The sequence below is a fragment of the Panthera uncia genome, assembly GCF_023721935.1.
Source record: "Panthera uncia isolate 11264 chromosome A1 unlocalized genomic scaffold, Puncia_PCG_1.0 HiC_scaffold_16, whole genome shotgun sequence".
Lineage (NCBI taxonomy): Eukaryota > Metazoa > Chordata > Mammalia > Carnivora > Felidae > Panthera > Panthera uncia.
Window position 1 is genome coordinate 62,565,324 of NW_026057576.1, and position 144,179 is coordinate 62,709,502.

The window sequence follows — 144,179 nt, forward strand, 5'->3', positions numbered from 1 at the left end:
TCGGAAACAGGCTCCAGGCTCCGAGCCATCAGCCCAGAGCCCGACGCGGGGCTCGAACCCACGGACCCCGAGATCGTGACCTGGCCGAAGTCGGACGCTTAACCGACTGCGCCACCCAGGCGCCCCTAACTTTTTTCTTAATAAAAGATAGATTCCTTTAAGAAAACACTGTCTTGCTTTGTTTTTTTTGTTTTTTTTAATAATTCAGAAAAAGTATCTTGTAATGGAAAATAATTATTTTCTGGGAGCATACCTCAGATTGCAAGAAATGCTGTATAAGTGACATCCATGTACTCCCCTTGGCTTTCCAGGAAAAACAAAGTATGCTAAAGTTCAGAATAAATGTGCCCTTTTTTGTCTCATATATGATTATGAGAAATGTTTCCACATTGGTCCTTTGCTGCACAGGTTGCTAATTGTTTTATAATACCCCTTTTCCCCTTAAATAGTGAAAGAAGATTTTAGCTGGACTGCATTGCTCATCCTTCCTTGAAGGTAGACATGACCACATGCCTATAACCTGCTCAATAGAATGTGAGAAGAGTGATGTGTGAAACTTACAGTTTAACCAATTTAAAAAAAAGTTATATCCTCTACATTATTCCTTTCCACAGCTAGACCATTGACATTATGGCTGCAGTTGGAGCAGACATTTTTAACCATGAAGGAGAAATAATTTTTTGAGGTTCCTGGAACAGTGCATGAAAAAAGAACCTGACCCTTGACCTCTGGAGCCATCATGCTTGCCCTGGATTCTTTTGTGAGAGAAATGATCTCTGTCTTAATTAAACAACTGTTATTTGGATCTTTCCTATGGAAGTTGAACCTATAACTTACTCAGTAAACTCTTTTAGAATTTACTCATCATCGTTCATCCCATATGGTTATGTTCTATTTTGCTATTTCCCCCATTTGAAATAAAACTAATCTTTATGTAGAAATAATGAAGTAAAATATGATGCAAATCAATGTATTAAATGTCATTCTGAGCAGCAGCTATGTAGCTCAGTTGGTTAGGCATCCAACTCTTGATTTCGGCTCAGATCTTGATCTCAGGGTTGTGATATCAAGCCCAGTATCAGGCTCCACCCAAAGTGTGGAGCCTGCTTGGGATTCTTTCTCTCTCTCCCATTGTCCCCTCCCTTGCTCATGCTTTCTCTCTCTCAAAACAAATAAATAAGCGTAAATAAATAAATAAATGTCCGTGTGCTTGGGTGGCTTAGTCGGTTTAGTGGCCAAATCTTGGTTTCAGCTCAGGTCATGATCTTATGGCTCATGAGTTCAAGCCCCATGTCAGGCTCTGCATTGACAGCATGAAGCCTGCTTGGGATCCTCTTTCTCTCTGTCTGCCACTCCCCTGCTTGTACATGCTCTAAATAAATAAATAAATAAATAAATAAATAAATAAACTTTTAAAAATAAAAAAAAGTAAATAACTGTCATTATGAGAATGTTTTATGATGTTCCATACAACATTTCTGAAATATTTATTCTTAAGAGTTTAAAGTATACAAAGAATTATGTTGTAAATAAATTATCATAAAGGTATTAAATGTTAAGCTACATGAAAGTTGGCTTTTTTTTCCTCTTAAAGCATTTTTATTCAAAAAGCGTCTGGAATAACTGTGCAGTAAGGCAGCAATGTATACTTTAGTTTTTTTAATTGAGGTATTATTGACATATAAAATTATATTAGTTTCAGTTGTAATGATTCAATATCTGTATATATTGCAAAATGATCACCACAATAAGTCTGGTTAACATCTGTCACCATATATGGTTACAAATAGTGTGTGTGTGTGTGTGTGTGTGTGTGTGTGTGTTAAGAACTTTTAAGATCTGCTTACTCTCCTAGCAAGTTGGCTTTTAGCATCTTGAAATTATATTGGTCTTCTTTTACTTGGTTCTTAATTTTTTCACTCTCAGAAAGATGCTTCCCACTGTTAAGTTTTTATTTTTACTTTTCCTAGAAAAACATAATTTCAAGTGTCTAAATCTAAAAGTGAATCATGAAGCTAACATTTCTATAAATTATTAAGATGTGAAAAGATACTTTTTTCAGAGTAAAAAGACTGCTCAGCAGCCTTTCTACCCTTTCCTGACACATACAGATAGTATTAATAGCATATGTACAAACTGTGGGTAAATGGAAGCAGCTCCCTTATCTGGAGGAACCAGGGAGCACTCATTACCCTGAGACCCCACTCATCAACTTGAAGGTAGAGGGAGTCCTCCCCAGGTACACTCATAACCCATTTTCAGTGCACCCTGTATCAATGGTTAGAAAGCTCTGATTTAGGACGCTAAGGACTAAGTGGTTAGAGAAACACTCTAAAGGCACCTAGCTTTGACAAGAAGTTGGATGAGCAAAACATTACTTAAAGTCTATTTTTCATGCACCTTCCCAGAGGAGAGAAACTGAGAAAATTAAATTCACAAAATGTTATTGTATCATCATCGATTCGCATTTATTGAACAGTGAATCATTGAGGGAATAAGGACGCAAGTCCTTATACTAGAAATAGTTTGTTCCCTAAAGATGCTTTCAATTTGTTTAGCTCATATAATCCTGATATTTTGTGACATTTTGAGTATGTAGTAAGTATGATAATTAAAACTGTATGTTGACATTTTCACAATTTTTAATGAATTTCTCACAAATTTATTTGAAATGTACATGCAACGAATTAGAATTTAGTATGAGTAAATCTTTGCAATTTAAGGAAGTAGCAAGTATTTCTTGTGTTCTTCACTTAAATATTGAGTCAGCATCACAAATTTGAGACATTATCTCCAACAATGAGCTTCTCACTCGAAAAGAATGTATTTATAGCTTTAAAATTTTGAAAGGTATGTAAATGTGTATTCAGGTAGGATGACAACATAATAATGAAAGGTTCACATTGGACCAAACAAGGCTTTTATCAAACTATTATATCAGCATAATTGTCACTTCATTGCAAGTATAAGTAATAATGGACTAATAGATGCCATTTCATGATATCCTGCTAATCCCTGACATACATTAGCTCATGTACTTTAGTTTTAAAAACAATCTTTCAAGGTTAGTTTGTTGTCCCTATTTTACAGGTACATGAGGTTTGGAAGGGTTAAGAAACCTGTCCAAAGTCACTGCATTAGTAAGTGGTAAGCTAATTTACAATTAGTCCCCTAGCATTATGTGCTGGGAATATTACAGCTTTATCACACCTTCTTTAAATAAAAGTAATTTTGTATCTGAATCTCCATCCCATTGAGCTAAAGGAAATAGTACCTAACTTTTTGTGGGTTTCCCCCCAGAGAGATAGCGAAGGGCAAGGTGAGTATCTTCTGTTACCATGTGATTTATGCACAAATGAATATGAGCTGTTCTAAGAGTCCCACCGGGAAGAAGGAACAAGAAACTGCTCTTCCTAAATCTACCATCAGGTCTCTCTCTCTCTCCTGTCCAGGAGTTTGTTTCCTACATCATGAGAAGTCTTTTTTTTCTGAACTACAAATTCAGTTCTTCTTAATAAGAATAATGTACAGGGAAGAAAAGCCAGGGATTCCATCCAACTACTATATTCAGCCCTGAACATTCCTCTTTTGAGACCGTGATACACAAGTCAGGTTGCTTAGATGGTGAAATGAAAATAGAAGGAGAAAAGACTAAATGTACTTCAACAAATTTTAACAGTTAAAAATATGATCCAGCCACACCACATTCTTCCCAGAATACAACTAGAGGTTATTAAAACATTGCAATGCTGTGTTATCTAGCCTCTCTGACCATGAACATCATGCAGATGGAACAAGATGAATGACCATCACCAGCATGACTCACTCCTCACCCAACCACATCCCCATGTAAGAGAACAAAATAATTTCATCCTACTCTAATAAGAAATGTATTTCTTACCCAAATGTTAAAAGCCTTTTTAGGATAACAGAAATTTCCATTCAAGGGCAATGCAGTTCATTTCTAGAGTAGGTAAGGAACCAAAGACTGCTGGGCACGATGGCAATACCTGGCTACTTACAAAAATGTTCCCATTCTCAACATGGAGTAGGACTTACTTCCCTCCTTTAATTAAAATAATAATAATGAAATAAAAGTGAGATCTGTCCTTTGGAAATGTGCTGTGTCTGATCTCCCCTAGCAAATAACAGCCTCCACAGATAAGCGATAGGTTTGCCTACTCTCTACCTGTGGAAATACTAAAAGGAAGTCCAGTCTCTAGAACACATGACAGGGAAGAACACCACTCTTTGGTGGGGGCGGGGGGGGGGGTTGGTTGTTTGTTTTTTACCGTATGAGCACGCACTAAGGAAGCAGCCTTTAATTGCCTTTGAAGAGAGTGAACATGTACATGAAAAACAAAGCTACAGTTTGACACAATGCTCAGGCCCGTCTAAACTGACTTCTTGGGGTGAAAGTCAAAGACACTGGGATCAAAACAATGAACTACAAACAGAAATTACCTATGATTCACCTTAGTGAGTAAACAATATGGCCTAACCGCAGTCATTCCTAAAAAGTGTCTTCATTCAAGATAAGTGCTAAGTAAACAAAATGCCAAATTTTGTATATTTGAAGCTGTATATTTGAAGTAAATGTGAGGCTGTGGTGCATTCCTGAGAGACTTCACAGCAGAAAAACATTGTTGTGCTTGAAAACAAAACAAAACAAAATAACAAACCTAAATGGAATTACCTAGGGCAGACTTTCTCTTCCATTCCATATTTAAAAAGAATAAAATGCTGGTGTGCAGCATTGAGGCCAGGGAATAGGATCTTTTTCTGTGCACGAGGATGAGTCTCCCATGGATAGAAATCCACAGAGACTTCTCTAGAAGGCTGGGGGATTACAGGAGGGGTAAGAGGCTGAGGAAGGGTAGAAGGTAAGGTGTATCCACAATGCTCATGCTGCCTTCACATGCTTTCCCACTGGAACCAGGGGGAAAGTCCAAGTTGCATTAGCTATTCATTCCTAAATTGTTATTCTACTATAAAGAGGCAGGATGGTAACCAAAGAAATAAGGCACGCTTCACTTGATTCTCTTTTCTGCTCTCCTGTGGAGAAGAAAGATCTATAAGTCAAGAGGTCTACTGCCTGATGTAATAGTTATTGACTGGCAAGCAGTCAGGACACAGCGATGCTGGAAAGAGTAAGGAGAACCCACAAGTTTTGGAGGAGCACTAAGCCAAAACACCCAAGAGCAATAAAACCTAGCATCCTGCCTACCAACCATGGTAGAGAAAGCTGTCCTCTGAAGAAAGGCACATGTGAAAAGGGACTAGAAATCAAAGTTGCACTTAATTTACACAAAGGTTATCCAGCAGCTAACTATAACTTATTTCATTAAGAGTTCAACAAAAATGCAGTAAGCACCTTCTATATGCCAGACACAATGGTTAAAGAGAGAGAACTTGAAAAAATAATCTCCACTCTACAGATGTTAATATTCTAAGTGGAACATGTCACATAAATATAAAGTATGATAACTACTGTGAAGATGTATGTACATGTTGCTATGGTAGCACATAAGAGAGCAATCCCATTTGGCTGGGAGATATTGTGGAAGGCATAAAAGAGGAGGTGATACCTCAGCTCATCTTCAAGAAACACAGTTTATCCAGGCTAAATTTGTGTGTAAGGAAGGTGGGATGGAGTGAGAGGAGAGTTCAGGTTAGTGTGCTCAATATCCAAAGTATGAAAGACAGAAACATCATGACCTAAGTAGGACACTAACTTTACTCATCCTGATGGAACACAGTTGTAGGAGTAGGAATGGAAAGAGATGAAGCTAGAGAGATGGTCAAGGATCAGGTTATAGATGACCTGATAAGACACTGGTAAGAATTGTGGACTTTTACCTATAGCCATACAGGTATTTGTGTGTTCAAAAAAGTTACTCTGTCAGAAATACAGAGAATGTATTGGAAGAGAATGAAAACTGAGACTGTAGTAGTGAGCCCTAGAAGAAATTAGGAGAATTTAGGCATAATAAGTGACCATTAAGATGGAGGTAAGAGTACAGATTGGAAAGATGTTAGAGATGTGAAACCAATATGAATTATTGATCAATTGGGAATGGGTAGCATTTGATGGGAGAGAAGGGTTGACTTCTGGGTTTATAGATTTATCAGATGCATAGAGGTTTGTAAATTTCATTAAAATATTGAATCTATTTTTTAAATATGTTGAGTTTGACGAGTCTGCATTATGCGTGTGTATGGCCAAAAGAAAGTTTAATATGAAAACCATTAAGAGATTGAATATGCAGACAGTCGTCAGAAACAGAACTCTGACAACTCTACAAGCTCTGCAGCAACCAATCCAGGAAACCAAGTGACAACCTCTACAATAATTGGTCCAGAACAGTCAAAGCTCGGTCAACGAGTGCTAGTTTCTGTATCTACTGTCCCTACTTCCAACTCAGGATGAACTACAGAAAGCCAAATATGTTTCCCCAAACCAATTGCACAAGAGGCCCAATTCTAGTTAACACACCTTCAGCTTTCCCATGCCAATAACCCTCCAATAAAAGCATACCTGAAGCCTTTCCAATGCACCACCATAAAGTTTTCCCCCTCTGCTTGCCATTTACTCTCACCAAATACAAGTGATGGCAACTGACTCCCTTACTATGGCAAGCTCTGCATAAACAGCCTCTGTTCTCACTGGTGTGGTTTTCATTTATTTCCACAGTTGTGCCAGAAGTTCCGTCCAGATAGAGTATGCACTGCTGGTTACTTCAGACCTGGACACTGGACTAAGAGAAATGGCTGTAGAGGTCCCTTATGCCTGGCTGCTCGTGGCTTGACAAATCCATGTTGATCTGATAAGCCAGAACCTAGTCTTAAGTCCACTCTTTTTAAGTTGAAATTCACATTAGTTATTCTCAGTGTGGTACCCAGGTTTTGGTTTCAGTTTGTTTGGCATCGTTGTTGAAATCAGAATACTTCTTTTTCCTCTCTTCTGTGTTTCCATTTTGTGTTTATCTAAGAGCGTCGTTTGTCATAAAAAGGAGAACCATGGGTAAAAGACAGGCAGCAGATGACAAGACAGGCTCGATAAGCCTTCAAGCCAACCATACAGATAAAAGAGTTTATGGTTCTCACTGGACTAGTGTCCGTTTGGACAAATTCTGCTGTGGGTCACCAATAAAATCTAATCTGTTCTTCCTATAATTCATTTTTTTGTCTTGAGAAATTTGTCTTTGATCCAAAGAGCATGTTTTTTTTCTGGTTTTCCACCTATTGGAGTGTAGACTTTCTGGGTGTGTCTACAGAGGCAGCCAATCCTCACAGTGGGGGCCCAAGACACAAAGCGTACACACATCACTGTCACTTGACCATGGCTAGCTGTCATGAGGTCCTCTAAGTCCAAATTTCTCCCTCACAGTGAAAACTCCTGTACTTATCTACACTCTCATTGCAGTCCTAGTCTTACCTTCTCTCTGTAAATAGCATAATTTTAGCAAGAATGATGGATACTTCCAGGGCCACTCTGAGGAACATTTAATTTAAACAAAACTGTTCATCGGAGAAACACCTACCTTAAGAAACAAAATGAATAATTGCCATTTGCCACAACATGGTTAGACCTCGAGGGCATTATGCTAAGTGGAATAAGTCAGAGAAAGACAATTGCTGTTTGATCTCACTTAAGTGTGGAATCCAAAAAAAAAACAAAAAACAAAACAAACAAACAAACAAACAAACAAAACAATAGGGGTTCCTGGGTGGCTCAGTTGGTTAAGCGTCCAACTTCAGCTCAGGTCACCATCTCATGGTTCCTGAGTTCAAGCCTGCATCGGGGTCTATGCTGACAGCTCAGAGCCTGGGTCCTGCTTTGGATTCTGCGTCTCTCTCTGTCTCTCTCTGCCCTTCTCCTGCTCACGCTCTGTTTCTCAAAAGTAAATAAATGTTAAAAAAAAATTTGTTTAATAAAATTTTAAAAAACAACAAAAACAAAAACCATCAAGCTCCAGATACAGAGAACAGATCAGTGGTTGCAGAGCTGGGTGGTGGGGGGAATGGAAGAGAAATAGGTGAGGGAATCCAAAGATACAAACTTTCAGCTATAAAACAAGTAAGTCATGGGGATGTAATGTATAGTCTGGTGACTAGAGTTAATAATACTGTGTTGCATACTTGAAAGTGGCTAAGAGAGATCTTACAAGGTTTCATCACAAGAAAAACTATAACAAAATGTAACAAAATCATTATGTTGTACATCTGGAGCCAATATAATGTTCTATTTCAATTATACCTCAATTTTTAAAAAAGAAATACATTATGTCAGGTTCATTGGGCATGATCTTTTGACTGGTATGCAGAGGCCTCCAAATGAAATTCTGATTGAAAAATTGCTACTTAAGGGTTCTCTGGAAAAATGTGATAAGGAATTTGACAAACTTAAGCAACAACAAACCAGAATCATTTCCCCAGTAGACCCATCCCTGTCCTCCTGTTGCCTCCCTATACAGTCTCCCTTCCCAACTCCTCCTCACCTGGTCAAGACCACCTGCATTACCCAAAGCACTCAATAGAAGATTCTAAATCCCATTGGTTTCTAAAGATCCTTCTCTTTTATGAGGAAAATATTCAGGCATCTATAGAATTTAAACCTTGGACCTCAGTTGAATTAATAATTAAAGATTTACCTCAACTAAGATAAGACTGGTAACTATGCATAGAACAATTTAAGTTTCGGGGGGGGGGTATACATTTTACCCAGGGTTACCTATCTTAACTTGTGCACTTATTGATTGGAATCATAAATGCTAAATCCTGAACAGCCAAAGTTGATTGAACTGACCCAGAAAACACATACAGGATCCATCTTTACAAAAAACAAAAAACAAAAAAACATGGACTCACTGAGGACAGCTTCTACCACTACCAGGGTCACAGTCTTCATCCCCAGAAGTAGATATACAGGCTGCATCTTGCCAGAAAGTATCAGGAAAAGGGAGGATACTGAAACCCTTCTTGACTGAGAATTAACTCAGGATTAACCAAGCAGAGTAGAGCAGGGAAGAGCAATCCTTGTCCAGGCAGGGTGGGGTTGAGGCAATCAGTCCCTTCAGGTTTTGATGGTAGAAAATAAAAAGGCTGCTTGGAAACTTGGAAACTTTGCTTCCACAAACTTGGAAGCAAAGGGTGAGGAATTGCTACTCCATAGGGATCATGGCTCCCAGTCCAGGCCCTGCACGTGTTGGGAAGTTGAGGCCTTTGGAGGTGGCTGCTTGTAGGACTGGAGACCTGAGCCTATGGATATCTTTGGCCGAATGGCACACAGAGGGAGTAGGATCACACTTCCTCCTAAGATTCAGAGGCTCTGGACAGTGCCTCCCAGGAGATGCTTGTAGTATGACAAGTAACCATTAAGGCAGACAGAGCTCTCTGTGCTTCAATGTCCACGTCAGAATTTTGGACTTCCCATGGTCAACTGAGGGAAGGCGGATAGTCTCTTTACTTATTTAGCTTGTTGCTTGTTTATTTAACAAACGCATATAGCATTACTACATGTAGATACTTAGAAGTGCTTTATAAGTATTAACCCATTTAATGCCCATGGCAATTGTACAAGGTAATGCTATTATTATATCCATTTTTTAGATCAGCAAAATGGGGCACAAAGAGCTGGAATACCTCACCGAAAGTCAGACTGCTAGTAACTGATAAAGGCATGATTCAAACCCAGACAGTTCAGATTCCATGCTCTTAACCACAAGTAATTGACTTTTTTTTACATTATTATTTGTTGGGAAAATAAAAGCACTGTTAGGAATCATACCCCAATTTTATGGAACATTTCACACCAGCTACATTTCACTTAATCCTTACAAAAACTCTGTGACATGGGTATTTTCATCTTCAATTTATAGATGAGGAAACAGGTCCCATGGTTCATCAAAGTCAAGTAGAAGGGTGCAGCCATGTTGAAACACAGGTTGCCTGGCCAAAGATTCTTTCTACTGTACCACTGTCAGTTATTAGAAAGACCTAGAGGAAGTAGGTAAGGAAGTTGCAAAGGATACATATAACCTTTAAAAAAAAGGATAAAAATTATGATTCAGACCTGCCTGACTGGTGCTGACTGCCTATCAGCTTGCATAACATATCACAATCAGCCCTCGCAGCGGAAAATAAGTAATTCACTATATTACTGTGGTTTTGTCAAAGGCCTCCCAAGGGGACTGGAAGAATTTGCTGAATTCATGTTGCAATCTAGCCCATTGAAGGATCTCTACATAATTAGACTCAGAACCAGAAATTGCACATAGCCCATCAACTTGGGAAACAGAGACTGGTGCCTTATCTAGGTAAGCACCCCCCAGTTCTTCATCCCTGAATTATCTGTAGCTTCAGAGTCAACAAAACAAGAACCATACAACTACAATTTCATGGTTTTCCAATACATATAGAAATATGGATTTTCCTATGCATGTAGAAAGAACAATTCTGATAAGAACAGATAAGAATTAGTTCAAGTATTTGAAATGTTCAACTAAACCCAAAGACAATGCCATACATTAATCTTAGTTCTTCTAAAACAGTACCATCTTGACGATATTGAAAAATAAGTTTATGGTCTTAAAGAGTAAGCACCTCACATTCTTTGTTATCTTTGTTGAACACAGATGACTCAAGGCTCTTACTATCAAATGATCTTATCACGCCTATTCTAAACTGGGTTTTCCATACTGGAATGTCTTATTCCTGTTCCTAGTACTCTTTCCTAATTTATTTTCAATGTCAACAGGGATACTTGATGGAATGGGTGAAAGTGGTCACCCTTTGAACTAGCCAAATAATTATGAATTTAAAAATCATTACACTGCATATATAAGCTTTTTAAAGAATAACATCCCATTCAGTGCAGGAACTATATTAAATGCACTTCAGGAACTACACTAAAAAGATAACAAAAAAACATGCCATTATGAATGATAGTAAAAAGTATTTAATTGAATAGTTAAAATAAAAAACTAGAGATTTCTCAACCAAAATAAAGAGAAAAATATCATTCTTTGGGTTGAACGTGTACAAAATGGCAGAAAAGAAACCGGCTTAGGCAAGATACACACTTTACTAAAGGGACAATAATGAGCTCATGAAAACAAAGATACAGCTGGGACTCAGAACAAACTAAATTTTGACTCTAACCCCTGGACCTTCTTTCTTTGGTCTGCCTCTCTCTTGGACATGTGCCCTGTCTACCCCACCTACCACAGTCCAGATTACTGTGCTCTGCTTCCCAAAGCTCATGATGGAAAATAGCCACTACAAAACTGCCCACCACCCCCCCTAGGTATATATTTCCTCTGTTCAAAACAGTAGTCCCACTGGGCTGGCATCTTTCAATTCCAGAGCCCTAGTCCCCTCTGGGCTATGTGCCAGCGTGGTGACTTAACTTTAAATCCATGTCAATAGAGGGAAGAGCTATTCCTCAAATGGCAAGACCAAAAGTGAGCCAGAGACAAAATAGGCATCTACCTACTCTTCAAAGTTTGCAAAGAGGAAAGATTTCCAAGCCAATTTGGTACGTACATCATATTAAAACTTGGGGGTGGGGGACGGAATTACTGCTTGAAACCACAGCCAGACATATTTGAGAAACTATATTCAGAGTCAGTCAAACTCTGAAAGCATAGAATACTGCCTACTGGAGAACTGTAGAGTCAGTGAAAACAAAAGAAAATAAGCATCTAAATAAAAATAAAATGCCTTATATTCTGTATTCTTTACCTTTGTCTATCTTTATACTATCCTTCTAACCCAATTTTCCTACCATCTCCAGCAAGGTGCTTTCCTAAGAAGAACGACTGTGCTCTGAGAAAATTACAAGGACGCAGTGTTCCCTGACTCTTTACCAACATGAAATTCTAAAGTATCAGGGAACCACTACTTTCAAAGAAATCCTATCTGAGAGTTAATAATATGTAAATGGGCTATCAAAGGTGCTATAACGTATGCAGAAATAATGTATACAACACTTTAAGCAAAGTTCAGGATTTCATTTTCCTGGAATAAAAGATAATGTTCAAAATATGTAACACCAGCTAGCTATAATCCTTCCATTCCAGAGAAAAAGAAACTGAAATGCTAACCCTTAACAATAACAAGAACAACAAAACCCAAACACCATTTGCCAATGACAGTATTTATTATCAGAAACTTTCAACTTTCAGGTCTACGATGTGAAATTTAATAAAGCAGCTATTTGACACCATAAGACTTGCAAGGACATAGGAGTGGGAGATGGAAATAGTGTAAAACCTAATAACATGTGCAAAGTTCCATAAGAAAAATAAATATTCTAGTGTCAACATGACAGTTAAAATTCAAGGTTGAAGGTGCATCCTTGTAATAATGTGGCATTGCTTATCCACAGAATATTTGCTCCAGAACAACTAGAATTAGTTTGAATTTTCAAAGAAGAAAAACATAAAAGATATATATATATATATATATATATATATATATATACATTAAATATATATGTATATATTTTAATTGTATGGAGAAAAACTTCAGTAAAATGACTGATACATATTTTGTTACTAAAGCTAAAAAGGTATTCAAACTAAAAATTAATTAGAATAGAAAGTTGAGCATCTTAACCCACATATGAACATGAGCATCAGCCTTGGTCTCCATGCAGAGGTTGTCAGGGAGACTAACTAACAGACTGCTCAGTGTTTTCCCAAGAGTCAAATGAATTTTAGAGCTCAAGAAATTATCTAGGGAATCCAGTCCACCCAATCAAATTACATTTTTAACATCTAAATGGTAGAGAGAGGTATTTTGGCAGAGTCTAATTTATTTCCTCTAGAATAACGAAAACATGATCAGAAACATACCCAGGTTCAGTCTGGAGACAAGTCTATGAATCATGGAGTAGACAAATCTTTGAGGTTCTAAAAATATGGAATTAACACACTGCTAAAATTTTAAAACGTGAGAGTATTGTACTATATTAGAGTTGACTATTTCCACTTTTTTTCAAATTCAAACTTTACTGTTTGTCTCCCCTTACATGAATAGAGCAATTTTAAGTCATGCATTTTTGTACTGTTGACTGATAGATGATAAACCCCTGGAATAGGGAGGGACAGGTTGGCATGTAGTAGAGACCTAGGAAATTAATATAGTATTTTGATTGTGATAGTTTCAATTTTAAGTCCAATCTATTCTTGTTCAATGCAGTATACATGTACAGTATTGTTTACATTTTTTCACTACACATTTTTAAATTTTTTTCTGACTCTATTGAGGTATAATTGACAAATCAAATTGTAATATATTTAACATCTATAACATGATGATTTGATGGATGTATATATTGCAAAAGGATTCCCACAGTCAAGTTAATTAGCACTTCTATCACCTCACATGATTCCTTTTTTTTTTTAAATGAGAATACTTAAGATTTACTCTCATAATAAATTTCAACTGTAGAAGATAGTATAATTAACTGTAGTCACCATGCTACATTTTAGATCCTCGGAGTTTACTTATCTAACTGAAAGTTTATACTTGTGACCCAGTTTCCCCATCTCTCAGCCCCCAGCAAACACCAAGCCACCATTTACTATCTGTTTCTTGTGTCAGCCTTGGATTCACGTCCTATATATCAGTGATACCATGCAGTATTGCCTTACTCCAGCTAGTTTATCTTAACATAATGACCTCCAGGTTCGTCCATGTTGTTACAAATACCAGAATTTCCTTCTTTTATAAGACTGAATGATATTCTACTGCGTGTATGTGTATATATATCACATTTCTTTATCCATTCATCCCTTGATAGAAACTTAGGTTGTTTCCATATGTTGAGTATTACAATAACACTGCAATGAATATGAGAATTCAAAGGTCTCTTCGAGTGATATTGTTTCCCTTGTATCGAGTGAAACCCAGAAGTGGAACTATGGGATACGGTAGCTCTATTTGTAATTTCTTGAGGAACCTTCATACTGCTTTCCATAATGGCTATATCAATTTACATTCCTGCCAGCGGCATAGCCACCCCTTCTTTTAAAATCATTAGTGGGAAATTTATTTTAAATGGAAGCAAATAAATGACAACTCGAAAGCACTCCCATGATTTGTGATTGCTAAAACTCTGAAGAATGTATCATTAGGTTGCTAGCTGAGGGCTATGGCAGGAGTGAGGCCATGTGAGGACACAGCGAGATGGCGGCCATCTGCAAGCCAAGAAGAGAGGCCTCAGCTGGAACCAAACCTACCAACACTTTGATCTTTGATTTCTGGTCTCCAGTGCGGTGAGAAAATTTCTGTTGTGTAAGACACCCAGTTTGGCATTTTGTTATGGCAGTCCTAGCAAACTAATATAGACACTAAGTTTTGGGGTGATTTGTTATATAGCACTAGGTAAGTAATACAATGATATTCAACTAGAGTAGTATCTATGAAATTAAATAAGACATCCTTGACCTTTAGGGGCTTACAGTAAAGAAATAGCCTTGCTGCTAACAGTTAATTTAGAAATATTACAGTGACAACAAGACTAAACAAACATATAAACATATAATATGATTACTTACACACATGACTTAGGGCAAATAGATTGAGAATTCAGCCTCTTTATAAATAAAGCTCTATAAAAGCACACCATAAAAATGTCTTCAGTAATAAATATTTCTATCATCTTCCTTACTTAATAAATGTTACAGAGTTTATGCATTATAATGTAGAAATATAATTTTGAAAACACTTCCACTTTAAATGCATGTGTGGCAATTATCCAAGAATCATTCAAAATATGCATAAATAATGAAGTACCTTCTCTAATATCACTTGAAAAGATATAATCTTCCTATGGGGAATAATAGCCAAGACAGGCAATTTTGATTTGCAAGAAATACAGTGGCTAGATTAAAAAATAGTGTCTGAAAAGAATATGTTGAAAAATCCAGAAATCCAAGAAAGCAGAATGAAGGGGGTCTGAAGGAATGACAGCTACCAATCACTGAGCATCTCAGCAACAGAATTTACATATTTTATTTTGATACATACAATTGTTACCATAATCATTATCCAGGATGAAATCACAATCATGTATTCCAATATTTAAATATGGGCTATTTAACTATATTTTTTTCTAATAGCAGATGATATACATGGTCCCATTCATTTATCATATATATTCGGAATGTGGCCCATAAGATGCTATGGCCCAGCAATATTTAATTGCTTTTCTTTCATTGCTTTTCAAAGTGCACGTCCATAGTGGATCACAAGAATCATCTTCAGTTGCACAGGGAAGCATAACAACTTACAGATACCAATATTCAACACAAGACCCCTACCTTCCTCTCACATTCTTCTGATACTAGACACAACTTTCAGGGCTTAAAGGTAGACAGGGTGACACAAGTCAGGCAAGTTAGACTAAGCAGATTCTTTCTACCAGAAACCTTACTTTTAGTCTATTACTTGATAGCATCGGACCACAGGTCCCAAAAAGAGTAAAGGTTACAAATTCCAGTGCCAAGATCCCTAGAACAGCAATGGTTCTATATATTCTGAGACTTGGTGGTTCATCTCTTTGTTCAATTTTGTCCAGGAGCTGCCAATCGCTTTTATAAGAGGCTTAGAATCACTTTCTGGTGCTTTCATAGAAAGAATATTAAGTGGAAATTGGTACCAAGGAGCAGGCTAACACCAATAAAGTCACAATAATATCCTGATTCGGTAATCAGGTCAACAAGTGGTAAGACTCCTATAGATATCTCAAGATGGGAAAGGAACAGCCTATGGTTTTCGGTTGTTGAATATCCCCTCCTGTTATTGTCTGTGGATTGCTGGGGTTGGGTACAGATAAAGGAATGGGCAGCTTCAGCTACAGATTTAAAGGAGTTAAAGAACACAGAACCAGGGTACGATGGTTAATGATGATAGCATTTCATATCTTAGAGTGACATTCAATGTCAAAAATCTTGCCTTCAGGGGCACCTGGCTTAGTCAGTAGAGCATGCTAGTCTTTTTTCTTTTCTTTTCTTTTAATGCTTATTTTTTGAAAGAGAGAGAAAGAGTGCGTGAGAGTGGGAGAGAGAGGGAGACAGAGGATCCAAAGTGGGTTCTGCACTGACAGCCAGAGAGCCTGATGCGGGGCTCAAACTCACAAACCTTGAGATCATGACCTGAGCCAAAGTTGGCCGCTTAACCAACTGAACCACACAGGTGCCCCCAGCATGCTACTCGTGATCTCGGGTCATGAGTTCAAGCCCCACAGTGGGCATAGAGGTTACTTAAAAAAAGGAAAAAGAAAAGAAAAAAAATCTTGCCTTCAGACAGAGTAAAACCTCGGGGTATTTTTGGTGAGCCACAGCAATTGGTGCCCAGAAACAAAATTTGAAAACTAGTTCTGCTGCACTGCAACACTTCTGTCAGCAAAGCTTCATCCCCGGTGAGTAAAGAAATGGCCTCACAGTTGGAGCCCGTAAGAGTATCCATCAACCCCTTAGCATTCCTGGGCTTCTAAGACATGACATTGAAGCACAACTCTGTAAAATGTTGTAGTCGAAGATCAAATTCTTCCTTCCTAGCACACTCAGTTTCTGGTCATTCATTTATCTTTTCCATCACAGGAGGAATAGCCTTCCCCACTTAATGGCAGCACCTCAGTCTTTGGTTCGGGTAACTTCTCTGGACTTGGAGAGGCAGAGTTTTGTCACAGGCCACTTTTTTTTTTTTTTAATTTTTTTTTTAACGTTTGATTTATTTTTGAGACAGGGAGAGACAGAGCATGAACGGGGGAGGGTCAGAAAGAGGGAGACACAGAATCTGAAACAGGCTCCAGGCTCTGAGCTGTCAGCACAGAGCCCGATGCGGGGCTCGAACTCACGGACCGCGAGATCATGACCTGAGCTGAAGTCGGCCGCCCAACCGACGGAGCCACCCAGGCGCCCCTGTCACAGGCCACTTTTTATCCCGTTTCCGGACACTGTGTGCTGCTCCCTCTTCAAGAAGACTGTAGTTTGGGAAATTTGATGTCTGAAACAGCGCCTTTACAAATCATCTTTAATATTCTTCCGGTCTCGCAAGTTAGTGGTTCACCTTCTGGACTCCCTGCTGTACACACCTCTTCCAGTGAACTTTGTATATCGGGAACATTCTTTGTCTCCATGCCTTCTCCCTGAGGGCAGAAGCTAGAACAGACTAGTCCTTTCCCTCTGGTCTGTATTAGACCCTGTCACACAGTAAATATTTAATAAGTATTTGTTCACTAAATAAATCAATAAATGCATATCCTAATCGTTTCACTCAAAGCATGAGCTGAAGTTTTACTCTGATAGCCTCTGAAACTGACAAAAAAAAAAGTATTCTCTGTTTTTCTGCAAATGAAGTCTGCATTTTGTTTCTCCCACAATAAAAAGAGACAGGGGGAAAAAAACCCAAAAAAACAAAAACAAAAACAAAAAAAAACCCAGACCTGTAGGACAAAGTCAGCATAGAACCTTAACCCTGACAGGGGAGAAATGACTCCCCCACCCCCCGCTCCTCCCTTTCCATAAATTGTGAATGTGTTGAAAAGAATAATGAATCAGAAACCAAAACATCAAAATTCTTATTTTCGTGTTGAAACAATATCAGATTTGTTCCTACTTCTCCAGAAAGCAGGGATCAAAATTGTCCTGTCTTCACATTGAAAGGGCCTTCTCAAAATCTATTTTTGTGAAAAATTATTACTTTTTAAAAACTTTTTATTTTGAAATAATTTCAAACTTATTTCATTACAATGAAAAGAAAATTTTGAAACATGTTAAACCTCATTATAACTCAAATAGTGAAAAAAAAAATTAGTAAAGTTAAAGATAAAGCCAGTTCTCTTAGGAAAATGTTCATATTTGTTAATAATATGTCATTTACATGCTCTAATTGGCTTTCCTAGTATTCTAAAAGTAAATTTTAGAATAATTTTCTTATTTGAACTTTAATTTGCAAACTATTGTGTCCTTTTGCATATTTGGAACAATTTGCATAAACAGTATAATTACAATTATCTGCTTTCCCCAAAAGATTAGAAAGGAAAACTACTAATTAATCTCATTTACATGTGGATAAGGTTAATTGCTAAGACCAATTTTTTATTTTCCCTTGCTAAGCTGTAATAAATGCTGTCATGCTTATTAAGATACAACATAGATATTATACTATGTATCAAATTGAATAATAATTATATTTATGTATTATCTCTCACTCCTTGTTAGTTTTTTTTTTTTAAATAATTTTGTTCTTATCGAACAGCACATTATCTAATTAGACAGGTGCTTTCTCCCTGCTGGAAAGAGGACAGTCTTTCTAAAACTGTCCTTTTTCTGTTCTAACTTGTATCAATATAAAATAAATATCAATGGCTTCCCATCCTCAAACTACATTTATTTTTGATAACCGAATAAGGTTATCACATAGTTGCCTTTTCATCTAGGTTTATGTCCATTCTACTTTGTGACTTTTTCTTCTCCCAGTGTTCAGGAATCTTGTTTATTTCTAGACTACCGTTTTTTCTGTTTTAAGTTTATATATTTATTTTGAGAGAGAGAGATACAGCAGGGGAAGGGCAGAGAGACAGCAAGAGAGAATCCCAAGCAGGCACCTCACTGCCAGCACAGAGTCCAATGTGGGACTCGATCTCACGAACTGAAGATCATGACCTGAGCCAAAATCAAGAATCAGACCAGTAACTGAATGAGCTACCCAGGCACTGCTATTTCTAGACTACCTTAAATGGTTTCTAGTAAGCTCTTACTAAAGTCACTCCTCTGGACTTCTACCTAGACCCTAAATGTTCCAGAAGCATTTGTTCTAAATGTAAATGTAATCATATAGCTTTCTCACATAAAATCCTTCAAAACCTCCTTATCCTACATGAGAGTCAGAACTTCATAGGTGGCATTGAAAATCCTTTGTCACGGATGTTTGCCTCCATGTCTAACCTCAGCTCTAGGTGTAATACAGAACAGGGTTCCAGGGAAGTCAATCTATGTGGAGTTCCTGAAACCCCTGACACAGCTTCATAAGCCAAGGCAGATTGTCCCTGAAGTTAGTGAAACATAAGTTTCCAGTCTTTCTCTGTGTGTGCTGAAAATGGTTGAGTGTTTAGAATGTTCTAGGAAGGAACAGAAATCAAGTTGCAGTCAGGAAATATTCCTATATAAGCATTTCTGTTAAATTGCCTAAAGGGATCTCAGAAGAAAGGCATTTAAAATTTTCAAGTCTCCAGTAATTTATTGTGATAGGTTTTCTCATTTAAAAACATATTCGCTACCATATATTGTTTCGATTCATGAATTTGTATTATTTTTCCTAAAGAGGGCCTGTTCAAAACTCTACCTCTCCCTAGGATCCTTTTGCTTGGGTGTCCTTCTTCCTCTTGCCTAATTAGAAAAATCGTCCTGAACCTTCAAGATTCAACATAAAATTCACTGCCTTTGATCCCTCACCCTCACACTTTCCAGAAATGATTCCAAATTTCATCCTCTATTCTAATAAGGAGTTTATCACATTCTATAATTGTTTGCTTATTCATTCTCTACTTGTGCCAGTTTGGACACACAGAATTTGTTCTCCTCTCCTGACAACATCCCAGCTTCCTTCAGGGGAATTCTCTTTCTCCCATGGGTGCCAGCTGCCTTTCTCTTCATACTCCATTACCTGAAGCCTCCTCAAGCTTCCTTTTCCCATACACGTATTTTATTTTGCCTCCCCAGCACAGCAAATGTGTTTCCATATGACCTCCTCTCAGCCCATTGGAATCTCACTCCTGAGACTTCCACCTTTCTTCTTGTGAACAGCCGGCCTCTTTGAAGTAGCTCCTTCCACTGAAAACCTCCAGAATTTCTGGGGCCCTGAGTCCCCAGCCTTTCCTTCTGAGAGGGAGATTGCCACTCAACTCCCAATACCATGTGCTTTCGGTGTGCCTTGAGACCACCCAGCAGCGGACTACATTTCCCAGCCTTCCATTCTGCTCACCGCAGAACTTGACTGAAAGGATGCTTGCAGCAACCTGATTGGGTCTTTAGCCATCGGATCTTCCTCCTCACTCACATTCCCTTTTCCCTTCCTATGGGATGGAGCCAGGACGTATGCAGGACCTCTCACTTACATAGACCTTTCCTGGTGCCATCAACTAAATTAAAAAGTACAGTGTTATACTGTTTATTACTCCCCAAACTGTGCAAGCTTCAGGCCCCACAAAACCCAGATATACACACCTGTGAAAGATCCAGCTACTTCAACCATGGAGAATGAGAAACACTTGGCTTACCTCGAAGTACGAAAAACTCTCATTAAAATCCCCTACTTACTAATTTTTACCAGGAAAGTGGGTTTTCATTTCCTATTACCCCAATACCTTGCATGGTGCTCAAAACTTGTGTTTAATGAGATAATTAAGCAGTGTTTAATTTTCCAACTATTGGGTTGTTACCAACTATTGGTAAATTAACTGATCAAACCAGTATCATCCATTTCTCTTCAAATATAAACCCATCAATTATGTTACCCTAATTATATATGATTATTAATTGATCGTGAGTAATCAGTTATCAGTACATTATCTGTGTATGATTAATATTTTTCAAGTCATGTCAAACTGTTGCCTTTCCCTAAGAATATAATTTATTTCATTTGAATAGCAAGTGTTCAAAGTTTCACTATTTGATATTATAAAATACCTATATTTCACAGCCTGTATGAGTCTGTCTTGTTAGAGCAACAGAATGCTTTGTAGATAAACATAAGTGTTCAAGCTTTTCATTTTGCATTTTTTGCATTTCAAATAATAAAATTAGTCCTATAGGCTATTCTTAACAAATCACTAAGAGTTGAAACTAGCCATTATGAATTTGAAAAAATTAAGACTTAACCAGTGATTCCCAGCCTGATTGCAAATTAGACTCACTCAGAGATATTAAAAACTGTCTCATGCTTGGGCTCCACGTCTACGTATTTTGATTTAATTGACTTCAGGAGGAACCTGGAGATCTTATTTTTAAATCTCTTTAGGGATCATAATGTGCAAGTAGGGTTGACAAGCAAAGTCTTGGGTGGGAAAGGGGTTCTTTGCATCATTCTGCTAGAAGTTTCACTGATAACAAGAATGTCACAGCTGATTTCTTCTGTTATGCTAACTAAAAATAAGAAATGGCTTGAAAATAAAAATAGTGTGTGTTTACATATATAATATGTATTTCAAACATGAAAATTCATGGAAGCTAATAAGAGAAACTAGTGCTCCTTTGGAGAAATGGCTAATTTTAGGGTTGGGGCAGGGAATATACAGAGATTAGAGTACATTTCGTTTTTCCCGAGAGTAAGGGAGTACTCACAAACAAAAGAGACACAGGCACCAACTGAAAGAGCTCCTATTGGCCAACATTGGAACAATATGAACAACAGAATAAATAACACAGTATTGGACTACAACCCAAAGCATAAATTATGCATCCTTGAGGGGCTCCTGTCTAGCCCAATTAGTAAGACATGCAGCTCTTGAGCTTGGCGGTTGTGAGTTCAAGCCCTACATTGGGTATAGAGATTACTTTAAAAAAGAAAATCTTTATAAATAAATGAATGAATGAATAAATGGATAAATAAATGAAAAAATAAATAATCCTTGAGCCCATGCTTATATGAATAAGTGATTAAATAAAAAGGTAAGAATAGATAAATCTCCCATGCAGAACTCAAAATAATTTACGTAGAAACTCCTCCCTCAAAGGGGTGAAACATGACTGCCTGCCCTTGAGATGTGAGCTACCCTCAGTGGCTTGCCTTCAAAGAATGCGGTGTGGAATGGTATGTGTATGGGGTGAGGGGTAAACATATAGTGGAGAACCCTGACAGACACCAGTTTAGACAGGTAATCAAGGTTAACATCAGCAGTAAAAAGCCATGTTGAAGCATGTAGCCCCGATATGAGGTGCCGTGGTCCCCAAAACTCCTAACTCCAACCTAACCATGAAAAAAAATCTCAGTCAAACCCAAATCAAAGTTCACTCTACAAAATACCTGACCAGTGCTTCTCAAAATTGTCAAGAAAATAGAAACTAGTGCAAGTCTGAGAAACTGTCACAATCAGAGGAGCCTCAGGAGATATGATAGCTAAATATAAAGCACTATTTTAAATGGTAACCTGGAACAGGGGGCCTGTGTGGCTCAGTCGGGTTAAGTGTCTGACTTCGGCTCAGGTCACCATCTCACGGTTCGTCAGTTTGAGCCCCATGTCAGGCTCACTGCTGTCAGTACAGAGCCCACTTCAGATCCTCTGTCTCCCTCTCTTTCTGCCCTGCATGCCCATAAGTGTGTGTGTGAGTGCTCTCTCTCTCTCTTTCTCTCCCTCCCTCAAAAAAAAAAAAAAAAAAAAACATTTAAATGGTAACCTGGAGCAGAAAAGGAACATAAGGGGGAAACCAATAATAATGAAATACAAATAAAGCACATCATTTAGATAATAGAAATGTACCAGTGTTGGTTCATTATCTCTGGCAAATATACCATAATAATATAAGATGTCAACAATAGTTTCCAAAGGGTTCAGGGTATGCAGGAACTCCATGCAATCTTTGCAATGTTTCTGTAAATCTAAAACTACTCTAGAATTAAAAGCTTATTTAAATACTAGAAAATATACTAGGGAGTTAGGCATTATGTGTGTGTGTGTGTGTGTGTGTGTGTGTGTGTGTGTATATATATATATAAAGATCATTCATAATGAAAGGAGCATTTGAAACTTGGCTTGCAAGCTATTAAGAATATTAAACACCAGAATTATAGTATCTCAGAATCATAACATAGTAGGATTTTATCTACACAGAGTTATTGATTCAAAATTTTTGGTCAAAATAGAAGAGCAATATGAATTTCCAAACATTCTGAAGGAGTTAAACCTAAATACCCACATAGCAATAATTTCATGAGATCTACAGATTCAGAGTTAAAACTGATAATGTAATCCGGTGATTAGTATTCCCATATTCTAAAAGTAAGGGACAAGACCATGTATCTGGGACTTGAAGAGTCGAACAGAAATGGCTTTGCCAACATGAGTTCATCACCCACCTCCAGGCTAGGAGAACACTTAGAATTAGTTATGGAGGCTTAAAGGCAAGTAATCAAGGAGAACTTAGAAGAGATAATAATGAATGTGCTATTCCTGCCCTCTGATCAGACACAGAGGATTTCTTGGGTCAAAAGAACAATAAGGGGTGAGAGTGGGGCTCTCTGAAATAGCCACAAAAGAGCCCACTAAGAAAAAAAAAATCAACATTTGGAATGTACCACTTCAAAAAAGCACAAATGTGAGATTTCAACCTGACCCAACAGAGTCAACCCTACCCCCTTCCTTCTCTGTTTCAGTTAAAATTGCTGCATAACAGATTATCCCAAAACACAGAGGTTTTTAAAAAGGCCACTTATTGATATTCACAGGTTCTGAAACATAGAGATTCATTGAAGGAACAGTGGGGATAATTTCTCTCTGTTCCATGATATCTAGGAATTCAGCAGCGAGGACTGGAAGGCCGGGGTTCACTTGTTAGCTGAGGCTCATTTACCTACATAGCAGGCACCTCTGTGGAGACAACCAGAAACCAGGATTACTAACTGAACCCGCAGACCTGCACGTGGCCTCTTCTTCAACATTTTTTATTTATTTTTGGGACAGAGAGAGACAGAGCATGAACGGGGGAGGGGCAGAGAGAGAGGGAGACACAGAATCGGAAACAGGCTCCAGGCTCCGAGCCATCAGCCCAGAGCCTGACGCGGGGCTCGAACTCACGGACCGCGAGATCGTGACCTGGCTGAAGTCGGACGCTTAACCGACTGCGCCACCCAGGCGCCCCGCACGTGGCCTCTTCTTGTGCTTGACCTCCCCCTGGCACAGGGACCTCAGAGGAGGCAGGGGCCATACACGGAAGCTCCGGGTTCTAAACATGAGTGCTCTGGTAAGCCAGGTGGAAGCTGCGTGGCCATTTATGACCCAGCCTCAGACTCACAGAGCGTCACTTCTGCCAGACCTTAAAGGTTGAAATTCGACTCCACTACTTCATGGAAAGTGGCAAGATGGGAGAGGGGCAAGATCACAGAAAAAATTATAGAAAATCTTGCAGAATGGGAGACATGGCTATGGCCATCTTTGGAAAGTACAATTTTCCAGGTCTCCCTTCTTCCCCGTGGCAAATCCAAGGGAGCCAAAAGAGCTGTCTAAAAGGAAAAGAGGGAAAATTTTTCAACATGTCCTCTTTCCCTTCCCATTTCTCAGCCTAAACAGGGAGTAGGAGGAGGGAAGAAGATTTAAATTCAATGTAATTTGAAGTTTGGAATGTTACACAGATTGGATTGGGTGTATTGAAGCTTGAAATGGAGACAGTTTACTACCTGATAACGACCACACGAGCTTTAAGAACTGCCTGAAATTTCATCCAGGGGATGGGTTGACTGCATGTTTGCATCGGAGAGAAAGAATAAAGCTGTTTTCCACCTGCACCCTACTAGGCTCAATTCACTCAAATGGTTCTGGGCGGCCCGCACATGCCTTGCAATATGCCATCAGTACACATTATAAAAAATTCCCTTTGTGAAGTTTGCATGAACACCACCCATGCAGGAAATCAGTGTTAGCCATTTGCTAGTCAGGTAGAACTAAGACATTAGTTGCAAGAGAAAATAAAAGATCATCAAAACTATGGGCTTTGGGGCTTGGTTTTGGAAAATTCCCTTGGTTTGCCTATGAGCTTCATTTATCCTAATTTTTTTTCCTTTCCTGAAATTTTAAGTTTCTTTTGGTTTCAATTTGAAATTTTGAGAAATTTAAATGTATTGAAAAATGGAAAGAATATCTTATGGACACTCATACACCCTTCACTGAAATTCAACAATTGTGAACCACTTGCCACATTTATTATATTGATACTCATTTCATTCATATGCATAGCTATATTTATTTGGTTAAAACATCTGAAAGACATAATAATGATGCTTCACCCCTTCAGCACGAACCTCCTAAGAACACAGTCATTTTCCTACACAACCAAAGTACCATTAACGTGCACTCGGGGAAGTCATCATTGATGTCATATTGTCTAATATGCATTACATATTCAAAGTTCTTCGTTTTTTCCCCATAATATCCTTTTTGTGTCCCCCTCATTGAAGATACTATCAAGAACCACGTGTTGCATTTAGTCATCATGTTTCTCTGGCATCTTTAGAGTAGTTATTTCATCTTTACTGACCTATTTTAAGAGTCAATAAAGTTAAAGCCAGTTGTTTTGTAGAATGACCGTCAACTGAATTTGCCTGATTGTTCCCTCATGAATAGATTCAGATTAAACATTTTTGGCAAGAAAATCACAGAGACAATGTTAGTTCTTCTCAATACTTCACTCCAGGAAGCAAGTACTGCTTGCTCCTCCCTTTACTGGTGACATTAGGTTCCATCACTTGGGTAAGGTGGGGTATTCCAGAATTCTTCATATAAAGGTACTGTAGCAGTTACTCTGTAAGTATGTGTAAGTTTGATACTTTGAAACTCTGTACATACTGCTTGTGAACAACTTTTCACCCAAAGGTTTCAGCACCCGTTGATGGCCCTTGCCCGAATCAGTTATTCCATTTATGGTTCCAAAATGGTGATTGCTTTTCCAACTGTATGATTCTCATCACGGATATCGCCTAGAATACTTCAGTGCAGAAAAGACTTTCCTCTCCTCCTTCCCCATTTTTTTTTCACCATGACTGTAAACTCATGAGTTATTTTTTTATTCAATGCCCTATATTCATTATCATTATTCTTTTGATGCCTGATTGTCCCAAATTTGGCCAGTGGGAAGCCCTTCAGGCTGGCTTTGATGTTCTTTTGATATGTTCCCATCAGTTTCCAAGCCCATCCTTACTTTCTGAAAAAGATATTACAGGCTCAACATGTAATTTCTTGCCACACACAGGAAAACAGCCACTTATCCAACAAGCCTGAATTTCTTTTAGTAGGATATCTTAATTAAGTGGGTGCTAAGTATGCTGATTGTTACTGGGGAATCAATAGTGTTCATTGGTATGTTCTATAAATTGTGCTAAGAAATATGTCCCTTTAAAAAAAAGTTTTAAGTAGCTATGTCCTTCATTTTATTTTTTTTAATTCTTTTTTGTGTTTTTTTTTTTACTTTTGAGAGAGAAAGAAAGAGAGAGCAAGCAAGGGGGGGAGGAGAGAGAGGAAGAGAGAGACTCCCAAGCAGGCTCTCCATCAGCACAGAGTCCCACACTGGGCTGAAACCCACGAACCATGAGATCACGACCTGAACCAAAATCAAGAGTTGAATGTTTAACCCACTAAGCCACCGAGGTGCCCTAAGTCCTTCGTTTTAGTTAATATTATTTCAATTACTAACACTCACCAAAGTACACCCTTTGCTTTTGCTTTTTTTTTTTTTTAAATTGAGGTGTAATTTATATATTACACTGTGTAAGTTTCAGGTGTACAACATGTTGATTTGGTACATTCATACTGCCGTACAATTACCTCCATAGCTTTAGCAACTACCTCTATCATATCACATGATTATCATTTCTGTCTCACTCTTTTCACCTTATCCTGTTTTATCATTTATGCTGAAGGGCAATGCCACTGACTTGTATTTATCACTATCTGCAAGATTTTTTAAGGAAGTGCTTTTGCCTCACTCATTCTTTCACATATTATGTACTTATTTATACAACATATTTTTATTTTCCCTTCTGCATGTTGTGGACTCAGAGTAAACTTCCAGAAGAAGTAATCTCATACTGAATACCTGAGGTCCTCAGTTATGAGTAGTAAGTGTTTATCCAGGGGAAGAGGAAAGGAGGATACAGACAGGATGGGAGAAGGTATGGCATATATGAGGGTCTCCAGCCATGGGATTCAATTATGACTGAGACAATAAATGAATTAAATGAGTTAATTTTCCAAAACATGGTAGTACATACACACAGTCTAGATGTGTCTGTAAAGCAAAACTGCTAAGAGAAGGAGCTATTGGGGAAAGCTTTTTAGAAAGTTTCTATTAAAAAGAAAACTCACTGGCTGTCTATACAGTACATATTTTTTAAAATACAATGGAAGATTTTTAGCATAACCCTCCAAAAATGAGTCCATATTGTCAACATTCCTCTAACTGAACCCTTCTCAGTAGTTTTTTTGTTGATTTTATAAATTGTGAAATTAAATATTGAACAGGTACAAAATAATTTTTATTAAATATGCATAAGGCAAACAAACAAAAACACACAAACACCTGGGTACCCAAGACCCAATTTAATTAACAGAAAGTTACCGTCACATTCGAAGCCCAGTGTATTCCGGGGCATCCCATAGACTTGCCTCATCCCTCGGCAGTAACCATTATTCTGAATTTAACATTATTATACATTTACTCTCCCCTGCACAGTTAGTTCACCGAAGCGTTTGTATTCCTAACCTGTACCTTATTTAAAAATGTATGGTTTGGAACTTTATATACATGTAAACATACTCAGGGTGTTCTTTTGCAACATGATGTTCCCGACAATCTACTAAGTTTTTGCTTCATGTTGTAATTCATTCATTTTCAGTGATCTAGCATTTCATCAGATGAATATACCACAATTTACTTCTCTGTTCTAACGCGAATGGATTTTTGGGTTGTTTCCAGTTTTCTGATACCTCAAACCATGCTGCTGTGACCACTCTTGTGCATGTGTCCTGGGCGGGAGATTCTCTGAGATAGGAGTGAAATTACCCACTAAGTGTGTGCATCTCAAATTAATTAGACAGTGTCAAACTGTTTCCCAAAATAATTTTGCCAATTTGCCATTCTACCACCTGTGTGTGTGTGTATTTTCTCCACATTCTCATCAATGCTTAATATTACCCAATGTTTTTAATTTTTCCACTGTGAAAAATGTCAGTATTTGATTGTGGTTTTTAATTTGCATCTCTCTAACTACTAGAAAGATTCAACACATTTTTCATATGTTATTGACCATTTGAGTTTTCTCTGATGTCAAGAATTGTTTAAGCCTTTTACCAGATGTTCTATTACATTTTCTCTTCCTTTTTGCTTCTAGGAATTCTTTATATATTTTGGATACTGCTATTTTGTCATTTATGTAAATTACATACATATTTGCCTACTGTGGCTTTTCTTTTGCCCAACTCTTCATAATGTCTTTTAGTACATATAAATCAAGAACTTTGATTTTTTTTTATTGTTCATGCTTTTTCTCTGATTTGGTTTAAAAATCCTTCTTTAGGGGCCCCTGGGTGGCTCAGTCGGTTGGGCAACTGACTTCGGCTCAGGTCACGATCTCACGGTGTGTGGGTTCGAGCCCCACATCTGGCTCTGTGCTGACAGCTCAGAGCCTGGAGCCTGCTTCTGATTCTGTGTCTCCCTCTCTCTGTACCTCCGTGCTCATGCTCTGTCTCTCTCTGACTCTCAAAAAATAAATAAATGTTAATAAAAAATTTAAAAAAAAATCCTTCTTTATACCAAATGTAATTATAACCCAAGGTTTATAAAGAATATCACATGAACACTCATAAACCTTTAACTTAGATTCAAGCTAAAGGTTAAATAGATTATTTTCTTAGAGTTTTGTAATTTTGGTTTCTGCTCTAAAGTAGGATCCAATTTCATTTTTTCCTATTTATATGATTATTTTTCCAGAATAAATCACACTGAAAAGTCTCTTTTATACACAATCTGTAATGCCAGCTCAATCACAGATCAAACTTTGGTATCTGAATAAATCTGTTGCTGAAACTCACAATTCCACTAGTCAAATTGTCTATTCCTTTGCAAAACACTAAATTTATTACTACAACTACATAATAATTTTTGGTAACTGGTAAGGAAATCTCTCCACTTTGTTCTTCTTTCAGAGTGAGCTTATTCTTGTCTTTATATTTTTCTATGTTAACTTTGGAATCATATTTTCAAGTTCAACAAAAAGCTTATTGGGATTTTTATTAGAATTGCAGTAAACTGATAGGTAAATTTTGGGAAGAACAACATCTTTGTAATGTTTATAATTCAAACCAAAAATATTACATGTCTGTTTATTTACGTAGGTTTTCTTCAATGGCCTCCCATTAAGCTTTACAACTTTCTCTAAAAATGTCTTGTTCAAGAGGTGCCTGGGTGGCTCAATTGTTTAAGTGTCCAATTCTTTTTTTTTTTTTTTTTTTTTTAGTGTTTATTTATTTTGGAAGGAGAGAGAGAGAGAGAGAGTGCGCGTGATCAGGGGAGGGGCAGAGACAGAGGGAGACACAGAATACAAAGCAAGCTCCAGGCTCTGAGCCGTCAGCACAGAGCCTGAATTGGGCTCAAACCCACAAACCATGAGATCATGACCTGAGCCAAAGTCTGACGCTTAACTGACTGAGCCATCCAGGTGCCCCAGGTGTCCAACTCTTGATTTTGGTTCAGGTCATAATCTCATGGTTCCTAAGACTGAGTCCTGCGTCCAGCTCTGCATATACAACACTCACAGCACAGAACCCATTTAAAATTCGCTCTCATCCTCTCTCTCTGCCCCTCCCTTCCTCATGTGTGATCGCCCTCTCTCTCTCTCAAAATTAAAATAAATAAATATCTAAAAAAAGTGTTAAGAAAATATCTTGCTCAAATTCTGTTAGATATATTTCTAGCTTCTGTAATTTTGATGGTATCATAAATGGCACCTTCAATTGAGAATACATTTTCTAAACTATCATATTGTACAATTCAGTGGATTTTTATACATTGGTTTCATATCTAGCAGATTCATTAAACTCTATTATTACGTGGGGTTTTTTTGAGTATTCTTTCTAGATAATATTGTCTAACTAATGAGAGGTTGTTTCTTGTTTTTTGTTGTTGTTTTTCTCTTCGGCCTATTCTTTTTATTTCTTGTTATGCCTTATTGCTAGGACCTTTATACATTTTTTAAAATTTTTTTGAAAGCTTATTTATTTTTGTAAGATAGAGCAACAGAGCATGAGCAGGGAAGGAGCAGAGAGAAAGGGAGACACAGAATTCAAAGCAGGCTCCAGGCTCTGAGCTGTCAGCACGGAGCCCGATGCAGGGCTCAAACTCACAAACCATGAGATCATGACCTGAGCCAAAGTTGGACACTTAACCAACTGAGCCACCCAAGTGCCCCAAGGACCTTTATACATTTTTAAATGTAAGTGTGGATATTGAACTCCAGTGCCTTGGGCAAATACTTTTAACATTTCACTATTAAGTAACACATTTGCATTCATCCTTTGTCATGTTAAGGACATTTACTTCTAGTCCTGAGTTGGTCCCCCTAACCTTTTGTTTGAAAAATTTCAAACATCAGAAAGGCTGTAACAATAGTAGAGTGAAAATCCATATACTCTCTGCTTTAAATATATTAAAATACTTATTTAATATTCTATGTCTGATCATTTCAATATTTGATGTTTTCTAAGCCCAGGGGTGGCATTTCTACTTGACCCTTATACCATATGTATAGCTCTTTGTGGCCTGAGATTGATGTGTGGATTCTGCTACAAGGTACTCACCTTGCACTGGTCCTGGGCTGTGTATCTGGCTTACTTTGTCCTGGGAAGGAATGAAGTCTAAAGTTCAAGGTGTCCTGGTTCAGCAGATGCCCTTAAGATAAAAGCTCACATCAGTCCCGTGCTTTCTTCTCTGCCTTCCCATTTACAGTCAGTTTATAACCTCTGAATATTCCTTACTCCTTTGCCAGCACATTAATGAACTTAAAACTATATTCCCTTATATTTACACTAGGGATTTTTAGTTGTTTTCAGTGAGAAGGTCGATCAGGACACCCAGATGACCTCACTCCAAGAAACGGATTTGGTCTACTCTTGATGTAACTTTTGGAATCTCACACCAACCTCAGTCTTCCTTAAAGCTTATTTTCCCCTTTCCTTCATGAAGACCATTGATCCAATGGCTAAACGTGTACTTCTTCCCTATCTTTCACACACAATCTCTACTAGCTTTGCAAACCCTTGTAATGTCTTAAAAGAGGTTTCTGAACTAACATGGCTATTTAAGCCAAAAAGCTAAACTCTAATTTCCAAAGATGAACACAGGTTCCCTGTAGTGAAGCTAGCAAAAGTGAGCTGTCTGGTTACAAAGATTTTCCAATATCTCCACCTTATCTCTATGGGGATTTACAGTTACTTCATGAGGCAGGATGTTTTGACACAGGTCAACTTGTTCTTTTAAAGTATGAGAAGCTTTGTTGCTTTTAATTGTTTCATTTTCTAGTCAACTGCGGACTGTTAAAAAAAAAAGCCCTATAACTATACTAGGAATTACAATTAGATATGTTTAGACAAGAGTACCCCCCTCCGGCCACCCTCTCTACATATACACACTCACACACTAGGTTCTTACACAGACTGTATATAGTCCAATGGAGCTGACCAAGGCAAAATCGTGAACCAGGTAACATCAGTTTTCAGGACTCATCCTGCATTTCTGGGTGTCAAAGGTGGTCTTTTCTAGGCCAGGATCTGTTATACTCTGAATTAAGAAGAGTTTGAGACAAAAAACTGGGGCAAGTCTGCCCGATAGCCCCCTGTATTTTTCACATTTTCTCTCTGCTGGGCGTGTCCATCTCCCCCATGTGCGTAAGTTCAGATGATTTCACTCAACTAAGGCCAATTTTGGTATAGGAACAGATGAGGTCAATTAAAGGCATAGTGTCTCACATGATTTAGAGAGAAGCCCAAATTTATACATGTTTGCTGTTATTGCTGTAACAGATTACCACACCGGTAGTGACTTAAAACAACACGAATTCATTCTCTTGCTGTGCTGGAGGTCCGAAGTTTAAAATGAGAGTCTTGAAGAGCTGAAATCAAGGTGTATATAGGACAGGTTCTTTCTGTCGACAGGCCCAAGGAGAGAATCTATTTACCTGCCTTTTGCAGCTTCCAATGGCGTGGCCATGTGCAACCTCGGTTTATGGCCTCTTCCTCCTCCTTCAAAGCACATCACTCCACATTCTACTTCCCTCACCACCTCTCTGTTTCCTCTGACTCTGCCTTCTCCTGTCTCTTCTTATAGAAACTGTTGCGATTACATCCAATTTACCTGGATGATCCAGGCTAATCTCCCCATCTCAAGATCCTTAACTTAATTACATCTGCAGAGTTTCTTTGACCATATAAGGTAACATATATGGTCACAGGTTTTGGGGATTAGGACATGGGTGTCTTTGGGAGGACTGTTATTAGGACCATTATTCAGCCTACCACAGTTTATAATAAACAGTCTCTCCTCTGCCCTCTAATTCAATCTCTTTGTGCCAGTCTGCAAACCTGCCGTCACCTGACCTTGAGACTAAAGTCCTTCTTGCTAGTCCATTTATACTTTCTAGGAAGCCATGGGTTGTCCCCATCAGTCATTTCATAGATAAAAATCATTCCCAACATCCCTTATTCTAATTAACAATTCTTCTGTTTGGAGTGGATTTGGGGTATCCACAGCCTTATTTAGAAACTTCTACAGTGTAGACCTCAAGTTATGAAGGTTCATTGGTTAATTACCCACCAAGAATTTAAGTTAATTTACACACACACACACTACTGTTTAATATCAAAATGTTTTGAAGCACATTATAGGCAACACAACAAAGGATGTATCATAATTTATCTTCACTTTCCTCTGTTGATGAACATACTGATAACGTTATAATGCATTTTATTTTTCTAATAGATACTATACCTCAAAGAAAATAATAGAAATGTCCCTCCTAGATAATAATTAAAATATGACTATCTTTGGGGCCTGGGTGGCTCAGTCAGTTAAGCATGCGACTTTGGCTCAGGTCATGATCTCACGGTTCATGAGTTCAAGCTCCACGTTGGTCTCCGACAGTGCGGAGCCTGCTTGGGATTCTCTGTCTATCCGTCTCTCTCTGCCCCTCCTCCACTCATATGCATGCTCTCTCTCTCTCTCTCTCTCTCTCTCTCTCTCAAAATAGATAAACTTAAAAAAATACAAAATATGACTACCTTCAAAGCCATAAAAAATAATATAGAGAGCTACTGATGATCTACTATGTTTTAAGTTTTTATATGTTTCCATGGATTGTGCCAATGTAATATTAATAATGTTAATAACACCAACAGTTTGAAGCTTTACTATGGTGTCAAATTTCTTTGGGCCAACAGCCCTATGAGGGAGATATTATTAGTCTATTTTGTACAATTAGCAAGAAGCCAGAAGGCATTCCTAGATTTTAGGCAACCTCAACCCAGGGGAGATGGTGATATTGGGATGGTTCATGGGAACAATAATTTTGAACGTGAGGCCTCTGCAAACTTGGCTTGAATTATATTCTCCAGGCTTAATGCTTAGGCCAAAATTAATTCTATGCTAGCCCCTCAGATGCTGGGGCCTGGTGACTAATCCTATCCAGACTCTGATCTCAGCTCTGGGGACAGTAATGTATTTACTCTGGTGAAAAGGTTAAGGAAAGAGGTATAATAGGTATTTAGAAAATATTTCTCATCCTGACACCTTTGACAAGGTTGCCCTTTTGGACAGAGGACATGTTTTGACACCTGTAAATCTTCTCTCTCAGCATCATTTCTGAAATTTTAGGTATACTTCATCTATTAAGACTTCAAGTTTTTCACCTAGAAAATACTTCATTAGTAATTCATACAAAAAGAAACAAGGCCTTGCTTAAGATAGAATTTCTGTAAATGTAGTGTTAAAATGTAATTTTTTTGACACCTGAGACACAAATTGTGAGAAGCAAAAGGTTTTAGCAAACAATTTCCATTAGAAAATGTATCCAGCTAAGAAAATACATACATTAAATTTTTTTTTTTTGAAGGGAGAAAGAAAGAAGAGGTGCAGAGGGCAAGAGGGAGAAAGGATATAAAAATCAAAGAAAGAAAAGAGACAAGAAGAATGAAGATGCTAGCATGTGGGTCTTACAACCCATGTTCAGAGGTTAGAATGTTTTAGGCTGTGAGAATTAAAAGACCATGAAAGCAAGTCAGGCAGAAGTTAGCTAGACGCTCACGATCCTATGGTTTTTGTTTTCCTTGGCACCCAAGAAAAGTAAATTTCCCACTCTTTTTTGCGGTTAGGTTGGTACCAGATTGACCTTCTGGCCTATGTAACAAATGGGAATATTGCCTGAGCCTGCCTCTAAAATCATCCTTGACATTCTCAGCTCATTCTCTTCCACTTCTGCAAGGACCCCAAAGATATGGCTTTGAATAGCAGCCTGGCAAATTGGAAAGTACAGGATGCCCGTGGAAGAGAGCTACCAAGGAGATCCATCAGACCTGTGTCTGAATCTAACATGACCAACAAATACACTCTTATTGTTTTAAGCTTCCAAGATATTGATGTAGTTTGGTATAGTAGCCAACATCAATTATCCTGACAAAAACAGTAGATGAGTAACATGATCAGATTTGCATGTTATGTAAATCCCTCTGACAATGTACGAGGATGGATTTGAGAATATACAAGACTAAAGATGGGAGATCAACTGCACTACTGCTGAGGTGGTACAGGCATGATGGGAAGAGCCGGGATGTACAACTGCAATTGAGGGAAAGTGGGCAAATATTAAAGGAAGGAATGGGTTGATGTCAGGATTACAGGGAGCATCAAGGTCAATGCCCATGCACCTTAGTGAAGAACTTGACCATGAGAGAACGACCTGAGAGACAATACTCAATAAGAAGCAACTCTAGGGGGGTTGGAATGTTCCATTTGAGGTATGATCTTCTCTTTCCCTGTACTTGTCACAGTTGTCATTTATTTCTGTGATCATTTCATTACAGGATTGTTAAACTATAAAACTTCATAAGGATATGGACCCTACCTATTTTTACTTAACTTCCATCCCAAGAATACCAAGCCATTCTTGACACCAAGCATAGACGTGCAACAAACAGTTGTTGCATGAATGAGGGAATGAAATCATGGGTGATGTGACAGACAATTGGACATCTAATGGATAGATGACAGCCTGAGTGTGGAAGAAGTGGTCCTTAAGAAAAGGAGGAATGAGCTGAGAAGAACATATGGAATAAAGGGGGTGTTTATTCTTTTGTAAGAGAAGACTTGTTCACTAGCTAAGAAGGAAGTGGTTGAAAAAAAGGATGGTGGATGCATAAGAGCGTGAGGAAGACCGCGTAGCCCAGTGTGAGAGAATGGAGCCTGTGGATGGAGTGACGTGGACAGAGAAGGAACACCAACCTTCTTGGCCTAGAGGACAGGAGATAAAGGTGGGTGTGGGGAGGCATAACCTTGTAGATGATGAAATTAACTTTAAAGAGAGTGTATGGATGAGAGTTATACAGGTGGGCTCAAGTCTTAAGGAGAACGGGAAAGGTCTGGAAAAGTCATTGAGAAACAAGACAGGAAGATGGAAAAAACTCAGAGGTTTATAGACAGTACCAAGGGCAGAGCTGAGGTTAGGGACTGTGAACTTGTGGACCAGGAAAACAGGCCACATATAGAATTCCTCATTCATTCAGCAAATACTTACCAGCACCTTCCATCGTAAGGCACTGAGCTCCTTGCAGGGACAACAGTATGTTAATGATATTAGTGCTTTGCATTTATTGTGGCTGAGGCACAATCAGTCATTTCAGTAAAAACAAAACATATTAGTTGGCAGCATGTAGACAAAGTTATTGGCTGTGCAAAATTTTCCCTTTTCAGCCTGTTGTTTTTTTCTAGTGGTGCACATAGGCTCCCGGCTTTAACTCTGATGTTAAAGTGTTTCGTGTGTTCTCTCACTGACCTTCATTACATAAATCACAGTGAGCCTGACAGAGTCTGGAAGCCGGGCTGATGAAACCGGGCAGCGGGAGAGTCTGCCCCCTTCTCCATCCTTCTGTGGCTCCATTTCCCTCCCAAAGCAGAATTTTCTCTTTTCCCACTCCCTTTCCCTCACAGGCTGATCTCCAAGTAAAGAGTCTGATAAATGTGTTAATTTAGCATCACTGTAAAGCTGAGAATTTCTCCTAAAGATGTTGTTAGTGTACTTGCCTATATAGTTGGGGGTGGGGTACGGTTGAAGTCAGTTTTCTGGAGCCATCAAATTAGAACCCAAAAGGCCTTCCGGCTCAACATTAGGCATATATTAGGACAGAGATTGCTGACTGGTAATACTATCTAAGCTAGTTTATTATTTAATTTTTTCCCCCAAATTGAAATTGCACCATGAAGATGTTAAAGAATTGACCAAATTTATTGGCTAGTGAGAAAGACTATGAATCCATGCCTCATTCACAATTAACTTTTTTTCACTGGACATAGTAACCCAGACAATATGCATTTCCCATTGTATTCTGAAATATTATTGACTTAATTTTATCAAAGTGGTTTGGTTGGTCTCTAAAGGCATGGGGATTTTTTTTTCAGAATACCGATGCTGCATACAATTGCAGATAAACTATTATGGGAGTAGTTCACTGATAACCTCATTTTCTATATTATTGAGTGTTGTTTTGAGAATGTTAAGTGAAATTCCATGTTAAGATATGCAATTTGCCAGGAAGCTTTGGGGGAAATTATTGAACTGTAGTGGTGATTTTTGCCCTGCCTATCTTATCTACCTGCTCCATTAGTGAATCAACTTGAATGATCAGTGAATTATTCCAGTGAAATAGCAGAATGGTAATAGCAGTCAATTAAACTAATTTCTAAATTCACCTACTTGCTTTTACCAAGGTCACTCAACCAAACAAGAATTCAGAAAAATTAATATTCTGTCTTTTTATTAACTCATCTCCAAGGGCTTGGGAGAAGAGTGTTGAACACCAGTCTGGTTTTATCTTATAAATCCTCCTCATCTACTTAACTCAATCCACTGTCAGGCTTATTAAAAAGGTGACAGTCTGGGTAACCCAAACAATGCAGGAAAGAATAGAATACTTAAACAATGGAAACAACTGTATTTGATACTGTGTTTATCTCTTCAGCACTAAATGATGTTTTACACTTAGGGTTTGTTCCTTTTGTCATTGGAAGTTACATATCTGTGCACCACCCCTTGACAAAACTGTATCTATATAACCAGTGCTATCTTGTGGGGGATGGAAAAAAGGCTTTGGAACACATACCTTCCTTCATTCCCTCTATATTGACATTATATTTAATTATTGAAATAGACACCATTGTAAGTTTAATTTAATTTTAAAGCATATTTGCATTTTAAAATATTAATATGTAATTTCTGTTCACATTATTTTGAGTCTGCCTCCTACATATCAATCATTTGAATCCATTTCAGCGTATGGATTTCAGTGAATCCTCAAGGACTCTGACTTAGGCCAGGTCACCGTTGTCATTGGATTTACCACAACATCCTTCTACTTGGACCCTCCTCCAATTCATTCATTAAAATTTCCATCATTCATTCAATGAACTCTTTTCAAAAATGTTATTGCCAACTCTATGTCAGGTACTATTGTAAGCACTGAGCTCAGAAAGGTAAGCAGAAAAAAAAAATCCCTGTCATCTGGGAGCTTCTAGTGTGATCTTTCTGAATTGCAAATCCACTTGTATCATTCTCCTCCTTAATACCTTTCAATGACTTCTCACAACACTAATAATTAATTCAAACTTTGTTAACAAGGCTTTAAGGAGTCCTTCAGGAGCTGGGTCCTCGTTATCTCTTTGTTGGAATCTCCCTCCCCGGGCAAGTCAGATTTCCTAGTTGCCAACAACAAAAGCTGCCCCACGTGAAGTCTAAAGAGGAGTTTATTAAAAGGACATAGAGTATCTCCTAGAATTGTTACTGGATTGGAGAATGAGGCGTGAAGCTCAGGCTTGAGGAGTAATGCCCGAAATCTCACTGCAGAATTGACCTGACGTGGCAAATCCCTGCCATCCCCAAACGGCGCCATATCTTCAATTGTTCTGGTGCCACCTGAGCCTTCATATCACAACCCTGCAGCCACTACTAAGTCCAAGCTGGATATGTGTGCATAAGAGAGACAGAGAAAGAAAGAGAGAGAGAAAGGAAGGGTGTTTGAGAGAGAGAGAGAGAGAGAGAGAGAGAGAGAATGATTCCTCTCCTTGCCTCTTTCATCACTGGCTTAGGAGTTGAAGTCTGGCACAGACTTATCTGATTAGAGTCCTCAAACCTGGGCCTTAGCTAGAAGAAAGACTGGGAATACAAGCATCTACCATGTTCAGTCCCTTTAGGGAAGCTGGTCTTATTTCCTACCAAGTCTCACAAATGGAGGGATTCCCTAAACATGAAAGTGGGCTTCAGATGGTAGACCAACAGATAGATGAATGAAAAATGTTCCACATACCCCTAAAAGCCAATAGATCAATGGAATAGAAGTAAAAGCCTGAAAATGAACCCACATATAGTCAACGGACCTTTGACAAAGGAGCACAGGCAATCCAGTGGAGTGGAAACAGCCTTTTCAATAAATGGTGCTGAGAACTGGACATCCACATACCAAAGAAAATTAATCTAGGCACAAACCTTATGCCTTTCACAAAAATTGGCTCAAACTGGATTATAGACTTCAATGTAAAACACAGAACCATAAAACGCCTACAAGATAACATCAGAAGAAAGCTAGCTGAGTTTGGTTTGGTGATGACTTTTTAGATGTGACACCAAAGTCATGATTCGCTATTATCCAAAATATACAAAGAATTGTTAAAACTCAACAATAAGAAAATGAATAACCCAATTTAAAAATAGGCCAAATATCTTGGGGCGCCTGTCTGGCTCAGTCTGAGGACTTGAGAGTCTTGTTGTCAGGGTCATGAGTTTTAGCCCCACTTTGGGTGTAGACGTTACATAAATAAATTAACTTAAAACAACAGACCAAAGATCTTAACAGATAGATACCTCCAAAAAAGATATACAAATAAGCATATGAAAGATGCTTCACACTCTGTCATCAGGGAAATGCAAATTAAAATACCAATGATATACCACTCACCTATTGCAATGGACAAAATCCAGGGAAGCCTTGTTGCCTCAGTTGGTAGAGCATGTGACTGTTGACTTCAGAATCTTGAGTTCGAGCCCCATGTTGGGGGTAGAAATTACTTAAAAAAGAAAAGAAAATGGACAAAATCCAGGCCACTGATACAACTAAATGCTGACAAGGGTGCTGAGCAACAGGAACTCTCACTCATTGCTGGTGGGAATGCAACATGGTACAGCCATTGTGGAAGACAGTTTAGAGGTACTGAACAAAACTAAATGTACCCTTACTGTACAATCTATTAATCCTATGCCTTTGTATTTACCCAAAGGAGTTGAAAACTTAAGTCCACACAAAAACCTGTACACAGGTGTTTACAGCATTTGTATTCATAATTGCCCAAACTTGGAAGCAACCAAGAAGTCCTTTAGTAAGTGAATGGACAAATAAACTGTGGCACATCCAGACAATGGAATATTATCCTTTGCTAAAAAGGAATGAGCTATGAAGCCATGACAGGACATAGAGGAAGCTTAAATGACTATCATAAGTGAAAGAAGCCAATATAAAAGGCTGCATAGTGTATAATTCCAAGTATATGTAATTCTAGAAAGGGCAAAACTATGGAGACAAAAAGATCAGTGGTTGCCAGAGGTTGGTGGGGGTTGGGGGATGAATAGGTGGGGCACAGAGAATTTTTAGGGCAGTGAAAGTACTCTGTATGATACCATAATGATGGGTGCATGTCATCATACACTTGTCCAAAACCATAGAATGTACAGCACTATGAGTGAACCATGGTATAAACTACGGAATCTGGATGACTATGATATGTTGGTGGAGGTTCCTCATGTGTCACGAATGTACCACTTTGGTGGGGGATGTTAAAAATGGGGGAGATTATGCCTGTGTGAGGGCAGGAAATATATGGGAAATTTCTGTACCTTTCCCCTTAATTTTTCTGTGAGCCTAAAACTGCTCTAAAAAAGTTATAATTAAAAAAAAAAAACCTAAGCTACAGCTACATGGAACATCTTTCAATTCTTTCAACATAATCTCTTATTCACTTCTGGGCCTATTTGTTCTGGGCCTCCTTTCCCTTTGCTCAGATCATTTGTACCTATGTTTGGGAACCTGTTTAACACAGACCTTTTCAGACGTCTCTGACCCTCCCTAGAGCCCCTCTAGACCAAGGGTTCACAAATTACAGTCTCAAGGCCAAATTCAGCCCACTGTCTGTTTTTGTAAATACAGTTTTATTTGAACACAGACACAGTCATTGTTTATACATTGCCTGTGGCTGCTTTCACAGAGTTGAATAGTTACAACAGGGACCACATGGCCTGCAAAGCGTTCAATATTGTCTACCTGGCCCTTTACAGAAAAAGTTAGCCAACCTGTTTTAGATATTTCAGCTTTATGCTCCTAAGACATTGTATTGACCTTAACATCACTCCTCTCATGTTTTATGTATCATCCTTACCAGGTGGCAAGCTGCTTGAGAGCAGGACTACGTCTGTCTCACTAACCCTTGAACATCCAATACGTGATAGAGTGCTTAATGTGTACTTAATATGTACATATACTTAATATGTACATGAATTCAGAAACTAAAGTGTGGGCCAGCTGTGCAGTTGGTCAACTAACAAGTTGTAAGAGGCACAAAAATGTCACCTGGACTGTAACAGGATGGAGAAACTTCCAGAACTTCTCCCAGAGAGACTAAGTGTCTGGAAGAAATACTTGAACAAGCCACTTGGGCTCAGGCTGAGAAATGGGTTCTCTCCTTGTCTATGTGGGTGACAGTAGGTGGTTCCTAGTTTGCCATTTGAGGAATGTGAGTCCAGTTAGCTGTGGCCTTTGTTTTGCTGAGCACAGTAACCCTGCAAGAGCACAGCTAACCCCCTCCCTCCTCCTTCCCCATCCTTCTTTCAGGGAACACTCAGTTTCCACTTAAAATGAGTGTATAGCAAATATTTTCTAAATATTTGGGGGGCTTGAAGGAGCTCCAAAATCCTAATCTTCCTCAAAGCACTCAGATATTTCATGCAGACTATGAATAAGTAAACACAATTTATCATTAATGGAACAAAAAAATATTAGCTATAATAATCTCAGTTCTGTTTCCACAATGATTTGGGTCTTTTTTTTTTAATTGTGGGTTGAGACCTCATAGTGTACTAGGAAATGGTAATTTTGTTTATAAAATAGAGTGAATAGAATAATAGATTAGGAAGAAGCAAAATGCATTCACAATTATAGTTCAGGACACATTGGTTCACATCATGTTTTTAAATAAACATGTATATGTATGTGCTGAATCAGAATGTATATTTTTCAACAATTTGTTATTATTTTAAAGTAATCTCTACACCTAACATGGGCATCGACCTCACAACCCTGAAAGGGAGAGTGAGGGAGGGGCAGAAAGAGAGATAATCCCAAGCAGGCTCAGAGCTGTGAGCACAGAGCCTGACACGGGACTCGAACTCATGAACCATGAGATCATGCTGTGGGCTGAAGTCAACGCTTAACCAACTGAGCCACCCATGTGCTTTTTGCTTCTTCTTTAATGTTGATAGAAGAGCAGTGTTTATCAAGCTAAGGTCACCTGATGTGAGGGACTCTCTCAGTAGCTCCCAAGTGTTGTGCAAGGCTGAAGTGAGGGCAAGGAAAGGTGAGAAAATAAAACCACCCCCCACGCCTTGTAAGACCTACCAGGAGTCGAGGGGCATGTTGGTGGGCCGGCAGCATCAGCATCATCTGGGAGTCCAGCTAATTCAAGAACATTCATTTTAATTAAATTCCTAGATGGTCCATATGTACGTTAAAACAACTACCCACATATGGGGTGGTGAAAACTATTACTGTTCTTCTCACATCTCTCAGATACTTTCATTATTTTTATGCACACTAGCTACCAGTTTGCTTTTAATCCCAACACTCAGTGCCTGTTCTAACTTTAGGCTGCCAGAACAAACTTTGCCCGTGAGCAAAGAGCACCCAAAGAAATTAAGAATATACCTCCCAGTGGGCAACCCTTAACCAATGTTGGACAGGTGAGAGCAATAAATATTCTATCATTTCCATCCCTTAATTCTTCATGACATTCTTCCCCTAATAATTCATGAACTATGTTTTCTTCATGGTTCTGTTACAGGATTGAGCCAAAGTTCCTGTTGGAATCTTTGCTTGGTGTCATATCCTTGATGGGCCTCCTTCCCTTAATTTTGTTCGTGTTCCCATCCTGTTTTCCGGGGAATGCATCCTAATAAATCACTTTCACCTGGATCCTGTCACAGGGTCTGTTGTTGCAGAACCCAATTAAGATATAAGGCAAAGTAGAGTTAATAAACCACAGTCTAATAAGGAACTCTCCCATATTTTTGCTCTATCCTGGTATTTACCAAGTGTAGTATATGTAAAATGTACTGGTTTCATATCGGCATCAGAAGCAGTAGAAGTGATTTTTTAAAAGTTGCCAACAAGAATTTCTGCTTCCAACCAGGATGGAATAACAAAGACCAAATTCACCCTTTCACTTGAGCAAGTAGGAAAAAAACAGTCATCGATATATGAAATAACGATTTTAAAGCTAGTTTAAAATCAGGTAGCAAGGAAGAGTCATCTCTGAGAGACAAGAAAGAGTTAAGTCCTGTGAATGCCCCAGCTTGCTGGCTTTGGGGAGTTTCTAGGCTACAGCGCAAGGAGAGGCAACCTACACAGAGCTTCGTGGACTCCCTGATTGGAGGAACAGAGGCTGTGAGGAGGTCAAGGCACCTGGAACGGGCGGGAAGAAGCCAAGGGGAGAGAGGTGCACAGAGAGGAAAATTATACCACATGGAAATATGGATCTATACGAAGAATTAAGTGGACTGGACTTGGTGACTGCGTGGGTAAACAGTAAAGGGTTTTTTCTTGTTATTAAAAAAGTTGATTACAAAAATGCAGTGAATTTTACTACACATGGAGATAAAAGTGCATATATATATATATATGTGTATATATATATGTATATATATATACACATATATATATAACAGGCATTTTTCTATTTAATTTAAATATTAAATCCCATTAATTTTCAGTGACTATTTTATATTTTTTTTGGAAATTGACATCTACTGAGAATGACATTCTGTAATACCATTGTGATTTTTGTAATTCTGAGCATCGCCCATATTCCCGTAAGAATACAGCTTACTTTCTCTGTTTCCTTACTACAACGGATTACTATTGTATCACAAACTTAATAGTCTATCCAATAAGAAAGAATTATCAAAAGTACTCCAAACCATTGGCTTATAAATCTTTGATATGATGAATGACTGCTAACTTTCTTTTACACTTTTAAGATATATGAACTAATTTTTACCAAGAAATTTGCAGCTGGCATGCTTTTCTTCTTAGTGTCTATAAATATTTAGAAAGTTCAATTATCATGCTTAAAATTGCCAGAGCTGGATTATGCTTAACCATTTAAAATATTGATTTGCTTAGATGTTCTTAGATAAAACTTTATCATTACAAGTTGAATTTAATGTTATTTCATAATGGACTTTTAACACTAAGTAATAAATGAGGCTCTATGTAGATAAGTAGTTTTCTTGGTCTCTTTATCTTAACTGAAAGAATTCATTACTAGGGGAATTTTTGCCCCTAACTGCTCCAAAACTCATAGGAAACATTCATTTTTGAGCAACCAGATAGGCACATAACATAAAACTAATGTAACACAATGAAAGTACTCTCAGACCTTTCCAAGAATTATTGCAAATGAAAATAGTACAGTGTTCAAATAAAATGTTTAAAATGTAGAATACTGCACATCTATAGGAATTTATAGACAATCATTCATTAATTATATAAGTGAGATATATTATAGTACAAAGTTGTTACATCGTAAATATGATGTTTTTCCAGTTTTGTCCATATATTCTATAATTTTCGAAGGTTTTTTAAGAGAGAAAAAATTAATTTAAAAAATGAATTCACTTACCTTTCTCTCAGAAAACAGCTTATTTGCATGTTGAATGTACAAATACCACTAAGGAACCATTCAATTACCAGGGGAATATGAAAACAAAAACATCAAAATTTCTTTTAGTCACTTTGGTAAAATAATCTCTACCTGTAATAAAAAATAAAGTTCAAGAGAACTAACAAGTATAGGGAAATAAAATTTTATCAGAAATATAGAAATGGGGGCGACTGTGTGGCTCAGTCGGTTAAGCGTCTGGCTTCAGCTCAGGTCATGATCTCGCTGCTCGTGAGTTCGCGCCCCATATTAGGCTCTGTGCTGATAGCTCAGAGCCTAGAGCCTGCTTCAGATCCTGTGTCTCCCTCTCTCTCTGCCCCTCTCCCGCTCGTGCTCTCTCTCTCTCAAAAATAAAATAATAATAAAATGTTAAAAAATTAAAAAAAAATAAATGTAGAAATTTAGGTCTCTGCACGTTTCTGAGGAATTAAAAATAATCAGTGCGAAGTATTTGTTAATAAAGTGAGTTTAGAGGGTTAAAAATGAAAATGCCAATTTGAACCATTTCAGGACACAAAGGTAGAAAGGAAATTGCTATTTTAATTATCATACAATTATTTTTCAGACTTTAAAAATATGTCATTAAAATTAATTGATATATTAAAGTCAGATTTCAAGAGTGAGAAAATTTGATTTTGCACTTGGAGAATTATGTTTCTATAGTATTACAATTTCTATAATAAAAAAGATACCACCTTTACACACTCTCCATAATGTTGGTGAGACAATGGTTGAAATATTTTCAGGTGTTTAACATTCCAGTTGATGGTTTTTGCATGAATCCTGATTAACAAAATTGATGAGTTGTAACTTCTACTACATGGTGTCAACCCACTAATAAAAGGTGAGAGGTGCTACAAAATGTAGTCATTCTCTCATCCTCTTACATATTTTTCTTCACCAAATTGTTTATCAGGCCCTGCTATATATAATATATATGTTAGTACCTATCATACCTGCTATAAAACAGGTATTTTCTTAGACCCTGTGAATACACAATTTGTCCTCCTAAGATACTCACAGGTTAGTGGAGAGGAATAGAGAAACTATTATGAAATGCCTAAGTGGGAAGAAAGTACAGAGAAAGCTGATAATGTGTAATTTTTTAACATTTATAATCATTACTCTTATGCAAATATAAAATGAATACACATCAAAGATTTTATTTAGTTCATTAATTAATAAGTGCCTATAAGATGGTAAAGCTTGTGTGAATGAGAATCTGAAGAACAGATGGGTGCAGAGGTAGATGTTGATGTAGATACAGTTATGCAGACACGTTCAAGACTGTTGGAGGGTGCCTGGCTGGCTAGGTCAGTTGAGCGTCCAACTCTTGATTTTGGCTCAAGTCATGATCTCATGGTTCAGGCTCTGCACTGACAGCGTAGAGGCTGCTTGGGATTTTCTCTCTCCCTCTCTTTCTCTCTGCTCGTCCCCTTTCTTTCTCATTCAAAATAAATAACTAAGCATAAAAAAAATAATGTCGGAATGACCTCTTACAGGCGCAAAACTGAGGAAATAACACATAACCTTTGGAATGTATTTTTCCATAGGGCAGGTATCAGTTGTATCTCTCCAGGAAAAAACTCACTTACATTTAGTTGGACAAAAATGGCTTTTATTGCAATCAGTTTCCTATGATTTACAAAGTTAAAAAAACAGCCTAGGTAAAGGTAATCGAAGGTACAAACCCAATTCCGAAAGCACAGTGTCACCTAGACAACCAACCGAAAGAGAGTGCTTTTAGTAGACATTACAGTCTAATTTATTCAAACCCTCCAGAAATAGGGAAACATTACACAGTCACATCCTGAAAGGTCAAGGCCTTTCTCAATTAGAGGGCACACAGACAAAGAGATTGACACCTAGAGAGCATACAGTTTCAGTTTTATAATCTTAGGCAAGGGTCAAAAGTAACACAGAAACACAAGAACTCATGACTCACTGATTCAGATTTTTAAGAGTTGTTCTCATTATCAGTCAACAGAAAATTCTTTGTTTTAAAATTTTATTTGTTTAAATTCAAGTTAGTTAACATACAGTGTAGTATTGGTTTCATTAGAACCTAGTGATTCATCAATTACATACAACACCCAGAGCTCATCCCAACAAGCACCCTCCTTAATGCCCATCACCCATTTAGCCCATCACCCCACCTATCTCCTCTCCAGCAGTCCTCAGTTTGTTCTCTGTGTTTAAGAGTTTCTTATGGTTTGCCTCTCTGTTTTTATCATATTTTTCCTTCCCTTCTTCTTTGTTCATCTGTTTTGTTTCTTAAATTCCATACATGAGTAAAATCATATGGTATTTGTCTTTCTCTGACCCATTTCACTTAGCACAATACACCCCAGTTCCACCCATATTGTTGCAAATGGCAAGATTTCATTCTTTTGCATCACTGAGTAGTATTCCATTGTATATGTATACCACACCTTTATCCATTCATCACTTGGTGGACATTTGGGCTCTTTCCATAATTTGGCTATTATTGATAGCACTGTTATTAACATCGGGGTGCATATGCACCTTCGAATCACCATTTTTGTATCCTTTGGATAAATACCTAGTAGAGCAATTGCTGGGTCATAGGGTAGTTCTCTTTTTAATTTTCTCAGGAACTTCCATACTGTTTTCCAGAGTGGCTGTACCAGTTTACATTCCCACCAATGGTGCAAAAGTATTTCCCTTTCTCTGCATTCTTGCCAACATCTATTGTTTCCTGAGTTGTTCATTTTAGCCATTCTGGCAGGTGTGAGGCAGTATCTCATTGTGGTATTGATTTGTATTTCTCTGATGATAAATGATGTTGAGCATTTTTTCATGTGTCTGTTAGCCATCTGAATGTCTTCTTTGGAAAAGTGTCTATTCATGTCTTCTGCCCATTTCTTCACTGGATTATTTGTTTTATGGGTGTTGAGTTTGATAAGTTTTTTATAGATTTTGGATAATAACCCTTTATCTGATATGTCATTTGTAAATATCTTCTCCCAGTTTATTGGTTGCCTTTTAGTTTCGTTCATTGTTTTCTTTGCAGTGCAGAAGCTTTTTATCTTGATGAGGTCCCAATAATTCATTATTGCTTTTATTTCCTTTGCCTCCAGAGACTTGTAAGAAGTTGCTGTGGCTGAGGTCAAAGAGATTGCTGCCTGTTTTCTCCTCTAGGATTTTGATGGTTTCCTGTCTCACATTTAGGCCTTGAATCCATTTTGAATTTATTTTTGGGTATGGTGCAAGAAAGTGGTCCAGCTTCATTCTTCTGCATGTTGCTGTCCAGTTTTCCCAGCATGATTTGCTGAAGAGACTGTCTTTTTTTCATTGGATACTCTTTCCTGCTTTGTCAAAGATTAGTTTGCCATACATTTGTGGGTCCTCTTGTGGTTCTCTATTCTGTTTCATTGATCTATGTATCCGTTTTTGTGCCAGAACCATACTGTCTTGATGATTAGAGCTTTGTAATACAGCTTGAAGCCCAGAATTGTGATGCCTTCAGCTTTGGTTTTCTTTTTCAACATTACTTTGGCTATTGGGGGTCGTTTGTGGTTCCACACAAATTTTAGGATTGTTTATTCTAGCTTGGTGAAAAATGCTGGTGTTATTTGATGGGGATTGCACTGTGTGTGTAGATTGCTTTGGGTAGTATAGACATTGTAATAATATTTGTTCTTCCAATCTATGAGCATGGAATGTTTTTCCATTTATTTGAGTCTTCTTCAATTTCTTTCATAAGCTTTCTATAGTTTTCAATGTATAGATATTTCACCTCTTTGGTTAGGTTTATTCCCAGGTATGTTACAGTTTTTGATGCAATTGTAAGGGGGATCAATTCCTTGATTTGCTGTTCTGCTGCTTTGTTGTTGGTGTATAGAAATGCAACCAATTCCTGTACACTGAGTATATATCTTGTGACTTTAGTGAATTCACATATCAGTTCTAGTAGTTTTCTGGAGGAGTCTTTCAGGTTTTCCATGTAGAATATCGTGTCATCTGTGAAGAGTGAAAGTTTGACTACTTCTCTGCCAATTCCTACGCCTTTCATTTCTTTTTTTCAACAGAAAATAGACAATAAATATACCATATTTCTTGTCATTTCTCATTCATTACAAAATATATTTCTATCATCCATTTGACAGAGATTGTCAAAAAGTCCCAGTATAAAATCAATTTTCTAATCACTGTTGTCACCAATATGGAATAAATTATCATACTGTACAATACCCTCCCCTGCCCTGCTTACACACATCCCCACACATGCATACAAAGAATTGGTAGAAGGGGGAAATATAGGGAAACAGAGTCAGCAACATTTAAATTTTATTGCCATTTGGAATTTCCCACAAGCTACATTTTTACAAAAACCTGGCTCTTTCGGATGAACCCATCATGTATGTCTGTAGGACCTCCCAAATTGTTCAAATATAATTAAAAATAATGTAAATCCATGACTCTTACACTGATGTAAGACATTTTATTTAGTTTATTAATGAGTGAACCGTAAGATTTTAAAACTTGTTCAAAGGAAAATTCAGATATTATATATAACATCAATAATGCTGAAATGAATTTCCCAATAAACTGAAAATGGCTTAATTATCCTGTTGGACAATAAAATATAACTTTTCAAATCATCTTTTCTTCAAGACAGAAACTAATTGTATCTCTACTGACGGAGCAAGATTTATTTGTATTTCTATGGACAGTAATTTTTTGCATTACTATAAGTTTTCTACAACAAACACAGTTGTAAAATAATCTAGTCAGGCACTTGGAGTTGCCATACAATGAGAGATCTCCAAAGGGCCAGCTAGAAAATGCCAGCTTTCCATTAAAAGGCTACCCAGAAATCTTTTGTGGCTGATATTCAAGTTTTTCAATTTCCCTAACAGAGACCAAAAGAGGAGGTAAGATACTGAAAACAAGGAAAAATCTGGGAAAACAAGGTAAAAGATAGGTGATGAGAATACATTAAAACACAAGGAAAAGATGGCAGAAATGTAGAGTTGAATAAGACAGTGTCACAAAAGAGTACCAGGTATTCAGGGAATATTGAAAGTCCAGTCTAGTTCAAGGAAAGTAACACTGGAGAGTTGCACTTAAACCAGGTCTTTTCGTGCTGCTGTTTTAAAGTAGTGAAAAACTTTACAGTTTTTGAATTTTCTCCATCAGAGATGACTCTGTTATTGCTATGAAGAGTGACGTAGAGTTAAGAGCTTTGAATCAAGGATATTACATATGATAAAAAAATGGTGAAGTTCTGGAATGAGGCAGTGTTGGTAGGGATAGAGAAAAGTCAATACAAGAGTAATTCCAGAAATAGGATCTGAGAATCTTTAGAATGAGTAGAGTAAGTCATTTTTACCCTTACGCCGACCGAGTGGAGATAACTTTTTAAATCTTAGATTATTGCCCTAGCCCACAGCAAACATACAGGCAGATTTGAATTTAATGGGTCAAATCTCAGTATCAGTGTAAGCACCTGATGACTGTGTCGGATTTAAATGCAGACGAGAGAAGCTGTCATTAGATACTTTCTAAAGGTAGCTCCTCATAGCCTGGGGTAGTTTAGACACAATTTTCATAGTCACAAAGCAGATTTTTTTAAAACTCAGAATATGTTTATTCAAATTTTAAAAGTAGCACAAGACAAATTAATAAATTTTGGAATTGAATCAACACACTTTTATTTCATAATAAAAAAGAAAAATATGACTATCTTTCATGAATAGATACCAAGATTATGAATTTAGTACTATTTTTTTTTTCATCATCTTTGTTTTAGAGATTTAGGCTCTTTTTACTTTTTTCTGCTGGAAGTTGGAGGTGCATATGAGACACTTAACAATTTATGATGGTTACTTTGATAACAATGACTTATTGTATAATGTACGCCCATCTATTTTTTTAATTTGCTATAAATATATAAGCTTATCTATCAATGCTTAAAAAAATAACAGGCAACTAGCACAAACTATATGTGGTTTTTTTTTTTTTCTCCCAGCAGGTGGAGAATTATGTTCTGACAGAAGTGACATTTCTCTGCCTCCCCCAGAATATTTTTAACTGAGAACTCATGGGGGAGATTGTGGTAATAAAAATACAACCTAGCAATGAATTTATTATAGTAGATTTTTTATTATAAAGATGTTAAGTCGGGAGAAATAGTTTATGAGACTGCTGATTCTTAAAATATGAACCACTTTCCCCTCCCCAATTTTAGCAGAGTCTGATAAAAAAGACAACAAGAACATGTTGAAAATGTAGAGCTATAGCTGCTCTTTATTTCTTAGATCTTCAATCATGAATTTAGAATATGGCTTTGAAATGTAGAGCACACGTCATTAAAATGGTTTTTATCATTGAAATCTCCCATCCCGAAGATTCTCTCTCCTGTTCGTTATGATAAGAAAGTGAATCTCCATTTTGGCAATTGGTAGAGAGATGTGTTAATCAGTTTGCTCTGTCTTAATAGATAAGCTGATTTTACATTAGAAAAGAAATTTTATAGGATTATTTAACTTGCAATCTAGATCAGGGAGGACAAACAGGTAGCGTGAATGCCACCACTCACCTCCCCCTGTCTCATGACAGACTTTCCTAATCTAGCAGGTACCTTTTTTACCTCTAAGGCTAGAAGTGACCTCAGAGCCATCCTCAAATCACTTGGAGTTAGCACATAATAGAAAAGTAATTGCCAGCCATTAGTTAACACTCTATGAGGGGTCAAGTAATTTTTTTAAAGAATTTTTTTTAATGTTGATTTATTTTTGAGCGAGAGAGAGTACGAGTACGAGCAGGGGAGGAGCAGAGAGTGAGGGAGACAGAGAAGAGCTGAAGCTGTTTCCACACTGACAGCAGAAAGCCCGATGTGGGGCTGGAACTTTCACAAACCCTGAAATCATGACCTGAGCCCAAGTCAGATGCTCAACCTACTGAGCCACCCACGAACCCCAGGAATCAAATAATTTAAAAATGAATACTTCACTTCAAATACTATTAATCACCACTATCATACAGTTCATTATTTCAGTGATGTTCCTATACCACTGGGTATAAATATAAATGGTAGCCAAAACAACTATAATGAGAAATAACAGTTAATATAGAGCCATTATAATAACAGGATTCAATCATACACGTTCCTTGCTACCAATACTTCCCAGAATTTACTGAAGATCTGGATAATTTCCAAATATTTATAATGGAGATGTAATAGATTGATACATTTGTACAGTTTTTAGTTCTTGTGTAATGAGCCCAAAATGCAGAATTTCCAGGGGTACAGAATATATTTACCATGAAAACTAAATAAGAGCCAGAAATCAAAACACTTGACACATTACATATATGTAAATATATTTGTATTATTTATGTTCATGAACACATAAATTTAGCACAGCAGATAGCACAGACCAGCTATCCAGATCCTCAGACTTCTACAATGACTTTAAACATGAAAATAGTCAGAATAGTCAAAAGATAACGTTTTCTAGACGCAAGATGCCCTTCTCGACACTGAAAATTTGAATTGTGATTCTTGCAATGTGGTGTAGTGGTAAGAACAATTCCAATTTTGAATTCCGTTTTTTTCATAGGGTTTTATTTGGTTGAAATCATACACAACAAATGGCAGAAAAACACGAGGCACTCAATAAATGTTATGTGCCATCCCTCCCTCTTTCTGTGAAAACTAGATTGAGCAAGCAAGAGGTATACCTTTATTTATGTTTAAAACCTCATATAAGACAGTGCCAGGCTTGATAATAGGTCTTGGGGAGGAATAAACTATTGATTGGTTTAGCTACTGGAAGGATAATAGCATCCTGATTGGCTGCAATATCTTTGTGTTAGTTTGATGCTACTGGTAGAGCTAGTGTGAGGTTTTAAATTGGTTTGAATAGAGGATCAACATTTCTTTTCCTATATAGTGCACCTGTAAGTCTCTGGACATGTGCACCTCCTTACCATTTTCTGGCTAACTTATTGTATTCCTTGAGTATGAATTCTAATAGCACACGTTAACTCATTTGCAAAATTGACTCTCCTCCTGACCCGTAACGCTCTTCTGAAAATCTAAGATAAGTTTTCTTATTCTAATTTAAATTTCATTTTCTTGAAAGGTTATGATCATTTGACTGCTTTTGAATCAGAATTAATATCATATGTTCAACTATTGAAAACTGATGATTTTAGGATCTTTTGCAAGGTAATAGTCATGAGATTACTGTTTATTCTGCTGTTTGTAGCCAGTTAAAATACTAAACTCCATCACGAAGAAATTAAAATTTTCTCCAAAATGTATTGGAAAATATTCAATAGGTTCAAAATGACCTTAGGCTTATAGGGTTTGAGGGTACATGAAGATGGCGAATGTTAGAACGGCTAAATCCACTAAATTGATCGTTTTATTCATTCTCAGATTCTTTAGATTCTCAAGTCCTAATTGAGTGCCAGTTACAGGTAAGACCTTTTTCTAGGGTTTGGAATAATCAAATTTAACAAACAAAACCCAAAATTCTGGATATTCTGAGCCACTACTCTTTCAATTAGTGTATCAAAGTCACCATTCTAAGTGTAGCCAGACCCCTGCTTTGGTTGCTCTTAGGAAAGTTATATAAAGAGGCCAGTTGTCGATCCATAAGACATAAATCATAATGTGGCCCATAGTTACATTAAAATATATTACACTAATTAATGGAGTTGAAGTGGTATTCCTTAAAGAAATAATAGTAAAACATACCTTTGTAAGTATGCCTGAGATTGAAAGTTTTGAAGGCATGATCTCTGTATTTGTTTGTTCTTCTTGAAGCCTTCTACTATACCACCTCTTCTTATCCAATTATCAAGAAAAAAAAATTAAACTTGAAAGGACCTCAACTCAATAGGGCCTTATATGTGATATGTATATTTGATAAATGTTTTTATGAATAAATGGGCTGTATAAATAGTCTATTTAGAGAAATCAGAATTGTCACAAGTTGTGGAGTTGACGTGAAAAGCTGAGAAAGATTACCATCACATTCCCAGTACCTGAAGCCAATGTACACGTGGAAGTCCATCCACAGACAGGATTGCCCTAAATTTGGACAAGCGGAGTTCTCCCTTGTCCCTCTTTCACAGTTCAGGGCCCCCTGGGCTTTGAAATATCTTTTGTCAAAATTGTTTCTCTCCAGTTGCTGGGATAACCAGGCCTGGTATGTCATTTTGGATGGGGGGGCAGTGCCCCAAGCCTAACCTGGACACACATAGGCCATGTCCTCATTTGTCGTATTTGAGATACTTTCCAAACTCACACTAACACTCTCTTGCTTGTTCATGCGTGTCCATATGCATGTATGCGTGTACAACACTCACACACACACACGCACGCTTCCATGTGTGCACGGAGTTAACCGGATGCCTCAAGTTGTTCAATGGCTTGAACCTATAGAATCACTCTGAGGCCCTGCCTTGGTTGATTAAGGTTTACAGAACAGTCCCTCCCTTTCCCCTTTTGGAAGCACCAAGAGCCTCCTGAGTGTGCCTGCAGTTAGTGATTCACGTACAACTCAAGGAGTCTAAGTTCTGAAGGAAAAACAAGGTCTCTTGTGGAAGCCATAAGCCATAAATTAGAATGAATGCAACACATATGAAGCAAGAGTCATTTTCTCGCTCCATTCTAATAAAAATGCTGGGTGAGGGAGAAGACAGAAGGCTGGAATCTAATAGAATGTAGTTTCCCTGTGTGCTCTGTGTGGGCTGAACCTTGATAGGATCAGGGTCTCCAGAGGGTGGAGATGTGCATTTGCACTCTCCTACCTGGAGACACTGTAGTCTGTATTGTCTCTAATGTCCCTTGTACTGCAATGGAAAGGGAGCAGTGAAATCAATACAGAAAGGATGCCATGTGAACTGAGATAACTGCTGGAGGTGCAGGAGGGCAGCCCACAGAGGGCAGAGGTAAGTTGAGGCAAAGAAAGCTACCACTACTGGCAGTTCACACACACTTGTGGAGGTGCAGGATTCTAGGTGAGAAGTCAGGGACTGGAAGAAGATCTGTTAATCTCAGGTAATGCTGTCCCAGAAAATAACCATGACCAACAATCAGGTGATTTGTTTTCACCAATGCCCAAACGTCTCACCATCTCCACACGGACCAAATGAACCCTCCCTGGGGAGGGAGATATGTCTGAGAAAATTCTTACGTGACTACATGTACATTGACTTGGCAAGGTTAAGTTTCCTGCTACTGAGTAGAAGAGAGACTTAAGATCGAAATTAAGTTCCATTATAGGAAACCAAAGGAAGTTCCATTCCTTACACCTGAGTTTGTGTCCTGTGAAAATTCATAACCGTTATACAAATATGCAACTTTCCATTTGAGTTGCTACCAATTGCAATGAACAATAATTTTTCATGATGGTTAACTCATTCTTTGAATCAACTTGAACAGGAACACGCTTTAGCCCAAAACACAGAAAGAAAAAAAAAAAAAACAAACTTAAAATCTTCTTGCCAAAGTCCAAAGGCTTCTTATAATGACTATTTCAATTCAGGGCTGTGATGCCCCATATTTCTGTTGAATGGTGAAGTATGTGTGATTCATTAAGCTCTCATTCATTATGAAAATAGACTAGCAAATTATATTCTTTGTAAGTGAAATCATTATGGAAGTAATTTACAAAATACATTAAGCCCTTTCATGATCTTCCTAAAGGAAAAGTCCAATAGTTTTAAACACATTCCAAGGTCATTATCATTTTGAAATCTTAGATCTCACTTTTCATTAGTTATTTTGTGAACTATCTCTTGCACAAATATCTAAATTTAGTTACACTTTGCACAGCACAAAATTACTTTTTATGTGCGCTCAGGAGATTCATGATTCAACTATGTTTTTGTGAAGTTTAAAGTAAAGACGAAATTCTACTTCCTTAAATGCCGTGTTCAAATGTTCTTTTCTTTTCCTCTCACATTTGTGTAAGCCAGCCTGGCCCCTTAGAGACCGTAACATGATCCCCCATCTCCTCAAGTTTTGTACTAAATCATCATTTTAAAGTTGTAAAAGCAACATATAAACCAGGCAGCATGCTCCAAGTTTAAAATAAGGTTGTTTGACCCTCCGTGGGGTTTTAAAATCAGTTATCTACTTAAATTAAGGTAGAAGTCAGACCAGAGGTAGCATCCTATGCTGTGCACACTCACAATACTGTTCATTACCACGAACATGCCGGTACATGTCTGTTTCCCAGGAAAAATAGAGCCCTATTCATTATTCATAGAGGTCCTCTTGTACAGTAAAGACATTCATTCCGTAATGGCTCTATGACTGGGGTGTTGTGAAGCCCAAAGATGTTATTTTTGGAAGATAGTTTACCAATTAAAAGCAAACAGCACCGGATTGCTTAGTAATGTCCTCGACATTGATTGGCTATGATTGCAAATGAACATCAGGAGAAAAGTGAAGGCACAGTGCCCACTGCTGCTCTGCTTGCCTCGGACACCTCCCTGGAAACAGATCGTTAGCGGATGGAACTTCCAACTTCCAAGCTCAGACTTTTTCTTTTCTCCAAGTAACTTAAAAAAGACACTAGGTTTACTCCATCACATTTAATTCTTTCCCCCCGAAATGTAATAAAATGTGTGAAGTTAATATAGAGCCAAGTGTTAGAAATGATTCCTTAGAAGTGAATACAGACTCTAAAGACAAACAGCGGCATATTCTTCAAGTAAAAAATAAAATGACGATATTTTATATGAAATTAAATCTATTGTACTTTTTTTGTAGCTGATAAAGAATGGGGGATGTTAGCTGTAAATATTTTATGGAATTCAGTGGAGTTAAGTTTGTTTAGATTTTGAGTTACCAATAAACGACATAGATCAAGATCAATGCTGTTTTCTTAACCACAGGTCTAAAAATTATTGCTAGTTTGTATTTGCTATGCAGGCTGTAAACCTAAAGGTTTCTTATTCTTTTCCTTACTGTTTACTGATCTTTTAAAATGTGACACACTTTGGGTGTAGTGTTGTCATAGACCGCTTAGGAAACTTTGCTCTCTATGGGAGGTGAGGGCACATTTGTGAGTACTTGTAGGAGAAGAAACAAAAAAACCCACTTATGCATAAAACTCAGTGAAAATATTAGCATTGATAGAAAATATGTTACAGGATTTGTCTGGTCACATTGAGAAGTTGTTTTCCAGGCTTAGTATGAAGCACATTTTATTGCTAAATTCTAGTTATTATTCATAGTAATGGCTAAGTGGAGGAAGAAAATTTTCTTTGGACCTCTGTGTCCACGTATATTCATTCTAACCATGAAGGTGAATGGTAGAATTTGCAAAGCTATATAAGTATGAGTTATTATTGAAAACATTATCCTTGTAACTTGCCTAAGAGATGATATTCACTATTTCATAGAATCAGTATTTTTTGTTTTTTGGAGTCAGTCTGTCTTCTTCATAACATGATCCTAATCTTTGTCAAAGGGGAAAGTAAAATTTATCAGTGAATTTTAAAATTCATGGTATGTTATTGGTATGTTACTATTTACCTGGTCCCATTAGGACTATTTACTTGGTTCCATTAGGAGTGTGAGTTTTTCTTTGTAGAGTTATAATTTAGTACAACCTGGCTGCTTTCTCCTACCTTCTCTTTCTTAAGAACAATAGTTTTTGGATAGCTTTTAACTGGGATATTTTGTGACTGTAGCCACTGAATAGAGAAAAGGTATCTTGTCGGCCTGACCTCAAGAACATTTCTTCTACCCTGTCCATCAGCTTTCCACTGAAAAAAACCAATACTGCTTTAAGGTGTAACCCTCAACAAAGAAGTTTTGTTGACTTACATGCACCAGTGGATGAGGCAGAATCCACTTAAAATTTCCATTTCCTTTTTGTTTTCTTGCCAGTATCTATCCTAACCTATAATAAAATTAAATAAGTTTAATCATTGTTATTAGATAACTCCTCAAATTAAAAGCTTTGAATATGTTGATTATTGAATTTTAGAATATTCACCTACCATTGTTAAAAGCAATTTCACATCAAAGTATGGTCCTGGATTTCTTCTAATTCTAACCAATTAAACAATTTGGTAGCTTATTTTTCTAAGTAACTTTTGTTTTGTTTTGTTTTGCACCTCTTTTGTGGAGACATTAGGTTAAAAAAGGAAAGCTTAACCAGAAAATTATTTTACTGTTCCTTCAGAGTAGTGTCCTTAGAAGGACTGAAATTCTACAGAGATAGTTTAAAAAAGCAGATACCTGTATGTAGTAAAATAGCCAACAACAGCACTATTTTATGGTTTCATAAATATTCATTTTTTTCCCAAAGCCAAGTCTGTCATACTGCTTCTTTAACATTGGGATAATTAATAATAATTAACCCAGAGTTTTTAGAATCTGAGAAATTATAGTAAAGAGAATTAAGGTATTCCACTGATGAAAATCGGCAACATGTGAAGCTCTTCCCTGTGGAAAAATCCTGGTTCTCTTCCACTTGCCTTAAGGTCTTTGTTACAGATGGTTACCAGAGAGGAGGTGGGTGGGGGGATGGGTCAAATAAATGCTGAGGATTAAGGAGGGCCCTTGTGATGAGCACCGGGTGACGTATGGAAGTGTTGAATCGCTATATTGTACACCTGAAACTAATATTACACTGTGTTAACTAAGTGGAATTAAAATAAAAAAAAAAAAAGAAGGTCATTGCTTACGGTGCCAGATGATCTGAAGAGTATGCACAGCTCCATTCATCTTTCACAAAAGCAAAGAACTGGAGAAGCGACTGCCAAGATGTATGGTTCCAATAATCTAGGTATGTCAAATTACTGCTTAGCTCCAGAATCATCTCTCATAACATTAAAATCTGAATTTATAACAAGTAAGACAAGGTTAAATGATCCTCTTTTATGAACTACAAAAATGCAAGTTTATTAATCTGCTATAGGATTTTCATTTGTGTCACTCTCACATTTACATATCTCATTTGGAAATACTTCAAAAACACGTGAGCTTTAAATAATGACATTATTGAAGGCATCTATTAATATTGTGGGCCATAAAGTCAAAATGAAACTCTCTTCCTTATGTACAATAAGCTTTTCTAATGATGGCATAAAATGGTGCTTAGCCAGTATTACATTTGCCAAGATTGTTCCAAGGCAGAAAGTGGTCTTAACACCAATTTTGAAAGTAAATATTTTGTTACGTGACATTAAATGTACTTTATGACCTAAGATGTATTACTAGGCATGAATCTCACTTAGAATCAATAGGGACTGAGTTCCTGGATCATTAATAAATATAAAAAATTGAAAATAGCGTTTTAAATCATTGTAATGTCTTAACATATTTCCTATTTATACCTGCTTGAGGATTGTCAGTAATATTTCAAGTAAATATGAGTAATGCCTAAGAATGTATGAAATACTTTCATTGTCTATTCTTCTAGCATATATGAAAAATACACATAATTGAATAATTAGAGCTCTTTCATTCCTCTTGCCTAAACTCTGACATCACCACTAGGCAAAACTCTGATTAAGCAGATCACACAATTCCATCCACTGAACCCAAACAGCTCTGGCCACATTTGAAGAATATTGTAAGACAAGAAAAATCTGTTGTCCCTCAGTGTTTGGCTTTCCCCAAGAGATCATTAGCAACCCAGCTGGTCCTCATCTGCCCTAAAGATATAATTTTAATTGGTTTATATTAATACTGGGTGTACTCTTAACGCTCAATAAATGTTAAATGCATTATTACAATTTGGTTGGGTACAAACCTTGGCAAAAAAACAAAACAAAAAATCCCACATCATTTTCACCACCATTTTTGGTCATTATTCACCCAAGTTTACCTTTTCTTTCCCTGTTAACTCAGCAACCTTCCCATTATCCAGGCACCAGGCAAGCTACTGTTAAATTTCTGACAGCTTTTTCATTATAGGCTCTGTTTTTCAAGAGGCAGGTTAACTAAGTGATTTTGATTTGTGCCAAGCGAAGTTGTGGAATAGACACTTGAAAACCATTCTCTTGTTTTCATGGGATTTCATTTGAAATTATTGGTCCTGCTTGATCTAAATGCACAAAAGAAAAAAAAAACCTAAAATTCATGCTGTTTCTCATTCATGCATTGGTATAAATGAGCAAAAGAATAGTAAATTCTGCAACTGTGTCTTTTTAAAAATTTTTATTTTATTTATTTAAATGTTTATTTTTGAGAGAGAGAGAGAGAGAAAGAGAGAGCACACAAGCGGGGAGGGGCAGAAAGAGAGAGGGAGACACAGTATTTGAAACAGGCTCCAGGCTCTGAGCTGTCAGCACAGAGCCCAATGCGGGGCTCGACCCTCAAACCGTGAGACCATGACCTGAGCCGAAGTTGGGTGCTTAACCAACTGAGTCACCCAGGAACTCCGTGTCTTTTTATTTAAATTCAAGGCTTTCAAAAATTAACAAGAACTTTCATACCACGAGGTTGTTATCTTACTGAGAAAAGTATTAACATCTATTTGTTTTCCATATATGAGATAATGGTAAGACCCCTTTACTGTATAAAACATGACCACAAGTGTTATTTGCATTTGTTGAAAGTGTGACATATTTATTGCAAAATAATGTCTTTTTCATCATAAAGAAGAACTTATATTTACTGTAGAAAACTTACAAAATGCAAATAAAACAGAGAAATGTTTAAAATTATCCTACAAATCATATCATACTGAATTTCAATCTCTTACCATGTCTAGTCTCTTTCTTCCTTGCAGTCTTAGAAGCTTCTTCTGGAAAGCATTCCCTGATGACCCTGCCCCCCTCTTCCACATGGAGCTACCACATTGAAATTAGTTATACCTTGATGTTTCCATATTCTCTCCATCCACTTCATATACAATTCCATGTGGTCTGGCATCCACCCCATTGTTTTATTAAAATGTTTCTGTTGAAGTTTCCAGTAAGGCTCTTTATCATTATCCAAGTACCATTTTCTCTGCCTTCCCTGTCCTTGATGTCTACCACAATTTGCTTCATGACTGAAAATCTAACATGGACGCCATGGGGCTACCTAATTTTGTTCTTTTCTTACGTTTGCAACTAACCCCTGTCTCTTGCCTTCACTTCTCTTATTCTTCCCTTAGTTTTCTCTATACATTTATATTGCTTTTATTTGTAAATAGCAGAATAACCAACCGATAGTGGCATTTGTGGTGGCACTACAAAGATATTTATGAATTATTTAACAAGAAGTTCAGAGGTTGGCAGTCCCAGGGCTGGTTTGGTGAAACAAATAGGAAATTTTAAAAAAAATCTAGGTTCTTTCCATCCTCTGTTCTTTGCCTGTTAGCAGTGTCTTGTCTCCTAGTCACAAGATGGTCAATTAGCTCTAAGAAGGCAGGAGGCTAAGATAAAAAGACCTTTCTGCTCCTATAATTCTTGCCTTTAATCAGGGAAAATAATGTTTCCCAGAAATTTCCTTACATCTCATTCACCAGAAATTGGTCTTATGCCAATCTCTGAAGTATTTAATAGAAAAGGGAAAGGATTGCCATGGCTGGCTTAGGCCAATTGTGATTCATCTCTTGGTGCTAGCACAATGCCCCCAGATGCAATCAGACTTAGGGGAAGAAGGAAGAGCCCTTGACTGTGGAGTAGGCCATGGGCTGCTCTGTTTGCTTACTAATTATGGCTGCTTCTTGAGACTTAGTCCATTTCCCCTACAACTCAAAGTCTCTGAGGTTCCATTCATCTTATGCCCCAAAGGGGTTGTGAAAAACAGCTGGGGTGTGAAAACACTCCATAAACAAGAATCTTATTGTCCTAATAAATATACCATATTTTCTCCACGAGACTCACAATTTTAAAATGTCTTCCTTATTGTGTGTGTGTGTGTGTGTGTGTGCACGCACACACACGTGCGTGTGTTGAACCAAAGACCAAATCATGCTAATCCTTCTGGGAAAATTTACCTTCACCTTCTTTCTATCTGCTACCCTCCTTCCTATTCTGGTCTCAACCACTTGAAAGCTTTACCTTTATGGCAGAGCTCTATGTGTTTCTCTTTCTTACCTTTCTTTTGCTTCTATGTGCTTGCTTCCTCTGGATTGATGTTCTTCAATGCCCTTTTTTCTTATTATATACAATGTAAACTCTACTGCGAGAGCTTAAGTCCTTCAGCTAACCTTTTTTTTCGGTCTAGACCAAATGCCAGCTTCTCCCTAATATGAGCTCTTTTCTTTCTAGTTAGGCTTTTTCTATGAACTTCCACGTCATTCAGTACTAATTCCAATACCTCATCTAGGCTGTGCTGTTGCCCTTAGCTGGAAAGTTGGACTTTGCCTCTTCCACCACGTCAAAAGTGCTGCATTACCCAACAAGTGGACCATGTAGGGGTTGAGAACACCTGTAAGGCAGGTTACTTAATTCTTTGGTCTGACTGGCATTCACAAACCTACTCTACGTTGTTTCATCCTCCTGATGGGATTAAAGTGATTTATTTATGCTTGATTAAGTTATAATTCCTTATGTACAATAACCTAGTTTTGTGTAGTTGCATTGAGTGCTCATTGAATACTTAATGATTCATTGATTTTTAAATAATTTAAACCACATATACTGTGTTTTTACCCACCCTTCCTCCACCTCAAACATTCTTTTTATTGCATCATCTGCTATTTACTGCTAGGGTCAGGGTAAATGAAAATGAGATGATAGGGTACAGGTAACTGTCTATTTACCTCTTCCTCAGGAGCGGACGATACCTATCACCTGGCTATGATAGAAAGTGAAGTTTGAATGAAATCATGTCAAATATCACAGAAATAATGACTTGGTTGCAGAAATTTCTATTCATATTGTCTTATCCTTTGCCCACAAAGACACTAGACTATATTTTGTTCTCATCTCGATTTTACAAGTTGAGGAAAATGAGTTCAGTGACCTAAGGGTCAGCGAGTTAGCACAACATCATGAAGACAAAAATTGCGCCAAAATTTTAGGAGAAAAACACGTATGTGACCATTGCTTTCAGAAAGAAATGTTTCGATATGGGGTTTTGAAGACGAGAAAGTCAATTTGTAAACAAGTCGGCTTTACATTTTTAAGCATTTCCATGGCATAAATGAGGTTGGAACTTGAGAGCCTTTTTGGTGGAGTAAGAAATGAGGAATTAATCAAAGAGAGGAAGATGTACCTAATGTGTTGTGATGATAACAAATAGAAAACAGAAGGACTTAAATTTCATGAGTCATTCTGGTCATTAACAGCCATCATCAGAAAAAACATCTTCATGTGTAGCTTTATAGGTGCGTTCCATACAATTACACACTAGCCTATAGTAATTTTTGAGTAATGTGCTGATCTAATTACATTTGGCTTCACAAGTGTGTAAGCATTATCTTTTTTTTTTTCTTTTGTCTTGGCTTTAATTACCTTAGTAGTCGCAGGAGTTTTGGGGCTCCATACCAGCTTTTGGTTAGCAGAGTGAATTAACATAAAAGTCAAGAAATTAACCTACCCTGAATTTTCATTTTTATCCCATTTCACAAAACTTGAGTGTAAGACGGGAAGAAAGTTAATTGATTCCCCAGTTCAGAATTCTGTCAACTTGGAAGAAAATGTTAAGCCCAGTATAGGAGATTGGGGAGAAGGAAGGAAGAAGTCACTTCCCTCCCCAGTACCTTCCTACGTGCAGCCCACGGACTCCTACCCTCTCGGTTTCCCATTGCTTCCCTGCTGTGTTTCTTCTTCTTGGCTTTCCTGTTCCTCCACACACTAGAGATATAAGCATAATGATTTCTGATCCAAGATTGTGTAATATTTGAAATTAAAAAGGGTGAAATTTTGAGTCCCAAAAAACAAAACTACTGGTCTCGGTGTGCACAAACTGTCTTTAGAAAATAAACACAAAGCCAAACAGCAATGAGGCAATTAATTACAGCGATGGTTGTGCTCTGAAGCTCAGGGGTTCCTCTGTATGTTTATTTCTACGCGGGCTTTGTGTTTCAGTAGGTCATAAATTGTTGCTCATATTTAGAGCAACAACTGGAATTGCGTTGTCCTTTAAGTCCACAAAAGCATGGCTTAATAACAAATATCCCAATGACTTAAAATACTTTATCTTTCTAGATCACTTACTTCGGTCATTACAGGAAGCGTTTGAGATCAGTATCAAGGATGTGAAGGGAGTGAGAAAATAGAACCGCTTCCTTTTCCCCCTTTTCCTTCTACCGAGTAGCAAGAGATCCAGTCCAGGTTTTGCCTCCGACTCTGCCTCTGAATTTCGGCTGTGCTCCGTGTAGCACGTTTCTCCCTCTCCCCTCCTTTCTCCTTCCCTCTAGCCTCCAGTGTCTGTCTCCGGGATTTCTCTCTTCCTATTTCAGGAGGACTCTCACAGGCTCCCTCAGCTTGTGTGAAGCTGAGGTTTCCCCTGGATCCAGTATATCCCCAACACATACCTCCACGCACACGCGTCCCCAAGAACCCCGCGCTCGGCCCGGCACACACGCGCGCACACACACACTCGCGCTCGCCTGTCCGCCTCCTCCCTCCCCGGGAGAGCCGGCGCGCGTTCCCACCTTCGCTGCACCCTCGGGCGAGCCGAGCTCGCAGCGCTCTAGGATTCTGCGGCTCGGAAGTCGGATCGCAGCTCTGAACCCCCATGGTGGCTTTTTAAACATTCCTCTGCCTTCTCTCTCTCTCGTTTTGACTGCACCGTTTTCGATCTGGGGGGCTAGAGGAGCAAACCGGCTGTTTTCCCAGCCAGCCCTGGTTGGCTTGCCATCCTCCATCTGGCTTATAAAAGTTTGCTGAGCGCAGTCCAGAGGGCTGCGCGGCTCGTCCCCTCGGCTGGCGGAAGGGGGTGACGCTGGGCAGCGGCGAGGAGCGCGCCGCTGGCTCTGGCGGGCTTTCGGCTCGAGGGGCAAGGTGAAGAGCGCACGGGCCCTGGGGTTTACCGAGCTGGATTTGCACGTCGCACCATGCCTTCCTGGATCGGGGCTGTGATTCTTCCCCTCTCCGGGCTGCTGTTGTCCCTCCCGGCCAGGGCGGAGGTGAAGGCTCGGAGCTGCGGCGAGGTCCGCCAGGCGTACGGTGCCAAGGGGTTCAGCCTGGCGGACATCCCCTACCAGGAGATCGCAGGTAAGCGCGGGCGCGCGGCCCGGCAGGCTGCAGCCTTGGGCGACCGCACGTCCCCCCGGGCCGCCCGGCGCCCTCCTCCTTCCCCCTGTTGCTGAGTTGTTGGTGTTCACTTTCCGGCAGGGCTCTCCCGGACGCCCTGCCTCCGCGCCGGGCGGCGGATGCTCCGGCGGCTGTTCCCGCGGGGAAGGTGTGCGTCTCGGCTGCCTCATTGTGTGCACACGCGGGAGCGCCCTCCTTCCCTCCCGCCCGCTCTCCCTCCGCTCCGGCGCCCGTGCGTCCCCTTCGCGGCGGGCTCCGGCCGAGCGGGCCTGGGAGCCCGGGACGCCCGGGGGCGGCCGCGGCGCGAGGGCAGGTCGCCGAGCGGGGCGCCCACCCCGCGCCTCTCGCTCAGGCAAACTTGGAAGAACTGCGGCCGCAGTTTGCCCAGCGCCACAGTCTGAGTGGCGCCTTCCCCACTCCCGCCCTCGCGCTGGCGGGGGCGGTGGAGAGTCGCGGAGGGCTCCCCTCGCCGCTCGCTCCGCTCACCGGATCCTTCCGGGAGGCAGAGCGCACGGCGCCCGGGGCCGGGGGGCGGGCGAGGCGGGGGGACCCCACCGGGGGACCCGGCCTCCGCACGTCGGCAGTTCCGGGCCGGTTTGGGGAGTTCTCGGGCTGCCGGTTTCGGGCTTGGGGCGGGCTTTCGCGTTACGGGTCCTCAGTGCTTTCCCGATTGCGGTTGGTCACTAGTGGTTCGGGGGACACCCCCGGCGCGGCGGCCGGACGCGAGCGCGGTCTCGGCCGCCCGCCTGTTCTCAGAAGCCGCGCCAACTTAGGCGGGTGGCTCGCCGGTGGGTTTGTCCCAGGGTCCGCGGGCCCTGGGTGGCCCGCCGGCCGGGCCACTAGCATTCCTGCACCGGGAGCCCCCACCCCCTACCTCGGCGCCGGCTTGTGCGGAGCACTCGGTCTCCAGCAACTTGTGCAGCAGCCCAAGTGCGTGTTTTCCGGCTCTTAGCTCCAACCGACTCGGAGCTTCTCCGGGGCTCTGTGAATGAAACGTGTCGGGGAGAGATAATCCTGTGGCTGCGAGGCAGCACAGCTGAGGGAGGCTGAGAGAGGCCGGGAGATGCTGCGAGGGCGCGGGCCGCTCACACCCGGCGGTTGAAGTCCTCAGTGACCTCGGATGGTCAAATCAAAACGCTAAATCTCCACCAGCCACCCTGCATGTTGCCAAAGAGCTGGTCGATGAGGGCAAAGCTCTTTGCAGAGATCTTAAAACATCCCCGTTTCTATACGTAATGGAATTGGTATTTTATTATGGTTGATCTGCACACCCTGCAAGGGAAGGTTTGCACTTTTACCGAAATGAACACATTTATATAAATTGAAGCATGGGGGGGGCGGGGGTGGAGATAGCCCATACACACGACAACAGCGCCGAGCATTATGTACCGGGAGCCTTTTTCAATTCTGAGCCAGACGTAGCCAGCCTCTGGTGAGTCGGAGGCGGAACCTGTGGTGAATTATAAGTCCACTCTTCTATCCCTGTCACTTCTTCTCCCTTTTCCAGAACTCCTTAATTTGTTAATCAGTGAATGGAGAGCGACTGCCCCCACAGCTCCTTAAGTTTAACTCTCCTTCCCCTTTGTCTACTGTTATTTCATTCTTTTTAATTAATTGATAAGGATCAGCTTTGCTTTTTTCTCCTCCCCAAATCTCAGGGAATTCAACTTTTAAAAGGTTTTATAGCGTGGCTCACTTCTTCGAGGAACTTTTTCTCCTCTAATCTGGGTTTTTTCGAAGTGTGTCTTTTAAACACACAGATATTTCCCAGCATGATTTCAGATATGATATCTCAGAGAAGAAACTAGTTCAGTATTTTTAAATTGTTTCGGTATTCTTTAGTGGATTATGGGACTTTCAGGGGACTGCACTTCATCCTTGGCATGACGCAAAGCTCCTTAATATCAAAGTGAAGGTTTTCAGTGTAAATAGTTTCTGTACTCCCCATTTACTTTCCTGAGAACATTTCCAGTGGTTAAAATAAATCCTTCAGGAGATTTTTTAACTACAGGGCTTTTTGTTTTTTTCTTCCCCCTCCACCTCCTGACAATTACAGTGCTCACTAATTAGCTATTAAATTCTGAAACGTGCACTTTTGTTAAACTCACTTTCTAGGACTAAAGGGTACTGTTGACTTTGCCCTAACCCTGATGTGCTTTGATGCCGGTAGAAATGGTCAAGATAGAGGTCACTGTGGGGTCAGAGGCACATGTGATAGGAAAACACATGAATTAAAAGATAATTGTGTGTGTGTGTGTATGTGTGTGTGTGTGTGTGTGTGTGTGTGTGTGTGTGTGTATATTCACATATATATTCAACATGAATTACTCAATGCTACATGTTGTTGTTGGAATAACCACGGAGGAAATATGTCCCATTATTAAAGAAAAACACTCTTTGGCCCTTCCCTAGTTCTGATACTATTTACATTTCATTATCTAGTGTATGGTCGTTATCCTTTCTTTAAACTCCCTTTTCATCCTTTGCCTTGTTTGGACTTTTAAGGGTTTGCCTGAGAAATGGCATATGCCATTAGTCTGCCAGGGAACATGAATTTAAAGGAACTGCTGTTCATAATTTAGATTCATGAGGGCTGTTTCTAATTGAAAGATATTTGCAGGTAGTTTGCCTGGTAAAATAACTGAGAAGTAATAAGGACATTATGCTTCATCATGACATTATTAAAGTTTTACTCAGAACTCACAATTGTGAAATAGTGTTGCCCTTTTCTATTCTAGGATAAAAGGGAGTTCTTCAAACTCAATAGATGAGGGGTTGTGATGGGTAATATATAAAGTTATACTCTCAGAGAGTGCGTGGGAGGCCTTTAAGGGCCAGTTTGCACCATCAATCTTCACTCAGTGCTGATTTTAAGCCATCCCAGGCAGATCAGATAGACTATCTGTCCTGTTTGAAAGACCTCCAAAGGGGAAGATTCGCGAGCCCCTCTCAGCATCCATTCTGATACTTCGTAATTCTTGTGGTATCGAAATATTTCCAGATAACTAGCCCAAAGTCTTCCCAGTGTGCTTGCTTGTTTTCTCCCGTTCTGTCTTCTGGGAAGGGATTGAGCAGTGAGTGGGTCAAGTTCTTTGTTAGGAGTGTTGTTTTGATCAAAGGTAGATATGAAACATTCCAGTCTTTCTTTGAGCGTCCATAATGTCATCTCATTTTCCCAGCCCGACTCCTCTTGATGGCTCTAAACTCCTAAAAGAACTCAAGAACTGAAAAGAACATCTGCTTCAAAGACCGGGCAATTCAGGGAATGCTGTTTTATGCTTACGGGGCCACTATTTTATGTCTTGAGCCTTCTTGGAGTCGTTAATTATAACCCCTCGGAGCTGACTAGTGGTGACTTATTGGCCTACATGTTTACTTTTTCCATTAGTTATCTAATGCAGTCGTATTTAACAATCCCTCATGTAGAAATTACTGTGTGCCCAGCCCCTGTTTAAATATTACCTGCTTCTAAAAACATTAAACATTGCCTTATTGACTCCTTTTGGTAATTTTGTAGATATCATCATTATCCCCATTTTATAGATGGAAAGACTGAGCAACACAGAAACTTAAATAATTAACTTGCCCAAGGATGACTCAGCTAGAAAGCGGTGAGGCTAGAGTTGCAACCCAGGCCATCAGTCTCCAGGTACTGGAGTCATAGACTTAATCCTGCCCACTGCCATTCCGCATTTGTTGAACGAATGTGTGCAAAATCAGTTCTTTCCTCACCAATAGGTATATATAGCCTGGTGTTACCAGTCACCAGGTGTATTGCCTTATAGTTCATGCTGAATGGTTTCCTGTTTACTTGCAACATCAACAATTTTTCAAAATCACTTTGAATTTGAATTTTATGTTCTCCGGAATTGGCCATGCTGCCATCACTAAATTGTATGTGTGTGTATGCATTTCCCTGATTTTTTAATTGTATCTATGTAGTTACATAAAAGGTGGAAACTAAAGAACGTGTGTTGGTATTTTTCGTCATTCTGGACCTAGCGGTTAGTGCAACAAAGTTTGCTGTAGGAAGTTATCATAGGGTAGTGGGAGGAGGGAAGCTTATCTCCACTGATTAGGAAAGAAGTATCATTGTTTTCTCAGTATTTTGTCCCTTTTTGTGTCGCAGGTGTTTGGAGAGTTGGGCTACAGGTGGATAATAAAGAAAGCTTTAAACTTTTTCCCATCTCTTTAATATGAATTAATCTCAATACTCTAAAAATCTATTTCAAAATCAAATTAAGAAAGAATATTCTCTTGTACTCTGCTGATGGACTAGTGACTTTTTTAAGTTCTTCTTTATTGTTGTCAAATTTCAGAATATGTAATGCTTCATGTCACCTGGTCTTTGTACAACAGTCCTTTCCTTTCTCTGCTGGGTTTCTCAGGGAACCTGTCCTCCCTCCCTCTGCACCTCCCCCCGCCCCCCAACTAACTTAATACATTTGCCATTGCTACCTTTTTTTTCCGATTTGCAGGTAGATATTGTATTAACGTAAACAGAAAAAAAGTGTTTGGCAACTCTTACTCTTTTACACACACATTAGATACCCTAGTTTGAAATAAATTATTTAATTTCCAGTTAACTGCCTGCTTCATAGATTTCTGATTTCTTTGCCCTCTCTGTAGTTAGCTGTCTTTAAAATTCTTTCGAAGAACAGTGTGAGAGGTCTGAGTCAGCTGAACTTCAAATGTATTTTGTGTTTTGTTTTTTTATGATTTGCCAAGTCACTAGATTTCTAAAAGAATCGCATTAATTCCAGGTATCAAGGCAGTCTAAACTCTGGGCTATTAGGCGTGCCACTCGTTAAACTCTTGATTTGGGAATTAATTTTAGAATGATCCTTGCAAACAGTTATCTTAGCTGATTTAATTAGAGGATACTATGTCATCATTGAGAACAAGAGTTCATTTGAGTTGACTGATACACTTTTTTACATAAAACTCACATCTTTAACTGTACCACATGGTTAATAGCTTGTGAGTAGAAATGTAGGCCGCTATCAAAAGTGATTTAAAATATACAGCACTATGTCCTTTAAAGTATTATAGTATAAACATTGCATTGTAATTTATGTAAGAGTGTGACTAATGTTCTTTTACGATTATGGGTGAGTTTTATGAACACTTACAAAATACAAAATTATTGAGTCCTTTTAAACCAAAGTGACCTACAATTCAGTCACTGCATTTGTACAGAAATATGAGTTTAGGATAGAAATTGTAGGAAGGGAAATGTTGATAAAATAATTTATTAGCTTAGTCTTAGCTTATATTTTAAGCCTGCAAAAGACTTTCTTCCCCCTTAATTCACATCTCTCAAAAGACTTCTGGCCAGGCCAGCTGTCTTGACAGTATAAACAGAATACTGAATATTCTTATATTCATATGCTTGTATATGTCTTTGCAGACCAAATTCTGCTCTACTAAATTCTTGGTGCTTATATATGTCTTTGCAGACCAAATTCTGCTCTACTAAATTCTTTAGCTGACATGTAATTCGACTTTGCATAGTTTCATAGATTTCTTTAGTATTATTCAATTTTCAGTTATTTACATGATACTGTTTGAAAGTGTAATGGACTCCCTGGGATGGCATATTTGTAAATAAAAGGTTTCATAGCCGTAAGTCTTGGTAAAGGTTGAAAATTTCTAGTAGTCCTGAATGGCAGTATTTAAGAGCTTTTAATAACCTCGGATGAAAAATATTTTTTAAATGAATGCACCAGTTAGTAACAAAGAAAAATAGAAATCTGATTCCACATTTACACGTTATCCAGCTTGTCGATTTATTTTTATAACTCATTCTGTATTTTCTTTAGGCATTTCTTTTCCCCTCATCCAGTGAATATTTTTTGTATGCCTACTATGTGTAATTCACTGGGCCAGGCGCTGCATATAGGGCCACAGGGGATTTTAATCACAGCAGGGAAATGGAAATTAAGGGACCACTCACAATCAAGGGCTGAGATACCGGCACTGTGACACAGTATTTAATCGGAGCATCTGATCTAATCGTGGGGTTAGAGAATGCCTTCTTGAGGAAGAGCAGTGGGCAGTGGGCTCAGGAGGACTTAGTACCTGTGTGGTTAGAAGACCCTGAAAGCATGAGAGGAGTTTGGAAGCTGGAGAAAACAGCCTGTGAATAGAAAGGGTATGAGAGAGACCAGAGAGCCTGTGGGCCAGGTTAATGACTTGTATACAGTGTTCAAAGATGGCCCATGCAGCGTGACCCTATGGTTTACTTTTTCATCGCAGATACGGACCATTGGCTCTAAAAGCTGTGGGTGCTTAAGTCAAGTTTTTATGCATCTGGTTGTTTTAAACACAGCCCAAAGAAATTGAGTTTTAACTAGTTAGAGCCTGCCTGTTTTGTGTATCCTGCAAAGCTGTGTAACACCTGCCTGCTAGCCATTTATAGGATGAACCCGGGGCCTAAAAGAAACCAAAACAAACAAAACAAAACAAAACAACAACCGAAAATCCAAGCTGCTGCCCTCTCCACTCTAAGGCTGAACAACATTGCCTAGATACTTAATCCCCTTTCCCTCTCCAGGAGTTCCTGAGCCTTCTCCCCTTCTGGTAGTGGCTACCCTCTTATGTCTACAAGGCTTCAAGCTATGAGGGACTTCCCCTCTCAGGCAGCTTGTCAAAGTGCAACCCACATAAAGCTCTCTGTGTCTGGCTGCCACCTCATGGTCCTGTCTCTTTCCTTAATCAGCCCTGAAATCCTGGAGCTCACAGTGCTGACCTTGGCCTTCAGCCTAGGGCAGTGAGAAGCTATTGAAGAAGTGTTTCAATCAGGATTGGACTTGATTTGAAATGTTACCTTGGTCTCTCTCTAGAGATGGCTTGCAGGGGAGGAAAAGCAGATACAGGAAGAGGAGGAGATGTTAGCTTGAACTAGAGCAGTGCCTGGAAATGGAATGAAGCAGAAAGACTCAAGAAATATTTAGAAGCTGAGTGAAGTAAGTCAGATTGAGAAAGATAGATACCATGTGGTGTCACTTATATAGAATCTAAAAAAACGAACGAACAAAACAGAAACCAGATTCTTAGATGCAGAAAACAGATTGGTAGTGGCCACAGGGGAGGAGGGGCAGGGGGCAAGACGGTTAAAGGGGATCAAGCAGTACGAACGTACAATTACGGAATAAGTCTTGGGGATGTAATATGCTGCATCAGGAATACAGTCAAGGGTATCGTATTAACTTTGGAGGGTAATGGATGGTAACTAGACTTACTGAGGTGATCATTTTGCAGTGTCTACAAAGGTCAAATCACTATGCTGTACACCTGAAACTTATATAATATTGTATGTCAATTATACTTCCTTTAAAAAAAGAAATATTTAAGAGGTAAGTTTGGTATCACCAAAAGACCATTAATTAATCAAAAGTCATTCATTGGATATGTACTATGTGATGGACAGTGAGTACGAACTAGTCTCTGTATATGTGAAAGAGAGAGCAGCATGCATCCCAGAAACATTTTTGAGTTTACAAGGCCATGTAAATAACTCTGACATAGTTTATGTGTGCTTTTTAGTGGAGACAAAACTCAGTATCATTAAACCAGCATAGGATTGTTAAGAGTATCATTGTGACTGAGAGAGATTTCCCAAATGGGGGGAGGGTGGTGAGTTGTGAGTTGTTAACTCACAGTTCACTTTGAGTTGTTAACTCAGAAAGTATAGAGTTTTCAAAATATATGTAACCAGCTGTGCCACTTTGAAACTTGAGTCACAGTTGTGTGGCCGAGAGAGAGATTTCCCAAATAGGGTGGGGTGAGTCGTGAGTTAACTCTCAGAAAGTATAGAGTTTTCAAAATGTATGTAATCAGCTGTGCCATTTCGAAACTTAAGTCACAGGTTTTTTGTCCTATGGGAATGTAAAAAAATAACTTAAAATTTTTACCAAAATGAAGAATTGTTACTTCACTCCCCAATATTTAAACAATGCTATGTCCATGGCATAAGTACCAAATACGTTACTGGTTGTAATGACCAGAATCACAAAATGAAGAGAGTTATTTGACCTTGCTGAGAGGAAGGGGTAAAATTTAATTTGGAGGATATTAGTCAGGGTTCTCTAGAGAAACCAAAGCAATATAGATCTAGGTATACATATGAGAAGATTTATTATAGGAATTAGCTCCAGAGGTTATGGAAGCCAAGAAGCCTCATGATCTGCCATATGTGAACTGGAGACCCAGGAGAGTGGAGGTGTCAGTCAGTCTGGGGCTGAAGGCCTTGGGTGGGGTGGAGTACTGTGGGGTAGTGGTATAAGTCTCAGATTCCAAGGCTGGAGAACTAGGAGCTCTGATGTCCCAATGTAGGAGAAATGGATGTCTGAGCTAAAGAAGAGTGACAGGGAATTTGTTCTTCCTCCACCTTTTTGTTCTGTTTGGGCCATGAAGGATTGAATGATGTTTCCTTACACTGGTCACTCCTTCTACTGAATCACATGCTAATCTCTTCCCATAACATCCTTACAGACACACCCACAGATAATGTTTTACCAGCTAACTGGGTGTCCTTTAAGCAGGTCAAACTGACACAAAATTAACCATCACAGGGACATTGAAGGATGCGTAGCAGTTGACAAACACTCATGAAAGAAGAAGGCATTTGGGGTGGGGTTAAATTTGTAAGGAAAGTAGTACGTTTGGAAGATACTACAGAAAGCGATCAATTAAGAATTTGTGAGAAGCAATATTGAACAAATAGAGTGGGGTTGTATTTTTGATGGGCCTTGAAAACCCTAGCCTTTATGTGCAGGAAGTAGGTCATCATTCTAGGTTCTTGGCAGTGAAATGACAAGATGAAAGTATTGTTTTAGATTGGTCAAGCACTATAAACAGGATGGAATAGTGTAGGGATTATTAAAGGCCCAGGAGGCGGGAAGGAAGATAGCCAGGGGGCTAATTTAGATACTAAAGCCTGAGATGCCAAGGGCCAAGACGAGGTTAAGAGGTGAGAAGAAGGGGTGAGTGAGGTCAGCAGGGAAGAGGCAACATTAAAAAGAAAGAAAAAAACCTGAAAAACTTTACTTCTACTACTCAGAAGTTCCAATAAAAGGGTTTAAAGAAGACAAGCCGTTGAAATTCTTGCCTGAAATCATCTGTGTCATTTAAGATACTTTTGGCAGCAGGTCACAAAAAATCCTGAATTGGCTGTCTTCCACAATCAGGGAAAGCCATCATTTCACATACGTTCCAATACAGAGCAGTTCTACATGTGAGAGAGTGGGAAGTTAACACTATCATGAGGGTCTTGGGTTCTCTCCATCTTTTGTCTCTGCTTTCCTCATTCTACAGGTCAGTCCATTACAGAAAGAAGATGGCTGCTGAAATACTAAGAGCCAAAGCTTCATTATGATGCCCAGAGGTACACAGTAGGGCTATTTCTTCCCATGTTTATCTCCTCATTGACGAGACAGATTAACTCAGAAGTCCCCCAGCAGATTTACCCAGCCTCTCATTCCAGAATTGCTTCCTGTGCTGGTGCCTGGAAGAGAAAGGAAAAGATCATGGCTGTTGACTTGGACCCATCGTGGCTACACCCTCATACAGGGGCTGATGTTCACCTTCCTTAAGTATATGGCCACTGAATTGCTTGGGTAATATTCCTAAGAATCCCCAGGAATTGAGGGTAATGGAGAAGTTGAGAAGAATTACTCAGATTGTCTGAATCAATTACGTATTTGGCGTTCTTACTTGAGTCCAGTATTTCTCAACTCTGGCCAGCGGTGAACTGACACATGTTTAGCAGTTGGCTTTCAGGAGGGTAGGGTGTGGGAAGATCTGATTTGTAGCATTTGCCAATTTCTGTGCTATGTTCCCACCATGACGGATTTCAAGCCACTAACAGTTTAACAACCAGCTTACAAAATTCCTGAAAATTTAACAGCTGGCTCTTTTGAGTTGGAAAAAGCCAGGGCTGTCCTGGAATCATGTGAGGTAGCATTAAACAACAACAACAACAACAACAACAACAACAAAAATTGTGCTCCATCTTTAGATCCTCTGATTTAATTGGTCTGAGACAGGGCACTCTTTTTCCTGGCCTGCTCCCTCCCTTCTTCCTTTTTCAAAAAAGTTTTCCCTAGTATTTCTGATGTGCATCCAGGAAAGGGAAGCAGTTAGCTAAAGCTGTGCTTCATAAACTTTATCAAACATCAGAAATACAGGAGGGCTTGTTAAACACTAATGCCTCGGCCCCACCCCCAAAGTTTCTGTTTTCATTGTTCCTGGGTAGGCCTGTAATTTGTATTTTTTACAGATTCCCAGGTGATGCTAATGCTGGTCCAGGCACCATCTCGAGTCTCTGGGGACCAAACTCTGGGTGCACTCACTGTGGTTTTAAATACAGGTTTTTGTCAGGGTAGACAGTCAAATTTGCGCAATGATTTGTTATTTCTCATCTTGATTTTAAGAATCTCAACCCACAGAGTGTCTCTGATTCAAATTGCATTTCACTCGTCCTCCTCCCCCATTGCCTCTGACTTCTTTCAGACGCTCACTTTGGCCACTAGGGGGACTAAGGGAAAGAGAGTGGTTGTAGCGGTTCAATCCAGAACTACCTACGCATGGAACAAAAGGGCCCCAACTCAGCTGCAGGCGCATATCTGCTTGAGTAGGAGAGAACCACAACATTGCTTTAAATGGGAACTGGTTGACATTTTCAGGTTTTTTTTTTTATTTTTTTTTTTTTTTTTTTTTACTGTAGGATCCCAATTGTTCTTTGCTAATGTGACAGGCTCTCTTTGGGTATGGCTCGTTTCTTTGGGGAGGTTCCTATTCAGAAGATTTTTGGGGAAGAGTGATTCTGTTTCCTTGCTCCTTCTTTGAGCTGTTTTTCCTGGACTAAATGCAGATCTAGCCATTTTTTCTTGACCTCTAGACTCTTATGCAAGGAGACTACGTTTAGAGCTGGTCAGTCTTCATTTTTATACACATTCAATTAAAGATGTAGCATAATACATTCAGGGCATGCACACCTGTGTTCTGTAGGCTTGATTGGCTGGTGTGTTTGCTCCTTATTACAGTTCTTGGATTTCTTGAGAAATTGGCTTCCTCTTTTGTGCCCCCAGGACAGCTGAGATTAGCAAGGGCTAGTGCTCCTCAGCTGGATTTCAGAGAACTGGAGGTGTTTCCTCTTAAGGTTGCAGTAAGGTTGAGGCAAGTATTTTCTTTGCAAAGAAAGTACTTTGAGGTCTGCTTTTTAAAATGAATAATTTTCAATTATTTTCTTAATGGGTCAGAGTAGCTTGAAGTCAGTTGCACCTTTGAAATGAACTTGCTTCTATGCTTTTAGATTTATAGGGATTTTTAAATGACAGGACTTAACTTTTTCCTGAAAAAGCAAGAAAATACTTTTTCCCATACTTTAGCTGTTTGCTTATCCTATTTTCTTCTAAATCCCAATGATTGGGAGTTTTTAAAACTTAAAAATGATGAAACTTAATATGCCCAGCATCTTTTTTCCTTTTTTACAGCAAAAGGTTTAACAAATGGTTTTGAAGAATTTAAATGATCTTTGACATATTGGGAGCTCTATTTGGAAAATAAGGTATTAATAATTTGGAAATGTAGGATTCTGAGCACTCCTTGATCTATTACAGCTTTTCCTCTAGCTATATATTTATATTGAACTTAGGTAACATAGTTTACTCTTACTTTTACATTATCAAGTGCTAATGTGTGAAAGGCTTTTATTGTACTTTTACTACTCATTTGATTATGTGGTGTCTTATTTAATATTCTTTCACAGACTTGGGGGTATTTAGACATCAGGAGGTCAAGTACTACGTTAAAAGCATAGGCCAGTTTTTATATGACTGCAATAAAGAATATATTCATTTCACTTATATTACCACATGGCTCTCATAAAAAAAGGTCAGTTTCAATTGAATATAAAATAGGTTACAAATGGCAAATCTTATGTCATCAACAACAAAATTATTATGGATAATTCCTTTTCAATGACTCCCTTCCCTTCTTTAAAAAAATAACTTGAAGGTTTCATAAAATCATAGATCCTTATGTGTTTTGAACAATAGACACAAAATTATATAAATCCATTTTTTTCTTTAGTCAAGAATACATATAATCACACTGAAATTCCAGTTGAAATAGCAATTCAAGTGCATCACAGATTCACAGCAAAAAATTCCATGAAATTATACTTTTTCATTTTGTTGTTATATTAATTTAACAGATTAACTTCGAATCAATTTCTCAGCCTGGGGTTATTGACGTACAGATAAATATTATTACAAGAAGTTACATGCGAAAATGTAGGCCGATTGCTATGATTTAAGAGTGGCAGTTTATTCTTATCCAGAACATAGTAAATTATAGAAAGGTTTTCAGTTTCTCCAAGGGTTGACTATATATAAAAATACAGGTTGTAATAATCTTAATTCTGTGTGGTAACTAAGGTTGCATTTTATAAGCGGAATGACAAATTCCTACAACTGAAAAACCTATACGCATTTTAAAGTGAATTTTAACCTTCCTTGCCATTCATTTGGGTAAAGTACAACTCTTGACAGGCCATCGTTATTCCCCTGAAATGTTTATTTTCAAAAGTGTGACCTTGTATTTGAAAAAAGTTTGTAAATGCTCTGTGTTCTGAAAGGCTTTGAAACAGTATTATTTGGGAAAAATGAGCCTCGCTCACAACTACTATAATCAGGAAAAATAGAAAGATGGAATACGAATCAGCGAGAGCAGCCTGTTCTCGGATCCACGGTTCCTAAAGCTATCTTCTTTCAGGGCGACGATTCGATTCCCATTTTAACCTAATTAAGCAGTCGAGAGAACCAGTGTCCTACGAGATAAGCCTGGAGGCTCCTGGAAGCCCCGGGCTGCTTATTACCTCCCAGGCACTGCCAGGGAGCCGCTGCCCAGGACTTCTGGAAGGTGCCACGGATGCCCAGAAGGAGGCTCTGGTGTGCAGCGCCAGCCCGTAGGTATACCACCTTCAGCCACATTTCAGACCTGTTACTGTGGAATTGATTTTCACGGCTCGTGACAGAAGCTGTTTTCAGCCTTTGAAAAGGAAGTAGCTGGGGCTGATCCTCCTAACACAAACAGCAAATTGCTCTGTGGCTTTCATAGCATTGGAGGTCTGTTACCTTAAGGTTCTAATGGCCTTTTAACAGTGTTTCCAGCTGAGCAGCAGATGTAAAGGATACTGAACATTGAAAGCACTGTTCTTTTTTTTCCTCCTCCCTGAAAGAATCATTTTTTACAGATATTGTACCAACACCGTATCCTAGGACCTATTTGGTGGCATGTTAGATTTGAAAGATGGAACCAAATCTCAGGTGAAGTCTTGTCAATACCGTCGGCCCAACCAACCTTACTGGGCTGTGTGTCCCCATGTTCCTGCTCATCAGGAACCGGGATCGTGTCACCATTAGTAGGGGCCCATTTGGTGATATCTCATCAGGGAGAAAAAAATAATTAATGGAACCCCATGAAGCCTCTAAAAGTCCTGATACTTATTTTAAGTTTGTTTTCATCCTAAACATTTCAGAAATATGCTGCAAACAGTGCGTTCGCCTTTTAGAATTCTATCCAGTCTCCCTTTGTTTTGCCTTTCTATTGTTTCGGGTGTTAGTTCTGTTTTTCTGTTGGTTAGGGTATGAGATGTTCCTGAAGGAGAGCTATGCCTTCCCCGCACAGTGTCCTTGAAGGCCTTTAAACGAAGCTTTGGTCTGTTGAAGAAGGGTAGCATTTCTTGTGGACTTTTGAGGAAAAAGTTAAACATAACTGAGGGACACTTGTTGAATTGGACGTTTTTCTTTTTTAAAAAATAAAAATTTCTTTTCTTCAAAAGAAGTAGGGGCGCCTGGGTGTGGCTCAGTTGGTTAAGCATCTGACTCCTGGTTTTGGCTCAGGTCATGATCTCACGTGAGTTCGAGCCCTGCATCGAGATCTGTGCTGACAGCGTGGAGCCTGCTTGGGATTCTCCCTCTATCTCTGCCCCTCCCCTCTCTCATAGGTGCACTCTCTCTCTCTCTTTTACTCAAACTAAATAAATAAACATTTCAAAAAATAAAAAATTAGAGAAATAGCATGTCTTTTGATTTCACTTAGGTCCAAGCAGTGCTTGTATTTGAGCTTTCCAGTGGTAACTCTGCAAGGTAAGAGCAGAACAGCCATGCCAATGAGTCCTCACCCCTCACTCCAGGAACTGACCTGTTTTGAAGCTTTTGGAGGGACCCTTAGGAAGTATGTGAACTGCCACCATTTTCCCCCCAAAGTTGAAAATACGCGTAACTTGAAACGCTACAGTGAACGGGTGATGTGACTAGACGCGCAATTCCTTCCCTTTTTGTTCCTCTTCTTCCTCCTACTCCCTCTCTTGTGCACTCACATAACCCATGAGAAAAAAAGTATTAGCATGGTCTAGTATTTAAAATTTAGTGTGGTTAGTTTAGCTCTTCTAGGTAACAACGTGTGGGAAGCTTGCTCTGGCGCTGTGGTTAAGCAGAGACTGGCTTTGACTCCCGGCTCTACCGCTTAGCTCTTTTGAACCTGTTCCTGCCTCTGTTTTGTCCGTGAACAGGGATAATAACACAGAGTCCCTACCACTCATCGTTGTGATTGTATTAAATGAAGTAACATTTATGAAGCTCTTAGAATAGCGGCTGGCATACAATAAAGGCTATATACGTGTTCCTCACATAACAAATAATAGATAAGAAGATCAGTCCCTTGATGAGGGTGGGGAGTAACAAGGGAAGAAAGGGGAAGAGTGAGTTTCTATGGGCTCCTCCCATCTCCAGGGCTAAGCCTGGCCTGTAGGCACTGCTAACGTTTGGGGTTGGCCTGCCATGTGATCTGCTCTTGTGCAACTTGGGAAGGAACTGGTAGCCCCCTTTCCTGGAATACTCACCCTGATGTTGGATTTTTCTGGCCCCGTAGGCCTCCTGAATCACTGGTTTATTCCTCACCTGGCTTCTAGAGCTTTGATCACCTTCTATGGTGGGAGCGTGACACGCTTTCTGGTCTGCAACTCAGTGGCATTCTGAATCTACGCAGGAGGGCGCTGGAGACCACTGGGCCAGACCTGTGCCCTCCCCCCCCCCCCCCCCCCGCCCCCCAGGTGTGGGTGTAGCCCTCCCTCTGAACATCTTTGCCAGCAGTCCACCAGGCAGTCTCTTTACAGATTCCGAAACACTTAGCGCTAGGAATCCCTCTTCTCTGTGGCTTTCCTGTGCTGGTGGGAAGCTCCGAGAGGAGAAACCGGGAAATGTGGAGAACCTCCCTTCTTCATATAGATCCCCGGGGCAGGGATGGGTTTGCTACCTGTCCTCTTTCTGGCTGGACCTTAAGCCCTTTATCCAGGCTTGGAGACTTGTCACCAAAAGAGGTCAGAGAACAGACACTCATAGCTTTGGAGGTGGAGACAATATATAGAAGACAATATATTGAGGGGCAGACCAAATCGAGCCAGTGAAATATTTGCAGAATATTATCCTCATTACACACACAATATGGAAACTTCCGAGGCATCTCTACATTATCAGGTGAACTGGAAATGACATCAGTTCTTTGTTTATGTGGGAATCTTCGGGATTTCTGGCAGATGGCATCATATAGGAGCAAAAGGACTTAGTTCCTTGTTTTGTGCTTACTCATTGGTTATTTTGAAGTTTTCTTCACCTCCTTGAACCCCAGTGTCCTCATGCATATAAAGGGACAGTAAGATAGCCTGGCTCATGATGTTCTTTGTGAGGATTAAATCACATAATGCGTGTGAACAGACTGACAGAAGTCTCCAGGAAATGTTAGCTCTCCTTTTCCCAATTCCCTCCTGACACATGTATCGTGATGAGAAATCTTCCTATGTCTTATTCAGAAGAGGAGAGAAACCTAGTAGGCTGTAATCCCCGCTGTAAGACTTAGTCATTTTTAATTTCCTTTTATGATAAGCTTCTGAGAGAGAAGCTCTTATAGAACGTTAAAAGGTGATCTTGAAATGCTGGTAAGTGTCAAATAGCAAATCTTTTAAAAACATCTTCTTTCTCTTCTTTTTGGTCTTCTTGGAGCTGACTGTGAAACTTCTCTTTTATGCTGTTCTCATAGGTTCCTGTTGTGCATACTGTCCTCAAGAATGATGTATCTGATACATGGCTTTATTTTACTTTCCTTAAAGCAGGGGTTCTCAGACTTGAGTGTACATCAGAATTATCCAGAAGGCTTATTCCACTGTGGGCTGCTGGGTCCCCTTCTGGGGGTTTCTGATTTGGTAGATCTGAGATGGAGCCCACTGCCCTGGCGATGCTGAAGCTGAAGGTATCTAGGCCACACTTTGAGAACCACTGGCTTCAGGTTTAAGCCTCAAACCATCAAAGTCAACTTCGTTCTCCAATAGCTTGAGAATAAATTTCAACCATCTTGGTTTGACATTCAAGAACTAAAACTACTTACTGACCTCGTGTCAAGCACCCTTCCTCTAGAAAGTTCTGTCTCAGGAAACCTTTTTCACTAAACTTACTCTTCTTTCTGTGTCTCATTGCACTTGCCAATACTCATGACAGTGCTTGGTCTGTCCTTTCCAGCTTTCTCTACCAACTAAAAAGCAGTTTAGCTCAAATTATTCTTCACGAAATTGCCCTATTACCCAGTTCCTCTTTTCTCCTTCTAGCCATGCTTGTGTAGTATTTGTCTGTTGGTTTGGTAATTAATCAAACTGTGATCTCCTGACTCTTTTTAATGTTTATTTATTTAGTTTTGTGAGAGACAGAGAGGGAGAGCAAGCCAAGGAGAGACAGGGAAGGAGAGAGAGAATCCCAAGCAGGCTCCATGCTGTCAGCACACAGGCTGATGTTCAGCTCTATCTCATGAACTGTTAGATCGTGATCTGAGCTGAAATCTAGAGTTGGATGCTTAACCCACTGAGCCACCCAGTGCCCCTGCCATCTCCTGACTCCTTAAGTTGTTGTCTTAAATCATTTAAAATTGATCACTTAATTTTTGTTTCCCAAAATTGCCTACGTAATATGTGGTAGCTGATGGCACTTAAGTATGTATTTGTCCTTTCCAGAGCACAGTGCTTAAGCACAGTAGGTATTCAATAAATAACTGACCACTCCTTGATTGGACATAATAAGAGACTTTTTTTTTTTTTTGGACCAGGCCTCACTTAAAGACAACGTTAAGTAAGATCAAATTAAATGATGTAACATGAAGACACCCTTATGTTTTCTTTGAAAGATTGTAGCTGATAAATCCTATTAGGTAAAGCCAGTGGAAATCAATTCATGGACATATAGACCGGAGTTTATTGTGTGGGTCCTGCAGTTTGTTGCCTTCACTTTGTTTTAAAGCCTACTGTTTCTCTCAGGGAAGCACCTACTATATATAGGTATATGTCTATCAAAATGTTTTTTCAAAATGTGGCATATTTTAGCTATCACTGACAGCAATTTTCAAATGCCTGAAAAGATTAGAGAAGTTAAATGTAAAGAGTACTATAAATTGCAGTGACATTTCCTGGGAGATAAAGAAATTGATAGAGAGGAAAGTTAGTTTAAAAAGTCAGGCCTAGGGATAAAGCAATCAAATTGTACCACCTTTGGAATGATCTATTTACGATGGAGGCTTTGAATAATAAATTGTGCCACAGGAATGCTCATAGGAACCACTTGTAATTTTCTGAATTCCATTTTAAGCTGTTACCAACCTGGACTCTCTTACTTATTGTACCAGTTCAGGTCAGTTAAAATTTATTTTTAATTACTTGCTTGAAGACCAGCACCCACAATTTCCCTGCCCTTGAGGCACACATAGAGTACTGCAGGCAGATATATAGATGATTAGTTTCCATATGATGTGTTGTGATAAAGGCCTACAGGAAAGCAGGGTGAGGTTGAGGGCAGGTAAAGGTAACCCATCAGAAGGGGAGGGAGAGAGGCAGGGAGTCAGAGAATAGGGAGTACTGGTTTTCTTCACCACAATAATCTGTTTCTTATACAGGATTAATTGTTTTTTCATGTACGTGGCTGAACCCTAATTTTATAGTAAATAGGGGAGGTTAAATTCCCCTACCAAATAGAAGATCGTGCCCCACGAACTCCCTAAGAAATGGGCGGCTCTGCTTTTGCAGAGGGCATCAGTTGATCTTTGTTGAAGCGAATAGAACATTCATCCATCCCTGGGAAATTGTATATAGACTCCCAAGCATGGTGTTTAACTCCAAATCATTTTAGCTTCCATGTTTTAATAAAATTTCCAGAGCAATGTTAGGAAAATAGCTACGTTTATCACCTATGATCATTCCTGCTACAGGTGTAGTTTTAAATGGCGATAAGCCTACTATTTCATGCACAAACTCTCCTTTACAGACATTAGCCTATGATTGTGCCGTATATCTCGACAGGTCATAGACTTCATAGTGACCCTATTCAAGTAGGTATGGTACATGGAAATCGACATATAAGTATTTTGATGATCAAAGATGACATGAATAGTGTGGTAGCGTTTTGCCATAGGTGGTTAAAAAGAACAGTTTGTGCTGTGGGTCCCTTTCACCGTTGTGCTTGCATAGATGGTGCCCTAAGTGGTTCTAGCAGGAGGAAAGGTGAAGCCAAGTTGGCTTTTCTGTGCCTTGTGATGATCTGACTTGGTTGATATTTTAGTCTCTGTATTTTCCATCAGGTTCGAAACTGTGAATGTTTAAACTCTTGAGCTGTTGCACGGTTTGCCTATGAAGATGTTTTAAGCAAGTTCTGGCATGATAAAAAAAAAAAAAAAATAAGAGAGGATGCCCAGATGACAACAAGCAGCAAAATTCCTCCTTTACATAAAAGCCTCCATTCTCGTTTGTGAAGCAAAATGTTCCCTCTTAAAAGTAACAGCTGCAAAAAAAGCAGGAAGGCAGAACACACTAATCTAAGTTGTAAAATATGTTTTGGTAGCTCAACAGGGATTTTGCTGTTCCTGAGAAAAAAAATCAGAATCTAATTTTAAAATGAAGGTATTTAAAAGCATGGCACAAGAGAGCCTTATTTATGGGGCTGGTGAGCAGCCGGGATGCGGGCACTTTGCTGCTCCTACAAGAGCCCAGCCGGGCCACCCTGTGCGTGCAGCGGGCGCCCGTGACATGTATTAACAAGCACCTGTCTCTTCCGAATGCAACAGTGGATGAAATAAGAGAACTCCAGAAAGAGTTTTAACACAGAAGCAATTTTGTTTCTCTTAAAGTTGATCTGTTCAAGTGAATATTTCTTTCTAAAAACAAGACTGAAAATTTTTTTTTCCTCCCCATGCGGAATTGAAGCTCTGAACTTGTGTATGTCTTTAGGTGTTATATACACTGATCTTTAGGGTACATTGAACTCTTCCTAATAATAGTTGTAGCATTGAGGGGACTGTTTTCTGAATAGTGTGCCAGATCTCTGAATGAAAGGCAAAACAGTCTGTCAGAGACCTTGGATAGTAAGTCTTGGGACTTTGTTTCTCAGACAGAGCACCAATTTCCTAACTGGAAAATATAAGCCTCTATATCTAATGTAGAGTTTTTGAGGTTGAGGAGTATGGGGTGTGTGTGCGTGTGTGTGCGTGTGTGTGTGTGTGTGTGTGTGTGTGTGTGTTTGTGTGTGTGAGAGAGAGTGAGTTCACCACTAACCACAATGAATAATAAGGTTTTGTTGAAGACTAATACTAAGGCTAATTTGCTAAAGTGTTAATTCCACCTGTGATAGACATCCAAGTTTAGTTTTCTATCTCTAAAGGAAGTTTCTTTACTTCATTTGGAAAAGTGGGACAGACACCAATGATGCTATGATTTGAGGGTGCTTTCTTATAGACAAGAGAGTTCATTTCTTTTTCCCTAAGAAGGAATGCATTTAGAAAGAATTCTTCCCATTTCTTATCTCTTACAATTTTTATTTAAACATTTTAGTGCAGTTGTCACTTTCCAACTTTTTTACAAATATAAAATATATTTGCTATATTTGATTATACATCTGATACATTTGATTGGGCTCCTGTGAGCCTATAAGCTCCTAGAAATTAGGGCCAGGTCTAATTTAACCTTGCATAGCAGTTAACTTCTGGGTACATAAGGCACTCAATAACATATATTGAGTGTACCAAATAATCACCAAGGGTTAGGCTTCCATTTGATTTCTATAAAACAGTCTCTATGTAGATGTTGCCCAACCCTCATGTTTATTCTCTGTTATGAAAGGCATTATGTATACCCTACTAGGCATGTGCTTTCAGTCATTATATTGTTATTTTCATTTCTACAGATTTTTTCTTTTTTTAAAGTGTTTGTTTATTTTTGAGAGAGAATGAACACAAGTGGGGGAGGGGCAGAGAGAGAGGGAGACACAGAATCTGAAGTAGGCTCCAGGCTCTGAGGTGTCAGCACAGAGCCCGATGCGGAGCCCGATGCGGGGCCCGAACCCACAAACTGTGAGATCATGACCTGAGCCAAAATTGGATGCTTAACTGATGGAGCCACCCAGGTGCCCCTCTACAGATTTTTTCTTAAGCACAAATGAGGTCAGAGCACCTGGCCCTCATTGAATTTATGCTCTAGGAGGGAACACAGTACATGGTGTAATGTAAGGCATTTCCTGTGGAGACTGAAGTTGAGATAGTCTCATGATGCAAATTAGTAACCTAGACAATAACATATTTAGAGCTGGTCCAGCTGAACATTGTACATTATTGTTTCAACTCTAATATTTGGAGACAGAAAGAGACCAATTTTGCATTTTACTTGTACTTTTGCTTTTGAAAAAAAAATCAATATTGTAGAACCACAATTCTGCAGTGGGTGAAATGGTCTTTTTTCCACTGATATTTTTGAAAGGATAAAGTAGCCAACCTGATTTCTTTTCTCTTGCTGTAACAAACATATCAAATCATTAGCCTTTCCATATAGTTGAAGATTGCCTTTTAATGAAATGAAATGGAATCAAGATAAAGCATGTGGGGTTATTAAAAATGGGCTTCATGTTCTACCACTGACATTTATTGACCCCTCTGTTCCACATACTATTTTTAACTCTTTCCTAGTAGAATCCCAGGTAATCCTTATAGCATATTTTTGTCATTGGTAGTATCATTCACATTTTATAGAAGAGAAAACTGAGAGAGGTTGAGTACAATTAACTTGTCTAAGAATACAGACAGGTAAGCAGATGAACCAGGAAGATTCCATGGGCCATAGCCTATCTGTGTGAACCAGGAAGATTCCATGGGCCATAGTCTATCTGTGTGAATCATATGATTTTCTTTTTCACCTGAGCAAAATAATTTTTTCCAGAATTAAAATAATTTTACTCAAATATTTGGGATATGCAATTTCGTATGCAATTCTTTCCAAATAATATGCCTCACTTAACTTTCCATTGTTAGAGAAGGTATGAGGTCGCAAACCTGATTCCACCCTTAAGAGATCTCTAGAATCTTTCAGTAAGAACAAGTGATAACTTATTTCTTAAAAGTATACACTTTTAAATCATAATGTATATAATTAGTATTATTCTAGCTGTGTGACATCTGAGCTCCCTTTCTAAGTTTGGAGAAATCCTCCTTTTGTGTCTAATGGGAGGCAGAGCTTGTGTACCGTTATAGGAACTGAAAATATCAGGTACTTGTTTTCCCAGACTCCTTGGCAGTGGGCCTCGATCACATGCACCAATGAGATTGGCCTATCCTGTTTTTGCAGTAGGAGCTTGTGACAGAAATAGGGACAGTGGAGAATTCATTCTGGGGAAAGTCAAAGGCAGGATTTAAAACTTATTTTATGGGGCACCTGGTTGGCTCAGTCGGTTAAGTGTCCACCTCTTGATTTTGGCTCAGGCCATGATCTCATATTTCGTGAGACTGAGTCCCTCATTGGGCTCTGTGCTGACAACGCTGAGCCTGCTTGGGATTCTCCTTCTCCGCTCCTCCCCCTCTCATGCTGTCTCTCAAAATAAACAAAATTATTTTCTTACAGATTTGGCCAAACTAGCTGTTGAGTTCTTTTTACTATTTCTTATGGTGCTACCGGGGTTATGAAGCCACAGTTAGATTACCCATAGGCAGACCAGGAGTATGTTTAGGCCACTTGTGGACAAGGGCATCAAACAGTATTTTGGGAAAAATAATACTTCAAGCAATGTAGTAGTCATCATGATAAAAGTCAGAATTTGTGTGTCTTTTTATTTTCTTTGTAGTTCACAATTGATTTAACTTTGAATTATTTGTTGTGGTGGTAGGTGGGTAGGCGGGTATGCACCAGAACCTTTCTCCCGCTCAGGGTGAGGAATCTGTCCCTGTTCCCTTTGAAGTGCAAAGCAAATTCCTTCACTAACAGCAAACCATTTTACCAGGAGGAAAGTAAAGATTCTTACAGCTTGCAAACCTAAAGACCAAGATGTATTACCAACTCTTCTGTTTCCCCTTCGAAGCCTATTGATTGTGGAGCGGGCACTTAGGTAGAGGGGAATTTGAGGAGCGTGGCTCAGGTAGCAAGAAGGAGGGAAAAGCAAGGGTGATTGCCGAATGACCTATTATAGTAGAAAACATTGAGGTTTTCAGAGCAGATATTCCAAATTCAGAGAATTACCTATCCTTTGGGTTTTCCCAGGCTTCCCATTTCCTAAGAATTGTATTTCTTAGCAGTTAATTTCTAAGAGTGATAAAGCATCCACGATAATTTGATGAGGCCAGCACATGGCACCAGTGGTTTTTCCTGTAGAATTGATTTGAAACAGCTGTTTGGATGCAGTGACTATGAATATGGCTTTTAAAAACATTCTAAGGTATAAGAAGAATTCAGTATATAAATGCCACTTCTAGATAAATATGTTTTGTAATTTCTTTGCAAAAAGAAAAAAAAAAGAGCTACTACCCTGTTTCTAGGGAAATTGAGTATAAATCCACCACTCCAGAATTCTCTGAGGAATGTGGTTGCTGTTTGAAGATTTTAAGCCCCTTCAGGGCTAGGTTTATGCAGTTTTACTTGTTTCACATGGACTTTGCCCAAGGTTGGACAGACAGATAAGCTGCTTAGCTATGGATTTAACTGACTATTAGTTCATTTTTGACATGTCAACCTGAGGTTTAGTGAAAAATATTGAGGATAGGCAAGTATTGAAATGAAAAAGATTAATAAAGATGAAGTAACTTTGATATTCTTGCCTTCATTCATGCTTATCTTCTTTTTATCTATCAATCTATCTATGTATCTATCTATCCAATACCTCGACATTTCTTGTGTATACTATATATTTTTTAATGTGGAGTTGTGAGAGTGCTCATGTGGGAGTCAAGAGACATAAATTTGGACATGAGACTATAACGTGTTTCAGCCTATTATAACTCCTTAGAATTATTTTTTGATTTCTAGAACTTTCCTCCAGTCAAAAATAAAGCTTACCTTTCTCAGGTCCAGACCACGGAGTTTTGTCGTGACGGTGTCTTTGGGGATACTGGCTTCAGATGTTAGCTCAGCAGAGGAAAGGAGGGAGGGTTACAGAAGAAGAATGAGTGGGAGAGAGCAATTTAAAAAAACTGGGTGGAAATGTAGATGCTTTCATGCTGGATTATATTTAAATCTCCTTGTGAAAAGAAATGTGATGAGGGCTTAAAGTCCTTTAAAACTTAACAATTGACATATCATGACACATCCTTCTAGATGTTTTTAATTTCTAAAAATTTATGTGTTGGTGCTACAAAAAGATTTAATGATACAAATGCATTGGCCTCTTCAGAGGCAACCATTCTTATAGGCATTCCTGATCCTTCTGTTGATGTTTTATGTACATACAAATATATATAAATATTATATGCATTTACTCAAATGGTAACATACCGTGTACATTTTTATTCTCATGTTTTTCCCACTTGACAACTTCTCTTGAAACTTGTTTCATTTCTTTTTTCTTTTTTTTTTTTTTTTAACATTTATTTATTTTTGAGACAGACAGAGACAGAGCATGAACGGGGGAGGGGCAGAGAGAGAGGGAGACACAGAATCGGAAGCAGGCTCCAGGCTCTGAGCCATCAGCCCAGAGCCTGACGCGGGGCTCAAACTCACGGACCGTGAGATCGTGACCTGAGCTGAAGTCGGACGCTCAACCGACTGAGCCACCCAGGCACCTCGAAACTTGTTTCATTTCATTGCCTAAGATCTCACCTCCTCCCCCTGCCCACCAGCAAGGTTGCATTTTATTACACTGTACAGATGTCCTGTACCTTACTTACCCAGGGGGCTGTTCGAATAGGACATCTAGGTTGTTTCATTTTTGCTATTATGGACCATACTGTCATGGATGTTGTTACAGGTACACCTTTTCACGTAAGTGGAAATTATCTCTGAAAGAAGTTCCTGGAAGTAGAATTGCTGGGGAGAAGTCAGAGGCATCACATGTTTTGATCGACATTGCCACATTTCTCTCCACATTCAATGTGCTAGATTACTCTCATAGCAAAAGCAGAGAGCCTTCACGGTTTTGGTGTTACACAATCCCAGAGGATGTTGCTCACGTGACAGGACATATGGATGGAGTTATGCTTTCTCTGCAGTGTTCTAGCCCTGCTTGATGCCAACTCATTGCTCTTCTGTTACTGGGGCCTTTGGTTCAAGGTTATGGGCTAGTCAACTTCAGATAGAGGAGATGGATGGATGGACTTTTAGGGATGCGCTTCAGGTGACTAGAAAAGTCACCTTAGGATTATGCACCATTGCAGAAGAAAGTTGTGTAAGTGAAAATAGGCCTATTAGATATGTAGGGTTGATGGTACACTGGAAACTGAATGCTTTATCTCTGTATTTGGAATAGAATATGGGAGTCTCTATCCGAGTGAACCCAGAATCCATTACCAACATGCACTCATGTAAGAAGTTCACGAAGGATGATATGAAGATCAGATTATGAAATTTCTTAGAGGTCTGCTGTCTGAGTTTTTTAAATCTGGCTTGCTTAATTTTAGACACCAAACATATGGCCATAGCTAATTATATGCTTAAACGTGATTTGAGAACGTTTGATGTTATTCTTTAAGGGACCTCAGAGGCAATGATGATAAGATAAGTGGTTAGGAAGATAGGACATGTATATAAAGTGAAATACTGACCTTTGGAAAGAGCTGCCGTAAACTTGGGAGAAATTGATTTGTTAAGAATTGTGTTTATGTTTTCTTCTTGTGTGTCCAATATGTAACAGTATGTGTACACGTATATGGGTATGTGTATGTATATATAACTCTGAAACAGACACAGTGATATGTTGATGCCAGCTCATATTGGGCCAGTTGTCAAACTTTTAGGCATTTTGTAAGGTGATTGACTTCATGTTAATATCTTCAGGTCAGCCATGTTCGGAGTATTTACACCACAGAAATTGGCAAACACTAAACCATCAGGATCTGATTTCCTAGAAAGCTCGTTGTTAAATAGCAGTCCATCTCTGTACATCTGTAGCATAATCGATACTCTGTCCAAAGATGAGGAAACCTTCAGAACTATTAAAACTCCATTTGTTTGTGATGTCTGATTTCTAATATGCAGAAAAAAGTAGAACTTAGTTCTGTGGTACTTTTCTCATCAAAGCCTTAATAGATTAATTTTGCTTCTTTTAAGTACACATACTCTCTCTGTATTCCGTTATAGTTTCCTTTTGATTTGTGTATAATTTCTGGTTGCTTTTGAATAGTTTCATACCAAAAGAATCTTTTGCAAATAATACATTACAGACATACAAACATCATGATTTACCAAGATTCATGGTGGTAGCTCTTGACTGTAATGAGCAAAAAGGGTCACCTAGTTTTGATCCTAAGAATCAGGAAAACTAGAAGTATTGGTATGGAATTAAACATGCGTTGTAAAGTCAGAAGGGCGGGTAGAATGCCTAGTACTCAGCACCTGCATTCATGAGAAAGAAGGGAATTAATGATGTTAGGCTTTATATGCGTTAGCGTTTGAATTGCCAGGTCCAAGTTTAAACCAGCTTGGGTTTAAACGTGTTAAGTGAATACAGAGACTGAGGGCGGGAGGGCATGAAAATCCAGCAGCATACCGAGGTTGTGGTGTTAATTTTTTCCTTCAGTATTGAAGTAGGGAAGAATAACTCTTATCCAGTCAAATACAGGTAATATTAATGACTTGGTCAGAATTGAAGGAGAGTAAATGCCAGAGTTAGGACATTGCTGGTAAATATCATTTATGGAAGGCGGAAGTAGTAGACAGTTGTATATAGCCTTGTGGCTCTTGCCATTCTGTAAGCGTGAAGTGTGATTTATTATTCTGTACTCTGTCATGTATTACTCAAGAGACACAGAGATGATGACTTAGAAATCTTGCATAGAAATGAGCTGAGAGGCTCATGGTTTCTGGATGGGAAAGAGATTATAAACAGACTATGACACCTATTTTAGTGTATGACTTACTGATCTAGGAAGAAAATAACTTGTAAAACCTAAATTAAGAAGAGTAATGATAGTTTACTAATAATGAAAGCCAGCTGTGAGAGTTTCTTTTAATAGCAATATTGAAATATTAAAATGTCGAGGTTTACATGCTGGGCCTTTGGGAATGCAAAGAAGATTCATTTCTTTAGGGTCCCGATGAATTCAAATTTGTGATAACCTATGTCATTTTTTAAGAATGAGAGATTTTAGGAATGTGATTTTATCTGAAATGGAAATTTAAGGCTGCACTAATATGGGCTCTTCTAAGAAGAGAGGAGGTCAGGGCATTAAAGGCATTACAGCTTCCACCTTGATCGACCACTCGTACTTTGCAACAGATTTTTTAAAAGAGTTTGTTTATTTAAGGAATCTCTGTACCCCACGTGGGGCTCGAACTCATGATCCCAGGATCAAGAGTTGTGTGCTCTTCTGACTGAGTGAGCCCGGTGCCCCTCAACAGAATTTTTTATGATAGACTTCAATTTTTCATAAAGTAATTCATGCCAGTTTTCCTCTTCTTTTTATTCTTATGGTTGTTTTGAAAAATCTCTGTCTATATTTGAAGATTCATATGAAGTTACAGCTGCTCTTTCATTTTTCGAACTAGAACCTCCAATTCCTATACCCGTGCCTTTCATCTTTTATTTCTAAACCATCTAATTAAAATGAAAGCACTTGAGGTGCTTGGGTGGCTCAGTTGGTTAAGAGTCTGACTTCGACTCAGGTCATGATGTCACGGTTCGTGGGTTTGAGCCTGCATCAGGCTCTGTGCTGACAGCTCAGAGCCTGGAGCCTGCTTTGGATTCGGTGTCTCCCTCTCTCTCTCTGTCCCTCTCCCGCTCATGCTTTGTCTCTCTCTGTCTCAAAAATACATAAAACATTAAAATAAATAAATAAAATGAAAGCACTTTGTGAATTGTGAAGAACTACATGCATATGCAGTATTATTTTCAGTTGCTTCCATTTTTTTTTTCCAATGTCTAATTTAGGAATTTTGGGACTGAAGCATTTTGAATAAAGTTTAGAATTTGGAGAAAGTCAACTGTCATTTAAACGTTATCCATTGTTTAGTTTTTAAAGCCAAATGTTAACTGGCCAGATTACAGTTTATCAGATTATACACCTAAATTTTCATCAGCTTGTAGGCACGAGGGGTTTTCTACATGTTTAGGGCTGAGAGTTTTCATATAACAGATGAAAAAGAAAAAAAATAAACATACTTAGATTAGTAGACGTGTCGACCTTGGGGAAGAATGTGCTGCTCTAGCTCTCTCTGAAGAGATATATTTTGTTGAGCATGATTTTGTACTTGTGGGTAGGACTGACTGGAATACTGTTTTACTTTATTCACTCAGTTTTTGTAACCTTAGTAACTAGCCCCTTAATTTAGATTGTATCCATTTTGACTTAAAAATAAATGATCTATATTTGCATAGTCTTCTCAGGGCTCATTTTTAGCATTTAATGTACCACAAAAGGTGTTTTAAAGTGGGTTATGTGCATTTCCATGGGGAAAAAGCATCACGAGAGCATTATTGGGACAATATATTCACATATTGTTGAACATGCTTGGAGAATCTCTTGACGGTATTAGTTCATGGAGGATTAACTCTCCAATGCCATTTGCCCATGGCTGGTTCTGTCCATATATCTGTAGGCGTGTTGACCTGTGTCAGAAGCTCTGCCAAGATTGTACAGTCTGCAAAGTAGAGGCATAGAGACACATTTTGGATAATCTCCGTTTAGACAATTCCAATCTCAGTTAGGGTCTTCAGTCAGCAAGAAAGCCTGCAGAACCCCAGAAACTACTTTAGTTGCCTGGGGATATAGTAGTGAACAGGCAGACAGGGTTCTTGCCTGCCAGGAGGTGTGGTGGGAACGAGGTGGCCGGATGCCGCCTATCTGGCCATGTAAAGACCAGTTCTAAGTGAGGGAGCCATCCAGGCACTTTGGCTTATCTTCGTGTCAGTACCTTTCGCTGTATTCAAATCCATCTTATTTGGAAGCACATGAGTATGAAGTTGCTTGGTTAAGATTGGTTAATTGAGGCTAGAGAGGTCTTTTCAAAATGCCATTCCTCTGGTTCAAGTGCTGTAGGGTCTTCCTCTGCTTCCAGAAAGAGGACATGCTTGCTCATCATGCCCCACAGGGTCCTGGCTGTCTGGCACTCCCCAGTCCCTGCAGGCTGACCAGAACAGAAGTCAGACTCCCTCCACGACCCACCTGCCCTCCTCTGCCTGCCCTCCATTTAACAAATGATCTCCCACTCATCCTTTTAGATTTTTAGCTTAGCCTCCTATTCTTGGGAAGCCTGCCTTGAACTCTTTGCCTCTTCCAGCTTCTAGTGTCTTCCTGGGGAGCATTTTAATAGTTGTCATAATCACATTTGGTTGAAACAAACAAGATGATGACTGGTAAATTTATAAAACATATAGATAGGCTAACTTAATTTTTTTCTCATTGAAAGAGAGAAGTAGTGGGTTGAGGATGGGTTTGGAATTCCATATTTTTCTCTGGAGAGAATATGTTTTTTGTTAGCAGTATTATTTTATGAGTGATTGTGTACTTGATGAGTAATTGGAGGCATGTCACAAATTTGGAAATAATCTCGTACATATTGACTTACTCAGGATTCTATCAGTGAAAAGACAATAAAATAAAATTTTGATTTAAGACAGACATGTAAAGCCTATGCTTTTAGAAGTGAGTATCCACGTGACATTCATTTCTCATTCTATCAGTTAAAAATTTGAGTATTGATTTCAACTTTTGCATTTATCAATGTAATGAATACTGATTGTCATCGAAATGTCCCACTGACATTTTACAGTCCTAGAGTACGTTCTAAAGAAGTAAATTAAGGCTGTGTAATTCTTTTTTTTTTTTCGTAATGTTTATTTATTTATTTTGAGAGAGAAGGGGTGGTGGGCAGAGAGAGAGGGAGTGAGAAGCCCAAGCAAGTTTCACTCTGTTGGCACAGAGTCCAACGCGGGGCTCGATTTCACGACCCTTGAGGCCATGACCTGAGATGAAATCAAGAGTTGGATGCTTAACTGATTGCGCCGAGGCGCTCCAGCGCTGTGTTTCTCATTTTAATTTGCCTCCCTTCCTGCCTTCTGTTTCTTCTTTCCTTCCTGTCTTTCTCTCTATTTGCTGTCTTTTTCAATTTATTAAGTAGTACCAGGAATACAGGGCCACTGTATGGACATATGTGATATACCCATCTGACACCACAGGTGTCACTAAATGTTAAAAGTCCCCACACCCACCTATGATCCTCATGCTTGTTCTCCTTAATTAATTATTGTTTCCCACCAGAGCTTTTGGTGTTTACACATGAGTATACACACACACTATCATCTGTATTTTTATAGATATGTAGATAATATATCATATCTAGGGATTAAGTAGTATGTATTGTAAAAGCCATGTGCTTTTTTATTTAAACCTCATTGATAAAGACTTAAAAATCATTTTATATCTGTATACCTGGAATATTTTTCTCTCCTCTTCTCTGTAAGTTCTTTTTAATTTTTTTTTACTGTTTATTTATTTTTGAGAGAGTGATAGAGAGAGACAGAATATGAGCAGGGGAGGGGCAGACAGAGAGAGGGGGACACAGAATCCAAAGCAGGCTCCAGGCTCTGAGCTGTCAGCACAGAGCCTGATGTGGGGCTTGAACTCACGAGCTGTGAGATCATGACCTGAGCCAAAGTCAGAGGCTCAACCGACTGAGCCACCCAGGTGCCCCTCTCTAAGTTCTTTTCAAATCCAGAATACTTTCAAGTTCTACAAAAAGTTCTCAGGGCACCTGGGTAGCTGGGTCGGTTGAGCATCCAACTCGATTTTGGCTCAGCTCATGATCCCAGGGTTGTGGGATAGAGCCTTGTATGAGGCTCTGTGCTGAGCGTGGAGCCTGCTTGGGATTCTCTCTCTCTGTCTCTCTCTCTATCTCTCTCTCTGTCTCTCTATCTCTCTCTCTGTCTCTTTCCCTCTCCCTTTCTCTCTGTCTCTGCCCCCTCCTCCACTCATGTTCTTTCTCTAAAATAAAACTAAAATTAACAAAAGTTCTATTTAAAGTTCTCACTGAAGACTTTCCAGAATCCCTTGTCTGGAACCCCTTCTGCCTTTACCAGCTCCATTTACTTTGTATCTTTCTTCATAGCATTTTCACATCAGCATCCTTTTGAATATATTTGTGTTTGTTTCACTCAAAAGGAAGTAAAATCCTAGTGGACATCCTCCCCCCCCCCCCACCCAGGTCTTCTATAAATGTTGGGGTTTTAGAGAGTCAACACTAACACTGTCTTTGATTTGCTTCCATCGTTTGAGACCAAATGAGGACCAGACAGAGAAAACAGATAGGTGGAGATTAAAGTGACAAACGGAGATGAATCACTAAATTCTACTCCTGAAACCAATACGACATTATATGTTAACTAACTAGAATTTAATAAAAATTAGAAAAAAAAGGGGCTTGGTAGTAAAAAAAAAAAACTAGTAAAGCTAATTCTGCATCTGCATTCAGATCTTAGGTTGAAAGGGCTTTTGCTGCCAGTACACAACAGAATTGAAACAGACTTGCACCCGTAGTTAATGGCACATCTGGACAACTGGAGGTCTCTGCCATTTTTCCTCTGGGCAAGAAGCAGAACAGAAAGCAAATTCACTCGGGAGAAAAGTGAAGGTTTGTGCTGCAAGCCAGAGTCTTTCTCCATCAGTTGTTAGTCCGATGAACTCCTTCCCTGGGTAGACATGCCTAAGGGGGCATGAGAGTCTTGGAGGGTTATTGCAAGAGAAGTGGTCTCTGCACGAAGCTTCTGTGGTTGGGGAAGAAAGTTGTACTCAACCGTAGACCTTGACTCTTTCTGCATTATCTTTGTCTGTTTCATTCATGTTTTACCGTACTTGAACTCTCTAAAGTTGATTTAATGTTCAAATCTATTTGTCTCCATCTCACCTGCTCTCCCCACCACAGTGAAGGTATTGGCTTGAAAACTCGGCAAAATAACGTTCTCTTTCTGAAATAGCTAGGGCTTAAGGTAAAAGTATTCAGAAACCTTTAATATACAAGTTACAATCTAGATAATTATTAAAGCAATTGGTAAATTGGAGGCTTAATGTGCGTCAGAGATAGCTTCAGCGTACAGATGGGCCGGTCAGGGTAGCTTGACTAAAGGTTTTTTGACTTTACGATGCTATGAAAGTGATACTCATTCAGTAGAAGAAACCATATTTGGGATTTGGAATTTTGCTCTTTTCCTGGGCTGGTGATCTTCGGTAGATACCCTCTTGTGGTGCTGGGCAGTGGCAGCAAGCCACACGTCCCGGTAGCCCTGCTATCACGAGGGTAAACGACCGGTCCTGGCAGTCTGCACCCGTACGATTCTGGTTTTCACTTTCAGTACAGTAGTCCATACGTTACACGAGAGAGTTAAAACTTCATTGTACTAGAGGCTTTGTGTTCGATGATTTTGCCCAACTCCAAGCTAATGTCTGTTCTGGCACATGTAAGGTAGGCTCGGCTCAACGGACGTTCAGTAGCTGTAGGTGCATTAAATGCATTTCAGCCTAATGACATATTCAGTTTATGATGGGTTTATTGGGGTGTGACCTCATCATAAGTCGAGGAATAAATGTAAATTCTTACCCAGAGATCTGAAAATAAATGCCCGGAAATATACCAACAGAAGTGAGCAATATATCCATGGTTAGAATTTTTGAAGAAGACAAAATATGTTTAAATATTTACTGTAGTCCCTTTTTTCTTGAACTCCAACAAAGCTGTGGGTCTTATTGTTAATATAGAAGTGAATTTTGCATAGAATATCATAAACTTTGGAAAGAAATATGAATGGAACATCCTTGCCATTTGAGTATTCTGAGTGATCGTTTCTTGTTAAAATGGGAACAGTTTAATACTAGTCGACAAACAACTAATTTTCCTTAACAGATGGTAAAAATTTAGTGACTGTGCTTTTCAAGATAAAGAACCAGGTCGCACTGACTACCAGGGAAAACCAATAATTAACTGTCTTAGTTACTTGCTAAAGTAACTTTAGTTAGTTTAGTTTAAAGTTACTTTAGTTACTAAACATAACTAATAAACAATAAGACCTTTTTTCTTAGGTTTACATATTCTGAAATGAAGTGTATTCTGTGCCAGTGGGATTACTGTCATTTATTGAATATCAAGGCAAATTTTTTTTACTGATGTTAATGAAAAAAAATAAGCCATAGTTTTTTTACTTGCTAATAACTCTTCAGATAATAATAAGGTAAATTGGATAATGTAAACTAGGCCACTTAGGGATATTTTATTTTTGAATTTAGAAATGCAACTAGTTTGATGATGTAATAATTATGGTTAAGCTGTAATTTTAATGATTTAGCTTTGGGAGCCTTCAAGTTGTATTTAAATGGTACATTTACCAAATGACAAGATGAAAAAACTGGGTGGGGATTTAATTATGATTTATGAATTGATATTACTTTTGAAATTGCCTTTAAAAAATATGAACAAAAGTCGCTTCATTTGCAAAAACAATCTAGTGGGATTACACATAATAAACAGCTTTTGCACAGCCAAGGAAACTATCAACAAAACAAAAAGACAACATTTTGAATAGAAAATATTTTCAAATGGTATATCAAAGAATGGGTTAATATCCAAAATAATATAGGGGGGCCTGGGTGGCTAAGTCGGTTGAGCATCTGACTTCAGCTCAGGTCATGATCTCCCAGTCTGTGAGTTCGAGCCCCACGTCAGGCTCTGTGTTGACAGCTTGGAGCCTGGAGCCCGCTTCAGATTCCGTGTCTCCCTCTCTCTCTACCCCTCCCCTGTTCACTCTCTGTCTCTTTCTCTCTCTCAAAAATAAATGAACATTAAAAAAAATTAAAAAAGAATTAAGACAGACCCAAAATGTGTAAAGAACTTCTGTAACTCAACGTCAAAAAACCCCCAAGTAATCAGATTAAGAAATGGGCAGAGAACCCGAATAGACATTTTTCTAAAGAAGACCTACAGATGGCCAATGGACACATGAAAAGATGCTCAGCATCACTAATCATGAGGTAAATGCAAATCAGTACCACAGAGGTATCACCTTACACCTGTCCACATGGTTACAGTTAAAAAGACAAGAAATAATGGGATGAGAGAGAAAGGAACCCTGTACACCATTGGTAGGAGTGTAAATTGGTGTAGCCACTGTGGGAAAACGGTATGGAGTTTCCTCAAAAAATTAAAAATAGGAATACCATATGATCCACTAAGTTCACTACTAGGTACTTACCCAAAGAAAATGAAAACACTAATATGAAAAGATATATGCATCCCTGTGTTTATCATAGCATTATTTACAAGAGCCAAGGTATGGAAGCAACCTCAGTGTCCATCAGTAGATGAGTAGACAAAGGAGATGTGGTACACGGGCAGATACACGCAATGGAATATTGCATAGCTTCAAAAAAGGATATCCTGCCATTTGTGACAGCATGGATGGACCTGGAGCATATTATGCCAGGTGAAATAAGTCACACTGAGAAAGAGAAATATATGACTTCACTCATATGTAGGATCTGAAGAAAAAAACCAAAAAAGTGAATAAAAAAAGCAGAATCAGGCCTTTAAGTACAGAGAATGAGCTAAGTGATGGTTGCCAGAGTGTAGGGGTTGGGGGGGTGGGCAAAATTAAAAAAAAAAAGTCACTTCATTTGAGAGATAATTTGTAGAACAATGAGTTTGAATGCTTTTGAGCAGTGACATTTGTGAGGAAATTTGAGAATGAGGGGACTCATTGTGTATGTATATCTTAGAAAATGTTTGAATGATGTGATTAGAAAAGAGTCATAGGGTTTGTAAGTTTTTCAAAACACAGATTGTTGAAATACAACAGTCCAGGTTGTGAAGATTCTTAAATAATTCATGTAAGGTATCAGAGTGGAGCTCCGACAATTTATTCTAGTCTTATTTGGATATAATGTCTGCGAATGATTCAGTAAATAAGGTTATAAATATTCATCTATTTTATCACCGGCACCAGCTGAGAATCTCTGAACAGACAGTGGACTGCAGAATCCAGATCTATGATGCCTGTGCGTACTCACTGACTTTTCCCACTTTATTTCCATGTTAGATATCGGTAGTTCAGAAACATTTGTGTTAACCAGCTACAGAAACAGAATTGTGCTTCTTTGTGTTAGAATTGGAAAAGCTGTTGCCTGGTTATCCATAAAATGACAGGTGGTAGGTTTTATTCTTGTTAGAAAAAACTTGGGACAAAGGGAAGATAGGCAAAATGCTTCACCCCCTTCACAACAAAGCTGTGGCCTGAAATACAACTTGTAAAGCCAAGTGTGAATAAACTGTATTCTAAAAAGGCAGATTGTTTCCTGAGGGCTGGGGAAAACCTTTTAGTTCTCTCTGAAATCGAGGAACAGAATTTCCAAATTATTTTTCCAAAATTGTACTCTGAATCGTATCTAGGTAAACAGAATTGCACTTTAAGAGAGATAGTAAAAAAAAAAAAAGTTGAACACATAATCCACGAGTAATTTTTCAGATGTAACAACAGACTTCTTGAATCCTTTGCTGCTGAGCTGAGAGAACTCATTTGTCTAAAAGTTGAAAAAGTATTTTACACATCAAAACTTAAGTTTGTCACAGAAATCTTATGTACTTTGGGGTTGTGGATTTCTGTACATAATAGTCCTTTTATGATCAACAACCAATTTCCTCTTTTTTCAAGGGGAACAGGTAAAGCTGTTTTCACACAGCCGTTGCTGCACAAGAAGTTCAAAACTTTAAAAGGTAGTTGTGAAAATTATTCATCTAGACATGCATTCATCCATTCAACCATTATCTACTAAACGCTGAAATAAGTCAGTCCCTGAGGTGTTCATTTTGGTGAACAACGCCACATAAGCAAATGAATAATGTGTCATTGTTTTGGGGAACTTGGTAGATTCATTCTGGAAATTATATTAATAATGTGTTGTTCCCTGTTAGTATCAATACAAAAATAGTACTTTTAGCATCAACATGTTGAATTCTATGCTGTAAGGAATGGATTACAAAAGAGGACCACTTTGCTTGCCGCATGGAGATTTTATGCTAAAATATTTACAGTACCTATATTCATTTATTCAACTGTATATATTGAGTGCTTACTATCTACCAGGCATTTTTCTAGGGGTCTGAAATGAAATGTGATATGCAAACCCTCAGAAGGAAACTATTTTCATTTGAAAGAACTATAACAAATAGAACCCGATGTCAGATATTTCAGCTTAGTTTATTGGCGGTTTTTTTCCTTATGAGTGATCTGTGCTTTGTACCATAAATACAAGTTTTAATGCATAAAATGTCTGTAATAAATTTAGAAAATCTATCCACTGTTTTTGAAATTTTCTGGATAAACTTTACTAGAAACGAATGTTAGCAATGCAACTAATTCTAATTTTGATATAATAATACCTTTCAGAATACCTTAACTTATTAGTATTGTGTCACAAATTAGCACCTTACATAAGACTTTATAAAAGACTCAGAAAAATGTTGTATAGGGAATTAGTAAGGATTTGGGGTTAGACACTGGGGAAATTGAATCACAAGATTACATATTCACAAACTTGGGTTGTCTATTCAAGCCTTCTGAAGTTAAGCACTTAATCAGGCAAAATATTGAGGCATATTACACGTCCTGCTTCCACACTGAAAGCTTCTTCTGATTATCGGCTAACCTGATTGCCAAGTCTGACATGTTGCAAACAGATGCCGTAATACGTTGAAACTCTTTTCATCTCATTGGGGGAAAGACTGTTTTAAAGTTCCTAATGGTTATTTTTCTAAAAATGGTTCATTTAAGACCTTAATTGGGTAACATGAAATGGCTTCTTCTGTCATTGGGCCTAGTTCATGCACATTTGCAACATGTACAAAAGGATCCTTCTGTTCTAAACATCACACGAGTTTATGAGGCATAGAAATGAGAGGAGCGTGTCATTCTTTAGAACACGGCCACCGGCCTCAAACACCACACGTGTGGGAGCACAGGACTCAGTTAGTGTATCGGTTTGCGAGGACGGCCATCCATAGCAGAATACCACAGACGGGGTGGTGGGAGCAACAGAATTGCATTTTCTCACAGTTCTGGAGCCGGGAAGTCTAAGGTGAAGGTGCGTGCAGTCTCGATTTCTTCTGAGGCCTCTCTCCCGGGCTGGCCACCATCTCACTGTTGTCCACATGCACCCCTTGCTGTCTCTCTGCGCGTCCAGATTTCATCTTATAAGGATGTAAGTCGTATTTGATACGACTGGACCACCCTCCAGGCCTTATTTTCACCTAATCACCTGTCTAATGGCCCTTTCTACAAATACAGTCCCTTCTGAGGTACTAGGGGTTAGGGCTCCAGTATCTCAGTTTTGGGCTGGGTAATATAATTCAGCACATAAGAATGAGAAAGATGTTTATGTACTTTGATTTCTTTATAATGATCAAGGTGGACACACTAATTACCTTTAGCCAAACAGGAGTCAAGGATGGTCCTGCAGCCCCAGCTGAAGGAAGGCGAGAAAGTCCTCGAGACTGTCCCTGCACCCAGACCGAACTCTGTGCTTAAGCTTTGATGTGGTGGGTTGTGAACAAGTCAAATAAAATAAGTTAGGGTCTTTTTTTTATCTTTGTAGTAGACCTTTTGGTAAAAGGTCTGAGGTTAGGAGCATATGGCTTTGAAATGGCTGAAACTTTGGTCTTTTCATCAACAAGTGTATTGATCTTCTCACTTTGAGACCTTGAACTCAGCTAAAGAGAGAGACAGAGAGAGAAGGAGAGAGAGAGAGAGAGAGAGAGCGAGCGTGTGTGTGTGTGTGTGTGTGTGTGTGTGTGTGTGTGTCCATGTGTGGTATAGTGTGTATATGCATGCACACTGTTGCAGGGAGGTTGTGTAGGGGGTGGGGATGGTTACAGGATGAGATTCCCCTAGAATGGATGCAAGAAATGCATGCTGGCCAGAAAAGCCTAGATGTCAAGGCTTCTCTGGAGAGGAGCACGTACAGAGTGGGAACGAGCAGCTCCTGGAACTCAGGGCTGGAGATGGCTCATCAAGCCACCAGAGGATGGCTTGCTGCCTGCTCTGGGCCTTCCACTTGGAGTACCTCAGATGTGCAACGAGAGGCCCCGTGAGAGCCTCACTCCTTGGGCAGGGCTTCTGTCATAACGTAACAGCCCACTGTCTGCTCTAGAGCGTGTTGGACAGATGGTTCTTGTTTTTTTTTTTTTTTTTTTTTTCCAGCTTACCTGTTTCTCTGCTAGCCTCTTATGCAGCTTGCAAAGAAGCATTCCCATTTTATGTCCCTTTTATATTCTGCCTAGCACAAATACTGTCCTCCATTTCAACATTTTTTAAGGCAATAAAGATGATAATCAATGCTTCCAAAATACTCATAAACCAGAAGTGGAGTCGTTACGTGGTTCTGTGACTGGAGACAAGAGTAATCTAGGGAGGGGCATTTTCCCTCAAAAATCTCTCCCCATGACATCTTCCATCGCCCCATGCCCACTCCTAAGTACATAATTTTTTTAAAATGATTAATTTAATCATGATACTTTGTACTCATCGCCTCATAATTTTACCGAGTGAAGGAATTCACAAATACAGCAACCTAGTGAAAAGAAAGCCTGGGTTTTACTGCTGGTTTTGCAAGTAATAGCCTGGTGACTGTTAGCAGGTCGCTTCATCTCCCTCTTTCCCAGCATCTCATCTATAAAATGATGAAGATAATATCTGCCAACCTAATTAAGAGTTGTAAGGATCAAGTGAAATAATGTCAAGGCAAGTGCTTTATAAACTGTCAGGCACTATACAAATAGAAATGATGAATGCTGGTAGAGAAATGTGAGATTATATTGGAGGCATTAAAAGCTTATAAAAAATGCGTTTGCTTCTCGAAAATCTTGTCTGTTCAGACTAAACCAAGGTGTCTTTATTATAACCCAGTTTCTCACAGTGCAGTCTGAGCTTGAACTTGACATGTTCAGAAATTCCTAAAACTTTAAAAATGAGCTTTATTTTTATTTTCTTTACAGTTTATTTATTTATCTTGGGGGGGGGCAGCTAAGAGAGAGGGGGAGAGAGAATGCCAAGCAAGCTCCACGCTGTCAGCACAGAGCCTGATGTGGGTTTGAACTCATGAACCGAGAAATCATAACCTGAGCAGAAACCGCATCGGAGGCTTAACTGATTGAGCCACCCGGGTGCCTCCCAAAAATGAGTTTTAGCTACACTGTGGAAACACATATTGACAAAGACTACGGTTGAATATTTTTAAAAAACAATTTGTTGACTCTTTTTCACCTTTTTTAAAAAGAGCAATTGTTCAACTGTGTGTAATTTTTTTGGGTAAATAGCTTTCCAATGTACTATAAGCTTCCTAAGGGCAGGAATCACATCTCCTTTGTTTCCCCAGTGGCAGGCACAGTGCTTACACAACTCAGTAGGAGCTTGTGGAATGAATGACCAGGGAACATTTCTTTTATTTATATCAAGGGCTTTCATGTCTGTTTTCCTAACATAATATGAGCCCCTTGGTGCTGTGCCATTCACGTTTTAGTCACACTCTTGATTTTGAAAATAAGTTTATATTACGTCTCAATGATTTAAATATGTTTTCCTTCAATACTCTAGTTCCTGGGTAGAGCATATTGATATTATACTAATGCGGTTTCCAATAGGCAGTGCTGCAGTGATTCAGTTTCACTGTGTGAGCTGAATAAAGGAATATATTTAAAAAATTTTTGCCTTATTTTTAATTGTCACAATCACATAACATTCCATTTGCATCTTAAACATTGTTAGGTGTGCACTTTGTTAGATGTATTGACTTTGTTGTGCAACAGATCTCTAGCCCTTTTTCATCTTGTAAAACTCAAATTCTATGTTCACGAAACACAAGTTTCCCTTCCTTTCTACATTCTGTGTCTGTGGCTTTTGAGTGGTTTAGATAACTTACAGACAGACATTTTTAAAAGACCTATATTTACACATTAGTTTTTCATTTCTGCTTTTATTTAGGTCTATCAAAGTAAAATAGGAAGTTGGGAACCTGGAATACTAGGTGATGTTTTCGTTCTCATTGATATACAACAAAGCCAGGTCAAAATTTTCTTTAATAATATTAGCATCAGAGATTTTATCCTGCTAAGGGCAAACAGTAAAATAATGAAAGAGTGAATAAAGACATTTTCTGTAATATGTAAAGCTGGAGGTGCTCTTCCAAATCACAAATGATTTAGGTAAGGAAGGAAGAAATATGATTTATCTTTAAAAACTGCCTATTATTAAAGACTCATTTTGATTCGAAAGCTCTTTTCTGAGGTAATTGAGACCATGTTTTCGCTTCGGCAGAGAAGGGTCTAGCTGGATCAGGGGTTCTCAAACTTACATCACAGTCACCCGGAGGGCTTCTTTATACCTGTTGCTGGTCCAAACCCTCAGAGAAGCTGATTCATTAGGTTTGGGAGAAACCTGAGGATTTTCATTTTTAACAAATTCCAATGTGATGTTGATGCTCTGGGCCCTGGGGATCACACTTGGGGAAATTTTGGTCTGAAGCAGCAGTTTCCAACATACTCTTTCAAGGAGTAAAAGGTGATTTATCAAGACTTGTCCAGTGGGCTTGCAAATGCAGTACAATAACCCCCTCAGGATTCATGGTGCCCATTAGCATATGAAAGACTCATTGAGATCCTGCCTTAAAATAGCCTCTTTAACCTCACTTCCAATATTTCCTAAGTTTACTTGATTGCAGAAACAGCTTTACTTACCTTTGGAGGGACACTCATGTTCTATTGTGCATAACTTGAGAAGTACTCTTTAAGATGAAGAATAAGGAAAGGATAAGGTTTTCAATGTCATGACTGAAAGTGCAGGGTTATAAAATGTGAGGCACGGGCAGTGGGTGGTTTGCTCTCTTCCTTATCTTTAAAATCAATATGATGTACAGTTTAAAATGTATTTAAATTTAAATTTAAATTCAATTTAAAATGTAAGGCTGTCCATGGGGCGCCTGGGTGGTTTAATCAGTTAAGCGTCCCAACTCTCGATTTTGTCTCAGGTCACAATCTCCTGGTTCATGAGTTTGAGCCCTACATCAGGCTTGGAGTGTGCTTGGGATTCTCTCTCTTTCCTCTCTCTCTGGCCCTCCCCTGCTTGTGTGCTCTCTCTCTCAAAATAAATAAATAAACTTTAAAAAATGTCAGGCTTTCCAGAGAGACTCTGTAATTTTTCCAGAGTCCTACAGCTTCGTAAGTGCTGCGAACAGTATTTGAACCAGGATTTGGCCTTTGTAAGTCACTGTATCACATTTCCTCTTACTGTGTGGAAAAGACAGACTATCAAGTCCTAGAATGATGCTTTTTTTTTAAAAAACAGATTGAAGTTTTGAAAGCAGAATAAATGCTTCTAATTGAAGGGAGTTATTAAAATGTGTAAGAAATAAGCCAAAATAATTTGTTGTAATACCTCAGTGTTAAATATCAATGTACTAACTACATTAGTTTGTCAAGAAACCACTTTAAATACAAAACTATGCAGCTATTTTGAAGCCACTGTTTTTGAAAATTTTGATATTCCAAACATGGACTCTCCCCCCCCCCCCCAAACCAAGAAAAAGACAATGAATTGTATTTATTCTGTATTTATTTCTTGACGCCAGTGCCATTAGGATACTCCTAAACCTAATAAGGCATTGCCTAGTGCTTGTCAGAAATTCATGCTGTTAACGATTGTGTTCATATGCTCACAAACGGTATTAATTTTGAATCCAATTTTTCCTTTTCTTATGGGTACTGTATAGTTTAAGCCATTTTTAGCCCCTAGTACATCGTTTATACATGAACATTGAAGTGTTAGCTGATGGTAGAAATAGTGTTGGAAAAATGGGGACCTATCAAACCACAGATTATGCTTCGAACAATGAAGTAAGAGCTTATTTCCGGTATAAATTTCAGATGATTTAAAAGGAAGCAGCCTAATCTTTCAGAAGAAGTGATAAGAAATCTGGGAACTCTTGGTGACTAATGTGATTGATTCTGTAAGTGGTTAGGCCAGTAAATTCATCCACTCTACTAACTCGCTTCTCTAGTTACCTATGTTCAGTTCTTTACTCTGAGACTATTCTTTGTTTGCTGTTCTCCCCACTGCAAAAAGGGGGAGGATCAGATGCCGGTTTTGGGGGACCCCTAAGTGGTTTCTTAGTTACCACTCTTCAAGGTGGCTCCTGTTGGCTAGTCCCGATGTATGTAGAAGTTACTCCAGGAATTGTACTGGGTGTTGTCTTAGGGGTGGGGGTGCTGCTCTTGTAACCAAAAGAGCAGGGCGTCCTTGTTCCTGTTCTGGCTTCATTCTGTCTCACGCCTTCTCACACCCTGTTGGTTCTTGTGTTCTGCAGAACTCCTGCTCTATTCCCTCCCTCAGATGTATACTTCTATTTGGAAGTGCAACGAATTAGTGATTTTCGTCTGATGATTCTTCTTCCAGCCTGAGCTTAGTCCACACCAGCCGATGAGCTCTATTGCTCATCACAGTGTCACTGATTCTGAATTTTCTGTATGAGTTTTTTCATGTTGCCTGGAAGGTAACCGCGGTATATGGGCTTTTAAGAGTCCATGGCTTCTCTTGGGCAGGGATTGGAATGGAAGGGTAGAAGGATGAAGAATGTGGGGCCAATGTAGCTTCTCATTTTTATGCTTTTATGTGTGTACTAATGTAGTCACCTGAGTGAAATCGAATTAATAGTGACAATATTTACTACAAAGTTATTTTTGGCACTGAACACTTCCTAGGAACTTTTTATACCCTCTGAAAGTGAACGCTTACTATATATTATTTAATGGTCTCAATGTTTCAATGAAGAAACATTTTTATATTGTTTTTCATAGGACAGTCAACAATTTTGAATGTTGTTTTTTTTTTTGAAGAAGATAGTGAAAGAAACGAAAATACTTACTCAAAATAGTGCCATCCCTTTCCCTTGAGCGGAGTTCCTCTGAAATTTTTATGAACATTGTCCTTAGCACGGGGAAAAATTTCTTCACTCAGGGCAGTCCATCAGAATCACTTGGGGAAAATTTCAAACTAAACATATTCATCTTCCATTTCCAGATTCTGATATCCTTCTGAGACCATCAGAATCTGTGAGAAGAGAACAGTATGTGTTGTGTGAAAAATCTCTCTGGTGGTTTTGATTCTCCCACCTTCTTGTCTCAGCAGACCTAACCAATGTGCTAGAGTGAAAAACAGTTACCTGTTTTCTCTCTGGACTCTCGTTTCTTTTATTATTAGTTTGTAATTCTTTTCTAAAAAATTATTTATTATTTGAACGAGAGAAGGAGAAAGCAAGTGCATGTGAGTGGGGGAGGAATAGAGAGAGAGAGGGAGAGAGAGAGAAGGGGAGAGAGAGAATCCCAAGCAGGGTCCATGCCCAGTGCAGAGCCTGACTTTGAGGGTCGATCCCATAACCATGGCATCATGACCTGAGCCAAAACCAAGAGTTGGATGCTCAACCCACTGAACCACCCAGGCACCACCTCAAATGTAAGTGGAACAGACCAACTAGGGAGATTAATTTTTGCTGAACAGAAGGAATAGTTTTTTTGTTGTTTAAATTTTTTAATGTTTATTTATATTTGAAAGAGAGAGAGAGAGACAGAGTGCAAGCGGCGGAGGGTCAGAGAGAGACGGAGACACAGAATCTGAAGGAGGCTCCAGGCTTCGAGCTGTCAGCACAGAGCCCAGTGGGGCTCAAACTCACGAACCGCGAGATCATGACCTGAGCCGAAGTTGGACGCTTAACCGACTGAGCCCCCTGGGCACTGCAGAGGGAATAGTTTTTATTTTAAAGTGATAACGTAGTTTAGAGAGTCAGTTATTTAGAAAAATCACTTGCCACCATCTCCATTTTCCTTCCATGGAGATAATCACTTTAAACTATTTCAGATAGTTTTTTTGTTTTTGTTTTTGGTAATTAAGTTTTGAATTTTAGACATTTGGAACTGATTGCCCACTGTGGTGGAGAAGGATTTAGCATCATGTATGTTTTCTAATCTTATTTATCTCTAATCAGCTCCAAACTAGGAATGATTTTTTTTTCTCTCCTGATAGAAGAATACTAGAACACAGGGGAAGGTGAGATTTTTGAGGTTGAAGGAGATCAAATGTTAGGAAAGGTCATACTGGATGGCCTCAGTTTTCAAGAAAATAAGGGATGGGTTCATCTTCCTAAATTGAATTACTATCACCTGCTCTCATTAATTCATTAGAAAGTTAGAGAAGTTTACCCATTGATGCAGACTAGTGGAGAACGATCAACTGATGTGAACTGATATAAAAAGTGGCCTTCGCCACATACAGTGGGTTTGTTTAGAATGGTGGCGTTTTAATTTTCATTATTTGCAAAGAACAACAAAAAGCTGTAAAAAGCTGGAAAGGAGAGGTAGACAGCTTGGTGAATGTGAGAAATGATGTGTGTGGTCTTTGTTCAATTACATGTGCTACTGTAATAGAAGTCTACATGGTGGATAATCCCAAACTGCAGGCGACACAAAACTTTAAAACATGAAAACATTTATGTGTGTCTTTATGTACGTGGATAAATGTGGATGTTGTTATTACATTCATTCACTTCCTGATATTTTCTTTCGTTTGATTAATACTTAATTGATATTCCTAAAGCCCAGAAACAAATTGGAGGAAGTAGCTAGCTCAGTAAATAGGTTGCAGAAAGTGCACCCCCAAGTTCAAATTCCTTTTGGAGGACTCACAAGGTAGATAATCTATGAGACGATGATTGGGAATTGATAACTACACACTCGTGTTCCTGTTCTCCCAGGGCAAGCAACCCTGTTTTGCATTGAATGGTGTTAGTTTTCTAGCTTGGTTTGAAGATTTGTAATAATGAAATTTAGCTTCTTGCAGATGGTAAATTAAAACATGGAGTTTGGTGCTTTTTTAAAGCAAGTGAGTCTGATTTTATGTTTAAAAGGGTGTCATTGTGCAGTGGAAGAAAATAGCAGGGCCATTGAGTTGAAGTCCCAGAAGTGGGTCCCTCAGGGCACAGCCGCAGTGCAGTTAGCAATACTTTTAATTGGACACCCAAACTAAGCCAACCTCAAATCATGTGTATGTCTTACAAATAGGGTTTATTATGTCTTTTAAGTCCTTTTAGAGGCTTATGAAGATTTATACCAGTAGTTAGCTGCTTTGTCTGAGCTACAGAGAATATTTAATAGTTTTTATCAGGATTAATGAGCAAAAATGTCTCAACAAATGAAATTCTTTAGTATGTACATTGTAGTCATTTGACATTCTCTTTATTCACTTGCATTAACGTTAGTAATAGGAGGCACTTTTTGATATGGGCCCTTGGATTCATATATTTTTCAGATTTCCATAAACCATTATATAATGCGTTTGTGTAATTAACACTTTTTTTAACCTCAATTTGTCCAAGACTTATCTATTAGATATGTCAGTCTTACAAGTATTGTAACATATAACGTTATAAAGATATTCACTCCATTTCAGTCAACAAATACTTCATGCCTACTATGTGCTAAGTGCTGGACATATAATATTGAGCAAATCAGAGCCTAGGGGAGTTCATGGATTAGAGAAATAAAATAAAAATGAAATGGATGTACAAGCTAAATTGCAATAGTGTTGCCCCGGAGAAGTAGGGGATAGTGTGATCTCTTTATCCGGGGTACTGTCTGGTTTGGGAAGTAAGGAAAGGCCTCCTTGGGAAATACTGTCTGAGCTGAGCTGAAGGTTCAAGTAGGATTTAACTAAGTAAAGATGAAGGAGAGGGAACTTTTTTGTCAGAAGGAATAGCAGCTGTGCAGGTTCTGAGGCAGAGTGGGGAGAGCAAGTGAATGGAAGCCATGGGGATTGGAGCACAGAGAGGCTCAGGAGGGAGAGAGTGAAGGCCAGTTAGCTCAGGTGAGCTGTGTTCAGGATTTTGGTCTTTATCCTTGGGATAACATGTGCTGACCATAAGGAATTTTGACACTATTGGAATATAGAGAGGAAAATAAAGATCGCTGATAATCCTAGTTACCCATAGCCTCTTCATTTATTTATTTTTTAATGCTTATTTTTATTTCTGAGAGAGAGAGACAGAGACAGAGACAGAGTGTGAGTGGGGGAGGGACTGAGAGAGAGAGGGAGACACAGAATCCGAAGCAGGTTCCAGGCTCTAGGCTCTGAGCTGTCCGCACATAGCCCAACACAGGGCTAGAACTCATGAACCATGAGATCGTGACCTGAGCAAAATCGGACACTTAACTGACTGAGCCGCCCAGGCGACCCGCCTCTTCATTTTAATATTTTGTTTTCTTAAAAAATGGAAATTTTATTTGTCAATGATACCTCAGTTAAGCTGGCAAAAATTAAAAGCTACTGAATTGGAAAACACTCATGAATTTCAGTTATCTATAGATAAAAACAAATGTTGCAGGGTACAAACTTATAACAAGGAGTAAATTAGTGGAGATTTAATGCGCAGTATAATGAATATAGATAATAATATTGTACTATAATGATGTGATGCGATATACTGCTACAAGGACAATCGCATTACAATACGTAAATGTATCAAAGTAACATGCTCTACACCTTAAATTTACAAAATGTAACTGGTCACATTTATCAAATAAAAGATATAAAGGTAAATATATACTCTTTTCTCGAACTGCGTAAAGGAGTTACAGTCCTTACTACCACGTTATGTTACTAACAGTTGGATTAGGAGATAATTTTGTAAGTTAAGCGATGGTGTTTTGCACCCTGTGGTCGTAGTTTGGCGACTTAGCTGTAAATCATGGTTCTGTTTATATCTTTAACATACTTTTTACCCTGTTGTCAGAAGATCAATTTGTATAATTTGTTTTCTCACCTGAAACTGAGACTTTATTTTCTACGGGATGTGTGTGTATGTATTTGTGTGTGTGTGTGTGGGGGGCATGTACGTGTGTGTGTGTGTGTGTGTGTGTGTGTGTGTGTTTGGTGGTGGATGGAGAAAAGTAAATATAATGCTCTCTCTTAACACCCTGCTTAAAGAGTTAGCAATGTTCGTGATGGGTCTTTCTAGGTCGTGTCAAAAAGTGTGAAAATTACTGGGACAAAATTACTGTCCTCCGGGACATTTTTTAAATTGTCGAAGTATCGATATTTCTTCTTATTTAGTGATTGTCAATATAAATGTATGCTACATAAGTTAAACCTATATGAGAAATACAGATGAGAACGTTTAGAAGACAACAGGTACATTTGAAAGTACCAGGCACTGACTGGCAGCCTGGAAAGAGAGACACGTGTGTGGAAGACTGACTAGGGAAGTTTCTCCAGAGTTCTGCGTGCCTGCGGTGACATATGACCGCACAAGAGCAGGAACAAAGGGCCATGTGGCATCAGTGACTTCACAGAGAGGCGGTCCCAACGTAATCTGAGACCTTGAAAGCCTGGTTTTCACACCTGAGTGGAGGCATCTCGTGCAAATAACTTTTTCCCTTCTAAATTGGAGAAGACTGTATCCATCCATGATGTAAATGCCCATATATAGTGTGTGTCTTGATAATTCTTACACTATTAAAAACTTTTTGGCGTTTTATGCGGCTCTTTAGAATGGTCCAGCTGCTGATCCACTGGAGGGAAGGAATATGGAGCAGATCAGGAATGCTTATGTCCTGATGGGACAGTGTAAAGAGATGACTTTCCTTCCCTGCCTGCTGAGCACCCGGTAGTGGTGCTGTCAGCCAAGATTCCCTTTTCCTCCCTCCTTCCCTTCTTCTTCCCTTTCTTCATTCCTTCTTTCTTCCTTCTCTCCTTCCCTCCTTCCTTTCTGATGCTCCTACTGTTTAGTGATACAATCTAAAAGAGCCTAGTGAGAAATTAAATTATAACTTAGGAAGAATGGATAATTAAAAGTCACCGTGAGAATGTGAGAGAATTCCATAAGGTATTTTGGCCAAAAGCGAGCCGTGGACCATGGCCAAGGAAGGCAGGAGGCAGAGGTCTGTGCCCCAGGCATGGAAGGCCTGTTTGGGGGTGAGGCTGACCCTCCCATAATGCCTCCCATCTAGAGTCTGTCCTCACCCAAGTGGCTGGGCAGTAGCTGTCCCAGCTGTGTGGGTTTTTTTTTTTTTTTTTTTACCAAAGCCAGTGTGTAAGGAGAGTGCTTGCAATTCGTCTGGTACTGAGCCTGCCTTCTTTTCATCTTGAAGGACATCATCATCACTTCAACATATTCAAAAGCTATGAGAGAGGAGATGTGGAATTGAGTAATAATTAGGAATGTGGCACATGTTGCATTTATAAAACACATCGAACTATCTTTCAAATATTAGGAGGTGTAATCAAGTCTGCAACACATTTTGCTAATGATGTTTCCTGTAACTTTTACCCACATGTATAGCAAGGGAAATGATATCCATATGTTCCTTTCATTTGCACAGTTCATTAAAGGGCATATTCCAAGGACTATTTGATAATCCTTTAAAAGTTTCTTCTTCCTCAAAAATAACTCAATTTTAAGGAAATCATGTTTTCTTCAGTTTTCTTGTAATTTGAGTTTTGTACAAATAACTCCTGTGGCGGGGGGGGGGGGGGGGTGGGGGAATCTCTGTGGTGACAAATGAGTATCATTCATCAAGGTATCTTAAGCAATCTCTTGATTTTGTTGCATTTTATTAAACTGTCATTAAGCTTCATCAATTTTGATTTTAAGTAAAATTTACAATAACGTCCCTCTTAATAAAACATATCTGCAAATTATCTACAGTAAGCTGTTTGGTTTCAGAGGTTTTCATATTGCAATACTCTGAAACTACAAAGTAGTACTCCTAAAATTGAAACAATTACAAAAGCTAATTAGCAGAAACATATCCAAAATAAGACAGTCACAACCATTTGGGCTTGATCATACCAAAAAAACGTCGAGTGGGAAAAACACTTCAGAAATCTGTGTCCTCTCTCTTAATTTTGAGTGTGGGTATTTTTAGGCTTGAAGTAATGTGATCACATAGAGTATTAGCAGTGTTCTGATTCAACTGTAATTTAACACATCTGTCCAGAGGAGTAGTGAATAATGAATTATACTAATCAATCCAGATAAAAGAGATTTCATTAACAGTAACATCTCCTCTACATCTTCAAAAACTTTCTTTTTTGTTTTGTTAATCAGGGGTTCTAATCTAGGGATTCTGTGAGGAGGATAGAAGAACATTTTTAAGATAGATTTTATTGAAAGCATTGGAGATACTTAGTTTGTGGATATCATGAGATGTTTCTCTGCTTTTCCTAAAACAGTGCTTTATAAAACTGAAACAGGCCAGTGTTGACGCTGTGTCGTATTGCATTTACTTTAAAAGTACTCTTTAATGGAAACATCTGGGTTTCACACAGTTGTTTTATATGGAATGAGGATGCTTTGCTAAGTGTTAATCAGTCTGTATATGAAAAATTGACAGTGTCTGTCTCACCAGTGCATGACTTCCCGTTTTCCGTCGGGCAGTTTTCAGGCATGGAAACCGAGCGCTGAATACTCCACCTGCTAAGGCAATCGCTGTTGCTACAGGTGATTTCTGCAGAGTGGTTCAGCCTTCTGAGGAGCAGATACAAATCCTCCAGGAACCCTGGGTGAGGCTGGCTCTGACCCCAGACCAGCTACTCTTATTGAATAAGCACCAGAAGAGTGATGATGAGGAGGACACAGGAGAAAGAATCTGAACGTGGCCTTTTGATTGTTTGGAATTCCTTACTTTGGTCCAAAATGGGAAAGAAGGAAGAAACCAGAGTCAAGAGTGATAATCTCCAGAGACAGTGATGTCGATATATAAGCTTTGCTAACTGGATTTATTAATAAATACCATGTTGAAACGCTAGTGGAGCTAATACCACTAGCTTTATTAATGCTTCAGGGCACAGCATCTTTACTGCAGAACAGCGGGAGACAAGGGATGAGCCCCCCAGCCTGGGTGTCACAATGCCCGGGTCCTATTCAGTCCTAAGTCATTCACTGTGTCTTAGCTTCAGTATTCTCAGTTGTAAAATGCCCATGGTACCTGACCTGAGACTCAAACACTATTTCAAATATGAGAATATATTGAAAGATACCGTGAAGGGCTCCTGAGTGGCTCAGTCATTTAAGTATCTGTCTTCGGCTCAAGTCATGATCTCACGGTTCCTGAGTTGAACCCCTGCCTCAGGCTCTCTGCTGTCTTCAGATCCTCTGTCTCCTTCTCTCTCTGCCCCTCCCCATATTGTTCTCCCTCTCTCTCTGTCTGTCTCTTTCAAAAATAAACATTAAAAAAAAAGATACTGTGAAAATATAAGAAAGATGTTATTAAATTGATTACTTTTAGTACACTGAAAGGCAACCCAAGGGTGAAACAGATGTATTTGAAAGTACTGTTAGGAAAGGTAATGACCCCTTTTTAGAACTAAAAATGCTGGGCAGAACAAGCTATGTGTAGTACATACATCTTGATATGCTCTGAATTAGTAACTGTACCCAGATCTACATATCTACTTAAAAACAAAGGTACATGTGTATGGAAGGGTATACTCTGTGTTGATAAAATTCAGCTTTTCCATTTAGATGATCAGACCCTACACATACAGTCCAGGCATATTTTATTTGGTACTTTTGAGCCATTTCAACTTTATATGAATTCCAGCCTATGTAAAAGTATTTGTTTATGTGCCCAGCTTTCATTGCTTTCAGGATCAAAAGGTGAGCAGCACAGTCTGAAAATAAATACTGAAGCTTCTTTTACATTTTCTGAATCCCTTGTTTTTGTTGGCTGATAGAAGGCTGATATTTCATGGGGAAAAAATAGCCCCTCATTTGGGAGATACTATTTTGTGTCACTTGGATTCACAAAGTAAAGAGACATTTTCTATAAGTAGTATCATCACTTGAACATGTACTTAGCAAGAAACTGAATCTGGTGGAATTTCTTTAGTTGGTACATGGGATTACTCATTTTTGTTTCATAGTGTTTGGTCTGGGCTCTAAATGAAGCAGGGAAGTTAATGTAACGAGACTCTTGGTAATCATGCAGAACCATTTGCTGACTTGATAAGGTCCAGGTGCAAATTTGTCAAGTCATTTAAATGCTCACCCCAATAAGGAGAGTTTCTGTGTGACTTACTTTAAACCGTGAAAACAAAAATGCAGGCGATGGCTGCTGGATTCGCATCGAATAAAAATAACACAAAGGAACAAGAGAATAGAGATATGACAGTGACACTGGACGCATAAATTAAGAACTATTTCCACAATCTCTCCAGGGTTTCAGTAATAATAGGCACTATGCAACCATTAACCAGTATATTCCTGTTTTTCTTTTTCACGGTGAGGGAAAAAAATGGAGACAATAAAACTAGTAAATAGGTTCGTTTTATAGTAATCAAACAATTTGATTGAAATCTCAGTGATATTATCTCTGTAGGTACTCAGGAGATTATATTGAAATAATGGTCTTTGATGTGTCTGATTTCCAAAGCAACATACATTGGGTGGAACCCTCTTCCCCTCCCCACCACTGGAATTATCATCACCCACTCTGACTAAATGCATTTCACACCAGATTTCTGTGCATAGACGTACTACCCACTGCTGTGAAAATTTGTATAACTTTGGTGAGTCATTTGTTCCAACCTTTGACAGAAATAAAACTTCTGGGAACCACTCTGATCTCATAACTTTATCCCCATACGGGATATGGTCTTTGATTTATAACTTAGCTATGAAGAATCAGCTTGCTTAAGCAAATAAAATATCTTTAAGAACATATGTGAAAGCTTGCATAAAAGTAGTCTTTATTTAAAAAAGTGTACTCAGTATTATGGTCAGAGACTGATATCTCTCTATGGTGATTTTAGAATGTTTGTGCATATATTTTGTGACCTAAAATACTAATTGTGTCTGGCCACTTGGGTAAAGAAACCAACCAAAGCATTGCCCATTGACAAAGTTAACTGGGAATCACTATTTAAAATTAGACACATGTCGGCTGATATAAACGCTGACATGTACTGATACAGGCTGCAGCCAGATAGCTCAACATTTTGGAACACAGGATTCTAAACTCTTTACGGTTAAGAGTTTGGTAATTTCTGTCCCATCCACGTCTTCGTTGCCAGACCCCTGCTTTGGAGAGCTGACCTGTGAGATTATCAGTGCTTGGGTGCTGGCAGTACGAGCCAAGTGACATCCCATCAACTGTTCTTAAAGAATGCTCTTGTCTCTTGATTTCAACCTTGTTTTCTATATTCTACTGTGATTAGGCAGTGGCTGTTTCACCGGGCTTTCGCCATAGAACCACGTATTTTGTTACTCCGTGGGTTTCTGAACAAAATGGGATAAGCTAAAACTGGGAACTTCACCATTTTCAGGCTACGGTTCAGCCTTTGTGCTGTATACTTCTAATTCTTGGAGCCTCAGAACAACTTCTTTATTTTATGAGTATAGTTGAAGTGTCCTTTTTCTTCAGCCAGTAGTCTTTATCATTAGGCAACAGCAAATTATACTACCCCTTGCTGAACATTTAAATCCCACTTGCATTTTATCAGGTCTGTCCACCTGCCATTTCCTCTTTGGAATATTAATCCCTGCAGCAATAAATGTTAAGAATGAACTAATTTTCTGTAATATGCTAGTCAAGTTAACATGAGTATGAACAAGCACTCCAGCCTATGCTGAGGAGGAACAACATCAAGTAGAATGTGGGGTGGTATTTCCCACCGAGAGAGATTTCATCGGGTAAAAGATACCATTTGTTTTAGTTTTTCTCTTACCCAGCATATGTTAGTTTCCAAAGCATAGATTTTGGAAACAAAAGACAATTGTAAATGTGCTCAATGTACTACAAAACTTCAAAAGTTAAAATGCTGCCAATGCTAAATACTAAATAGCATACTTTGGTTAGTTCAGTTTTGGAATTCTAACCCTGAAATGATGATTGAGAATGTTTAGTGATGATTGAGAAACTGAAAACCAATGCTCCTGTTGATAAGGCATTTTGTAGCAAACTTGCCAATAGGTAACTAACAGCTTTATTACATTTCAGGATTTTTTGTTTTGTGGGGGGGATAAAAATTGGGGTGTCCCATACCATTAACGTGCAGAAAATTACATGATAATCTCAACTGGATGTATAACTTCTACATCATGTGAATACTTCTAGAAACATGCATGATTTGACACCCTGCTGAAGTGGCAACTCATCGTCTTTGCAAAGTCTTACCAAGAGAAAGATTCTTTTTTTTTTTTAAGTTTTTACGTAAAACCCAGTTAGCTAACATACAGTATAGTATTAGTTTCAGCTGTACAATATAGTGATTCGACATTTCCTTACATCACACAGTGCTCATCACAAGTGCCCTGCTTGATCTCCATCACCTATTTCACCCATCCCCCCACCACCTCCCCGCTGGTAACCATCAGTTTGTTCTCCACACTTGAGATCCTGCTTCTTGGTTTACCTCTCTCTCTTTTCCCTTTGCTTCTTTGTTTTGTTTCTTAAATTCCACATATGAGTTAAATCATATGGGATTTGTCTTATTCTGACTTATTTCACTTAGCATAAAGTACGTTTTTTTCTTTTATTTTTTAAGAGAAAGATTCTTTTTGAGAGTTGGGGGGGAATTCCAGCGTTTTAAGAAAAGGAATAGCTTTTTTATATTAATTTTTTAATGTTTATTTTTGAGAGAGAAAGAAAGAGAGATAGAGGGTCAGTGAGGGGAGGGGCAGAGAGGGAGACACAGAATCTGAAGTAGGCTCCCGCCTCTGAGCTGTCAGCACAGAGCCTGACGTAGGGCTCAAACCCATGAACCACGAGATCATGACCTGAGCTGAAGTCGGACGCTTAACTGGCTGTGCCACCCAGGTGCCCCAGGAATAGCATTTAAAAAAGGGATAAAAAGATGTAGCTCAGTAATACCTCAGAATATGTAAAACAACCCCAACAATGAAATTTTTGTAATAATGTGATACTCTCATAAATATGCTCCTAAATATTCAAAGAATTTATTTCCAAGACATGATAGATATTGCATGTGTCTACACTTATGTCAAGCAGAATAAATATGTATGGAATAAATCGTAAGTAATTTATATAGAGTGTCTTGATGTGTCTATAATGGAAATGAATCCGTCCCCTCCTTTTTGCCATTAATTTGCCCTAAATGATTGAAATGCACAGTTACTTTAGATGTGTAATCACCATGATTCTTTCACTTAAGTGAAATACTTGATTTTTATACCCATCTTTATTCAGTGTTCAAATATACAGTATTTAACTTTTTTTCCGAAGTCAGTTTCTACAATTAGCCACATACAAGAAGATATTCTAGAAAACAGTGTGTACCGTATGGGTTAATAACATGGCTGGCTAAAGATACCTCGTCATTGGTCTGAGTGTCTAGTTCTATTTCCTGTATAAGTTCTTGTTTTGAGTAGCTACAGTGTCAGTGTTGGAAAACACTTAGAGGTAAAAAACGATAAAAGGTTACATCCTTTTACCCAACTTTTGAAAAAAATCACTATCTGTAGTATTTGGAAAAACTTTGGCAGTTCTGTCACATGAAAATACAAATGAAAAGCAGTTTCTTTTCTAGAAATGAATCTGTCTTTCTGAGTTAGAACTGCTAACTTGAAGCATCAGTATATTTTTAAGGGCTGTTCAGTACTCAGATCTCAAGTGAGTTGAGTTGTTGAGTTTGAGTAGAATTGAACTCGGTATTGTTGAAAGTGGTGTAAGATTACTTGAGTATGAACATTATCTAGCATTTAGTTTTAAAGTAGCTAACCTTCCCAGTCTTACTCTCCCCACCACACAGTGATTTATATAGTGGGGGGCAGTATTACTGATTAAACCAGAACGATGCATACTCAGCAGCATACTCTTGTTACCCTGCATTTGCTTTCTTCTTTGTGTCTCTTCTAATGAGTTACATATATAATTAGTACACATAGTTCTAGTAATATATTAATTCGTGGTTTAGGAAGTGAGGTTTTCAGCTTCATTTCCCCTTGGACATATGACCCAGGAGCACAGAGGAGACAAAAAGATTGTAACCTTTTCATACAGTCTCGTTGGACCCTTGGCCCTTTATTCTTGCTTCAGTTATCATCCATTGTAGTGATCTGTTTTATGTGTAGACTAACCCTAAACGGTGAGTTCCTTGAGAGTAAGAACTTTTATCATACTCCTGTTTTATGTATTTTGAGCTCCTAGTTAAGGATCTAAGTGTGTGCTCAATAAATGGGTATTTGCTGGGAAAATAAAAAAAAAAAGAAATAATGAATTGTTTTCTTTTGATCAGTCACATTCTCCACAGCTATTTTTGTAAGTTTATTTTCAGAGAGAAAGACAGAGAGGCAGTGAGTGCAAGCAGGGGACGGGCAGAGAGAGAGAGAGAGAGAGAGAGAGAGAGAGATCGAGGGAGGGAGGGAGAGAGAATCCCAAGCGGCCTTTGTGCTGTTAGTACAGAGCCTGTCCCGGGGTTCAGTCTCACAAACCTTGAGATCATGCACTGAGCGGAGATCAAGAGTTGGACGCTTAACCAACTGAGCTACCCAGGTATCCCACCACAGCCATTTCTTAACTGAAGGTCATTTTATCTATAGTAAAATTCATGGATATCATATAAATGGTTTGATGAGTTTTGACAGATGTGTATGTTTGTGTCATTTACTCAGGTGTTCGTAAGCAAAGGTGAAAGTAAGTTTTTATTCCAAATACATAATCAAGAATTTGGTTATTTGACACAATGAAACTGTTGTGTGGAATCAGTTTTTCATGCATATTATTATTTTATAATGTCTCCAAATTCTCTACGACTCCTTCTTGAACTACCCCATACTAGAAATAAAACCTCCCCGCCCCACCCAGGAAGAAGTTGATTTGGTGTCTCTATGAGGCAGTTTGTGGATTTCCTTCTTACATTATGCTACCACAATATGTGCTTGGCACCTGGTATATCAGTGCCAAGAGACATGCCCATGCTTAGGTTGCCTCAAGTCTGATGGGAAGTTGAGCCCAGTTGTGTGTATGCGTTAACAGGTGTGTGAAAGCCTCCTGTTAGGATTCTGCGTTTTGTCCTTTCAACCTCTCCCAGGAGCTCTCGCCTGATGTAATTATGGGTGGTCACTCAAGTCTTCATTTTTGGCTCAGACCCCTCTCGATGCTTTAGCTCCCTGTATCTACCTACTGGCTGTTCTACTTGGATATACCATAATCACCTTAAACGTGGCCTGAGAACTCGTTATTGTCCATTATTGTCCATTTCCTTTCTTCTTGTTTCCCTACAAAGCCCCCCACACCCCCAGTAATAAATGGCTTCTACTTCCTTTTCTGTTTTAGTTAATGACACTGCCTTTTACCCAGTTGTCTACATTAGAAACTTGGGAGTCCTATCTGAGTTCTTCCTCATTTTGCAGACATAATTGATACGGTAGGCTAGTAAATACTACCTCTCAAATTCCTCTGAAACCCATCATCTACCCTGTAGTACCGCTGTCACTGTCTTTGTTAGTTCTCACCTTCTCCTCCTTGGATTGTGGCAGCAGGCTCATAAAGACTTTTGCGCCTTAATTTATCTTCTGTTAATACAATGTCTTACATAGGTGCCTGTGATCTCTTGGCATGGGCTGTGTGTGCCTTGACTGTTTTGAACTTGTAATTCCTCACCCATGCCTTTCTCTTTCTCACCTCTGTGCATTATACTTGATCTCTTTCTGCTTGGGATGCTACAGTTTGGACATGACCGTACCTACACTCTCTTAAAGGACTACTTTTCCCATGGTCCCTACTGAAGGGGGTGGCACAGCTCTGCTTCTCATGGTCCCTTCTCTTCTACCTTCAGAAACCACGTATTGGACAGTGTGTGGCATTTGAGCTGTGAGGGGCCAATACATAGGCATAAAAAGATGAACTGGGTCAATCAGATTCCTCAGATCTTAAAGCTTGTAACTGAGAGATCCCATCCTGAGAGAAACGTGACTTATGGTACACTGAGACAAAATGAGGCAGACTTGGATCCTTTCTGAGTCCTGGCAAAGCAAGGTTATGAGGAGCTACAAACATGAAGGAAGAGCTGGGAGGCAGACAAAACATAGGCAGAATAAAGGGTGGGAAATTTAGCTATCAGTGAGGAGAGACACTTGGAGACGTTTGAACTGAGGCTGAGTCACATTCCTGTCAGAGTGGGAGACTCCTGTGACATGGCTTCCTTGTGCCATTGATTTTCCGTGAGGTTGAATCATTTGTTTGCTTGTTTACTTTGGGGTTCCTTGGTATATGTATCCTTACTTCACCTCCCTATCTGCAAATTACTTCAATGGGACCGTTCTTTACAGCTAAATGGTCCTAAATAAAATGGTTTTCCCTATCCTACCTCCTTGACCTCCACTAAAATGTCACCTCCTCCAGGAATTCTTTTTTCTACCACTAAATACGGATTTGGCTGCACCACCTGTTTGCTACTGTAGCACTTTATCTTTACCTATTAAGTTATAGTTTAGCTTTTATGGTCCTCTGTTTAGATAGGGCACAACTTGAGACCAGGGATTCTGTCAGTGAAATGAACTGTATAAATGAAAATGGTGTGGAGCTGACAGTGGGGAGGTGGATGGGGCCTTTATGAGGTGGTGATTTTTGAGCTGGGTCTTGCTAAAAGCAGTCCCTCTTTGTTACACTTCTATGGCTGCCACCAGTTTTGGCTTGATAAAATATAGAGTATTAAATGCTACAGGCACCTGACCTAACCGTCCTTTTTTAACAGTAAGGTATCTGGAGATGCGAGAAAGAGGTAAAGTGGCTTTCCAGCAGGAGCACATCTCCATAGATAGTAAGATTGCCAGACCAGAAATCCCATAATGCTTCCCATAATGCTGACGTGGGCACTCATCAGAAAGGACAAATCTGATGATCTCATTTTCAAGTAAAAGAGTGTTTGAGAAACACACATCCACACGGACAACCTTTCTCCATCCCCCAGACCTTGTGTATGCCGAGAGTTATTCTAAATATTTTAAGTAATGCATTCCAGTAAGAACCCAGTCCCTTGGCCTCGCATTCAGGGGTTTCAGGATTTTGCTTCACTTGACCTTCCCAGTTGTTTTTCATCCTGGATCTACGCTTGTGTTGGAGGACTCGTTGGCCCTCTCTCAGGCATGGGTCTGTTGCTCCGTGTTTGTTTCCTTTTCATTATCGACTTCCTATTACCTGAGACAGAGTTTCTCTGTCTCCGAGAGTCTAGATGAGGAGTCTCTCGAGAAGCTTCCTCTGATACTTCGAAGCATATATAATCATCTCCTTGGTACCACAATTGCTCTTTTCTTGTAGGTTGTTTTTATTTAAATGGGAATTAGTTACATGATGCCTGATATTAGAGTTATTTTTACACTTCTGTTATTTCATCTAGTAGATTGTGTACTCATGGTGGGAGATATTGCATCCAACCATTTCGATTACAGTGTCTGGAACTGAGTAAATACTTATTGAATAAACGATCTCATAGGACCGTTCATTTCTTTCAACATCTTGCTTCTACCCCTCTCCATAAAAGTCAGGGGGTCCCTAGTAATGAAGACTTCCCATTTATATCAGAAATACCTTTAAGAGAGTATTTACCACTTAGAAAGATATCTGAGGAGAATGAAATGATTGTGACTTTTAACAGAATGATGGAAAATAATTTTCACCATAAAATTCAATCAATAAAACCTGTTTCAGTACAAGCCACTGGTTTTTTTTTTTTTTTTAATTTTTTTTATGTTTGTGGCTAACGCAGAGCAATGTGAGTTATAAATTCAGCCCTCATGGAAGCTTAGTGCTTAGTAGAGGAACTAATACAAATAAAGTCAGGACACATGAACATTTGGAAGGAACAGTGATAACAAAAATGACTTCCATGAATTCTATATGAATTTTGTTGAATGTGTGAGCTATGTTGGTCCACATGTCATCACGGTTAAGAATTGGGCTCTGGTGCCGATGGTCAAGGTTGGAATCCCAGAACTGCCGCTCCCATCTGCCTGGCTAGATTATTCTGTTAAGATTGTTAAAGCGTGTGAAGCCCTGAGCACAGAGCCTGGCACAGAATAGGCACTCATTACACTTTCTCTGTTATTAATTTTAGATTGCAAATTCATGCAGCTATTTTAGGGTGCTATATGCCAATGTCACTTGTAGGAAATTTGTAAAACTCAGTTTCGTTTCTGGCGCACTACTTTTTTTTTTAAGTTACAAATTTTGTGTGATTAGTAGTATCAACGAGAAGAGATCAAGTACTGTTCTTCAGGGTCTAAATTAATCATATGAGTAGTTCTTCTCGAAGCAGATATTGCATCATACATGTCCAACAGCCTCTTAAAGTATTCAAAATTAATAAAGCGGTGAAGACATTAATCAGGGATGGTTTCTAGCTGATTTGCATAAACTAATTAACGTCAACAGTTAAACCACGCTGCAGCAAAGCAGCACCTGGGAAATCCGTCAGTCCCAGTGAAATAAGGTAGTGAGTCTGCAGAGTGGAGAGGGATTCTATCTCCAAATGCACACCAAGGTCACCATTTACATAACACGAGTGACAACATGGAGCCAAGTCACTGTGATGCATGGCCCTAAAGGAGGGGTGCATCCAGGGAAATGTGACGACTCCAAAGCCGGTTAGCGCTAGCCTTAATGGCTTCTCAGGTTGTTTATATTTTAACAATGCATTGAGATTCTGTGTCTTAGCACCATAATACTGAAAATAAGTATTGATATTTATTTAGTCCTGTTTCATTGTTTGTAAATTCTAGCAAGTTCTTTTTCTGAATGGAGGGATAAGAATAGGAATGAGGACAGTAGGGCAGAGAGTATAGAGACCAATTCATGTCTCCAAATTTATATCTGATTAAAGCTTTACTTGCTTAAATTCTTGTTCCCTTAGCAAGAACAACCCTGTTCCACCGGCAGACATTACCTTAATTTCAGCTTTACTAAGTCTTTCGTTTATTCATTTATGCACTCAACAAATGTTACCGTGAGCCTGGTGGTCTACTGTTACCATCTTTGGCAGGGGGAATGCAAACCTGAAGATCGTTGATTTCAGAGTTCCCAGAGTCTGAAACTTGGTGTTTTATGCAAACAAATTATTAGCTTGACAATTTACGCTCTAAAATGGTGACACGTGGAAATGTAATAATGCTGCTTCCTGAAGGGGTCTTGAGGAGGTTTCACAGAGAGAGCAAGTCTAGAATGACCGATATAGATACACTTGACTAGCAGACGTGAGAAGAAAGAATATTCTGGAATGGGAACACCGTGTTAGTTGCTCTTCATAGTTGCTAGAGTTACTCTCCTCGTGCGTTTCCTCTGCTGAGCTTAGTGTCCTTGTTGATATTAATTTATGCAGCTTGTATCGATGAAGGGTGACGAAGGGCAGGAGGAAGCATGGATGGGAGTATGTTCCTTTCATAGCTTTGAATAAGATGTGTCCACTTTGCACTGGCAGGTGTTTGAACATTGACTTGTTTAACTTGTTCCTATCAGCTTCAGGGGTCATGTGCCTCTTTATATAGCTTGTGGATAACTGCGGGAATGTTCTAATAACAGTTGGTCCTTCCCAGCAAAAATGCAGCCTTAGGGAGAGAAAGATCTGAGACATGTTTTGGCCAGTGGATGTCCTTCTTTGGCCAATGGCATGGTTCCTTTAGCCAGATCCAACACTCAATAGTACTTCCCTTGATGTCTATAAACGGCAGCAGATTTTCTTGGGGCATCACATTAATATTAGCCCTCATAGACTGTTCATTTAGCAAACTGACCAGAAATTTCTAGTGTAAGGAATAAGATTATATTAGCAATTTTAACAACCCTGCAAAGCTTCCTCTTATGAACTTCGTTTAGTCATACAAAAATAAAATGTAATTTATTCAAACTTCTGAAAAGGAGATCAAAATTAGGTCACTGTATATTTTCCTCTGTCTGTGAATATAGAAGGTGTTAAGCAAAGTGTTATGAAGGCCTGTTTATAAATGGGAATGGGATGTGGGAATGCTCTGGGAACACTTTCTTTTCTGGCTAATGGGATGTTACTATTTTAAAAATTGCATTCTGAAATGTGTGGGATCTGCTATGTTTCCTGCCTGAGATAATGTATATTAATTGACTTCAGTCTTTTTGATTGTAACAAATCTTTAATTTGTGCTAGTAAATGATGAAAAAGCATATGGTCCATCAATTTCTAGAATACTATTCAAGAGGTCTGGTAACCCTTTGGCTCTATTGTTCTTCCCCAGTGGACTTCCATATGGGTTGGAAGATAATTCTCAGTCTTTGGAGTGTTCTTTAAGACTAGCATTTTGTATTCAGTGAGGAGTAAAGTAATTTAGATAGTGAAATGTTGATATTATTTGTGTATAGTGTAAGTTACAAAAGAAGAACTTGATTGCTGTGGGGCTGAACGGCAGAGAAGAGTCCTATGCCTCTCATAGGATCAGAGAGGTCTTTAGCAAGTTAGAAAGTATTGAATGGGATTTCTGAAGTTGAACTTGTCTGCCATTAAAATCTACTCTGTGGATTGAATGCCTGAGCAGAGGTTAAAGACAGGAATTTCTTTGTGTCTGCCCAATGCTATTCCTCCTAGTGCCGCCAAGACATAGAATTTGGTGAAGGAAAGGCAGAATGCTGTAGTGCGAAGACCCAGGCTTTGACATCACATAGGTTTTGGTTCAAAATCTGGTTATTCCATTTGCGAGCTTGTGAACTTGGGCAGCTTATTCAGTCCTCTTGAACCTCGGTTTTTAATAATACTTATCTCGGGGCGCCTGGGTGGCGCAGTCGGTTAAGCGTCCCGACTTCAGCCAGGTCACGATCTCGCAGTCCGTGAGTTCGAGCCCCGCGTCAGGCTCTGGGCTGATGGCTCGGAGCCTGGAGCCTGTTTCCGATTCTGTGTCTCCCTCTCTCTCTGCCCCTCCCCCGTTCATGCTCTGTCTCTCTCTGTCCCAAAAATAAATAAAAAACGTTGAAAAAAAAATAATACCTATCTCACGTGAGTATTGGGAACATTATGTAAGTTAATACAGATAAAGTATTTAGGACAGTAACGGACACAGTATGTGCATGTTATTATTATTAATGCTGATATCTATAAACGTAAATTCTCAAGAGTTTTTGAGCATATCAAACATAAATACGCAATCCATGCCAGTAGCTTTCCAGCAGAAAGCTCAGGTGATGACCGTACTTAGGTTGATGAAAAGTGTATGGGGGGGTCAGTGGATAGAAAATTACTAAGAGGAACTTGATTAGATACCAAGGATGGGTAGTTGATCCTTGCTAAATTGGGCTTAGCAAGCCAAAGACAAAGTGTAATCTAGAAGAGGGCTCAAAAGAGACCAATTTAGTCAAGGAAGGCGTTCTTGTCATTTTTAGAGAGGTTCTGCCCTCTATGTTTTGGCAACTTACCTTTGTAGTGACTGAGAACTTCTCACCCCACCTTATACCCTCTGGCCTTCATTACTGATCTCTGGATCCTGGAAACCCACAAAAGGATTAGTCCCTACTCCTTGTTTGAGATCTTGGGGTTTGAGTAGGTCATGGGGATGGGATTCAGATTACTTACAGTGGTTCTTAACAGTGGCTGTCCATGAGAAACTCCTGGGGCACCTTAAAACAACTAGCCAGCAAATATGAAGAATAAAAAAACAAAAACCTATCTGGCCTCACCCCAGGCGATTTAAATCTCTGGAGTAGGTCTAGGCATCAGTACATTTTGTCAAACTTCTCTGGTGATCCTGATGAACAGCTGGGTTGAAGACCAAAGACACAAAGACACACAAGTATCTGATGTGGATCTCAGCTTACTATCATTTTGGGGCCACAACTGGTGTTTATTGTTAGTACAGTCTTGACAAGAAACTGGCACTCTCTCTGACCATCTGGGATGCTCTGCTGAGTCCTTTATTCCTTCAGTGCTTGAGGTCCCTGCTCTGTAAAGTGAGTCTCAATTTGGAGATCTGTAGGTGACTATAGCATTAATCACCTCCTGAAACTTTTAGATGAGGGAGTGGAAAATAAAATCCTTATCATGTATATTGTAAGTCACGTGAACTCATTAATAGGATATCATTTAACTCAACCTTCCCAACAGTCTTGTGAGGTGGGCATTATTATTCTATTGTTAGAAAAGTAACATGATTTATTCAAAGTGACAGAATAAGTGAGGGAGCTGAAACCCTTCCTTTCTGATGTCCACAGCTATGCCATGCATGTCTGTCCTTGAAGAAGCCACAGAGTCACTACTGAAGATAGAGAGCTTTATGCCTCTTCTTATTTCTTGAGTATTATTTCATCCTGAATGACTGTTCTCTTTTACATATGTCTTTTCTCTTGTTCTAGTCACGTAGTCTTACATTAGGACCCACAGATGTGTTATGGATGACTTAACAGCTCTGTTCTTCTATACTTTTCAGATTGCATTTCATATAGAAAAATGCTCCAGATTCGATATTAGTTTTCTCATATTTCCTAAATGACTTTATCAACCAATCTACTTTCCAGATTTGTTTTTATTTTTCTCATATTTTTCTAAATGTGCTTATCAAGCAATCAACTTTCTGTATCCCATATGCACTGAACTATATTAGAAAATAAAATATTAAAACCAAAGAGCAGAAAGTACAGATTACCAAAAGATTAAGGTAGTCATAAATGTGCCTGTTTCCCATGTAAATGAATGGGGGGGGGGCAGTTAGCATATTCAGTTCATGCTATGTTTTGAATATTTACAAATGGTGTTCAGACTGTGCTGTGCATAGTACATAACTTGAAGTAATCATGTAGTTGAGTAGCAGACAGTCACATTTCAATATGTAGTTATTGAATGCCTTTTGTTACAATGTACAAAGTGGAAATATCAAACAAAATAGTTATTATTTTGTGGGAGAAAGTTACAATGTGGATAGTAATGGTCACGAGTTCAGCATGTGATGGAAACTGATGATGACAGTTTAAGTTCTGAGTTTCAAAGGCTGTTCTATTTCCTAGATATTTTCTTAGCAATTTCTGATGGTTATGAGTGAGAGAATTCTACTTGGTAGCCAATATATAATTAAAAGAACCAACTTCTTTTACTAACTGTTTAGTTAGGTCTTGAATATATTCAGTAAAGTCTTTTATTTAACTGCTTGATGGATCTGATGACCTGTCTTCTTGGAAAAGATTTCCAAGAGGACAATGGAATACATAACTTTAAATTTTAGGGGGAAAAGTACACAGATTTAATACCTTACCATCGGAAATAAAGTCATTAAATATTTCATATAGCTGATCGATCTACAGTTTCATTTCAAACACTCTCCAGCTCAATCCACGTTGCTACCAAAGGCCATATTTCATTCTTTCTCATTGCCAAGTAGTATTCCAAGTGAAATAAGCCATACAGAGAAAGACAGATACCATATGTTTTCACTCTTATGTGGATCCTGAGAAACTTAACAGAAGACTATGGGGGAGGGGAAGGGGGAAAACAAAAGAAAGAGGGAGGGAGCCAAACCATAAGAGACTCTTAAAAACTGAGAATAAACTGAGGGTTGATAGGTGGGAGGGAGAGGAAAGTGGGTGATGGGCACTGAGGAGGGCGCCTGTTGGTGTTGTATGGAAACCAATTTGACAATAAATTTCTTATAAAAAAAGTTTCATCTGAAATAAATCCTTTCTCCTAGAAAATGATGTGAAACTGATATTATAAAACAATTTAATTTACTTAAGATTCAAGGGAAGCTCAAATCATTGAGTTATGGGATTAAAAAGAATTTTGTCAAGTCATTTAGTTTACCCATCGTTTTTTGAAGTTATACATTAAGTACATGCTACATGTTTGAGAAGCTGTTCTCTCTGATAATATAGGGTTAAGTTCTCATTTCATATTGCACAGTACATATTTGTTTTTCTTTTGAAATATGTATGTCCCCTTTCAAACTTTAAGTTCCAGTAGGGCAGGGGGCATGTCCTGTCTTTGTATTCCTGGTGCTTATAAAGGTGCTTAGAAGAGCAAGAAATCATTCTCAATTTTTATTTTTTATTTCTGTCCTAAAATATTGCCATTGGAAGACTTGGTCTTCTCTTGGTAACCAGTTGTGGAACTTTGCTTACACTTAACCTAACTATTCCTTCTGAGTTGCAGGAAAATGATTTGACACTTACATAATTTTAATAAGATATATATGGCAGTAGTAGAAATGTCATCATATGGGTAGAAATATAGCCATATGTTTGCCTGACCAACCGAAAGCTTGCCTGCCAAAAGTGGTCATGTACTCTCCTTGTTATTTCACATTTATACGTTAATATATCATAATCAGGCTCTTCCACTAATTCAGATTTTATTATGAATCATACATGGAGTGGGATGAAATTTATTTTTGCTTAGTAACCTTAATCACATAGGAAGTTCAGTCAGTGATTATTTAAAGTGCAAGGGGAAAAGTTAAAATATTTAGGGTACTTTATTTTTTTAAATTTTTTTTAACGTTTATTTATTTATTTATTTATTTTTTTAAACATTTTTAATTTATTTTTGGGACAGAGAGAGACAGAGCATGAACGGGGGAGGGGCAGAGAGAGAGGGAGACACAGAATCGGAAACAGGCTCCAGGCTCCGAGCCATCAGCCCAGAGCCTGACGCGGGGCTCGAACTCACGGACCGCGAGATCGTGACCTGGCTGAAGTCGGACGCTTAACCGACTGCGCCACCCAGGCGTCCCAACGTTTATTTATTTTTGAGACAGAGAGAGACAGAGCATGGACGGGGGAGGGTCAGAGAGAGAGGGAGACACAGAATCTGAAACAGGCTCCAGGCTCTGAGCTGTCAGCACAGAGCCCGACGCGGGGCTCGAACTCACCGACCACGAGATCATGACCTGAGCCGAAGTTGGCCGCTTAACCGACTGAGCCACCCAGGCGCTCCTAGGGTACTTTAAAAATAGTCATTATAATAACTTTGCTAATTACAAATCATTTATACCTGTGCAAGAAAAGAGACACAGGTGAGGTGGGAAGAGCTCTTTCTCTTCACCGTATCGCATGATCCCAGAATGAGCTTATGTATGTTATTGAGGATGGTTTTAAAAAATCACTATACGGATGTTATAAACCGAACTTACCTCCTGATCAATTGTTAAAAGTCATGAGGCTTGGGTAAGAAAAATCTTATAATAATACTCACTTCAATTGAGAAGTGTTATTGTCAGACAAAAAGTTGCTTGAGGGCTCAAGCATAAGTTATGCCTTGTATCCGCGGTGACTGAGATGTAATTGCTCGTAGTAAATCTTCTGATGTTGGTAGAAGTTGTTAAACCAAATTCAAATAATCTATAGCTATATATAATTTAATTTCTGAAACTATGGCACAGATAAATAAGCCTTGACTTCATTTGTAATCTTAATTAATTTGTAATTAATTTGTAATTAATTAACATTAATTAATTAATGTTTCTTTATGGTATTTGGCCAAGAAATATAAGAAGGAAAATTATAATACTGTGTTTTAGATGCATTTCCACTGGGAATAGTGATGATCAGTGAGCAGTTATCTTCCTAAACATTCCCCTGTGAGAGATTGCTGGTTCGTTCGTTCATTCATTCATTCATTCATTCATCCAGTGTCTGATTTAATGAGCATTTATTAAGTAGTTACTATTATGAATAAAGTACTATACTGAAACAGTGGATGGATTCAGGTATTTTTCTCTTTTCAGAGATATCTTCGTTTCTTTTCAGAAGACTATGCAGTTTATAGGCAAATTGTACACAAAAATTCATATTTATAACACTACCCATGCTTTTAGAAAAGATTTTAAAGAGTCTGAATGTTATAAATTGTGACTTTTTAAAAATCATAGAGGCAATATATTCATATGTAAATATCTCTGTTTTCCATGAAGAATGGTTTTAAGAACAGCCATTTCACTGTATGACTTGAAATATAAACATAAGGGTAATTCATGATATTGCTGTTTTTTTTTTTTGGTTGATATGAATATACCCCTTCATGCTTGTTTTCATTTTTGGAGGACTGATTTTAATAAGATTACATATATCAAATCACTTCAAAACCACTCTGTTAACATAATATATTATAATATGCAATATGATATATTTATATATGTATTTTTCTACAAATGAAGCCTTTAATTTAATAATATGACTTATATTTTAAACTATAATTGGTATAGGCAATTTGAAATATATACTTTAGTATAAACATAGTCATATAGAAAATATATGACTTGGGAGAAATATACAGGAATGTAGTAAGCTATATTATTTTCATGATGCCATAATTTGGGGTTTTTAATCTTTAAAATAAATATAGGAGAAAAAAAATCCTGAATGGTTAGGCAGTCATGTGGGGATTTTATTTATTTAGTAATGCTACTGTTCCTTGGTGGTTCTTCTTACTCAAACATAAATTCAAATGTATATATGGTGAACACAGGTTCAGCTTTGCCTGGGATGGCTTTGGTGTATACTTGTGCCATATTTATTAAAAACATCTACCTGCACTGTCAAAAGTGACCTGATTTGTATGATGACTGATAGGGTCAGTGTAGCCACAGAGCACATTGTGAGAAGGGTTGTTTGTTTGTGAACTAGCTGTGAAAGTTGACAACACTACCTTAGATTCCTTGGAAGCCTGACTTGACCAGTTACCATGGTGAATAACATTTTGCACAGCCTTACCGTGTCATAGATGTCCAAATCCCCACTTCTGTCTTTCTTGTGAATAGTCATATAGGCTCTGCTTGGATACTGTCTGTGACCAACCAGAAAGTACAAGTTCCTTCTGCTTCGGGACTGTGCCCTTAACTGCTCAGAAGGGCACTGCTGCAGAACCATACAAAAAACTCTACAACCAATTGTCCTTCCAGTTAAGGAGCTCCTCCAGGCTTCATCGTCCTTCTCCTTTATTCTGCATTACTTTTCTCTCAGCTTTGGGTTTTGAACTTCTCTTTAGTATTGACAAATTTGCAGATGAAGGTCCATGTGAGTGGGGCAGGGGTATTAGAGTTCTCCAAACAAACAGAAAACAAAACAAAAATATACATACGAAGAGGGGATTTGTTATAGGAATTGACTCGTGTGGTTATGGAGACCGAGAAGTCCCACAATCTGCCATCTGCAAACTGGAGACCCAGTGGTGTAATTTAGTCCAAACCCAAGGGTCTGAGAACTGATTTTAAGTCTCTGAGTCTGAAGGCCTGAGAATCAGGAGCTCTGATGTCTGAGAACAGGGGAAGAAGGATGTCCCGACTCAAGAAGGGAAATGAAGAAGTTGCCCTTCCTCTGCCTTTTGTTCTTTTTGTCCTCTGTCTTTTGTGGGCTCTCGGGAGACTGAATGATGCCCACCTGTGTTGGAGAGGGCAAATCTCTTTACTCAGTCTGCTGATTGGAATGCTAATCCTCTCCAGAAACACCCTCAGAGACACGCCTAGAAATCATGTTTTACTGGCTATCTGGGCATCCCTTAGCCTAGTCAAGAGATACAGAAAGTTAAGCATCACAGGGAGCAAAAATAGGATCACCCAAAGGGGCACTTTGGAAACGTGACAAAGACATGTCTGTGTCACAGTAGTTGAGCGGATGTCACTGGTTTGTAGTGACTGGGGACTAGAGCGGCTTGGCTCCCCTCATCGCAGAGTTGTCTCCTCTTCTGCAAGCCTTTCAGAAAGGGCTATAGAAAACCTGTGTATAATCTTCTGAGTTTGGAAGCTAACTCTATTATGCATGAAGAAGAAAAATATTCTCCCATGGTTTTACTATGGAGTGAATTTTTCAGAAATGCAGCTATCATGTAAATTTGAGAAAAGACTATACTTGGTTGTGCTCCATATTTTACCGGACCTTATTCACTATTATAACAAATCATGCTACCGATGGCCATGCTGCCAGGCCTTTGGTACTTGAATAACTGACATAACACATTGTGTCTGTCCTCTCATTACTGTCATGGCCTCCTTGTGAAATCTGGCCTAAGCATTTACGTAGTGAACTACTATTGTTTTATTATAAACGACTTTTAAAAACTGAAAAATCCTGGGGCGCCTGGGTGGCGCAGTCGGTTAGGCGTCCGACTTCAGCCAGGTCACGATCTCGCGGTCCGTGAGTTCGAGCCCCGCGTCAGGCTCTGGGCTGATGGCTCGGAGCCTGGAGCCTGTTTCCGATTCTGTGTCTCCCTCTCTCTCTGCCCCTCCCCCGTTCATGCTCTGTCTCTCTCTGTCCCAAAAATAAATAAAAAACGTTGAAAAAAAATTTTTTTAAAAACTGAAAAATCCTTTTGTATTATAGTTAGTAGCTTTTATTAAGAAAAATATATATGTGAGGTTATAATGTCTGTGAATTTCATTTCTGATGTAAAATGGGATTGATTCTCAGAGACTTGAGTGCTACTGAACCATCACTGCCTTAGGAGTCCAGATATTGCCTTAATCGTGGCCCTTAAGCCTAGACATCGAGCATCCAACAGGTGAGGGCAGTGCCAGCTAGCCCTCACTGTGTCTATGAAAGAAATTCACACACCCTTTCTAGCTCCAGAAAGCTCTGATTTTCAGATAATTCTTTTGCTGAGGATCAGACATGGCTGACTGCTTTTTCCACCCATTTATTTTACATTTTCCCTGTGGAGACATGCAGAAGAATCCAAGATTTGCTTCCATGAGATGATTCTTTAGATATTTTCATATGGCTAGCATCCAGTTTCTTCTCCTAATCTTCCTGTGAATGCCTTGACAGCCCTGCACCTCTCAGTCATAGAGGGAGACTATTCCTCTTCAGACACAGGACATCCATCGTCCTTCCATTATTGCCAGCAAAGACAACACCACGTGTTTATTTATTTGTTCTGGTCACATAATAATAAGGTTGGCAATATTGCTATTAAAAGCAGCCAAGGCCTACAAAGTCTATTGTAATTACTGTGGTTATGCTATACTTCCTTCAAATCTGTATGGTTAATTTTGTTATGCCTGGAACGTCCTAGCAGCCTGTAGAGATAGTCCCTTTGTAAACAAATAGTGACATAAATAGAGGGACATGTAGTCTCCGGCTCCTGTTTTGCATCAGTTGTCTGGCCTGTGTTCGAAGCTGGATTGGATTGCTAACAAGGTGGTGATAGAAATTGTGACAGAATCCAAATTGGATGCAAACTCGTGGTTTAGGCACAGTCTGCGAATGTGCCCTTATGAAATTCTCACCTGCATGTCTGTTAACTGTTGAAGGTTCCTGGGCAGGAAGGTCTTGGGGGCAGTCAGTTAGAAGAGTGATTTTTAGTGTCTGATATTCAGGAGTGAAAAAGAAAGACAAGCCATGGAGAAAACGGGTATCCTATTGGAATACTCGAAGAAAGTTATGTGGAATACTTGTCAATTGCATGTGAGTGATACATAATTCATTCAGAAAGTTAACTTTGGCTTCAAAAAATACCTAAGCATCCGAATTGTATTGGCATTTCACATCTGTCTTATGTGAAATTGGCAATACCTTTGAAAGCAGTACTGAACCAAAATAGCTTTTGTTTTTTTCTTCTCTGGTTGCAGGGTCTCTTGAAAATTATCATTTTTAACCTCTGGTAGATTTCTTTTCTTTTGTTGAAATAGATTTTTTTTTTTTTTTACTGTTTTTCATTCTTCAGCATATTTCCTCATTATTTGTTTCTATCTGAGGTGTCAGTAGCTCCTGAGGATGGGGTACACTCACATCCCTGTTTATTATGACGTGTGGCCAAAGGGTTTTATTTCCAAGTCAGTTTCCTTTGGCACTGTGAGTTGCATATACATACTTCTTCCTGTTTTGAGTTTCTAACTAAGCAAGAAAGACTGAAACTGAGAAGACCAGTGGCTTATTTGTCTTATTGTTCTATTATTATTATTGTTATTATTTTATAATCCCATAGTTTAATTCGTATCCTGCTTTCTTTTTCTCTTTTACAAAGATTTGACATAATTTCCTGCAGCCTTGTGATTACTGTGACAAGCTTGCACTGTCCTTCCATCATTAGATAACAATTTCCTTCTCTAATTTGGTAACCTGCTTTAAGTTCTCAAGTCAGTATCCCTGTGCTGAGCTATTTATTAAGGAGGTGTTCATTGTGAATAGCATGGTCAATTAAATGAAGAATAGTTTATATTTAGTTGAGCACCTTGAAATCTTTAGCTTGTTTAGAATACTGTAGGAACTCAACAGTTGTTCCACACGCTGGTGTATGATTTTGCCTTCTCAAAAACCTGATGCGCCCAAGAAGATTTGCCCCACCAGTGGATGATTTGATTTTAATGATATCCTATTTGGCTCTATAAACTGTACTGAAGCCATTTTTGCCATGCAGTTAGTAATGTCATTTAGTCTATGATGCTATTAGGTGATAATGAAAGAGATATTAGAGACATAACCATTTTCATATTTAATAGAGAAGCAATGTGTTCTAAGTAATGAAGTTAGGACTCTAACCTGCCATTGTCAGCACATGTTAACTCTGTTTTAGAGGTCCTTTTTTAGATCTGAGTAAATATAATTCTGTAATGTCCCTATACTCATTATGTTAGATGTTTGCTATTGTATTTTTGACATAGTAGCATCTAGGATCATTTATTTGACACAGCCCAAGAATAAAAACAACCCAAATCAAACAAACAAAAACTAAGAACCAATAAGGCTTGAAACTGTAGAAATGAAGTGGTGTTTCTTCTCCCTGGATTAGAAAAACCAATCCATTCTTTGAATGCCAGATAGCTAGCACCATTTTGTTTACTTTCTTTTGAAATAAGATGGGAATGTTTTTCAACAATGTTTCAACTTTTGGTTGGAATATGAGAGATCACTTTATGTCAAGAGAGACAGAGCAAGTGGGGGAGGGGCGGAGAAAGGGAGAGAGGGAGGGAGAGAGGGAGAGGGACAGGGAGAGAGAGAGAGATGGAGAGAGAGAGAGAATCCCAAGCAGGCTCCTCACTACCAGCACAGACCCTGGCGGGGGGGCTTGAACCCACGAACGTGAGACCATGACCTGAGCTGAAGCCAAGAGTCGACGCTTAACTGACGGAGCCACCCAGGTGTCCCAAGAGATCACTTTAAAGCATGACTATAACACAAAGCACTTGAGATGGCCTGCAGTGTGCCTTTGAGCACTTGTGTGCTCTTTTTCAAACAACCTCTTACTGAATAATTACTATATATTAAGGCATTTCAGTGTTAAAATGGGAGTTTTCTATCCACTTCTCTGTAACCCATGCAAATAGCTTCCTGTGCATACTCTTTCTTTTCTGTTCATACACAAGTATACCTGTAATAGGATTCTATTCTCTAAGAATTCTGTAAATGAGGGGATTATACTACATATACTATTCTCCAAATGACTTCCTCACAAACATTATATAGTGGGACTTTTTCTGTAGTAATACATACTTCATTCTTTCTAAGCCATGCCTAGCATTACTTTATGAATGTGATTTCCATGCTCATCTTTAGATTGTTCTAGATTATTTTTCCAGTTGTAAGTTTGATGCAGTTAGCTGAAACACAACCATTCTCTGTGTATGTGTTGTCAAGAGAATTCTCTTCTGGTTTTCCTTGCTCTAAAATGTCTTTGTGGTGAGTTCTGATGTCATCAGAGATGGACAAAGAAAACTTGTACATAAGCTGAATTGCATAGAAGTAAGATTTTCCCCTTTTTTGGCTTAATTTTTCACCCAGTGATTTATTTTACTCTTTGAAGTAACACAGTGTAAAGAGTCAGATAAGCTGATGATATGTGCTTTTGAACCTAGCCGTTGTAGGTGAGCCTGGTCTAGAAAACAAATCCAGAATCAAAGGGGTCACATCAGTTAAGCACATGAACCCACCCTCTTACAGTAAACATAGATTTTAGCAGTTCATGAGTAGGAAGGGTGAAACGTGGTGGAGTTAAGGATTAAGATCACAAGACCAAGCCTGGGGTATACACCTACTATCTTATAGTTCCCACATGGCATTCTTGTGTTTTTCATGACCCAGTGTATAAAGTGGGAGCTATCTGTTTTGTCTTTGGTGTGAGAATTAGACTGTAAGTCACGAGACCTTGGTTCTCTTGTACCTTAGCTGCTCGTAAGGGCGCAGAAAGCTGGATGGACATGACCGCACCAGATCATGCAAGGGTGGTGGAGTTCAATGCAGAAACTTGGACCTGCTTAGATAGGAAACAATGAAGGGTGTATGTATGTGTACTGAGAAATGAGGAGGCTGGTACTGGATGCAGTGACCTAATGCCCAGTAAGTAAATTGTAAAGCCAAAGGATTCTTACATGGCTCATTGTTACATTACATTGTTGTTTGGGGTAACCTGGGTCTGAGGTTGATGAGAACTGAGGTTGATGCAACTGAGGTTGCAATGAGACCCATGTGCAGTGACAGCAGAAAAAGGGAAGGAAGAATTTGAGAAAATTAGAATTAAAGTTGAAAAGCAGCGTTTTGTCAGTGTGTACGATGATTAAGGTATGTTCATTTCCTGGTTATTTTTAGGGGTCATGAGAAGGAGGAGACTTATTTATCAAATAATTATGTCCTTTTTTTAAAAAAAAGTTATTTGATATTTTCATACCCAAATTATGCTTAAAACAATAATTTTAAATTAAAAACAAAATTTAAATTTAAAAACAAGTTTTTTCTTGTTTAAAAAAGAACTGTGTAGTTTATTATCAGTATAATTCTGGTCAGGAATTTTCTGAATACTAATTTTTTTCTTACCATCAAAAATGAATATGGTCATGTTGTAGAGAATTGCCATAACTAATTATAGTGTGTTTCCCAAAGAAATGATAAAATATATACCTGGAAGAGAATAAGTATAGAAAATCACCGTAGTGCAATTATATTTATTAATTATTTTGCCTTTAAAATTACTAAATTATTAGCTGTTGAAAATTAAAATACCACCAATTAATAGATAAGGTCATACATATGAAATCATTTAATTAGTGATTAGCTATATTTTTTTCAGAAGCATTTGACAAGCAAATTATTCATTTTCAGAAATTTAAGTCAACCATTGAATGTTAATACTCTTTATAGAATTTAAGATTATTTCACCAGAAATGTGCCAAAGATTGGCTGACAGGAATTTTAAAATGCATATTTTTTAATAATATGCAATTAGGATATTTATTTGAGAAAATATTTGTCCTTCACTTGTTTTGTGCCTTCACCACTCATATAATCATTACTAACCGCTGTTTGAGGGATTTGAGTCTCCCTCTCCTCTTTCTCTGTGTGTCCTGCTTTTACTGCAGACACTTTGTCGATGACATGTGTGAGTGAGGAATTTGCACGAATTGCTTTTGCCTGGTCCTCTAGCTGATGTGTTTACACACTAAAGAAAAAAAAAAGAGGAAGAAATTAGTAACACTCGTAGTGTTCTGTTGTTTATTCATGACCAAAGCAATTCCAATGATGTCTTTTGATAAGGACATCCTTCTACACATACTTGAGGCCATCGCATGTTTTTTAATGTTTATTTATTTTGAGAGACAGAGCGAGTGGGGAAGGGGCTGAGAGAGGGGGAGAGGGAGAATCCCAAGCAGGCTTCATGGTGTCAGCTCAGAGCCCAGTGCGGAGCTGGATCTCACAAACTGTGAGATCATGACCTGACTTGAAATCAAGAGTCGAATGCTTAACTGACTGAGCCACCCAGGTACCCCAAGACCATCACATTTTTAAACGTAGCTTTGGAATGTTGAATATACTTGGTTTACTCTCTTTCTGTGTCCTTAGTGTGTGGCAACTATACCTACATTGATTGAATCCTTTTTAACACAAGGCTCCAGGCTGCAATTTCTAGTTGATTAAAATTATTATTTGAACGGGAGACAATTTTTTATTCAATTTTTTATTCACCTAGACCATTACCAAGGAAATGGCTTTAGGTAAGTCCATTGTCTGAATATAGAAATAAAATCAGCATTCATACCTGGGTTGCCTTCTTTTAAAAAAAACTTTTTTTAATGTTTATTTATTTTTGAGAGAGAGAGAGACAGAGCATGAGTGGGGGAGGAGCAGAGAGAGAGACACAGAATCTGAAGCAGGTTCCAGGCTTTGAGCTGTCAGCTCACAGCCCAACGCGGGCTGGAACTCACCAGCTGTGAGATCATGACCTGAGCTGAAGTCAGACACTTAACCTACTGAACCTACTGAGCCACCCAGGCGCCCCCTGGGTTGCCTTCTGTATGGGCTCCTGTCATTATCCATTCATGGTGTACTTTTCATGGACCAAACCCAGTGCTGGAGACACAAAGAAGCCTGGTATTTCCCCAATCTCAAAGGGCTTATCATCAAGCTTTGTAGGAGGACATATGAACAAATTATAGTGTGGGGGATGATTGCTGTGAAGGATAACTTAAAAACATGCTCTAGAGCAGTGGGAAAGAACCAGCTAGACTCAACCCATATCTAAACCTCTGTCTTTGTTGGAAAACAGCATCCTTTAAATGGAATAATTTCTTTAGCAATCACCAAATAATAATTAAAATAAAAGCACCATCTTTTTAGCCCTCATTACATGCTCGACACCTGCAAATAATTAATTGTTGAGCATCTCTTTAAGATTGACAATATTCTAAAATATTTCACCTTGTTAAATCAGAGTTATAAGCCTTTTCCACAAAATCAGTAAATCAAAATCTTATACCGTTACTAGGAACTCAGGGCTTCAGTGTTTGTTTCATTGTTCAGAGTAGATTTGAGTGTACTTTACTCTCCTGAGAAAGTGTCATACCTTGTTTTCATTTTTAATTTCTACAGCGTATGCACTAAGTGCTTAAATTCTCATTATCTGATCTACATTTGAGGAGCAAGCTGTGTTAGTACTTTGAGCCATTCTCATTAGCAAGGCAATTTTGACAGCATTTCCAAGTGTATAGACCTGTATTATAAATGTTAGGGGAGGTTTAGAAATGTAATGGGAGAGGTGGTCCCTGCTCTTATCCTTCCTGTTATTAAAACTTGGCTGACTTTTAACATATTCATGGGATGGTTTTTATGTGGTCCTGCTTTTAGAAATCAAATTCAGGTTTTAACAATCCCTTTATTAGCATTTTTTCCATTAAAGTCAGAATTCACAGGTACTAAGTCATTTAAAAGTGCCTAAGCATCCATTATAATTAAAAATAGTTGGTAAACTCATTGGGCATCTTGATATTTTTCTGAACAGAAAGAAAATGACTTAATCTTTATACGTCGCTTTAATTAGCTGGGGACCTCTCATGATTCTCCAGGTTGCTGAATGTTACTCAAGGTTGCCGTTAACTTTTCTGATAACTATGCCATCTTTTGAACTCACAGAATGTTTTGGTCAATGTTAAACCTCTCACACTTTCTTGTTTTGGTGATCTCAAACCCTATGTTTTTATAAGAGACATGCTTTTTTCTTCCTTCCTTCCTTCCTTCCGTTGGATTTACAAGAACTTTTAATTTGAAGGAAGATGAATCTTTGCAGAAGCAGTGCTGTCTATGGCCCCTATCTTTTCTTTTTTATCGATTCTAACAGGAAACTGACTGGATCCTGGTAAATTCTCAATTGGTGTTATTAAAATTACCAGTGGAGAATGAAATGCATAGAGTAGGCACAAACCTTGATTGAAATCCGACATCAAATATTTCTTCTTGTTACAAAGTCAGTCTTTTTCATTCCGGACTTTTCTTTGGCTGTTATCGTGCTATGATAAACCCATCTGCTATTTCAGCACACGGTAAGAGATTTCTTTATGCCATTGGAGGATGCAGGAGGAATGATAAATGGCAAGGAAAGCCACTTACTCGTAATGCTTTTTGTCATAGTCATGTCCTCTTGTCCTGTCATACATACCTTTCTTCCAGTGAGTTCAGCTGTTACTATGTGGCATTGCCAATCTACAAGCGAGGACTAGCTGGGAAGTTTCTGATGGATGCCGAGGAGAGGGAATAGTACTCTGTGTTTTGTACATGACTGATAGATTTGGTCTCCCGAATTGTAGAAAGTGAACACATAGGTGAGAGTGGTCCTTTGAGGCTTCCTTCCTTCCTTCCCCGGTAACTAAGGAAATGGTAAGACTCATTCTAGGTGGTTTAGTGTATGTGTTGCCGAAGTGAGTGCAAGAATCATTCTAGGTAGTTGAATTGTTTACAGACATGTGCTGGATTTCTTTAGTTGGTTTTTGTTGCTTGATGCTGGTGGACCACCCCCTGCAAAGAAGAAAAATTCTTATCTTAGGTCATGAAGGTGAACAAATAATATGACCAAGTGATTCTTTTCTGTAATAAAATTTAGACAACTCGATTGTGTTAGGAGTAGCATATTTTCTGACACAGAAAAAGATCTGGAGATTACAGTTAAACATGGCAACCTGAGTAAATGTGTTTGCCTCTACTCTGTCCTAAACACCTCACCGAAATGATCAGAAGAAAAAGGATAGGGACACATGTGAGCAAAAAGAATTGGATGGAGATCATAGATTGGAAATGTCCTGAGTTTCTGGGTAAAATTGGAAGGAAGGATTACTAGAGCACAGAGAGTTGAATATCTAGTGCTTGCAGAGGGAGGTACCAACAAGCAGGAAGCAAATTTATGCTTCAGAACCCTGGAAACTTCTAGAATTGGAAATAGTAGATACTGTAGAAGGTGGGAGTGAAAATGGGGCAAAAACATGGAGTTTTAGGGAAAGTTTGAGTAAGATATGTTACAGCTCCTCAGGCCTCCTTCCCCTGTAGGAGCAGAGAACTGATTATTAGAGTGCACCTACTTAGTCAGAGACACTGAGCTAGAGTGATTCTAAACATGGGAACACCACGCACAGCTAAAGGTAGTCTGCATGATTACCAGTGTGGAGCCCTGGGTCTCTCCTGCCATGTATCTCCATGGGCATTGGTAGGCAGGCCTGTAACTCTCAGACAGGAGATTAGTGAAAGCTTATTTTCTGGAGAAGCTAGCTCTACAGAGAAGATCTACATATCTTTGATATTTGAGAGATCAAGTCCCTGCTTGCTCACCCTGCAGTGAAATCCATTTGTTGATAAGCTGCAGCCCTTGCCCATAGCATTCGCAGGCATTATTTTATTTTCTCACTCTTAAATATATCCAAGGGTCCCCATGTGTTTGGAGTACATGCCAAAAAAACAAAACAAAACAAAACACAAAAAAACAAAAAACAAAACAAAAACAAATGGGCTGCAGCAAAAGGCAAGAACTACCAGAAAGGAGCTTGGAGAAACTCAATTAATAGTTAAGGAACAGAAAAAAATGACTCAAATGAGAAAGGAAAGTAACTTAGAGAAATAAGAGAAGATATTGTATCTATGGAAAAGAATGTAATGCTATTGCAATCAGAACAAGTTAAGAAGTAAGATCTTGAGAAATTTGAAGAATTGAAAGCAGAAGAAAATTAATCAATAGAAGAGTCTGACCGTTAAGGAAATATCCTAGAAAACAACAAGCAGACTACATAATATCCAGCTGATAGTGTTTTCATTAAAAGAGTAGCATAAACGAAAGAAAAGACTTTCACAAAGTTAATTAAAAAAAAAAAAATTGTCCCAGAACCGAAGGGCACAAACTTCCACATTGCAATTCATAATGAAATTCTTGAAAAAGAGCCAAGAACACCATCATGAAATTTTAGAACTCTAGGCATGAAGACTGGATCCTAAAGGCCTTTAAGTGAGAAAAATAAATCCTTTGTTGTGTACAAAGGATTGAGTCCAAGTGGCACTGGTTGCCCCTGTAGCAATATAGAAACTAGAAGTAGTGAAGGAAAATCACAGGAAAATGGCCATTTGACAGGTCTGGGATCAACCAACTCAAATTGGAGCAGGAGAATTGAGGGCTCCAAGACTGTGGATTACCTGATACCTGATACCTTTGAGCATATGAAAACCTGTATTTTAAATTGCTTTAGTGTTGGAGAGTTTGGGAAGAGTCTAAGGAAAGGGAAAAAGAGAGGCAACAATTAAATTTAGGAAAAAAATATAAAGTTTTACCAAAAAGGAAATATCACAGTGTACAATATTGCTCATCAGAGAAAATATATGTACTCATAATAGTATAAATATTGCCCAATATCTTAGCAAAAAATGGTTATATATATGTGTTCCACAAAAATGGACTCTTAGGAGTTGTGACTTCCTTTGCTCTCACTAAAGAATAAATAACCATAGTTTTTTTAAGTACATTTTTTTGTTTTAATGATATTAATTTTTTTAATGTTTATTTACTTTTGAGGGTGGAGGGTGGACAGAGAGGAGGACACAGAATCCGAAGCAGGCTCCAGGCTCTGAGTTGTCAGCATAGAGCCCAATGCAGGGCTTGAACTCACAAAGTGTGAGATCATGACCTGAGCTGAGGTTGGGCGCTTAATTGATTGAGACACCCCGGCACCCTTGTTTTAACTATATTTTAAAGTCATTCCCTTAAAAACATAAACTTTTTTGGGGTTCCTTGGTGGCTCAGTTGGTTAAGCATTGAACTCTTGATTTTGGCTCAGGTCATGATCTCATAATTTGTGAGATTCAAGCACAGAGCCTGTTTGGGATTCTCTCTCTCCCTCTCTCTCTGTCCCTTCCCTGCTCTCTCTCTCTCTCTGTCTCTCAAAAATTAATTAATTAATTAAAAAAAGAAGCAAACTTTTTTGAATTTAGCTATCTATTAAAGGTAGCATTTATAAAGGAAAAGGATTTAATTCAAAAGACAGCAACAAATAATATTAAACTGTTCGAGTCAGGTTGATTTGACAGCAACAAATTATTGTAATTATTTATTATACAGATATTTCAATTCAAAACTTTAAATAGTATGAAATATGCAGACTAAAAGGTATTGTTTAAATGAGATTATTGTGACTTTCACAAATAGTAACTATATTGGAAAAATATTTCTAGAAGGGACATACATATACCCAAACTTGATGACATATTTTTGGTGACATATCATGGCTTAGGAAGAAAAAAAACAAAACAAATGAAAAAAACAACACTGGAATCACTTTGGGAAATATACCACAGTTTTTTAAAAGTGTTTTTTGATAGAACAATTCATCAATGAGTAGTTTATTAAATATGAAAAACAAATTCCTGAACATTCTTCCCTACTCAGCTACTATCGCCTTACCAATAAGAATTGCTCTCCATCAACAAATCTTTATGGCACAGGAGGGAGTGATTTCTAGGACAGGTGAGGCTTCATATTTCTCATTGTTAGTTAAGCTAATTCTATTTTAACAATAGCAGTTTTAAAAATTGCCATGGTTTTGCTTTTTTCTCTAATCAGCACCATGCTGGTTATAAGCAAAAAGGTTCATTTATATAATTTTTTTCTGCAGTACGCTTGATTGTTAATTTCCAGGTCAGTATCCAGTCTATCAAAGTTTCATGGGGTGATAATTTATGCTTATAATGGACAGTCTATTTAAAACTATGATGAGGTCACCCCAGCTAAAGCAGCTGAAATACTGAATCCCACTCTCTCACTTCCTAAGAAT